This window comes from Dysidea avara, chromosome 11 (assembly GCF_963678975.1).
Source record: "Dysidea avara chromosome 11, odDysAvar1.4, whole genome shotgun sequence".
Taxonomy (NCBI): Eukaryota; Metazoa; Porifera; class Demospongiae; order Dictyoceratida; family Dysideidae; genus Dysidea; species Dysidea avara.
In genome coordinates, this window is record NC_089282.1 from 21,029,904 (window position 1) to 21,145,621 (window position 115,718).

General features: G+C 37.5%; 5 protein-coding genes and 2 long non-coding RNA genes across 12 annotated transcripts; 4 read left to right on the forward strand and 3 right to left on the reverse strand.

Moving 5' to 3' along the window:
- The first annotated feature begins 6,921 nt into the window (after positions 1-6,921).
- On the forward strand, positions 6,922-12,395 carry LOC136238720 (uncharacterized). Of its 2 annotated transcripts, XM_066029282.1 has the most exons (14): positions 6,922-7,108; positions 7,855-8,234; positions 8,286-8,755; positions 8,805-8,966; positions 9,022-9,108; positions 9,174-9,456; positions 9,503-9,937; positions 9,987-10,130; positions 10,178-10,348; positions 10,404-10,585; positions 10,634-10,742; positions 10,807-11,068; positions 11,119-11,320; positions 11,367-12,395. In XM_066029282.1, the coding sequence occupies exons 3-14, from the start codon at positions 8,588-8,590 to the stop codon at positions 11,694-11,696; spliced, it is 2,535 nt and encodes an 844-aa protein (XP_065885354.1). In that variant the 5' UTR covers positions 6,922-7,108; positions 7,855-8,234; positions 8,286-8,587; the 3' UTR covers positions 11,697-12,395. The 2 variants fall into 2 exon arrangements, with proteins under 2 accessions (XP_065885354.1, XP_065885353.1); XM_066029281.1 differs by lacking the exon at positions 6,922-7,108 and having other exon boundaries at positions 7,143-8,234.
- Positions 12,396-12,775: 380 nt separating this feature from the next.
- On the forward strand, positions 12,776-19,335 carry LOC136238721 (uncharacterized). Its single transcript, XM_066029283.1, has 4 exons — positions 12,776-12,961; positions 17,252-17,321; positions 18,826-18,871; positions 18,923-19,335. Exons 1-4 carry the CDS (start codon positions 12,832-12,834, stop codon positions 19,184-19,186), a joined length of 510 nt encoding a protein of 169 aa, XP_065885355.1. The 5' UTR covers positions 12,776-12,831; the 3' UTR covers positions 19,187-19,335.
- Positions 19,336-22,614: 3,279 nt separating this feature from the next.
- LOC136239511 (uncharacterized) lies at positions 22,615-25,921 on the forward strand. Its single transcript, XR_010693498.1, has 3 exons — positions 22,615-22,767; positions 24,088-24,129; positions 25,551-25,921. It is a non-coding gene; the product is annotated as an uncharacterized lncRNA (long non-coding RNA).
- On the reverse strand, positions 25,633-27,946 carry LOC136239512 (uncharacterized). Its single transcript, XR_010693499.1, has 3 exons — positions 27,157-27,946; positions 27,077-27,108; positions 25,633-25,967 (listed from the first exon to the last, which is right to left on the reverse strand). It is a non-coding gene; the product is annotated as an uncharacterized lncRNA (long non-coding RNA).
- A 7,736-nt stretch (positions 27,947-35,682) lies between these two features.
- On the reverse strand, positions 35,683-76,814 carry LOC136238722 (uncharacterized). The gene is made up of 10 exons (XM_066029284.1): positions 76,707-76,814; positions 70,420-70,660; positions 68,200-68,906; positions 65,564-66,512; positions 49,947-50,563; positions 43,496-43,636; positions 41,915-42,173; positions 40,935-41,249; positions 39,674-39,775; positions 35,683-35,903 (listed from the first exon to the last, which is right to left on the reverse strand). Exons 1-10 carry the CDS (start codon positions 76,761-76,763, stop codon positions 35,866-35,868), a joined length of 3,426 nt encoding a protein of 1,141 aa, XP_065885356.1. The 5' UTR covers positions 76,764-76,814; the 3' UTR covers positions 35,683-35,865.
- Positions 76,815-96,214: 19,400 nt separating this feature from the next.
- LOC136238723 (uncharacterized) lies at positions 96,215-104,572 on the reverse strand. Of its 4 annotated transcripts, none has more exons than XM_066029285.1 (10): positions 104,468-104,572; positions 102,578-102,940; positions 99,018-99,383; positions 98,610-98,966; positions 98,378-98,557; positions 98,251-98,322; positions 97,838-97,945; positions 97,690-97,791; positions 97,290-97,637; positions 96,215-96,911 (listed from the first exon to the last, which is right to left on the reverse strand). In XM_066029285.1, the coding sequence occupies exons 1-10, from the start codon at positions 104,493-104,495 to the stop codon at positions 96,301-96,303; spliced, it is 2,535 nt and encodes an 844-aa protein (XP_065885357.1). In that variant the 5' UTR covers positions 104,496-104,572; the 3' UTR covers positions 96,215-96,300. The 4 variants fall into 4 exon arrangements, with proteins under 4 accessions (XP_065885357.1, XP_065885358.1, XP_065885360.1 ...); XM_066029286.1 differs by having other exon boundaries at positions 102,578-102,793; positions 104,468-104,551; XM_066029288.1 differs by lacking the exons at positions 102,578-102,940; positions 104,468-104,572 and adding an exon at positions 101,388-101,493.
- LOC136238724 (grainyhead-like protein 2 homolog) lies at positions 104,531-114,905 on the forward strand. 2 transcript variants are annotated; one of them, XM_066029290.1, is made up of 16 exons: positions 104,531-104,685; positions 104,733-104,971; positions 105,406-105,502; positions 107,905-107,948; positions 108,006-108,082; positions 109,520-109,569; positions 109,623-109,728; positions 109,905-109,996; positions 110,057-110,215; positions 110,829-110,898; positions 111,046-111,220; positions 113,284-113,332; positions 113,397-113,463; positions 114,187-114,278; positions 114,323-114,387; positions 114,656-114,905. In XM_066029290.1, exons 1-16 carry the CDS (start codon positions 104,614-104,616, stop codon positions 114,771-114,773), a joined length of 1,572 nt encoding a protein of 523 aa, XP_065885362.1. In that variant the 5' UTR covers positions 104,531-104,613; the 3' UTR covers positions 114,774-114,905. The 2 variants fall into 2 exon arrangements, with proteins under 2 accessions (XP_065885362.1, XP_065885363.1); XM_066029291.1 differs by lacking the exons at positions 114,323-114,387; positions 114,656-114,905 and having other exon boundaries at positions 114,077-114,261.
- The last annotated feature ends 813 nt before the right edge of the window (positions 114,906-115,718 follow it).

Here is a 115,718-nt window from a genome sequence, read left to right on the forward strand (position 1 = left end):
CCTATATTTTATGTGAATGAAACTCTTGTTATAATTTCAGTACCATTTTTCCAGCTTAGTAATACAAAATCTTTGTATTACAAGACCTGTCAATTTTTTTATAATATAGATTAATACAACACTTAATACAGTGCATTTGACGCAATCTCTGTCACAGGTATTCCTTATTCTTTCTTAGTAGAACTTACCTTTCCAAGTTACTATCAGTAAGTCTGTTGCGTTTGCCAGATGTCGATTCCCCACTTGTAGAAAATACTCTTTCAATAGGGGCTGTTGAAGCAGGTATGCATAATACGTCACAAGCAACAGCTGCAATAAGAGGGAAGTAAGTGGTACAATTCCAAAAGTAAAACTGATCATCTTCAAGCTCAACTGTAAAATTTTCTTGCTTATAACGCTCAATTTCTTTCTCTTCTGGAGACAAATCAATAATATAGATTTGATTTTAGTTATAGTTTTAGTTAACTTAAATATATTCATCTTACTAAAAGTACTTTTAGTTTTAGTTTTACAGTTAACTGAAACAACACTAAAAGCAAATCCATATTATAACTAAAACTAAATCTATAACTAAACAACAAAAACAGAATAATTTACTAAATCTAAAACTAAAAAGAATTAAGAAAGATAACTAAAACTACTAGTACATTAAAAATTATAAATTTAGAAATGAAGTAGGGATCCGAGTGATAAAAGTAATGAAGCAAGAGATGAACAATGGTAGCTATTACAGCATAACTCGGTGGGAATCCCTACTTTGGCATGGTATAGCAATTATTTTGTGTTCAGTGCCAAAGTAGGGATTTCCCACCGAGCTATGCCGTAGTAGCTACCATCGTTCATCTCTTGTTTCACTACTTGGATCCCTGCTTCAATTTTAAATTTATAATTTTTAATGTACTAGTTTGTTTAGTTTTTTTAAGTTACTTTTTTTGTTTAGTTTCTTTTGGAAAATTAACGCCTTGATATGGTTTTGTTGGATGAAGAAGACTAGCAGCCTGATTGAAGATAAAAGAAAAGACATGGCGCAGAGGGCACACACTCGTCGGAACCCCAAAAGGCGCATCCCACTGGTGAGTTTGTTATTGTAGTGTAAAATGGTGGCCATGCACTGCTTCGTTTGGCCTCTAGACTTGCGATGTGGTCAGTCAGTCTAAAATTCAAGTTTTGGCGATTTTAAAAAAAATTCTATATCCAGCCACCTGTAAGTGTTTTGTTGTATTTAATGCTGTTTTATGCATTATATGGACTAATACTATTCCGTTAAGGTTACCTTCACGGAATAGTATTAGGCTATATCCACTCAAAATAAGAAGGTGCTTCATTTTGTTGTTTCTGGAGATTTTCACACAGATTTACCTTTAAGATAAAACAAACAAGTGTTAATTTGTTATTGGAATATTTGCAGCAGTCGCTATCAGCACAATTTTAACATATGTAAATATCCAAAAAGTAGTCACGTGACCAAAAATCCTTTCATATAATTTCCACTGCAAAATAAGGTGATGCCTCAGCATTTTTCATTGTTCCTGATAATTTTCACGCAGACTGACCTTAAGATAAAACGAACAAGTGCTAAAATATTGTTAAACTGTTCAATATCAGTACAGTTGTAACTGTAAATACCCAAAAAGTGGTCACATGGCCAACAATCCCACTACAGCTATAAAGGATGTGCTATAGCACTACAAGATGTAGAAGTCTTCGTTATAAGGCAAGAAAATACACTAATTGTGACTTCGGGAACCCTAAAATACAGTGATTTTCTAATAAGCTGCCCAGTTTAACTATTGTGATATTTTTGGTCACGTGATCACTTTTTGTATGTTTTTGTGTTAAATTTATGCTGATACCTAATGCTACAAGCAATCCAATAATAAATTAGCATTTGTATCTTAAAGGTCAGTCTGTGTGAAAATCACCAGAAACAACAAGCACCTTCCTATTATGAGTTGGAAACCCTAGTTAAGGTGATTTTCATCTCATAAAATATCTCTAGGATGCTTTTTAAAGGTGGAATTTTGGGCGGCATGCAAAAATTTCACCAGCTGGTTTTCAAGTTAGTTAGTATAATCTTGTCCATATACAAGAAATTGGACTCTTTGAAGGTCAAATCCTAGAAGTCCTATGACGAGTGTTTTTACTTCCTTGGCTGTCATACAACATTTTAAATTCTAATTTCTTAATTCTTCCTGATAACTTCAACAGATTTCTCCTTTTTCCTTTTAGGACCTTTTGTTCTTTGGTGTCCATAGTGAGGCGGTTAAGTCATATGATCGTTCACTTTGTGATAAAAGCACCAAATGTGATGTAGTGATGCTTTACTTCATGCATTTTCATTTTAGGATGGGTACCATTAAAAATTACAATGGTAAAACCACCATTATTAACATTTTTGTAAAGCTTTGAACCAAGGAAACCTTACAAACGTACACTTCTTAGCTCTACATGCATACAACATATAAATGAACATGAAAACATGTTTGTGTGTAGCAAGAACATGTTTATAGTAAATTGCTTGTATTTTTCAGTATAACCATGATCGCACACTATGGACCATTATAAAAAGAGCTGCACTTTACCTGAAATCAAATTTTTAACAATTACATTGATACTCTGAATCAATTAACACCATGTTTTGTGTTGTTGTGGATCACTGTATAGTAGGGTCCACAAAGGCTTGGGTATGGCCCTTGAAAAAACCACTCAAAAACCACCCTCACTTTTCCCTGACAAGGAGGAGGCAGTATTGGCTAGGTAAAATTATATAAACCTAAAATAGCCTTCAGATCAACCCAAAACGCTTTTAACAAGTTACTATGGAATTTTAAAATAAATATATTAAACAGAATTTTCTAGTGACTGACTGACTGACTGACTGACTGACTGATGCCTTCAGACAAGCATAACTCGATAACGGCTAAGGCTACTTAATGGCTTGACTTTTTCACTATTCAAGGTTGTACATACAATGCATTCTTCATGGACTTACCAGTGTCCTCCTTTGTGTCCCATTCATCTTGCTGACAGTGCAAGGTGTTGATTCGGAGGTAGTGCAAGCAGCAGTGGAAACCCCGTCATTGTGGAGGGACTTTATCTGGCCACATTTGAAGAATTCAATATTCAATTAAGAGTTTGTTCTAGTCGTGCGGTAGGCATGTGAAGCGATTGTTATTTCCGGATCTCGTGACTATACGGCATGTGAAATTGCTACAAAATTGTAGTAACGTCCTACGACTTAGTTTGCCTGCAGTTAAACTGAGTGTCAACCAACTAAGGACAATCATACAGTCTATGAAGAAACTACAATATTTAGATGTTTTGTGGGTATCAAAATATGATGTTAAATCACTACTTTTGATTGTAGGGTATCCTGTCTATGGTTTTACCATCAAAGAACTTACAATCAGAGAACAAGTGAAGGATACCTCACCTCACGAAGTATTAGTTTTTTTGCTTAATGAGTGGACAGCATCAATGCTAACACCACATAATTAAGTTAAATGTTGTTGCTAGTGCTAGCCTAAGGAAAATTGAAGTTTTAAACAGTGGTGGGTGTCTAAAAATTCTGTGTCACAGCCACTGTATCATGTTGGCCATTTAAATCTGTGTACTAGTTTTAATATCATCACTGGTTTGGCTCCTGTATTTCCCACGTACCATGTTGGGATTAGTTTTATGCCATCCTTTAACATTTCATTTGTTACTGCCAAGAATTATGGATTGTCAGGATCAGAACAGGATCATATTTGGTTATTGAGCGTAGTACTCATGATGGTTGTGTATTTCACAAGGGCAGTCTGATGAAGGGCTGCATTGTTGATGATACATTTATCACTCCTATAAACATTAAGAATATTGAATTTTTGACATATTTCAGTGCTGCTGGATATGATTTCTTTAATTCTGAACACCTAGAGCAACTAGCTGTAGTTTGTCCCAACTTACAAAACCTAGACTTAATGCATAATGTTAACTGTTTGAAATGCTTGCAAGGTTTACGTGCAATTGCTACTCATCAAAGGCTAAAAGGTTTAAGCATTTTAAGGATTCCAGTTGAAGAATTGGAGAGCAAGATACAGAGTTTTGTTTTGATTACACTAATAGAGCATACACTTTGACAAAACACCCGGTTGCTTTGGTGTTCAGATAATTGAGATTTTCTCTACTGTATGTCATCAAAATCTCCACAACAGCACCTGTGTAAATGTATAATTTCACCAATACGGAGTGTACTGACAATGTTGGCAGTCTCCAATAGGTTGTCATGTAATCTTTTCAGCTCTATCAATAAACATTACCTTGTCATGCACTTGCTGGCCAAGTCCTCTTCAAGGATGTCTATAATGTTTGATGACACAAACTAGTTACACCACCAGCTAAATTGTTCTTGTACAGTAGTTGACTGCTTGCTGAATGTTCTATTAGGGTAAGTTGAAAATAGCTTCAGTGTCATGAAATTCTATAAAGTTTACTGTTCATTGGTAATTTACATCCCAAGGGCACATACATTCAATGAATTTTATGACTAATAAAAAGTATCGGAGTGGAATGAGCTATTCACTTCAAAATAAGTCATTAGATCAACACCTTTAATTTGAAACCAGCGTACAATAATGCCTCAGGGAGACAAAGACAAAAATGTGACTGGATTTTAGAAAAACATTCCTTTTTAAAGAAAAAGTGGACCATTTTGGTGGTGTAGGTATGTGAGCATGCTAAGCATGTGAAAGCTAGGGCATGCCTACCAAGAAGTTTTAATTTTGTGCCAGATAAACTATTTTAAAGATTTAAGCCATTATAACTTGCCAAGAAAAGTAAGCACTGCTGCACGCTATGAAATTTATACAAAAGATGCATCAATTTATTACCTTTAAGACCACTTCTAGTACTTGTGGCTACTAGTAGAGTTTCCCGCCAAATAAGATTAAAATCTGAGAAGTTGTATGAGCGAAATAGTATCATGAGTACTAAAATGGCGGGAAACTCAACTGTTTACTACTTCTTCACTGGATGATCTGGAAGGTAGTAAATAGTGTGAAAATTTGGTATGCGTAGCTGTCACCATTGGCAAGCTACAACACTGAATATTTAAAACTGGTGTTTCTTGATACTTGTAAATGGGCGATAGAACCGGTTTTCCCAGAGACAGTTACACTTTAACACAAGTGCACAAAATGGCCCAACCTTTTGCACTATGCCACTCTACAATGTTAGATTGTTCTATTGGTTATCACCAAAATAGTTGACAAAAAAGGCTTCAGTAATTTAAAGCTCTAGTTTGCATATTATGACTCCTCTATTGGAGTATATATAGCAATCTCGATGAAGTGCACCCTAGCTGTTGAACAAGAACTAGTGTACAGACTCCAACCCTTTAGTTACCTTTCTGCTATGTTTACATGCACAGCTAAGTCATTCTGTGCCTTCCTCTGCTATGAATTGAGACATTCACATTAGGGATGGGCGGTATTGCATTCTTGAAGAACGGTATGGTATGGTATTAGGAAAAATACCTCGGTATCACCAAATACCTTGTACATTTAAAAACATGGGTAAGCTATGTTTTGCACTTATACCCATATTGCGCTATTAGTCTTTTAAAAGGATCAAATGAAACAGCAATAACATTGTGCCACAAAGTAAGTTTTGAAGTATCCCAAAAAATAAAAAAACCATTGTGAATACTTCAACACACATAGCTCTGTGCTTGTCCACAGCGTAAACATGGTTGTATGGGGCTTGACTTCATGTATGTACGGTCACCACTAAACCACCAAAAATTAATTACCACATCAAATTCGGTATTCGGTATTTTTAGAAAACCACTTTGGTGTTTGAAAAGTATCTTTATTAACTACTAAACCTAAATACCTCCCAACCTTAATTCACATGATCTATTAAAAACTGAGGTGCGGCTACATAAAAAATGACACGGGTGGTGACAGTAAGCAAGGAATAAAGCAGAGATCTCAACCTGGAAAGTGTACTTGGAGTGAGACCTGATCATGAGGTTAAAATGTGTGAGATTTGCTTATTTAGGAGTGAGGTTTTGTCTTAGTAGGAAAAATTCCTGTTAAAATTGCAAAATTTGCAACTTCCTTTGGCTATTTTCAGTTATAACTCTCCATTTTTAGCACTGTTTAGTGCTTTGCCAAGAGGTTTGAAGTGATATTAAATACATTAGAGCTTAATTTTCCAGGAATTACAATGCGTGAGATGGAAAACCATGCGTGAGACAACAATCCAATGAGTGTGTCTCATGCATAATGCGTGAGAGTTGAGGTGTCTGAATAAAGTAATGAAGGCCTCCAACCATACCACTGGGGTTTTCTGCACTGCTAAATTAAGCATAAGAAAGTCTTGTCTTTTGATACTTTTACAAGTTCTATACAGCTGATGTTGAGTGTACCTGCAGCTGTTCTCAAAGGAATAAAATGATCTAATGCAACACACAGTTTGGCACCCGGCTTACAAGATGGCCACCAAAGTTTGATCATCATGTTGTACCATAGTGAACTTAGTGAACACTCACTTGTCAATTAGCTACTAGCTAGAGGACTCCGTAGAACCACTGAGTAATTACCAACTCGCACTTGACTTGGGAGCTCATCCGAGAAGTAGAAGGGAAATAGTCAAGAAGGAGGCGGGAAATCGTCAAGGAACAGTCGAGAAGTGAGAAATATCCGGGAAATAAGAGAGAAATGATGAAGAAACGAGAAATATCCGGGAAGAGAGAAATCAATGAGAAATAACCGAGAAGTGGGAAATTTTTCGAGAATTTCTTCAGAATTTCCCGGGACCGGCCACCGTAATAATCCATAGTTGGGGTCATCTTTGACTGATCAACGATATCGATGACGTATTTTACTGGCTATATATGGTAATATGGTGGGCTGATCATGACCAAGGGCCAGAGGAGGGCGGTCACGTTCACGTGATGCGTATTAAAATCTATTGGATACTGTTTTCGCTGTTGTAGACGCAAAACAAATACACCAAACTGCAGGAAATTCGATGAAAACTTCGATGGATCGATAAACCCCAGTCAACCCCATCAGTTTTAAGCAACAATTCTAATACATTCCTTTACGGAGCACGTGCTCAGGCGAGGGGTCCGCCACGACCTTAAAATCCTGTACGAGATTCCGAATCCCACGAAATTTCAGGCAAGATTCCGGATTCCAAGAAATATTTAAATTACTGAAATCCAATTAACAAAATTAAAATCCTGTACTCAAACAAAATTAATGACACGCTAGCCCTACAGCAATGCGTGGAAAGGTAACAGCTACCTCGAGCTACTCTCTTGGATAGACGATCAGTGCCTCGGACGCTCTCCTCGAATGCCGGCGAGCTCAGACAATGCTGCTCAACTTCGTGTTCAACTTGCACCTAAACGAGCACCTAAACTTCATTAGCTACTCATTGTAGACTTCGCTGTACCTGGGATAGGCTCTGGATTCGCCTTGTGGTTCGCTGTTAATCGGAGACACAACTACAGACTCGGCAAAACTCGAGACTCGACTATTCAGCAGTTCGACTCTACACTCGTGCTCTGTTGAATCCATATAAGCTCTTAAACACCTATATAGACACAGTAAGTTTAAAGCGAAGTGAAATTAACAGCTCAACGCAAGTTATAACAGGCCAACAAGCTTATAGCTGCATCTCGAGCTGCATACCACGAGTTGCACGCTATTAGAATATCCGGAATTATTCGGAAATTCACGGACTTTAATCAACCAAAAGATTCCAGATTCCAAGGCAAGATTCCAGATTTTGTGCGAGATTCCGAGGGATTCCAAATGACTTGTACGGGATTCCAGCCCGTGACGGACCCCTCGTGCTCAGGGGAATGGGTGACCGCGGTGAAGAGGAGAATTGCGCGAGAAGCGATAACGAGGTGACTACGCCCAAGAATGTGACTTTAAAGCGTCCAAGAGGCTCACCAACCTTGTGCACCCCACACAGAGAGCAGAAGAGAGTTCCTTTGCGGGAAATTTTGGCGGCAAGTAATAATCTCGAGCCAGGTGTCCCTGAGCCTAGACGTTTGACGTATACAAATGTTAATGTGAAGGAGAAGTGGTGCAACGATGAACTGAAAACTCTCGTAGAATTCAATCTCTTTCATTCATCTGGTGAGCAATGGCCAACCCATAAGCAGGAAGTATTTTGGAATGGCGCTGGAGATTTTGTGAAGGAAAGATCAGGAAGCTCACAGTGCAGAAGCGGTATGATACTGTATAGTATATGCCTGTATATTTATATTGGTTTTGTTTTAGCAAGTGCTTGTCGCTCTAAAGTAGTTGGATCTCTAATGAAGCTATACAAGACACCAAAATAAGCTGAAACTGCTTATTTTGGCTGCCAGTCATCATCTCAGCCTATATCTACTAAGCGTGTTCGAACACAGTCCTGCAGTACTCAAACTGAATTGCCTGATGCATCAAATGTAGAACATCTCTTTAAAGAGTTACCGCTGGACTCACAATTGCAGCTGCTTTCAAGTTTATTTTCAAGTTTTGTCTCCTCAAAATTTGGTATTTCTGTACCTAATGACTATTTGGAGTACAGTGCAAGTGCAATGGCTAACCTGAGGCATAATGCCCGTTCTAATGTTCTTTATAACCTTGCCAAGGGTTGGGGGACTATGAGAACAGATGCCAGTGATTCTAGGTTTCCTGTCAAGAGGATGCCCATGGGATTGATCGAATATGCAGCCAACTTCTTTTCTCATGACTATTTACAATCAGTAAGTCGGTATTTTGTTGCTCTGTGTATTTAAGTGAAAAACTTTGCAGGTTACATGTCCGTCAGATTATCGTTTGTGGCAACAAACCATGTATTGCAATTTTGGTCAGAAATGGGTCAGACTGCACTCTGGTCCTGTATGTGGAGTAGTACACTCTGTCCAGGAACATGTGAATGAGGATTTTGATGCACACAAGAAGGGAACTATGGAGGTACAGATACGTTTGTAAGATAACACATGGTTTTAAACATGATCCATTTTATTAGGCTCTTGTTAATATTGCTGGAAATTCTGTCAGAACTTTAAGACGGGATTTTGTTGCAAGTGGAATTACTGTCACATCTGATATCCAAGTATGTATGTATTGAAGCAAGTAACAATGTGTATTGCTGTTTTAATGTAATGCATAAATTCATAGATAAATGTAATCGAGGAAGTAGCAAGGTCTCATCCAAATTCATGGTGGTGGCTGAAGGCGGATGGATGTGATCTTAATAAGGGTATAAAAGAATCGGCTAGAATGCAGTGGAGTGGAGATGTAGATCTTAATGATGGTAGCCTCCAAAAGCAGTACGAGAGATACTTAACTAGACTAGGAAATGCTAAAGGTATTGGTCTGAAAGGAGGAAAGCAAGGTGCTTTAAGGGATCTTGAAATAGTTAAGAGTGATATATTGAAAGATCTGCAATATGTTACATCAGGTTAGAAGTTAATAAAAAAAGAAATACCTATTACTTTTACTTTCAGAATTATCTCAAGCCAACGCAGCTTACTCAGAGAAGGTGGAACGAGACGCAAACAGACAGAAGGAAATGGTTCATTTAGCATGGAAAATTAAAGAGCTCAGCGAGTTGAATGATCAAGGAAGATCATTGATTTCAACAATCAATGTTCTCACTGCAAAGCTTGCTGGAGAATGCAATTGGATTGAAGACAACATTCCTAGTCAGCTAAAGAGCATTCGTCAAGAGGTGGCTACATTTATCAAAGGTGTTACCCGGCATCAACGTACTCCTGCGACCCATGTCTTAGTATTCATGATCAGCAATGAAGAGAGGAACAAGAAACCATATGCACTCCCTGTGCAATGTATACCTTATAAAGGTTTATCCGACTTGAAGGTTCGCCAGCTTGCCAACAAAGTAATCCATGAGATGAGTGCTAGAAACATGAAAGTTGCTGGTAAGTGCCCTTGTCTAAGCGTATAGTTGTTTAATTATTGTTGTTGTAGGCTTTACAACGGATGGAGAGTGGAATTCCCTTCGAACAAAAGGGAATACCAGGCCGCTGTCTGTTTTCCAGATTCGGAGTAATGCCCGTGCAAAATATGCCACCACAAAGTCTCCTAAATTGATTGGAATGTTGTCCCCCTTGTGTAAGTCTTTAGTTCGATATTTTGAAACAATAATTAAGTCTTGATAGGTGACAAGAATGGAAATGTTAAAGCTGAGATCCCAAACCCTGCTGTAGATGTAGACCTATTACGTGAAGTGTTATCTTGGAAAAGAGGAGGTGCATCATTTGATGATATTGTAGAACGGCTAAGAATTCGCACTGTACCATCAGGATACGTCCCTCACAGCTGGATAGAAGGTTAGAAAGCATGTGCTACTGTGCTGAACATCAATTATAAGTCATGAATTGTTAGGAAAAGATGAAACCCAACTAGAAAAACTTCGTTCTATAATGGCCCAACTTGAATACAAGTACCAAGTGAACACTTGGCAAGCTAAGGGAGTTCCTTTTAAGGAACGTTTGTATGTCCCAGAAGTGCATCCAGAAACAGGAATGCCATTTTGTGAACGTGAAGATGAAGCTCACATATTTAAGGTACAAGACTAAATACATGCCATGTAAATTATTTGGTAAACTAACCAGCGTATTGGTCAGAGTCTCAGGAAAGGCGGTCCAAGGGAAGCGATGCTGGAGAGGTTTGAAGAAGCACTCCATGACCCTACTGCAAGATTAACATATTTGGCTCTTTCTGGTGTGTATACCATCAAACAATACTACTTTGAATGAGTATTATGAACTCTTGGTATTATTTGCAGGTGTTCGAAAACAATCAGTAGAGGATGTGGAGCGGTTGTTTAGTAAAACTCTGGTAGCGTGGATGGAGAGAAAGGGATATGAATTTGAAGCTAGACACCTTTCAGTCGTTCGCAACTGGAGACGGGCATGTGATGAGAGAGGCCTGCCCAGCACACTGCGTAGCCAGTTTAATTGTAATTTGATGGAGTATATTTTGGATGAACTGATGCCTTGGCATGCCGATGAAGGACTGAGTGATTACAGCCTTCTTGAAGTGAATCGGTAAGTTTAGGCTGTGGTATGGCTAGAATTTAAATTTAATACATTTACAGAAGCATTGATCAAGTCAGAGGATTTAGCCGGGAGACGTTGGTGGCACTTGTAGCGAACATTGAGACAAGGGAGTGGAGGCATCGCTACAATATTGATAATGGTATACCACTAGAGCATCCTCGAGCCAGCACCACGGATGATGTGGAATGCTTTTTTAGTGTACTCAGGGATACCGTTGGTAAAGACTTTACTTTACAGGAGGTAAATACATACCAACCAGTAAAACTGTTTGACAATATATCTTCAGGTTTTCTATGGTTGGAGGAAGGTGACTCAGGAGTTTTTAAAGAGAATGGATCCCAGTCTACCCTTTTATTACCATACATCAACCAACACACGGTTTTATGAGGGAGTCATGCCTGAATTTGACAACAAGCCAGCTAAAAAACCTCAGCCTAAGCGTATCCCCAAGTATGAATTACTGGGCACTAGTGATCGGATCACTATGGCTGTTCGTGGTGCCACATCAGTACGCACCCAGTTTCACAATGTGCCACTAGAACTTCCCCCTCCACCAGGAGTACGTAACTTATTCACCTATGAGCATTCATATTGTAATTCTACATCTACAAAATGACAATACATATCAAGTTAAAGTGCTGCGACAACGAATGACTGTCCGCGACCAATCTCCATTCCTTGTTATTTTGATCCCTGCATACCACCCTGGAGTTTGAAGTAAAGTGTGTATTTGACACAGTCAAACTGAACATTTAGAATCAAGTTGTCATCCATGGCTTTGTGCATCTCATCCAGTATTTCTTGCACCACATATCCAATCCGTTCCCAAGTGCCATTGACATTTGTTACAAATGCTATTGCTTTTGTATCTACTGGATTAAGAGGTTCTTTTTCCAGTTTAACAGGTACGACTGTTCCACTAAGCATTTTCCTTTTTACTAAAGCCAGTGTCTCTTGATATTCATGTTGCTTTAAAGTACCAATACACTTAAACACCACTGAATGAGTGATAGCTGGAATAGCATCAATATCTCCGTCATGAGCATCAGTATCTTTGTCGTGGTCATTGGATTCTTCAGCATCATCATTGAACGAATCAGAACTTTCTTCGTTAGAACTTCATACTTTCATCAAGCCATGACCAGTTCCACATTACGAACGCTTGATCCCCATCATAAAAATCACAGTTTTCAGTGTTCACTGATCTTTCAAACTCTTCTTTCTAATGTTGTGTAAAATGCATGAACATTAATAAATTTGTAACATATTTTGATATTGAGGTTACCTTAATTAAAAATGCATTGTCATAGCTGAATGGTATCTTTGCAACTGCGGGCAAAGGCTTATCCAATAGATCGTATTGCTTTGCAAATCCATCAAAAACCTTCACTTCGCCACTAGATTCCTCTAATTGCAGTTTCACTTGCTGCAAAGTTGGCTTGTAAACCGGAAAACTTGGTACTGTGTACACAAATGTATCGCCTTTGGCCAAGACGGTAATTACAACTTCGATTTTTGGCTCGACTTCAACATCTCTGCTCTCATCTTTGTCAACATCCATCTCCGCTACCGTCGGGGTCCATTTTAATTCCACGTAAGATCACGCGAGACTGTGGAATGCCAGAGAAAATGCAATTAAGGCTTTTTTTCTTGCGGCGCCTAAATCGTGACCACCCTCCTCTGACCAAGGGCCGTCACGAGCTTTTTTTTTTTTTTTTTTTTTTTTGGCCTGAGTGTGGCAGAGTCTGGAGATGTGGTCTTCTCGTTGGCCTGTTGTCTGGTTCTTGCTGTCAGGATTACTAGTGATATGGGACTGTTGTTTTGTTCTACTGAGACCACATTCATTACCTAAAGGAAGATTCCATCACTTTTTCGTTCCATGTAAGTTAATATTTGTAACGGGCTGATGAGCCTGATGTACGTACATGCAAGATTTTGTTACGGGCTGAGAGACTACACAAACGATTAACAGGCCAGTTTGGTTCATGTATTGAGCGAGAAAACCATCGTTACTGATGTATAGAGTCTATACATCAGTAGCGATGCTATAGACGGGTTGCCTTTTTAGGGCGTGTCCTTGTGTAACGCGAGAAAACGCGTGTTTCCGTGTTACGAATGTTGGTCAAGAAGTCAACAAAAAACGCATTGTTAAAAATAGCGTATGGATTCTTTAAAGATACAAAATGTTTTAAAACCGCGCAGTCTATCATTCTGACTAGTAGTGAGGTCTTCCGAAGAATGTTTTCAGTGAGTTTTATCACTTTCCCAAAACCTGAGATTGAGAGGAAATCACCTTCTCTTTCATCCTTAACCTTACACGCTGGATATGTTTGGCTCGAACCTAATACTATAACATACTTTCTGTTCTAAAATCTGCCTAGTACTAGCATGCTAAAATTAACCGAAATGTTTGTTTTCCCCCATTGGCCGTAATACATTTTTGACTTAGTAAACTCAGAAAGTATGCGGTAAGGTTACGGTAAAACAACCACGCCTTAAAAAGGCAACCAATCTATAGGAAAGGTCAAATTATATAAACATTGATTGATCAGGTTTGTCCTCGACCACAACAGTGTTCGCCCTTCAGTACCTAACTGGTAAAGAAGGTAAAAACAACAACAACATGGAAGAGGTGGGTGTGGCAAGGGGATGAAAAGTATGTTTCTCCCTACCACTCCGTAGCCTTGCATGCCCAGACTGCCTTTTCTCTTGTATTTGTGGTCTGGGCATGACACTAACTACTTGGCATGTGCCTTGCTAGAAACATTCTTCTAGAGGCAGTGATGCACCTATCAGTGTTAAGCCCTGCTCCCTTAGGACGGGCAATGTTGGGCTTTAGGAAGGGATCTGAAGTTGAAAATGTGCCTAAGGGTGGGGAGTTTGAGCAAAGTGCTAAGAAGCTCCAACTTGTGGTACGTGATAGAACCAAAGCTCCGTGTCAAATCCTTTCTTTATCGCCGCGTCTTAGTGTTGGGTATAGGTAGGGATTGACTTTCTTCCAGTTCAAATCCCCACCTCCCCGTAGTACTGAGGGGAGTGGGGCTTAATGTTGATAGGTGCATAATAGATAAGCCAATAGCTCCATCAAGTAGCTGAGATTGTGAAATTACTGTGGCTATATTATGTGGGGACAAATCAGAGATGATTGCAGATAGTGGCCAATTAAGAGCACTAAGCTTGATGATATCGTAGTAATGGAGTTCTTATCTGTCTACTTTGTTGGGAGCTAAGTCGTTAGCAAGTTTCTCGGTTTAGCTATGATTAAGATAATAAATTATGAACAAAGGCAATTCTTAGTGGAAAATAAGTTTTGAAAGTCTTAGTAAATTATGCTGTTAATGTTGCTTTGTATAAAACTATGGTTGCTGACAGATGTTAACTAGCTGTCTTCTATTATTGTTCCAATTTGTTAATGCTGTTCAGTAACTTCAAGAAATGCATTTGACACAATTTTCCAGTATTCATCTGTATGTTTGGTGTTCACATGAGTGGCCTCCCAATAGAAGACAGCTACATCTGCTGTATTGCTTTGAATTGTGCCTTGAATTGTGTACCAGGCATTCATTTCTTTTATGTGCTTTTCTCCCATCCACAATGACTTCTGTTGTCACACTGCAGGTTTCAGTATCTATCTATATATCATACAGCAGGTAGTACTGTCATACATTATGGTAGTAGCCAGTAGGGATCATGGTGGTTTGGGCTTAACCTCACCTTTCCTTTAAAACAGCTTGGTAGTATTGGTTAGGCATAGCCAAGCCCATAAATGTCTTCAGAGTGACCTTCAATCCTTCCAACAAGTTTCTATGAAATTTAAACAAAAAGTTTTATGGTGACTGACTAACAAACTGATACTTCGAGCCAAGCAAAACTTGATGTCTTCACTGTTTGATGTTGCCAAGAGTTCATAATATAAAGTAGTAAGAGAGAGTGTCCAACAGGAGTACATTCCAGCAAATACACTGAGTAAGATAGAATACCAACACCTTGGTTTGTACAAACATTACCTTGGTTTGTACAAACGTTTCATCATCTCAACACATATCAACACTTGCCTTCAACCAGTAAATGTGTCGATTGGATCAAAACTTTCAAAAGTCTACTTTTACTCAGTGTGTTTGTACAGGCTATATTGGCAGTTTGACACTCTTCCTTAATATTGTTTATAACACTTTGTGTGGGCGAAATCAAAGGAAAAACTGAGTGTACTTTAAATTTCATAAAGTACACTCTCAGCTGGCCAACAGCTTCATCAACCACAAAGAGTACTTTACTGCACCGCAAAGAGTGCTTTAGTCATTCAATAAAGCACTCTTTGCGGTGCAATAAAGCACTCTTTGTGGGCAATAAAACACAGTTGCCCACGTGTTTTAGTGCAGGCTAATAGCCTGCGGGGCTCACGCCAGTACGACTAATCACCTAAGCCGGTGAAGGCTGATAGCCTCGCCGCGCTGAGTGATCAATCACCTCAGCCAACACAAGTTCTACCACTGGATTGCTTTTATAGACATACCTAAATGCTTCGATGATGGGTGGGAGAATGTAATGTTGCTGTTACGGTTGTTAATGTAAACGGACAAGTCCTGGAGATATCACGGAAATATTTCACCATGTGACTCACAATAAAATCGATTGTGGGTTGTGAGTAAAACCTGCCAAAATACGCGATGAACATCTACCATGCCAAACTATGGTGAAATACGTGTGAGTTACTTTGTTAAACTAGTTTGTGTGCGTTCAGGCTGCTAATAGTTCGTACAACGTGTGCTAATTACAAGTCCTAGTGTATGGTGAAGCTAGTTCCATAAATCATTTAAAGCATAGCCTTGCTCGTGCTATATGAAAAATAAAGTACTCGGCCACATGCCTCGTACTTTATTTTCATATAGCACTCGTGGCTATGCTTTAACCAAGAGTTCATACCCATACAAATATTATGAATTCTTGCTTTAACATATACATATTATAAACTCTTGATGTTGCTTCATCCAGAAATGTTCCCTTTGCCAACCGCAGTACATAAAGCACACACATATAATGGACTTCATTTTGTCCTCTTGTGTCCCAGTTCTTTTCTCTGACAATGCAAGGTGTTGATTCACAATAGTGTGATATGGTTTCCCAGTGGCTGTGTTGACTAGTTGTCACACTTATCGCCATAGCAACCAGATTGATTGCAGAGCTGCTTCTTGTATTGTTCTTTGTTTGTAATACTGTGTTATGGGGAGAACATAGCAGCATAATGGCCATTTAATATTGATTGTTGGGGTAGGCGTTCAGATGCAAATTAATTTTATGGCATGCCTAGTGCCATTCTTTCTTTTGATGCGGTATGTGTGGGTCATATAAAAGTTCCCTTGGTGACTAAATAAAACAAAGTGTTTATATGAGACCAGCCATAATTTGAGGTCTAGTTTTTATGAAAATTGTGACAATGTGAATTCAGTCGTTTATGTATGACAACAATTGTGACTGGATATGCGAAAACCTGACACAATAGCGCATTTTTCGAATTCCTGTTTATTAAATATTTATAAACTGCTTAGCCTAGTACACCTTCTGGCAAAGTTTCAGCCTCATAAGCCGATAACTTTCGGAGTTACAACCTCACGAAGTAGCAACAACAGAAAAATCTAATTGTACAGCAAGTATAGGGAAAGTAAATTGCAGGCGCTTACTAAAACGGTTGTAACTTACAAATAGATTGATGTACTGGGCTGAAATTTTCACCATCGTGTTTGCCATGGATAGGGGAAGCAGTTACTGGGTACGTTTGTCCTTCTATCACCTTTCTTCACTGCATACCAAGGCGAAATTCATGAAGAGAAATCGATCACATATGATTGCTTCAACGTGACATAAACAAATGTTCATAACTGCGTATCCTTGGGTCTACTGCAATGAAGCAAAGATTTTCTAACTCCTCTTGAGTAGGCAAAAAAGATGATATCCAGGCTTTTATTGTTAGTCCCTTCCTTCACTAAGAAAGAGGCATTCAAAAAATTTAAGAGTTTTTTCAATAATATGCAAATATTTCACCCATTGTTTTCAATGCTTCATTATACTGGAAATTTAGGCTTGCGCTATTGTGTCGGGTTTTCGCAGATCCAGTCACAATTATGCACAGTGTTGTTAACTGCCACCAATAGTAATGTTTTTTCTTTTCTCAAGATGTATTGTACTATGAAGTTGACAAGGCTTATGCTGACATTGAAAATGAGTTTGTCTGGGGACAGTCATGGTACGTAAGTATTCACAACATGAGCTATATATATATATATATATATATGGGACATCAATTATTTTAAAGTACACAGTTAATGCGGAACTCACATCACTACAGCCATTTCTTGGTAGCACATCAATGGCTTCTTGTGCTGACTGTCAGGGTTTCCACCCATTACAAAGTGTTAAATACAATGATGCTAAGAAAGTATGAGAAATGCCTCTACAATCATACCAGTAGACAATCACCATGTAGTGGGAGAATTTTTTTTGCAATTTTTATGGTTTAGCTGTTATCCATGAAAATCTCCCCCTTGAAAAACACCCCACTATACGGTAACTGAAAATAAACCAAAATGACCACCTTGCTTCAGTAATTGATAGTCGGTGCACATGCTCAGCAGGTGAAGGCTACCTAACCTCACTTGTTTCTTTACTTTAGATCGCTACTTAAATTCCTTGTATTTTGAGTATAGTGGGCTGTTTTTGAGGAAAAATCCCCACTGAAATTTGCAGAGTACAAATATAAAAATTCCCAAGAAGCAAAAATTTCCCCTCTCAAAAATATTGGATGGTGGCTATCATAGATAGCAGCCAATCCACAAAAATGTCTCCCTTGGATAAATCCACTATACACTATTTCCACGATCTATAAAATTATATACTTGAACTTAAATTTCTGTTTGTATGTACAAAAGCTTCCACACTGGCTAGTAGAGGGGCTACGTTATTTGTGACCGGATCTGCAAAAACCTGACACAATGGGTGAAATACTTGCATATTATTGAAAAAAATTCTGTAAATTTTTAAAAGCCTTTTTCTGTGAAGGAAGGGACTAACAATAAAAACCTTGATATCATCTTATTCGCCTACTCAAAAGGAGTTGACAAACCTTTGTTTCATTGCAGTAGACCCAAGGACATAGTTTTGTTTACGTACGTCATGTCAAAGTGATCATATGTGATCAATCTTTCTTCACAACTTTCACCTTTGTATGCACTGCAAAATAGTGTTGGAGGGAAAACCATACCCAGTAATTGATTCTCCTATTCATGGCAACCATGATGGTGCAAATAGTAACTCTGTACATCATTCGGTTTGTAAGTTACAACTGTTTTAGTAAGTGCCAGTAATTTGTTTTCCCTATAATTATACCAGCTGTACAAATTAATCTTTCTGTTGTTGCTACTTTGTAGGGCTGCAACTCCGAAAGTTATTGACATATGAGCCTGAAACGTTGCCAGAGGGTACTCTTGGCTAAGCAGATTATATAAATATTTGATAAATAGGAATTTGAAAAATGTGCAGTTTTTTGCAGATCTGGTCACATTAATTTTTGTGATGGCAAGACACAGCATGGTGTATACTGTTCACAATAATTGAGTTCTTACAGAATTAAACAGTTGTCGACTATATCTGAACAACTGTTCTATTAGAGTAGTTTAATTCAACTTGGCTGTGGTGCTCTGATAGCTGGTGTATAAAAAGACGAATGCCATGTGTGCTCTTTGCTGATATAGGTTGAACGTGGTTGAAGTATGCTTGCAATTTTTAACCATATACTTGGTGAGATCTGTTGCATACCTTGCAAGTATATTATCATTATCTCTTTATCAGATATTTGCAAGAAGCTCAAAGGCTGTCTTAGTCGGGTTTTTAGTGAGCGTGCTGACATTCTGGAAGACAGTGCTATATATGATTCAGTACACTGAGATATGTAATGGAGGAGATAGGCTGAGTCACGTTGACATAGGTAATGCCATCCTATTTTTCGTAATCCCCAATGGCTTCTGGCTGGTGTTTCCGTTCATCTTGATAATCTACTATGGAAGAAAACTGTCTACTGCCCTTGACTACAGTTGTCAAATGAAGAAAGATTAGATAATTATACAGGTGTTAGCTAGCTATAGACTTTAATTTGTTGTTTTATATTGAAGCATGCATTTGAAACAATAATACATTACATACATTCATACTTCTACCATCTAGCTTGTTTTTTCTTTCAAATTAATGAAACATGTCATGACCAATTCATTGTTCTAGACCCATAAATTTGGGATTGTTTTCTGCATTCTTCAACGTTTAAGTTACATGTTTCAGACTCCCTGTATTTCACAGGCTTTAGCCTTCTCACAGGTCCGTAGTGGGATAGCATTTAATAAAACCCCCTTGATGGCGAGAAGTCAATGATTAAGTAGAGGTTGGATGCAGAGAAGATCACACAGATCCCGGCTGCTATGGCTCTTCTGGCGCATGCCTAGACTGCATGTTGCGGGGGATCAAGTCACCACTGGGTCTGGGATTTTTTCTGCATTCTTCAACATTTTAGTTACATGTTTCAGACTCCCTGTATTTACAGGCTTTTATAGCCTTCTCATAGGTCCCTAGTGGGATAGCATTTAATAAAGACAAGTTTTTGAATTATTGAAATTTTCATGAATTGTGCAAAAACAGCCAAAATTTCTTATATATATGTGTAACCTCACACTTATTCTTGATCATACTTCATGAAGCATGAAAATGTGTCCCCTAACACAAAAATTTAGTTCTAGAGTAGCATTGACTAATCAGAGTGAATCTGAAAGACAAATGACAACTTATATTATGTTACTTTCTTAAAAACAATTATTAGCAATGCTAGCATGCTGTATCTAGACCATGCTAAATCCATACTAGTATAATATACAACTATATAGGGTAAACTATTTTTGGGTTACAATATCTTACATTTTAACTGCCCATTGTCAGCTATACACATTATGTCTTATATTCATAACAGGAAACTAGTGTTGCTACTGCACTACATAGCCAAGATTAGCATGATGCAGTTTACCTATAAGTTCCTCCTTAGTAGCTTGTGGGTGTAGCTATATCCATCTTTGTAGTACCATGGTAACACACTCAGTAGTGGCAGACAAAGTTCTGATATGTTCAATATCACTTTCACTAAGTTCTAATGCATTAGCTAGCCCCTCCCACTCTTCTATTGGAAACTTTACCTGGATGAGGGCAAACATCGCATCTAACATGTCTGGTTTCTGGCTAGTGACTAGTTCTTTAGGTGGTTCACATACAGGACAAGTTAGTTCATTAGCAAACTTGTATAATTCCATTGCCTCTACCAGTTTGGCTGTGACATCCTTGTGTCCTGAATGTTCTGTCTCCTTGTTTAGACAGCACAACAGCTTCTGCAGAACTCCAGTTCCTTTGTGTCTTAAATTCTTTAGAAGTTCTTGAGCCCTTTCAGATGATGGGGTCAACTGATATAGGAAATTATAAGCTTCAGCATCAGTTAACATTTGGTGGACTTGTAAATAAGGGTACAATGTCTCCAAACTAATTGATTGTATGAATTCAACAGCTATGTGATTGAGAACTTTACTTATGATATCTAAAACACAACAATATTCATTCACTTGATGATCCAAAATAATATACATACCAAACTCTTCAGGGGTTCCACAATCCGTTAGTACAGTTGTTTTCTGAAAAGTCTGAATGGTCAATGCAGGTTTTCCTGTAGCTGGTGTTTCTTTAACACTGTCTAAAAGTAATGACAAAACTATGACAAAACTTCAATTATGCAATCTCCATATCGATAGGTTCAGAAGTGGATAAACGCTTTAGTGATTTTGCAGTAATCACACCAACATTGCTGATGTGATCATCAGTTTCAGTAACAGATGGTTGACTAACTGAAGTCTCTTCTTGTACAAACATTCTCCCATCTCTACCAGCAGGAGCAGAGACTACACTGTGTGGATTAGCTGACTCAAGGGATGAAGTGGTTGAAACAACAACTTGTTGAGGAGCTGAGAAGCCATTGCTACCCTGACATTGCTGATCTTTTTTACGTTCTTCCTCTTCAAAGTTACCAGCACCAGTGACCATGCTACTACCAGGCAGTTGAAATGACTTCTGGTGACTGGGGGTTAAGCCTTCCTCCTTAGTAATAGGTGTTTGACCACTGATCAGTTTGTCTATAAAATAAATACATCACAATGAATTACCATATTGGGGTTAATGCAGAGTAACTAAATCGTGCAAGAGCACACAGAGCTCAGATTAGGGTAATGAATGGATGCAGCATAAAAAGTTTTGTCAGGTAAACTCCAATTGAAAGAGTTAATTTAACTTATAGGTACAGGTCTTTTACTGCTTTTGTAAATGTGTCCAATAATTTTCAGTGGCATATATCTGCTACAGCTACCCTGTTTTCTTAGTTTCTACCTTATAAATGTGAGCTACAAAGCAACATGAATAGACTATACACCCAGGTGAAGAAGTCAAAACTGAACTCAACCCTATCGTTAAATGATATTTGCCACAATGATATCTTTCACTATCTGAATGAAGGTGAGTTCAAGGCTGGCCCAGCACACCCTGCAACCTATCTTGCCTCAGTGACTTACCTTCATACAGACAGTATGCTTGATAATTGAGTTATTAAGGATGACTGCCATACGAGTAGAAAAGAATATAATTTTGTATTGCTGCTATATAATAGCTAGCATTTTTGGTACTGCTAAGATGTTTAGAAAATATAAAATCAGTGGCAGATCTATAGGATTTTGAAAAGGGGTTTCTGTAGCTATAGCTAGTTACAAAATAGGTCATGGCCTGAGAACGTAGAGGCTCTGAGGTTAGTTGAAAATCACAATAGAAAAATCCAGTGCTTTTAAAACTATCTAACTGTAGTGAAAAGTTATGACTATGCCACAGTTGTGATTGCTCTATTAGAGTAGTTACTTGATTGTTCTATTAGAGTATCTTGATTGTTATATGCAGTGGCAGGTAAAAAGTATAGAGTGTTGCTGAAGGTTTAATAGCTACTAGTTTAATGCACTTTCATGCATGCTACACTGAAACGCAGTGGTAGAATAGTATTTTATGTGATAAGAGTACTTGCTTGGGCAAACTGAGATCAAACGAATAAGAGCGCGATTATTTCCATACAACACTAAAGGAAAATACAGTACTGGTGATCACGTGTGTAACATTTTAATTGTCAGAAGTAGCCAAAGCGATGCTATCTGTTTGTTTTATGACCAAACTTGTACTACACAGACACTTCAAGTACCGATTGTCTGATGGCTGAAAGCTGACATGGTTCAAGTCTACAAAATGAACACTCCGAACAAAGACAACTAGAAAGCACTTAAAGCCAGTGTTGTAAGTGGGCCAGGTCAAGTGGGTCTTATCCACTTTACTGAACATCTGGGTCTGACCTGGGCGAATTTTTTTTAGAAAATTTTTCGACTTATGGAATACAAAAATAACTGGAGTTAGTATGCAACATTGAATGTGTTTGTGGTTCATGCCACGTGATGTATGCAGAATAGTGACAAGACTGGACAACAAGAACCGACATGACCACGTTCTTTGCGAGGTTCTTATTGGCTGATGGATGATTGCAGCCGGAATATAAAGTGACGCCACTTAATCGCCCGGCGCTTACCAAGGTGCGTACTATACGACATAGCTACACTGAATTGTACTGTACACCTTTAAACTCTCGGTTTCTGTGGACCCTATTTCTTCCTTCTAAATAAGGAGAACAACCTCATATCAGCTGGGCCCAAAATGTCATTATAGAGAGTTTCAATTGTGTTGCTGTGTTATTTCAAATCATTGCTGATAATATTGTGGTAGTAATCAGAATGCATGTTGTATTTAAGACTCTTGCACATTTCATTGTTCATTTAATTTGTAACAAGGGGATGGCACTCCAATATATTCTATACTCTGATCTTAGTAAGCAGAAATGTCAAGGTAGGAATTTGCCATTGGTCAAACAACAAGCACAGGTAATAAAGCATATTTATATATATATATATACATACCACCATCAGTGCTTTTAGAATTGCAACTACCTAGCTAGCAAAGCTAATAGTAAACATGAGTATAATTTCACAAAAATAGACCATAAGATTATTGTAATGTTTAGTGAAAGTCAATCTCATTTTTTTTCATTTTGACTGAGCATGAAGACTGGAGCGCTACCCCCTTCTAAAGGGAAGTACATTAATGGAATACTATAACAAGTTGCATAATGGAAGTTGCTAGCAATAAAAAACATTGGACCCCGACAGGCAATTTTCAACCAAGGGGTATTGAAATTGTGTACATATGAATGATTTATAGATTTCCACTTAGTGATTAATAGATTGCCCCTGTGTTTTACAGAGTGTGTGATTTTTGATGATCATCGCTACAGTGCTTGAAACAAACATTGTAAATGCATGAATAGTTGTTGGCAGAAATTACACCCAAGTACAGTGAGACCAGTCGAATCAGGTCACCTGTTTACACTGACCAGTACAAACAACATCAAATAATATGTAATTTGTCTACAGAATGATGAGCCACCTGATTACTGTGGCCAGAAAATGTAAATGTGACCAGATTAGGCAGGGTTTGCTGTGCTTGTTAAAATAATGTGATGCAATGTTGTCTTAAGAATGAGGCTGTGACATGCTCACGTAATACGTAAGTTATGACTACAAGCAGACCAGTTGTTAGGTTGTTAGAAAAGCTCAGAGTGCTTGATTATGAGTCAAACCTACTTTGTAGAGTTATGCAAAAAAAGAACACATTTATTACTATGGTTTTGAGTCATACATTGTTCAATATTTACGTACCGTATGTTTACATGTAATAGTTGTATAACACGGGCATGAGGGCTTTTCCTGATATGTATGCCAGATTTCCCAAGGGTTGCACATGAGTAGTTGTAATATGTTGCATGGGTGGAAATCACTTACATGATTTCTGATTTGTAGAAAACGTGTTGACCAACTACTTGCAAAGTGAATACAATTGAGGTAAGTAATTGTGAAAAGATATGATAACTAAACTGGGTCAGGTCATTCAGACCACATTTTGTCCAGGTCATTCCCACTTATCGGTAGGTATGCACGATCCATGTCTAATGCAATAGATTTACATGGAGCCATGCAATTCTTTGATATACAAATCAATGTAATTATATAAATGCAGATATTGCTAGTCTTCCAGCTTTTTTGTATCAGCCATGCCCACTTACTGATAACATGTGATATTGTGTGTAGACATAGAACAATGCTAGGGGGTGATAAAGTTTGTCTATGTACAAAGTCATACCTATTGCTTTGTAGACTTACTTGAATTATGCCCACTGACTGATCACTACTATAAAATTACTGTACCTGTGTAGTTGTTGTATAGCTACTTGTTAAGTAAGTGGAGCATCCAAATGTAGTTCTTGGGTCATGCGTCATTTTAATTTATTTCAGGTTAGTGGTTTATCGGGGTCAGCAAAAGTGACACAGTTTCAATGCTGACTGTGACACACTATTATGCATGCATACATGTGATAAACAGTAGAACCTCTCTTAACAGACTCCCTGAATTCAGAACGCAATAGAAAATACCTCCATAATAAGGACAAAAATTGTGGTCCCAACAGGTTCTGGTTAATACATTTTTTATCTCCGAAAGAGGAAAACCTTTATATTACAGCAAAAAGCTACCAAAAATCTTGGTCCTGAATTGTCCATTATAGAGAGGTTCCACTGTACCATACGACAGAAAAATTTGACGAATCCAATTCTCCAGCTTAGCTAAGCACCTCTAAAATTTTAGAAGTTACAGGTCTCACCTGCTATTACACATGTAAACTCATGCCTGCTTCTTACTACACTTGTGATGATGTTCGAATTTATTATCTGTTCTGCTATTCAAAGACACCATGTGTATGAGCATGGACACCTTGATACGTACCTATAAGTACTGCAAAATAGACATTCTTGATGTAGGTTAAAAGTGCAGTGTCTCACTTCACACCTTGATCTTGAATTGCTGCTACATGCAAAAGCACACAAAAAGTTTATACAAACAGAGGTGCGTGTTCAGTAGAACTTCTTATTAAATATTGATAACATAAACAATTTGTCAAATTTTCTGCATCAAATTTCCTGTTGTATGGTATATACTTTAGTGAAGTTTCATTAATTGCTGCACATAGTTATCTTGATGAGTGTTTATTAGCTACTGCTTAATTTTACACTGGTAACTCATCATACAAACCCTAGAGTTACTGGTATGTGCAAGTACGTCACACTTATACCATCCCCATGAAGTTATGTAGCCTCGGAAATGTGCTGCATGGTTTGTAGTCAACAAGACTATTTTAAAAATGATGTCATTCATGTGCTAAATATTGTTCACTACTTTGATGTTATCTTTTTCATGCTATATACTGTAGGAGCAGCTCTCTCTCAACAAAGCCAATTTGACTGCAGTACAGAGCACTAACTTGAAAAAGTTTTGCAACAATATTTCTTCTCAATGCTGTGTAATTAGAAATAGAACCATAAACACCTGTAATATAATTGGTTATTATTCAGTGGCAGTGTAGCCACGAGCTTAGCATTTATGTACAAAATTCACACTTTACTATACGTTTGCATATATGCTGATTAGTTATGAGAGGGTACTGAAGGCATTAACATCACCATAAGCAGTTCCTGTGTACCGTGCCAGAGTATGTCTTGTATTTTACTAGTTACACACAGTGATGTCCCATTGTACTGCCAAAGATCTCTATAGTGGCTACTGTTGAATAAATACTCTTTGAGTCAGAACCTAACTCTTTCACTTGTGAGGGATGAAGAGATGACACCTATGCAGGCACAACAGTGGATGTTGTAAATGAAATAAAATACATACAGTATATGTTTGTTCAACTTGATTAGCTGTTTCACTCTGAAGAGTGGGGTCATAATGAGTGCAAATATATGTGACCTGGTCTGCGAAAAGGGGTCTTATAGCCTTTTCAATTGTATGTACTTGGCAACCTGTAACTTGACATGTGAATGTGGTATCACCCTGAACTTTAGTCCCCTTATACCCCTAACATAGTACTATTGCTCGGTGTAATATGAAGGTAATAGGTTGAAAACATGAGGAGTTATGATTAGTCAAACCTGACATTTTGGAAAGGCTATGAGACCCCTTTTCACAGACTGGGTCACATATATAGAAGAAAGGCATGGTCTCACATTTTGCTTGCAGCTGTATTGTGCTTTTGAGTTGGTTTTTAGAAGATGGAGGTAAACAGTATTGGAAGAATGACATTTGTGCTTAAACAGGTATTCAAGCTTTATTTTTACTTGAGAGAATTTATTTTCATGCTTCAATCTGTTGTTGGTTGGACCCACGAAGCAACTATATTAAAGTACATAAAAATTAAGTATTTAAATTGATTCTCAGTTAAGGCACATCACTCCCGTGTCATGAAATTCCTGTGACAAGGTGGTGTTGCACATATACTCACTGTATGTCGATCTGTGACCATGGTCAAAGTTTTGACCTGCCAAAATTTTGCTTTGACCTGTGACTAAGAGCCTTTTTCAATTTTTGACCAGTGACTTAGCAACAGTATTTCAGTACTTTTGATTGTGGGTTGGAAATTTTCACTGTTGACTTGGCATGAATTTGGTGGCCTTGACCTTTAACTTAGACCACGGTTGCAGATCTGCCTACAGTGAGTGCCTGTGTGTCACCCCCTTGCTGAGATAGAGATATACATTATTGCGAGGCATTGTCCAGAATGTCTAGGACTGAGGTAGATGCTATATTATTTATCTATGATATTAACAAGTCAGTCCAACACAGAAAATTGTCATCAGTGCAGAGACCCAGTGTCTTTTACAGGAATTAAGGGTCATTTGACTGAATAAAATTAGTGTCTGTGTGTCATCCTGCCACAGATAGTAAACGAAAACTTACGTGCCCTCCAGTAGCTAAATATGGTCCTGCCACTAGGTCAAGATATTCCACTTCAAAATCCTAAATGTTGTAGCGCCCACCTTGGTGGTCCATGGATGTTGTCACCTTATGCGATCATCCATCAGCCGTGATCATTCGACAATTCGAATGTTGACACGATGATTCAGAGGCATTATGAGGTGGTAGTCTCGAGGGTAGTCTTATCATTACATCACGTGGTACAATCCACTCAATGTTGCATACTAACTCTGGTTATTTCATTAGTCGAAAATTTTTCTAAGTCCAAAGTGGTTCCAAAAAAAAAAACTCGCCTGACCCGGATGAGATCATGTCTGACTATAAGTTAACAAGCTTGATTGTATTGCTTGAAATGCAGTTGTAAACACTCAAGAAATGTATGTGGAGCCACTACCAATATCATTAATGTTGGAATGGATGGATGATGAGGTCCTACTATGATCTGTATGTAATCATACCAACTTCATTAAAATGTCACATACCTGTATCAACTTTAAGGTAAACACTCACAATACTATAGATCTGAACACTTTATTTCCGTATATGTGACCGGATTTCATATAACAAGGCTTCCACACACACAAAATCAAACTTACGTTTTTACCAGAAATGGATTGCTGGTCTAATTTCCACACTGTACTTCCTTCAGGACTGGCAAGTCTGGTTTCTGTAGCAGCTTTCTTCCGACCCTGTCAAAGCCACGAGTGGGAGATTGGTGCCATTAAATGGCCATGGCTTTGTGATAATGGTGTGTAGTGAGCTGGGACTTCAGAGAGCTCGCCAATAGTGTTCTCAGTCAATTTGGAGTGATTTGAGGGCCATGGAGAGCCCAAACTTGGCCTCTGGATTCCAATCATCTTCTTACTTCATTTTATACCCCTATATTAAGCCCACCCACCCACCACCCACCACCCTCCCACCACCCTATTACTGCCACCTGTAATATTATTACCCGTTCGAAAAAAGCTGCCCAAAACAGGGCAAATTTTGGGTATCAGAAATGTATACCCCACTCAGTGATAGCTAGTAAATAGATGAATAATTGGTGCAAATTTTGTTTGCACAGCTGTAGGCACTGGGAAGTTATTACACAATGATTCCTTAAAATCGCCATATCTCCTAACGAAGCTTTGTGCGTCGAAGCCTTGTTTTGTCAAATTCAGTCACATATCATTGACTTATTACATTCATACCAACAAGTATATGTTCCACTGATATCACTAGTTACATTTGATATGATCAACGTTGATCTCACTTGATCAAGCTCATTGATTCCATACTCAGTAATCATTGTGTAATGACTGGTGTTGTGTGTTATTGGTACATCATTCAAGCTCCACCTTGTAATGGTTATGGTTGGATCAAATATGACATTGTATACGCAACTGAATCTGGTAGACTGGCCTATATTGAGGCTTACATTTTGTTTGTCAGGTAAACCAATGATTGTAGGAGTCTTGTACACTTCTATATTGATAACAATATTAATTAAGAACAATATATATATATATATATATATTTAACTACCTATAGCCTTACTCATAATGCTGTCTCCTGCAGTAAATCCTATCACATTTTCTTGTCTTGCTTCTGCACTGATTAACTTAGTATCTGACTGTGATCAAGCGTTACTGACTTTATCATAATAGAAATGTAAAATTGACAGCAATCCAAATTGTTATTAACAACAATTGCAACACATTTGTTCAATGTAACATCATATCCTTCCTGCCTGTTCTGCATCTGGGAAAATGTATAGTGGATCTTTATTTGAAACTTTAACAATCCAGAATGCCTTTACGCCATCAATCTCATAATCTCCTTTATAGGTAGAATTAACAGTTATGGTTTGTCCTTCCACTGCAAATACTTTTGGGAGAGGAGGGATCAACAATGGAGGAAGTACAGTAGCTTTCAAACAAGAAATTAAAGTGTATCTAAAAGTATGTATATATTACAGGGACGATCCAGGGGCTGGCAGGGGGAGGGGCATAAACAGGCTGAGTTGTAGGTGGGTGGGGAAAGCCAGATTCTCTTGTTAGTTGCTGGATTTTTGAAGCAGCAAATAATCACCACTTAGTAGTGTCTCACTGTTGATTTTTGACATTTTGGCTTTTGCAGATGGTTGTGGAGTCTTAAAAGTTGTATAAAAGGCTATGAATCTCTTAAACAACACGATAATTATTTTAGCAGCGCGTAGTACGCACGAAGGTGTTGGGGGCAATTTCACAGCTAGTTTGATTTTTGTTTGCTTTGATTCAAGTGAATTTGTAATAAATTATTATTATTTATTACAGGTAATTTATAAGGCTAAACAGCCTGTTACACCTGATCAACAGGTAAAAAAGTACAAGTAGACTATAATTACATACATTTATTATTTATTTATTTTATTTTTATTTTATTTAATCAGGGAAAATAGCATCAGCCAAAAAAGCTGTTTTTCAACTATGCCCTGAGAACACAAATGCAATATGAGTAACTTACAGTACATACATACATACACAAAATGAAGTTACAACATGCAATACAATTTCTTAAATTCTGACACAGTTTTAGCACCATAAAGTGCTGGTGGTAATCTGTTCCAGATGGCTGTGCCCCTGTAGGCCAATGACCGTTTGCCAAAATTAGTTTGAACACTGGGAACATATAACCTGTGTATGTTTCTACTAGAGCGACCAGTGACATCTACAGCAAACGAAAAAACTCCATGTAAATAAGGAGGAGAAATCCTGTTAACAATCTTAAAAACTTGAAGAGCGGTATGAAAAGTACGCCTTTCAGTTAGAGACAATCGCAAATTAAAGTTATCAGAAGATGGTGGTGATGATGTAAATTTAGAATGAAGTCTCTCTAAACGATGAGTACCAGCAGAATTTGATGGTGACCACACAGTATCACAGTAATCTAAAATGGGTAGAATATAAGCTTGATACAATAACTGCAGAACATTAGAGGAAGCCGGCTTGACTCGATTTACAGCAAAAAGCTTCCTTCTAACTCTACTAAGAATATAATCCACATGAGCTTGCCAAGTAAGATGTTGATTCAAATATACGCCCAGATATTTGGTAGAAGAAACTTGCCTTAAAATATCACCATCCAATGTTAATGTAAGATTCAAACCTCTAGTTCTCTGATGAGAACCAATAAGCATACACAATGATTTAGATACACTCAACCTCAATCTGTTAACAACCAGCCAAGTAAAAATATTTTCTACTTCAGCCTGAAGAGTTTTTTCAACAACAGAAAGGGAGCTTATACATAGTGTTAGATGAATACATAGTGTTAGATGAATACTGGTCAATCAATTTCTTAAAATCATCAACTGATGCTGCTGCACATACTACTTCTTGGGGTAAATTATTCCATGGTTCAACAACTCTTCTTGTAAAAAAATATTTCCTGGCATCTCCCCAATGCTACTAAAATTTGCATATCATTTTCATAAGTTAATTGATCTAGCCCTGACATAAAGTTTAGTATTTTAATCAGAAGTATGATTCCTCCAAAAGGTGATGTGGGGGAGGCATTTGCCCCATCCTGGATCCGCCATTGTTATTACATCATGGTACTTCAAAGATATCATTTCCTCCTGTAATGACTCATCCTGAATTTGTTGAATATGTTAAATCTATGTATTTAAGTAATGATGTGTGTTAGTAATTATTAGTGTGTGTGTATAGTTTTTTTTTGCATCTGTTTGTACTGTACCTATGTGTTTTAGCTGTGGTAAGGAAGAACAGCTCATGCTAATTATCAAGAGGATATATAATAATAAATCAAATCAAATAATATAATGTGCGTAATGCTGAGCAGTATTGAGGAAATACAATGCAACTACATTAATGATCAAGACACACAGTAGTGTGTCGTGCGGCCCAAGAAGTCGGCGCGCCACACCGTGAGTATATTAACAGGAAGAAAGAAAACGCAATTTTCACACGTATGTAGCTCTGTGATCTCTTATCCGATTGGAACCAAACTTGCTAGAGATGTGCCGCCCAGTTAGGGGAGTCTACATACCAAATTTGAAGAAAATCGCTCCAGCAATTTCCGAGATACGAGCGAACAAAATTTCACTTAATTTCTTTGTTTTTTTCTTCTTCATTTTGCACACTTCGCAAAATTCGCCATAAAACACGAATGCGCGCTCGGATTGGGCTGAAATTTGGCACACTTAAAGGGCTCATTAAGGCGAATCTCCGTACCAACTTTGGTAGAAATCCGATGAACATTCACGGAGTTATGACCGATTATTTGCGTAAAATAAGGTCGAAGGTCTGTCACGCCTACAGGGTAAACCCCTTGGAGGAATCAGTTGAAAATTGATATGCAGATGGAGCAACCATCGTAGGAGTGCCTTTTGTGGTTTGAAAGGAATTGGGATAAAGACCATGGAGATATGACACAAAACCCAACCTGTGTCAAAATTACGCGATCGATTTTTATGAATAAAAAACTATTAGTTTTTGTGTCTACCAGGCAAACCGCTTAGAGCAACAAGCTGAAAATCAGTATGTAGCTGGAATAATCATCATAGAAAGTCCTTGCAGTAGTACAGAAGAATCGGATCAGGGGCGGATCCAGGGGGGGGCTTTGGGGGCTGAAGCCCCCCCCCCCCCCCTTCATATTTAGGCTTTACTTGATCAATATGCTGAGTATTATAATGAAATTTTGGCTTAGCATAATTATATGATCACTAATAATACAAGTACTCATAAAACCACCTTATAAACATCTTTCCATGGTATTATTAGTGGATTTATGCTAAAGTTTATGCAACAAGGACCCGGATCAGCATTGGAGGTGTACAAGATCGAGATACTCTAATAGAGCAGTCAGCTAACTACTCTAATAGAACATTCACTGGAAACATGTAGTTGGTTCTGTTATGGAAGTTCTGTTATGGAACTTTCCAAATCTGCCTGCACCTATGCATGCAATGAAGTGCATTGGTCTGTTTAAAGGACTTCATTCATCTACTTGTGTAGTTAATATGTATGGCAATACTTAATTCAGGTACACAATTTCCATTGAAAATGCTGCCAGATTCAATCTTGTATTGTTCAAATTTCAAAATTTTCCACTTTCAACATTATTATTCTAACATACGCCTATTCAGTGTTGTGCAATTGTGAGAGGGGTGCATCATGTACTTGGTTGTCTGTACCTACCCAAACTTTCCCATTAGCAAAATGCTTCAGAGAGCCATACCTATAATCTAAAGGCAGGAAATATTATGAATTTTATGTGGAAATGTCTCCAAATTGCAGTATTTTAGCATCTACTTTTCAAAATTTTCCTGGGGGGGGCATGCCCCCAGACCCCCCCTAGTTCCAGCATGCTTTGCATGCTGGGAAGTGTGCTTCACACACCTCTACTCAAGAGATTAGTACCTTGAGTTAGCCCCCCCCCCCTTTTATAAATCCTAGATCCGCCCCTGCGGATTACAAATCACTGAGTTATGATTCGAAAGGCAACTACGTGCAGCAAATGAGAGATCGAGATACTCTAATAGAACAGTCACCCTAATAAAGCATTCAGCTGCATTTATGATTTACTCAGTTATATGACATTGCAAGTTATTCTGTAGGGAATTCAGCTACAAACAAGCCACCCTGTAGTCAGATCAGCTAGAAGAAGGTACCTAATAGAGAGTTCAGTCACAAAGAAGCCATCATGTAGAGAGTTCAGCTCAAATAAATCACCCTGTAGAGAATTCAGCTGCAAACAAATTGCCCTGTAGAGAGATTAGCTAGAAGAAGTTACCTTGTAGAGAGTTCAGTTACAAAGAAACAATCATGCAAAGAATTTAGCTGCAAACAAATCACCCAGTAGAAAGTTCCGCTATGAACAGATCACACTGTAGAGAGTTCAGTTAGAAACAAGTCATCCTGTAGAGAGATCAGCTAGAAGAAGCTACCTTGTAGAGAGTTCAGTTACAAAGAAACAATCATGCAAAGAGTTTAGCTGCAAACAAATCACCCAGTAGAAAGTTCCGCTATGAACAGATCACACTGTAGAGAGTTCAGTTAGAAACAAGTCATCCTGTAGAGAGATCAGCTAGAAGAAGTTACCTTGTAGAGAGTTCAGTTACAAAGAAACAATCATGCAAAGAGTTTAGCTGCAAACAAATCACCCAGTAGAAAGTTCCGCTATGAACAGATCACACTGTAGAGAGTTCAGTTAGAAACAAGTCATCCTGTAGATAGATCAGCTAGAAGAAGTCACTTTGTAGAGAGTTCAGCTACAAAGAAACTACTATGTAGAGAGTTCAGCTGCAAACAAATTGCCCTGTAGAGAATTCAGCTACAAACAAATCACCCTGTAGAAAGATCAGCTAGAAGAAGTTACCTTGTAGAGAGTTCAGCTACAAACAAATCACCCTGTAGAGAGTTCAGCTACAAACAAGTCACCCTGTAGAGAGTTCAGCTAGAAGAAGTTACATTGTAGAGAGTTCAGCTACAAACAAATCACCCTGTAGAGAGTTCAGCTACAAACAAGTCACCCTGTAGAGAGTTCAGCTAGAAGAAGTTACATTGTAGAGAGTTCAGCTACAAAGAAACTACCATGTAGAGAGTTCAGCTGCAAACAAATTGCCCGGTAGAGAATTCAGCTGCAAACAAATCACCCTGTAGAAAGATCAGCTAGAAGAAGTTACCTTGTAGAGAGTTCAGCTACAAACAAATCACCCTGTAGAGAGTTCAGCTACAAACAAGTCACCCTGTAGAGAGTTCAGCTAGAAGAAACTACCATGTAGAGAGTTCAGCTGCAAATAAATTGCCCTGTAGAGAGTTCAGCTACAAACAAATCACCCTGTAGAGAGATCAGCTAGAAACAAGCCACCCGTAGAGAGTTCAGCTAGAAGAAGTTACATTGTAGAGAGTTCAGCAGTTTAGCTGCAAACAAATCGCCCTGTAGAGAATTCAGCTACAAACAAATCACCCTGTAGAAAGATTAGCTAGAAGAAGTTACCTTGTAGAGAGTTCAGCTACAATCAAATCACCCTGTAGAGAGTTCAGCTACAAACAAGTCATCCAGTAGAGAGATCAGCTAGAAGGATCACCTTGCAGAGAGGTCAGCTACAAAGAAATCACCCTGCTTCATCTTTTCTTCTTCCTGTAGTAAAGATAGGTTAAAAAGCCCCTAAAGCCGGCCATAGGCCGGCTTTGGGGTATACAAATACAAAAAGAAGTGAAATCTAATCCAAAACGGCCAAGCTGTAAAAAAAGAGCGCGGCCCTGAGAAAGGCTATGGTGAAAAAAGATGTGAAATCCAAGGTGGTGGCCAAGAAATGGCTATGATGGTAGGTTAATGGTAAAAATTTTAATAACAACAATTCAGGTGAATTTTTTTTCACCATAGCCTTTTGAGGGTTGCACTCTTTTTTTACAGCTTGGCTGTTTTGGATTAGATTTCACTTATTTTTGTATTTGTATACCCCAAAGCCAGCCTATGGCCAGCTTTGAGACTTTTTTAACCTATCTTTTTTTTCTTTACCACAGGAAGAAGAAAAGATGAAGCAGATGTTAAATACTTTAAATATTTCTGATTTTATCAGTAAATGTACAAAATATATATAATAAATATTACAGAACTCTTCATGGTGGTTTCTTGGTAACTGAACACTCTACAAGGTGACTTCTTCTAGCTGATTTCTCTACAAGGTGAATTGTTTGTAGCTGAACAATCTACAAGGTAACTTCTTCTAGTTGATCTCTCTACAGGGTGATTTGTTTGTAGCTGCATGAACTCTCTACAAGGATACCTCTTCTAACTGAGCTCTGTACAGGGTGAATTGTTTGTAGCTGAACTATCTACATGGTAACTTCTTCTACCTGATCTCTCTACAGGGTGATTTGTTTGTAGCTGACTTCTGTATAGCTAGGTGGTTTGTTTGCAGCTGAGCTCTTTACAGAATGATTTCTTTGTAGCTGAACTCTCTACAAGGTAACTTCTTCTAGCTGATGTCTCTACAGGGTCACTAGTTTGTAGCTGAATTCTCTACATGGTGATTTCTTTGTAACTAAACTATCTACAAGGTGACTTCTTCTAGCTGATCTTTCTATACAGGGTGATTTATTTGTAGCTGAACTCTCTATAAGAAAGCTTCTTCTAACTGATCTCTGAACAGGGTGAATTATTTGCAGCTGAACTCTCTACAAGGTGACTTCATCTAGCTGATCTTTCTACAGGGTGATTTGTTTGTAGCTGAACTCTCTACAAGGGAACTTCTTCTAGTTGATCTCTCTACAGGAAGATTTGTTTGTACCTGAACTCTCTACAGGTGATTTGTTTGCAGCTGAACTCTCTACATGATGGCTTCTTTCTAGCTGAACTCTCTACAAGGTAACTTTTTCTAGCTGATCTCTCTACAGCGCAATTTGTTTGTAGCTGAACTCTCTACATGATGGTTTCTTTGTAGCCGAACTCTTTACAAGGTAGTTTCTTCTAGCTGATCTTTCCACAGGGTGATTTGTTTGTAGCTGAACTCTCTACAAGGAAACTTCTTCTAGCTGATCTCTCTGCATTATGAATTACTGTGTTAATTTATGTACATTGTTCACAGGCCAAAAATTATGATGTTTAATGCTCTTGGTTTCTCTATTAATTTTACTCTCAAAATAATTATAAGCAATGGTACAAGTATACTAGAACAACCCTAATGGCAACATGATGCATAAATGTAATGTAACTAAGCAATCAGCTGCAAAATAATGTAAGATTTCATCTAAAGCAACCACTATCTTGATCATTGGCTTTCAGTCCAAAACACTTTGACTCTGATCATAATGCTCCACTGTAAGAATAAATAACACAGTGTAGTCATACACAACATTACACAGCTATAGTGTAGATGTACAAGTTATAGTGTCAGAAAACCTAGGAACGTTAAATGCTAGTAGGGATCACAGCTGGAGCTACAAAAGTAGCAGCCTATTGTCTGGAACTATAATTCTTACTTAGTCATGCAGTTGAAGTAAACATCTAAGCACTAATAAGTTCAGAACTACTTAGTAGAGTTTTTTTTGCCAAATATTGTAACTCCAGCTTGGAGGGAGGTCTTGTATGCCCTAAACATATAGAAGCAATTTGTTGACTGGTTCCCAACTCAAAAGTATAGAGGAGCAGGCTGACAAGCTACTTTATCTATGTAATGTCATAGCCATGGTCCACCTTGACAGGGGCGGATACAGGGGGTGTACCACAGTTAGACATGAGGCTATTATGCTCTAAAAATTGAGCATTATGCTTTTTAGCAATGCTCAAAAAATTGCCTATTATGCTTTTGAGAATTGCCCATTATTCCTAAAATTATGCCACAATAATTGGCTAATAATGCCAGTTTATTGTTGTATCAGGCAATTTTCCTTGATGTAAAGCTTCAAATAGTCTTGAATTCTTTAGCTGGTTGCTGTATTAGTGTATTTCATTTCAATGTGACTGCTTTATAATAATTATTCAGCGACTGTTCTATTACTATTAGAGTTTCTGACTGCTCTATTAGAGTATTTCGAACTTCTTTAATGGAACTGTGCAATCTGCAGATTTCCTACTGTCAAAGCTTTTTAATCACCTCAAAATGCTAGCATAATTCCTGACTCCCACACATACCAATTATGCCCCAAATTATGTCAGCATAATTGCCACATCCCTAACCAGAGTATGTGTATATGGTACAAACCATGCAGTCACACAGAAAATATGGGTACATGATTAGCACGCTATAGCCAGCCACAGGAAAGTTGTATCATACTACTGCAAATTGATTATGACACCTTTGCATTGCCAGCAAAAAGAACTAGGACATAAAGGAGGACAAAGGTAAATCCTGATGCATGCATTGTACATACTGCAGTATGCCAAGACACGTCTCGGAACGAAGCGACATCTAGCAGTGAAAAATAAGAAGCTATGTAGTTAATTATAAAATTCTGTTAAATATAAAAAAAATTATATAATCCTGTAGCAACTTATCAGAAGTGCCTGAAGACACTTTTGGCCAATACTGCCAAGACTCCTGAAGGTATTGTGAGGCTGGTTTTGGGGTGATAGTTTTTTTGCCAGAAGAGCCAACACCATCATGGTCCCTATTATACAGTACTATTGTACTGTATGATTATGGTGTGCTCCATGGCTTAATTTGACAGTTAGAGTGATGCAGGCAGGCAGGAGAGCGATGTACATGTTGCTTAAGCCTGAGACATGTCCATTTGCATAATATACCACGGGTATACAAGTTATATACAAGGACATTATGAATACCTGCTACCTTTTACTACCTTTTAGTTTGCAAAAACACATTGCAAATTATGCAGTGATATTTCCATTGAAAAATACACTATTGATTTTGTACTAAATGCTTAACGTTAACAAGTCTACAAGGAAAAGGTTGTCACTATATGCAAGTCTAAACTGTTTATTTATTAGGTGTTCTCTGCATGCATTTTCAAGCAATTGTTTGTATAGATAGAGTATAGGTTTACTTCTTAGGTTTACTTCTAATCAGTAATTTTCAAATTAGCAAACTAACAAATTATTCTTTAAGAAACTAGGTGCTCGAAAGGGAAAAAAATCACTGATTACTATACTACTTAAATTTGAATGTTAAGTTTTTACATGATTACAAATGACAACTTTTAGTTTTCAGAAGCTTTTCATGATTAAATGCATAATTGTCTGATTAATCAACATTTAAATATTTCTTAACAAATACGAATATTTCTTAGTGAATGAATAATGAAATATTTATGCAAATAATCAAGAACTGTTTGAAAAGCACCTCTGCAATCAAAATAGCCATGATGAAAAATATGGACGATTTCCGTTTCGAAGGGAAGCCATCACGTGCTCGCGCCAAATCGACACCTTTCTCTGTCAGCAAAGATGAATGGGACACAAAGGAGGACACTGGTAAGTCCATGAAGAATGCATTGTACGTACTGCGGTATGCCAAAAGGCACTTGTCGGGCGTCGAACAGTGAAAAAATCAAGCCCATGCATAGCCTTAGCCATTGTCAAGTTGCGCTTGTCTGAAGGCATCAGTCAGTTACTTACTCATTCAGAAGCAATTCTGTCAAATAAAATTTTTTAAAAATTCCGTAGCAACTTGTTGAAAACGTTTCAGATTGATCTGAAAGCTTTTTTGTGCTTAGTTTTAAGCAACCAATACTGCCTCATCATCATAGGGAAAATTGAGGCTGGTTTTTGGGTGATATTATTTCGTGGTCCATGCCTACTTCTTTGTGGTCCCTACTATACAGTTAATATAGTACTGTATGACAGTTACTATCGTACTGTATGATACTATTCATTTCAGCCTTAATAAATAGTGGAAAATATCAATGTGGTTGGTAACAAATACTAGTGGTTAATAAACGGCATTATATGGAGTTGATGCATTATACATATGAAGTAACAAAGTTAGTAATTTATAACTATATATATATATAGCTAACTGCAACTACAATAATGAGTTACAACTGTTACTGAGTGGCTAGTATTGTCTGTAACTACATTGTGGTAAAACTGTAATCTTCCATAACTTAGCCCAGTGCATGCATGATATATACAGCCAAATCAACTGGATTGATTACAGACATGCTTCATCAACTGTTCTCTGGAATTAAAATAGTTGAATAATTGGCTGCATTGTTAGTGAGTAATTAATATTTTGGGGCATATGTATACATTTAGATTTAACTAGCAATGTAATGACTAGTTACATGACCAGAAAAGTAATTTTAACTGTAACTAGATATGGATTGAAAGTAACAAGTTGCTTATGCTATTGATTATAGGAAATCCTTTAGTTATTAATTGGGTAATAGCATTATCACATGTGACCCGGTCTGGCAAAATCAGTCTTACATATAGCCCATCCATGATTTTAAAGTTTGAAATTTTATAACTTTTTCTGTGAACATGATAACTATTTAAAACTTTCAGTAGAAATATATGGAGATGTTTCTGAAACTTACAGAATTGTTATAACTTACACAGAATTGGAGATACACAATATTAAGTAAACACATACTATAAGACTGATTTTGTCAGACTCGGTCACATATAGTGTATCATAATTAAAATCCATCACCAGCATGTTAGTGGTATATGGAAATCATTTTACTACTATGGTCTGCTAGGGATCATCCATAATTTTATTTTCACAAGCATACAGAGAGTACTCTTTTTGCTTACCCCCTCTCCCCTACCCAAAAGCATTTACTATAAAAATGTTGATGTGATAGCCATTGTATGATCAGTATTACACATCTACCTGTTAATCCTCTGACTTGTCAGAACGTAGCTATTGAAAGAATGTTGACTATTTATATGTACAGCCTTTTACTTGGCTGTGTAGCCAGCTCCTGAAGCAGTCACTTAGACTCCAGTTGCAATTCAGCTTTCACCACCTTAAACATTCTAACCAAACACTAGTGCTAAATTATTGTGAATTATTACTTTGTGTCGTGTTAAGTGAATTTACCCCATCCCCTAGTGTACTCTCTGTACTCTTGCAAAATAATGAATGATCTCTATAAATGTATAATGTATGTAGCTACTCACCTTCAGATACATCATAGGGTACAGCATTACATGATGTACCATTGGAATTTAACACTTTGTCACTTTGCTGATCTTCATGGTCACTCTGAGACTGAAGTTCACCTATAAAAAACAACATGCATAATATTATCATAAAATGCACAACAATACTAAAGTGTATGCTGTGGCTCAAGTTTTCATTACACCGGACCAAGGCCTTCAATGCATTGTAAAAGACATGTGCAAGTGGAACCAATAGCGGATCCAGTATGGAGCATTTGGGGCATTTCCCCCTTACAGAGGTAGACACAGGGGGTCAAAGGGGGCTTTTGACCCCCTCCAAATTTTTTTAGTTTACCAAGATCGAGATACTCTAATAGAGCAGTCACTCTAATAAAGCAGTCACAGTATTAGAACAGTGTGTAGTGAGCTATTTAAGGATTTTTACGTACTTTATCAGCAATAAATGCGTAGTTGATGAGGTGGGCAGCTATGGTGAGCTTATTGTGACCTTTTTTTTGGGTCTCACTTTACCAAACCAGACAAATGTAGTGCCTCAGTAATTTTGACCCATAAGTCTGGATCCGCCCCTGTCTTGTGGCCTATTATTTTTGATTGAAATGCTAAACCTTAATCATCAGGCCAAAATCAATTTATAGCTCATGAAAAATATACTAAGCGACTCTAGAAATTATTATCGTTTCTGGTGTTTAAGACATTCATATCCTTGTATACAGTTTTTAAGACTTCACAACTATCTGTAAAGCCCAAAATCAGCAGTTAGACACTTACTAAGAGGTGATTATTTCCTGCTAGAAAAATAAAGCAACTAACAAGAGAATTTGTTCTTTCCACCAAGCTTTTCACCCATCTACAACTTAAATAATTAGCCTCTTCCCTTGCCTGCACTTGGATCTGCCCCTGAGAAGCTTGCAATAAAAGTCTTTAAGTACCTGGATGATGACAGTTCCTATTATGAGCACTAACTGTACAAATAAACACAGAGACTGCACACATGGCAAATATGCAGTGTGGTTGACAAGACCGATAGTGTTTTATCTTTTTGTGATATAAAAGCATGACTGTAATTATTATGATGATATATTTCCTAATTACCAAAATTCCAATTTGTTAGCGATTTCAAGTTTTGGTAGCAATAGTGTCTTCAGATCACCCCGTACAACCTCTACTTAAACTATGAAATATAACAATTATTTGGGTATATCAGTGCTGCCTGTGTAAGTAAGTGCAATGCATCCATACCAGATGTATACATGTGTACCTCTCATAGTTGCAGCCAGTTTTTTTGTAGATATACTTCCTTGAGAGCTCATCACATCAAGTAACGTATAAAAGTTTTCTGCATCATTCACCTTTAAAGAATTTTCAATGTGTTTCAAAACTTGACGAAGTCGATCTGAGTGTCTTGGTTTGCTTTTAATTTCATCCATGCTTTCATTAGTTATAGTTCCTTTTGATAAAAAATGTGGAAATAAGTTATCTATATCAGTCAGTGTTTGTGCTATTGTAGCAAAGTACTTCATGAACACATTGTATTCTTTCCACTTAGGTGTTTTCTTGACTTGTTGTTGTGGTTCTATATATGTATAAAAGTATTATCAACATTGAAACAATTGCACTTGATACGTATATACCCATACAGTATCAAGCAATTTAGTAAACTGAACACCATAATGCTGTACTGTAGACTCTGGTTATTAGGCGCATGCGCTTATAATTTTTGAAGGAATTATTTGTGAAATTTACTATGCTTGTTAATCGCATGTGCTTATAAATTAAGGCAAGGAATTTCTGCTAGGAGGGCATTAGTTGTGCCCACCACAGTTTTCAAGTGATTTGAACACCAGTAAAATATATATGTAGCTTGCTTCAGCCGTAGAAATGAAAATCCTTAGAAGTCAGGTAGCTACAGCTATCATTATTACAGACGGCAGTATCTGCTAGACACGGGCCTGATGAGGCATCAAGTGTGCTGTGACATGTCTGATTTGTTCTGACAATTTTTGCTGCAATTCTATGTAGTATGAGGTTGCAGAGACAATTTCAACCACATGTGCTTAACAGGCAATATGCGCTTACTAACCATGTGCGCCTAATAACCAGAGTCTACGGTACTTATATACCTACACAATGTACTTCTGATGTCACGGACTATCTGGGTATTATCTACTTGTATGTAATCTTACTACACATGAATGTGCATGCTTTCTTTCATTCACATGAACATGCAACAATAAGTACCTGAATGACTGAGTGGAGCAACATCAATGTCCTGTGTAAATTCTGCATAATCTAGAGTATCAACAAAGAAATTTAGAGTTTCACTTTTGCTTTTTTGTTTGCTTTTTTCCAATTGTACTGTGATACTAATGGACAGATGCTTAATAGAGTCATTATTGCAGAAAGTGAGATGAAAGCGTGGTGGATATGCATTTACTTTTTCCAATGCTTCTAGATCCTGATATTCATAATTTTGAAAATCTATCTCTGTTGATGTAATCTAAAGAATATACGGTATTCAATACAGATGCTGCTGTGCATGCAAGTAAAGCAAAACTTAATATTAGCCACAGTGTTGGTGGTAACGCGTTACTTATGTATGTAACAAGTTACGTAATATTATTACTTCTGTGGTAACTAAGTAATATAACAAAATATGCTATAAAATCTAGTAATATAACTCAAGTTACTTTACTTACAAATGTAACGCGTTGCCTAAGTAATGAAGTTACTGTAAATAGTCTAATATTAAGTAATTTTACTACTACAAGTAAGAAAGTTACTAATCTCGTTACTAATTCACCTAATGAAGACTTAATGAATGAAGCTTATTGACCAGTTTTTTTCTCTTGAATACAATTCTAAATGTCACATGACAGCTTAAAACTGCGGACACAGTATTAATATGTAATATTATTATAGTTACTTTATTTTATGGGTAATAAGTAACTGTAACTAAATGGTTTTAGTTGCAAGTATTAGTAATACGTAATGAGTTACTTTTAAAAAGTAATTGCCCCAACAATGATTAGCTATTATACATAAGTTAACATGTTATAATGTTATAGTGTTGTGCTTGATGAGATGATTCCAGGAAACTGTATAGTGTAAACAAGTTTTCATATAGCAAAAGTCATGATGCTTATGTTTCTTATAAATGAACTGAATTGTATATGGGGTGATTTTAGAAACTTCGTTGAGTGGTTTCCACCTTTGAACCTGACGATTTTTCATCTATGCAAGACTATAATTTATATTTCCAAGCACTATTTGACATTCACATTAACAGCCTTGCTACACCATGCCTGCTGGTTGACTGTGATTTCTTTAGATTGACACAGTTTGGCAGACAACAGCTAACTAAATATTTTGGGAAAGTTTTCAATAGCACATGCAGTATCTCCTATAGCTCAAGATGTGATAGTACCGAAGCTCCATAGGTGTCTGTTATAAAAATCCTGAAATTTCTTTTCCCTTGTAAGGTAGGTCTTAAGCTGATACAGTGTATCTATTATTTAACGCCATAATATTATTATAGATGGGTTTTGGTGGTCTAACACCCAAGCATTGATTTGTTGCAGTTGTTATCAGATCATTTTGAGCTATGAGATATATACAGATTAGTTTACAAATTACATCGTTTAATATTCAAGTGATAAGGAAAACTGCTTGTTAGGTTTCCCCAGGCAGATGATGGAGTCCTGATTCACTGTCGGAAATAAGGAACTGTATACAATGCTAGACTTCAGTGTGCTACTACGCATGTGTACAGATGAGTGAGTTCATTTAACTAACATTGATAAAACCTGATTCATATCATACCATTTGTTTTCCAGTGTGCACAATATTCCAACCTGAACACTGCTTATGGTAGTCCAGACAAAGACAGCTGCTTTTAGAAATCTTAAATAGAATTGGTGCCTTCTTAAGCAGGATGCATTCTTCATGTTGTTCTTGAATAGTCTAAAAATGCCATCATTGATGATATGAATAGCAAAGTACAGGCGTATGCACATTAAATAATATCAATTTATAATAGGTGATATCTACAACAGTAAGTAACATGGTAGTGTACTGTGTTGTGCACCCAAGAAAGCATGTCATACTGTGGGTATATTGACAGAAAGAAAATGATATTTTCATGCATGCATAATATCATGGTCACCCCATGCCATTTTTGAACTGAAGCTACCTACTACGTAGGTAGGAAAGGTCATTCACCAACTTTGAAGTTGTCTCAGCCCAAAGGACAATAATTGGATAGTTTTGTCTGAAATATCACGTGAACTTCAATAGTCCAAGTACAAAACCAGTGAATGGTGGGAATCACTGTAGGGATGTGGGAATTATACCTGAATAATTTTTAAAATAATGATTGGGTAGAAGAATTGAGCATTATTCCATGAGCGTAATTAACATGAAAATACTTCAAGATTGAGATACATTAATAAAGCAATCACTTACCTTAATACAACGATTGGCACGGAGTTATTATAGTTCCATTACTTCTAATACTAGACATCTTGCTAGTAAAAGCAGAATACAGCTAGATTTAGCAGTTTTACTGTAAAAAAGTCATGTTATATAATTCAACAAGTACACAGAAAAAGTTGGAATTTTCAACTAGAGTAGGGACCATAGCACATTGATAAAAAGTACTGAAACAAGTTGGAGTATAATGCACGATATTAAATCACAGTAAAACAATAAGAAGTGTTATATGCACAGTAGGGATATAACACTTTTTATTGTTTTACTGTGATTTAATATCGTGCACTATACTCAAACTTGTTTCAGTACGTTTTATCGATGTGTTATGGCCCCTACTCTAGTTGAAAATTCCAAATTTTTCTGCATACTTGTTTGTTAACTATTTGGTAAATAATTATTATGGCTGGTGAACCCACGCATACCACATCTGAATGGCGTCGCATGCCGCATGCAGCTATATTAATTATCATCTGAAAAGTGAAGTATCCATTACGCTTTGTTGTCAGCTATGTTCAACCTGTTACACAGCATTTCGGATCAAGAATGGCACCTCTGCAATCCACGCAAACTGAAAGAAATGGTTCCATGCGCCCCAGTATTAATTATCGTCTGAAAAGTGAAGTATCCACTGATTACGCTTCGTTGTCTGCTATGTTCAACCCATTACACAGCAGTTTGAATGAAGAACTGTTCAAAAAGTACCTCTGCAATCAAAATAGCCACTACGAAAAATGTGGACGATCTCCGTTACGAAGGGAAGCTATCCCGCAGTCCCTCACGTGCTACCATCAAACCGACACTTTTCGCTATCAGCAAAGATGAATGGGACACAAAGGAGGACACTGGTAAGTCCGTGAAGAATGTATTGTACGTACTGCGGTATGCCAAAAGGCACCAGTCGGGTCGAAGTGACGTTGAACAGTGAAAAATCAAGCCTGTAGCCTTAGCCGTTATTGGGTTACGCTTGTCTGAAGGCATCAGTCAGTTACTTACTCAGTCAATAGAAAATTTCGATAAATAAATTATTTTTAAAATTCCGTAGAAACTTGTTGAAAGCGTTTCAGGTCGATCTGAAAGCTTTTTTGGGCTTAGCTTTACCTAACCAATACTGCCTCATCATCGTCAGGGAAAATTGAGGCTGTTTTTGGGTGATATTTTTCCCTGGGCCACGCCCACTCCTACGGTCCCTACTGTACAGTTACTACCGTACTGTATGATTACAAAAGTGAAGAGAAATTTATAAAAGATGGGAATAATTTTGAGAATAATCAGTATGGGAATAATAAAAGTATAATGATAACTTAAGAGAAATTCAGAACAGAATAATGATGAAAATTTTGAGTATAATTCCCACAAGTCTGAATTGCTGGGTATCATTAGATATTTCAATAGTGCTTAAGGAGATTAAGGTATTGTATTTTGTTTTGCATGAGCACTTAGTTTTCTATGCAAAACTGATGGAACAATATTATACATGTAGTGCTTCTAACACTAGCCAGGAATGTATATTCTAAACAAAATGGTGATGCCACACTTCATTACATTGTTCAAACATTTTGGTTCATTCCAAAACTGAGGGTTTTGCATACATCCCTCTAAGACGGACACCATTGGGGAATTTATTTTTGTCCTTTGAAAGGAGGTGTCCTTAGTTCAGGGATGTATAAACTACTAGTACTGGTGATTAGGGACCTAGACAGATGTCCTTTAAAAATAGGTTGTCCACTATTCAGGGGTGTCCTTGAAAAGGGGTTCCACTCTAATTCATTTTAATGGCACAACAAAGATAATTCTTATGTCAAGTTTGCTGTACGAATCAGATAATTTTTCACACATTCATGGACTATTGTCATGGCTACAGGGTTAACTGCATACAGGAATAATTAAAATTGGTAGGTTACCATTGTTTTAATGGTCTGACAGAAATCAAGGTAACATATGTGGAGTTACAAAGCAAAAAACTAAACAAGTGTAAATTCGAGGACAAAATATTCTAATAAAACAATCACCATGGGGTAATGTCAAAAAATTGGCAGAGTTCAACCTCCACACCTAACACCCAAATTCTTAACCACCGTTATCAAGACTGTTCATTTCTACGTTATAAATAAAAGTTATCAATTAAATCATTTAGCTACTACTAAAATTACAATTTCATAGTAGTTTGTTCTAGAATAGTCTATGAGCATTGTATTCAGAACTCCCCTAAATTGTGTACTTCATTGTTATTAGAGTATTTTAATCCACACAAAACAGTCAAGCTGTGAAAAAGGATGCAACCTTCAAAAGCCTAGATGAAAAATATGGCAGGAATGATGTTAATGCTAATTAAATTAATACACAGATGCTATTAAATTATTTTAATAACATTAACTTCCTTGCAGCCATTTCTTGGCTGCCACCATTGATTTCACAACTTTTTCATCCAGGGTTTTGCCGCACTCCTTTTTCACAGCTTGGTTATTTTGTGCAGAATTCTTTTTTTTGTATCCTATAACCTAGAATTTCCATTGGTAGATTTATGAAATTATAAACTAAGTAGATTTTATGAATTTTCATTTATAAAGTAGAAATTAAGTGAAACAGCTGTGATAGCAATGGCTCAGTAGCTAAGGATTTAGGTTTTCAGTATGGAAGTCCCTGGTTCAAACTCTGATAAGTTTTTTCGACAGTTTTCATGCACTTTATGATTGTTCTGTTAGAGTATTTCAACCCCATGATTTACAGTTGTTTGGTTTTGCTTTGTTTTCTCAAAACATCAAAAAGGCACTGGTATGATGGCTAGCCTATGTACACACTAAATATCAATACTAGTGGTTCACCCCTTAATCTGTGGTAAATATACTTCATAGCACTGAGGAGATTCATTTCAAACTCAGTACATGAATTCACCTATATACACTCCTCCTGTACCAAATTTCAAGGTAACCAATTTATGCATTGCATTTTATAATAACTTTTGCAAAGTGTGTGAAAAGAATAATCTAGGCTCCCGTAGACCTGTTATAAATCAAAAACTTGGCCACCTACATCTCACAAATGGCTGGAGCGATTTTAATCAAATCCGTTGTATGGCCTACCCTACCTGACGGACAGCTATAAGGCTAATATTTATCACTACCTTGTTTCCTGTCTCCTAGATATTTCCAAACTGGTGAGGGTGGGAGGTTATTATTAATTCAATATTTGCAAATAAAGTAGCTACCAATGAAATATTTTTACAAAATGTAAAAATATACGCATATGAACAATTAATGGTTTCAAGACATTGGTCACAGTAAGAGTTAGCTAATTTGTTAGTTACACTGTTCACGGTAAATATAAAAAGCTATCTGTCTTTGGAGAACTGATATAATTATAGGCTTTGTAATGGGTGGTAGCTACACCAAATCCCACACATTGGTAGATTCTAGCCATGATATAGCTGTATGCTGCAAAGCAGTAGTTTATGCATTATTAATTTACACATCAATACTACATAGATTGTTAATGCTCAAGATTGTTTTATTTGAGTAATACGCAGTAGAGTTGGAAAGACTGCTCTATTAGAATATTGGCTGACTGTTCTACTAGAGTATCTCAATTTTTTATTCGTAATAAATATTATGCACTGATTTCAGATTTGATTCCTTGCTAGGCTTGAGCCTATTATGCATTGTACTATGCTCATGCATATGAGTCTTAAAATACAATATAATAAATGCTCCAAAATTTGCCTATTATGCTTTTTGCACAATTTTTTTTGCCTATTGTGCTTGTTTTTATGCTTTTCAGAATGCATTATGCTTTTATTTTGTGTGTTTTTCTTTGTGTAGAGAAGTTCTTCATATGATAGAATGTAAATGGAGCAGTGTCAATTCAACTGCAACATACAAATAACAGCAATAGCTTGAAATTGGAATGTGCTCAGTAGGCATATTAGAGCAGGGGTGCATATCTATAGTCCCTTAGAGACTATAAAGATTGTCTAGTATCTTTGTAGCTTTGTATGCAAATAATTATGTATAAAATATTATGCATGGTTTCTGATTGATCTTCTGAGTCGTAGCAATTGGTATTCAAAGAACAGCAACTGCTCAGTGTAATATGTGACTTGCATTTGTAGCACCATGCCAAGAACATATTAGCCTCCTGGGGACAAACACTTAAATGGTTCTCATTATCTCTGTTGCATGCAATGACTGCTCTATTAGAGTGTTTGACTGTTCTATTAGAGAATCTCGGATCATTTTGAATATTTCCTGGTTTGATATTAACCCCAGTCTCACTGTAGACCTGCAGAGACTTCACTATTTTCAATGTCCAGACATTCACTAGCTATACTGACTCACCACTAACTTTACTATCATCAGAGTTTCTATCGTATTGTCTTACAATCAAGCCTCCAATAATCATAATCATCATATCATGATGAGACGCTTTATATAATACCAAATTCAATAATTGAAGCTCAGCTAAACTGCCTAGGTACTATAGTTGGCACATGACAAAATGTATCCTATAAAACTCAAACCCACAATGAAAAGCATTCATTCTGTTGAGTGTAAACTTGTAGTAGCTAAGACTGTAGTGCATTTTTCTACTCGTCAAGAATCATTTCACCATCCAAGACAGGATAGCCATTGACTTTGTGACTGTTATAGCAGAAATTACACTTAGTGTGGCAGAAATTTGCCCATTATGCTCCATTATGCCAGCATTATGCTTTTCATCCCCTATTATGCCAAAAAATATGCCATAATCAATGCAAGCCTATCCTTGCTCAAGCTGCTGGAATAATTTAACATTACCCTCAAATTTATTCTACCACAGCCCTACCAATAAAACTATAAAGAGTATTTCAAAATATTTAGAAACGTGAAATCCATATAATTATAGTGGTCAATACACTTGAAAACAGATATGTATTATTTGGGTTAACAGATGTTGTTAGCGTCCAAACAAGAGCATTTTGCTTGTAATTTATTGCAAATAATACAATAAAATTCTGCAAAATTATACAATTAAGGCCCAAATTGTTTCTGAGAATGACTAACACACCATAAATGTCATTAAGTGTGGTTGATATTTTATTGCAGACTCATTGAGTGCTGTTTAGCAAAACCTGATTTTTAAAAACTTACCTGTATTTTGTAGAGCACTTTGCCCATTATCCCACAAAAGCAGATAACATTGTAGACACTCCTGCTCATTGTATGCAAATGAACCAAACCTTGTTGAAATTTATGACATCCCTATATCCCAAACGGAAGGTATTTGCTCTTTACCAAACCCACTATTTAAAACTAGACCATTGGTAGGCCAGAGTTACAAGTTAATCTAAAGGGGATTGATTTTTCATTGCCAACCTTAGACAAGGATCTTAGCAATAATCCACGTCTAAGGAAAAGCCAAGAACAAGGATGACAACTATGTGACCGTAGTGAAATATAATTACTTATACCTATATACAAGTACCATTGTATGCAGCTCGTAAACCATCAATAGGTTGACTTCTAGCAATGCATCATGTATGGTAAAGAATTCATGTGAAAAGAAGCACCAGACAAATCATAGTATGACACTTACTACTGCTGAATATTTAAGCAGCTCATTAACTGTATATCTTACACCATAGTTTACCTAAAACAGCTTTGACTTCATTCATATTGAGTGAAAATGGGGTTTGTGGGTTTATACTTATTAGTGTGATGTCTTACATTCCTTACATGATTAGTAATTAATAGTAAAGTATTTGTAATTAAACAGTACCGTAAGTGTGCATTATATACTCTCACATTACCTGAATGCAGTCTGAAAGTGAGTAACAAAAGCATATCTCAAATGAAATACGCACGTTTTTCTCTACACTAATTGGTCTGGATAAATACCCAAACCCCAAACAACGACAGTCACTTGATTTAATCTTTTTTCTTTTAGCAACACATTTGGTGCACCAGCTCTTTGTTAAAATGTAGCACTCATCACAATCAGCCTCAAAATAACACTCAATATCATCTTCATGCATCATGTATGAATACTTATCATCCTCCACAACTTTGTCATCTTCATTGGCAGTTAACAAACACAAATCCTTGATATCGTCTTCATCATCAGCAGCATAAAAGTGTTGAAGATACATCTGCACATATTTCTGAAACTTGTAGGCAGCTGAAACCCAAACAAATGCACTAACACGTTCATACCCTTCTGGCAGTTTATAAGGGCCAACTAAATTTCCACACGCTTTAATTTCAACTAGATCATTTAAACCAATAGCATTTTCGGGAATGTGAATCAACACATCATGTTGCTTAATATTTATGTTTCCACCCTTGCTGTCAAAAACTTCAATAACTATTTCTTTGTTTGGAAGTGGGCAATCTTCAAGTACCTTGTGCACTGTAAATTGGCTATCATCTACAGTGACACACATAATTTTGATAATGTAGCACTATAATATGGTGAACATTCACACACATATACAATGTACTTTTACTGAAGCAGCTGCCCTAGTGGTACTGTAGCTTTATCACTGATATTTTACATTTACATATGTAAATAACAGAGTACATGAATAAATTTGAATCAAGACACACAGCCTAGAAAGCCAGCACGCCACACACCGTGAGTATATTGACAGGAAGAAAAAAAACAGCTTTTTTCACGTGTGCATAGCTCCATAGCCCCTTCTCCAAAGCATACCATTTTTGCATTATAGCTGCATGCCCACAAGGTAGCGTAAGCCACACAGCAAATTTGATCAAATTTGCAACAGCCATTTGCAAAATATACATGTAGGTGTTCAAAGTTTCATTTTAATTTCTTCATTTTATTTTTTCTTATGCTGTACAGGGCTACTGGGGCTTAGATTTTTCTTTTTGTACACTTTGCAAAAATGGCTATAAAACGCAAATGTGTAACTTGATTGCCTCGATCTTTGGCACAAATGAAGAGCATATAAAGGTCAATTCGTGTACCAAGTTTGCTGTGAATCTGATGAGTATCCAAGGAGTTATGAGCACTAATTCACGTAAAAAAAAATCAAACTTCTGTCAAGGCTACAGGGTAAACTGAGTACAGGAATAACTTGAAATTGGTGTGTAGATAGGCTGATCATTGTAGTAGTGCCTTTTGATAGTTTGAATAGCAATAGAGTTATAGTTACAAAACCAAAATCCAACCAAGTGTAAAATCGTGGAATCAAGATACTCCAATAGAGCAGTCATTGCGGGGTAAAAGGAACACAAAAAATGTTGAAAAAAAACTTGCTAGAGTCTGAACCAGGAACCTCCATACCCAACACCTGCATCCTTAACCACTGAAACACTGCTATCTTGGCTAATCACCTCACTTAAATTCTGCTTTATAGATGAAAAAATTCTAGCTTAAATCTGTTTATAAAGAAACATTTGTAATTTCATAGACCCACCAATAGAAGTACTAGAACATTCTATGTATGTTCTATCAGAAGTCCTTAAAAAATGTGCAGAGTATTAAGACACACGGTAGTGTGTTGTGCGGCCCAAGAAGCCAACGCTCAACACCGTGAGTATATTGACAGGAAGAAAACACAATTTTCACGCATTCGTAACTCTGTGCTGCCTTTACAAAATACTACAGCTTTTGTTGTGGATACACCCACCAACGTCGGTACCTCACAAACCAAATTTCAACAAAATCGCTTTGAGCATTCCCGAGATATGACACTTCAAAAATTAGCTTAGTTTCTTTATTTTTCTTCTTTGTCTTTTTGCACACTTACCAAAACTGCCATAAAACGTGAATGCAATATCCAACTCTTTTGAAATTTGGCACACAGAAAGATGATATAAAGGCACATCTTGGTACCACGTTTGGCTGGAACATGATAAGGCCACTCCAAGAAAATTCCTTGTTTTCCATTTTATTGACCTCAAAAATACATGTGGGCGGGCGGTTCATTATCCATTATTCATTATAGGTATTTCCACTTATTTTCAAAATTCATAACTAACTTACAGGTAAGAATACAGTAGAAATATTGAAATTAAGAACCTGAACAGTGAAAAGCTGGCTTTCTGAATGCTGAATTAGTTACTGCACTATGAGATCGCAGGATAAATAATGAATAAAAATGTTCAGTTGACAGCAATAATGAATGACCATGCAGGAAGAGAATCTGCATGTGGGCGGGAAATGGGAAACAATGAATTTTCTTGGAGTGGCCTAAGTAGTCAAGGAGTTATTAATGATTATTCACGAAAATAACACCAATATGTTGTCACGCTTACAGGGTAAACCGCTTACCCCGCCAGAAGAAGCTGAAAATCAGTGCGTGAATTGGTTAACTTTTGAACCTCAAACCCGGCTTTTGTGGTTTGAAAGAAATCGAGTTAAAGACCATGAAGATACAATGAAAAATCCAACAGTGTGTAACAATTACGGGATCGAGATTAGCTAATAAAAAGCGATTACTTGCCACGCCTACCATACAAACTACTCAGTGGAATAATTTGAAAATCAGTGTACAGATGGGAGGATTAATCACCTTAGAAAGGCCCTTCAATAGTTGAGAAGAATCAGAGTTAAAGCCACAGAGTTATAATACGAAATCCAACTCTGCATAGCAAGTGCGGGATCGAGATGCTCTAATAAGCAGTCACTCTAATAGAGCAGCCACCCTGAAGAAAGTTCAGCTAGAAACATGTCACCCTGTAGAGAGATCAGCTAGAAGAAGTCACTTTGTAGAGAGTTCAGCTACAAAGAAACCACTCTGTAGAGTTCAGCTGCAAACACGTTACGCTATACAGAGATCAGCCAGAAACCAGTAACCTGTGGAGAATTCAGTTGCAAAAACAAATCACCCTGTAGAGAGATCAGCCAGACAAGGTAATCTTGTAGAGAGATAAGCTAGAAACAAGTCACCTTGTAGAGAGTTCAGCTACAAACAAGTTACCCTGTAGAGAGATCAGCTAGAAAGAAATTCTTCTGTAGGGAAGAATTGGAATGTAATAAAATTAATATAACTATACTGATAAAATCAAAAATAGTTAATATTAAAAATCTGCTTTAAATCCTTTTCTTTTTCCTGTGGTAAATACAAAAAAAGATAGGTTAAAAAAGCCCCAAGGCCAACTTTGGGTATATAAATACAAAAAGAAGTGATATCTAATCCAAAACAGCCAAACTGTAAAAAAATAAGAGTGCGTTCCCCAAAATCCAGGGAGAAAAAAGATGTGAAATCCAATGTGGCAGTCAAGAAATAGCTGTGATGGTAGGTTAATGGTATAAGGACAATTCAGGTGAAATTGGCGCTAATTAGTCTTGGCACCAATTCACCTGAATTGTTGTTATTAAAATGTTTAGTTAACCTATACCATCGCAGCCATTTCTTGGCCCCCACCTTGGATTTCACATCCTTTTTTCACCCTGGCATTTTAGGGGGGCCACACTCTTTTTTTATAGCTTGACTGTTTTGGATTAGATTACAATAATATTATCAAATATTTAAGTAAATCATGCAATGCAATACATTTATAAGTCTGTCTTCAATAATTATTGTCTGTATAGAAAAGAAGAAACGTGCCCAATGTCAGCCATAGGCTGGTTTTGGGGCCTTATAAAGTACAAAAAGAAGTGAAATCCACACAAAAACAGCCAAGCTGTGAAAAATGATGCAGCCTCAAAACCCTGGGAAAGAAAGTTGTGAAATTAAAGGTGGCGGCCAAGAAATGGCTGCAATGATGTTAATGATAATAATGCACACAGCCATTATTAATTTTTTTTAGCATTAACATCATTGCAGCACCTTTGATTTCACAACTTTTTTCCCAAGGTTTTTAGGCAGCACCAATTTTTCACAGCTTGGCTGTTTGTGTGGATATATAATTTGCCATATCATCATCTGTTCCTGGCAAATTATTTTCACTTCCACGCGTACATGACAGTGTGTCTGGTAGTGAAACACGAAAGTATTTTATTACAAATGTAAGGAAAACTAGGAATTTCAATTTTGGTACAATGAAACAAGTTGCTTACACTTGAAGATATACTAGTGGACATTTAATCTCTACTTTAGTCATGGGTAGACTAAATTAGGGATTAAATGTCCACTAGTACGTCTTCAGACCTCCCTTGTTGTTGATAAATAATGATCAAGCATTGAGACCATACCTCTTAACAATCACGATGACACACCCCATTATTATATAATTGGCCTATCTGTACACTAGCACAATGAAATAGTGACACACTTTGCTAGTAAAAGGCTGCCTTGAGATACTCTAATACAGCAGTCACACGACGTATAGCTGTATGCTATAACAAAAAAATCAAACAACTAGTATATTAATAATTATTAATTTTAAAATGAAGTAGGGATCCAAGCAATAAAAAGTAGTGAAACAAGAGATGAAAGATGGTATATTAGCTTGGTGGGAAAATCGACCAAAAATATTGGATAATGATGTAGGAAATCGTATTGGTATAGCCATAGTAAGCTTTGTGGTCTATTAGTTATTCCTATGGGTGAAGCAAGGTTTCTGTATTGAATGCCTTTCTTAGTGAGATGTATGGGCATTACATGGCTGAAAAACAGTATAACTGAGAATAATTATATGCAATAGGCTGTCCAAGAATAGCAAATCTTTTGCATTGATTGAAAGAGCAAATTACTTTATGTCTAATATGCACATATCTAATTTATGAGTAAGTGTATCCATGTATCGGAAAGATACTCTGCTTATATTTTGTGGTTTAAGTAGTGTTCAAATTATGCTTTTTTAAAGTAAATCTTAGCAATCTAATTAATGAATAGCAAAATGCATGGAAACTAAATTTGTATACACTATTGACAAATTATAATCCACGCAAAAACAGCCAAGTTGTATAAAAAGGGTGCAGCCTTCAGACAGCCTGGGTAAAAAAATTGTAAAATAAAAGGTGGCGGCCATGAAATGGCTACCATGATGTGGATGATAATATATTTTAATAATAGCCTTTGTGCATTAATAAAATTTATTATCATCAACATCATTGAAGCCATTTCAAGCAGGTTGCCACCTTTGATTTCATAACTTTTTTCACCCAGGGTTTTTGAAGGCCGCACCCTTGTTATACAGCTTGGCTGTTTTGTATGGATTTCACTTCTTATTGAAGTTTAAATATATACCTAAAGTCAACCATAAACTGGCTTTGAGGTTTGTTTTTACACAAATCATTGTTCTTCTTATCTATACAGATACAATGAAGATGATATGATCACTGAAACTAGTGCTCTACCAATACAGAAAAATACCTACTGATCCAATACTAAAGATAATTTATGCTGATATTTATTTACTATTTATACTGAGCAGTCAGCCCTGCAAGTATGTTCAGGAAAAAACGTTACAGTGTAAATCAATTATCTAATTACAAGTGTAATAATATGATTGCAAAAGTGATACAGAATTTTCGATATAATTTTGTGCTTGGCTATAATATATATTTAGCGCCTGTATTTATATGCAATGATGTTTTATAACAAAGTAAATTCCTTCCAAGTTAGGTATACTATTTATCAATTAAGATTTTTTAGTGACTGTTCTATCAGAGCAGCTATCTCAATTTTTCATGCAAAGCGTGATAAGTTGCAGTTGCTCAATTTTTACAAAGCAAATCCTGCACCTTTCATGCTAAAATACAATTTGCAGTTTGTCACAATTAGCGTAGCAATTATTATGATGATTATGATGATGATGATTGGCATGAGTATAGGTCTTAATAGTAGTATACTAGCAACCCCACCACTATCTGTACCAAAATGATCAACAGCTTTGATTGGATGGAATACTAGAGAGGTTGTAATAGTACAGTAATACAGAGTTTATTTGATTACTTTTGTAATGCTCTAACAGAGTGCACAATTTTTGAGGATTTCTAATAGAACACACATAGAATGTTCTATAATAATCTAGATTTTCTATTGGTAGACCTACATAATTATGAACATTTTACTATTGAGTAGATTTTAGCTAGAATTTTCATTTACAAAGTAGAAATTAAATGATCAGCTGAGATAGCAACTGTTCGGTGGTTAAGGATTTGGGTGTTCAGTGTGGACGTCTCTGCCATTTACAGTTATTTGGTTTTTGTCTTGTAACTCTATAGCTGTCAATGCACTGTAAAAAATGGGGTGTTCCATTACACTCCACTGGAGGCATTATATATACACCCATGCCTCAAAAGGTGCTTGTGTACACCCACACAGTGTTTAGATACACCCAAGGTTGTTTTGTAAAAAATTGTCCTACAGGAGTTGTTTAATAAGCACTGTTAGAGTGTAATCTGAAGTAGGCCCTCATACATTTTGGTGTTAATTATTGTCAGATAAGAGTAAACATAACGTGGGAATTATGTTCCTGATGACATTGTTTGTGTTACTTCACTCCTTCAGTAAATTTTCCTTCTTATATTAGAACCCACAATCGAAAGTGGTATTTGTTGGTTACGTTATATATACAAATCCAGAATCTTTAAAGACAAGGAAGTCATCGCTGGAGAGAATTTTAGTATGTAAGTTATATGGTATTACACACTTAATGCATTGTACTGAGTCAGCTGCAGATCTATGTTTGCTGTGTTGTACAATTCTCACATAGTATTATCCAAGAACTGTGTGGCACAGAGCATTCAGTGAAGTTTTTTTTTTAATGGTAAACACCTTATAGGTATACAGAAACCACCCCCCCCCCCCCCCCCCCCCCCCATGAGTGTAATGGAACACCCCATAAGGGTGTAACTGAAAACCTGTGGGGAGCCCAGTTGCAATGGCAGATACAACACCCCAAAGGGTGCTTATGTAAGAACCCATTTTTCATAGTGAATGCGATTTGTTTTAAGCCACAAAAGTTTGAGCTATGATGGTTAACCTATGCACATACCAATTTTTAAATTATTCCCATTAGTGGTTTACTCTGTAGGCGTGACAACAAGTTGGCCTTTTTAATGCAACTAATCTTCCAAGCTCTATTACTATTACTCAGATTTGCACTAAACTTGGTATGTGATGGTGCTGCAACACGTTCTTAAAGTGAACCAAAGCTCAAGACAATCGAGCTACGCATTTGCATTTTACAATGGTTTTTGTAAAGTGTGTGAAAAGAAGAATCTAAGCCCCCCAAGCTCCCTAAATGAAATGAAGAAATTAAGCCAGATTTTGAAGGCTTATATTTCACAATTGCGTTTGGTGATCTTGGTATGTGAGGTGCTGAAGGTGGAGGGTTACTGCAGTATAAAAATGATTCCAATTCGAGAAGGAACACAGAGCTACGTATGTGTGAAAATCATGTTTAGTTTCTTCCTGTAAATATGCTCACGGTGTGGTGTGCCGGCTTTCTTGGCCACACGACACACTACTGTGTGTCTTGATAACTAGCATAGCATGTGTCACTCAAAAATTACACATGTTTAATTAATTCCCTACTCAGCAGGTAATATAGCGCAGTATACATGTAGTACTGTATAGTAGAGATAACACAGTTTTGTGATTTTCTGCCATAAAGTATATCCACACAAAAGCAGCCAAGCTGTTGCAGCCTTCAAAAGTCTGGGTAAAAAAAAGTTGTGAAATCAAAGGTGGCACCAAGGAATGATGTTAGTATTAATAAATTTCAATAATCATAGTAACTGTATATGGAGGTTTACCTCACAAAAAATATATTGGCCAGAAACCAGCCTCACAATACCTTTATGGCACCTTGGCAGTATTGGTTAAGTGTCTTCAGTACAATTACCACAAACGTTTCTAATAGGTTGCTACAAAAAATTTAAAATATATATTTAAAGAAATCTCCACTAACTGACTGACTGTCTGGTTAGAAGGATCGACTGATTTACTTACTGATACTTTCTGACAAGCATAACTCAATAATGGTTGGAGCTATGGCCTTGACTTTTTCACTGTTTGACATTGCTCCAGTGGTGCCTTTTAGCATACCACAGTATGTACAATGTACACATGATGGATTTACCTCTGCCCTCTTTGTGTCCCATATCTCTTTGCTGATAGCTCAAGGTATCAATTCGTGGTAGCATGTAATACATTTGTAATGAGAATCATCCATATTTTCCATAGTGACTGGATTGATTGCAAAGGTGTTTCACACACAGAGTTGGGATAGTTACTTCAGAAAAGTAACTAGTTACTACAGTGGAACCTCAGTTATCCGGACCCCATTTATCCGGATTCTCAGTTAACCGAACTACGGAAATGACTGCTCTATTAGAGTAGTGACTGTTCTATTAGGGTAGTTAAAATACTGATATTTAAAAAAAATCTTCATGCTATTTTAAGGTCATTTATGCACAGTTTCAGAGATACGGACTTTTCAGACTTATGGACCACCCCTGGTTTCAAGGGGTTCGGATAACTGAGGTTCCACTGTAGTTACTTTTATCCCATGTAACTTAGTTACAGTTACTTTTCTAAAGGTAACTAAGTACTCTAGTTGCTAGTTACTTTTGTAATATAATTATGATCTTTTTTAGCTTTTGTAACATGAATTTTGCATCATAAGGGATGCAATACGTACATATGTGCACCTAAAACTACAATTCTGTGGCTATTTCAGGTCAGTTTTAATTATTGCTACGTCTGTTACTCCAGCTTAATCATAGAGAACAGTACACAGAATCTGTCTACTTAATGTGGCTGTAGCATATATGGCACAAAAATTGAAGTGCTCTTGCTTTTAAAGCATAATTAGTTATAGTTACAATGTAACTATTGTAATTAGTTACTATTGTAACTTAGTTACTTTTCAGACAATTACTCCTAGTTACAAGTTACTAGTTACAAAGCAAGTAACTAGTTATATTACTAGTTACTTTAAGAGTAACCAGTTACATAACTTAGTTACAAAAGTAACTAGTTACCCCCAACTCTGTTCACATACTGCATATTTTTGTGTGTAACAGGCACAAAGCATAATAGTCACTTGTAAATTTTCGTTATTCAGTAATTGATTGTTGGGTTGTGTGTTCAGGTGAAAACAAAAAAAAATAGTTTGGCACAATTCTTTCTTTTGATGTGGTATGTGCGTGTTCACCTGTTATAATTAAACAAAAACAAGTGTAAGGAAATAATAAGTTTAGGGATCATAGAAAAAAAAAGTAGTAAAACAAGGGAGGTCACCTATATCTGAAGATAATTATATTAGTGGACATATTAATCTAATCCAAAACAGCCAAGCTGTAAAAAAAGTGTGCGGCTCTCAAAAAGGCTATGGTGAAAAAAGATGTGGAATCCAAGGTGGCGGCCAAGAAATGGCTGTGATGGTAAGTTAATGGTAAAAATTTTAATAATGACAATTCAGGTGAATTTTGTGCCGAGACCTCACATCTTTTTTCGCCATAGCCTTTTTGAGAGCCGCACACTTTTTTACAGCTTGGCTGTTTTGGATTAGATTTCATTTCTTTTTGTATTTGTATACCCCAAAGCCGGCCTATGGCCGGCTTTGGGACTTTTTTTAACATATCTTTTTTTCTTTACCACAGGAAGAAGAAAAGATGAAGTAGATGTACTTTAAATATTTTATCAGTAAATGTACAAATTATATATATAATACATATATTGATTACAGAAATCTCCATGGTGGTTTCTTTGTAACTGAACACTCTACAAGGTGACTTCTTCTAGATGTTCTCTCTACAGGGTGAATTGTTTGTAGCTGAACGATCTACAAGGTAACTTCTTCTAGCTGATCTCTCTACAGGGTGATTTGTTTGTAGCTGAATTCTGTGCAGGTGATTTATTTGCAGCAGAGCTCTTTACAGAATGGTTTCTTTGTAGCTGAACTCTCTACAAGGTAACTTCTTCTAACTGATCTTTCTACAGGGCAATTTGTTTGTGGCTGAATTTTCTACAGAGTGATTTCTTTGCAGCTGAACTTTCTACATGGTGGTTTCTTTGTAGCTGAACTCTCTACAAGGTAACTTCTTCTAGCTGATCTCTCTACAGGGAGATTTGTTTGTAGCTGAATTCTGTACAGGTGATTTGTTTGCAGCTGAGCTCTTTACAGAATGGTTTCTTTGTAGCTGAACTCTCTACAAGGTAACTTTTCTAGCTGATGTCTCTACAAGGTCACTAGTTTGTAGCTGAACTCTCTACATGGTGGTTTCTTTGTAACTGAACTTTCTACAAGGTGACTTCTTCTAGCTGATCTTTCTACAGGGTGATTTGTTTGTAGCTGAACTCTCTACAGGTGATTTGTTTGAAGCTGAACTCTGATGGTTTCTTTGTAGCTGAACTCTCCACAAGGTAGCTTCTTCTAGCTGATCTCTCTACAGGGTGATTTTTTGTAGCTGAACTATCTACAAGGTAACTTCTTCTAGCTGATCTCTCTACAGGGTGATTTGTTTGTAGCTGAATTCTGTATAGGTGATTTGTTTGCAGCTGAGCTCTTTACAGAATGGTTTCTTTGTAGCTGAACTCTCTACAAGGTAACTTCTTCTAGCTGATCTTTCTACAGGGTGATTTGTTTGTAGCTGAATTCTGTACAGGTGATTTGTTTGCAGCTGAGCTCTTTACAGAATGGTTTCTTTGTATAGCTGAACTCTCTACAAGGTAACTTCTTCTAGCTGATGTCTCTACAAGGTCACTAGTTTGTAGCTGAGCTCTCTACATGGTGGTTTCTTTGTAACTGAACTCTCTACAAGGTGACTTCTTCTAGCATATCTTTCTACAGGGTGATTTGTTTGAAGCTGAACTCTCTACAAGGAAACTTCTTCTAGCTGATCTCTCTCTGCAGGGAGATTTGTTTGTAGCTGAACTCTCTACAGGTGATTTGTTTGCAGCTGAACTCTCTACATGATGGTTTCTTTGTAGCTGAACTCTCTACAAGGTAACTTCTTCTAGCTGACCTCTCTACATGGAGATTTGTTTGTAGCTGAACTCTCTACGTGATGGTTTCTTTGTAGCTGAACTCTCTGCAAGATAACTTCTTCTATTGATCTCTCTACTGGGCGATTTGTTTGTAGCTGAACTCTCTACATGGCGGTTTTTTTGTAGCTGAACTCTACAAGGTGATTTCTTCTAGCTGAACTATCTGTTTCCATAGTTGCATGAACTCTCTACAAGGTAACTTCTTCTAGCTGATCTTTCTACAGGGTGAATTGTTTGTAGCTGATCTCTCTACAGGGTGACTTGTTTGTAGCTGATCTCTATACAGGTTACTTGTTTCTAGCTGATCTCTTGAATTCTCTTCAGGATGATTGCTCTATTAGGATGACTGCTCTATTAGAGTATCTCGATCTCGCACTTGCTGCACCAAGTTGGATTTCGTGTTATAACTCCGTGGCTTTAAGTCTGATTCTTCTACACCATTGATGAGCCTTTCTAAAATGATTACTCCATCTGTACAACGATTTTCAAAGCATTATCCCAAGCGGTTTATCTGGTAGGCATGGCAAGCAGTCGTTTTTTTATTAGCTAATCTCGATTGCGTAATTGTTACACACTGTTGGTTTTTCGTTCTATGTTCCTGGTTTTTAGCTCGATTTCTTTCAAACCACAAAAGGTTTGAGGTTCAATAGTTAACCTATTCACCCACCGATTTTCAGCTTCTTCCCATACGCGGTTTACCCAGTAGGTGTGACAACATATTGGTGTTATTTTTCGTGAATAATCGCTCATAACTCTTTGCCTGTTTATCGTATTCCAGCCAACGTTGGTACCGAGATGCGCCTTTACACCCCCCTTCTGTGTGCCAAAGTTCAAGGCAATCGGATATGGCGTTCGCGTTTTATAGCAGTTTTTGTAAGTGTGCGACAAGAGGAAGAAAAATAAAAAGAAAAAAAATTGAAGAAACTAAGCCAATTTTTGAAGTCGCATATCTCGGGAACGCGTGAAGCGATTTCGCTCACATTTGGAATGTGGAGTGCTGAAGTTGGAGGGCATGTCCACAGCAAAAATCGTCTTGTTTCATCAAGGAAGCACAAAGTTACGGAGGTGCGAAAATTGCGTTTTCTTTCTTCCTGTCAATATACTCACGGGTGTTGCGTACTGGCTTCTTGGGCCGCACAACACACTACCGCGTGTCTTGATCCCTAATTTAGTCATGGGTATAAACTGAATTAGGAATTTAATGTCCACTAGCATATCTTCTGGTGTAGGCAACCTCCCCATTTGAGCTTAAAATTCCAAGAACATTGAATTTGTATTAGCATTAACATCATTGCATGGCTGCCACCTTTGATTCACAACTTTGTCACCTAGGCTTTTGAAGACCATACCATTTTTGGCTGTTTTGTGTGGATTTCACTTCTTTTTGTAAGGCACCAAAACCACAGCTATGTTTTTATCCACATTCTTTTTGTCTATACAGACACAGTGATAATTATAGAAGACAGAATTATAAATGGATTGTATTGCATGTTTGTAATTATTATCAAACAGTATGGTAGTACTGTTTGAGTAGGGGTTATCCCCTAAAATAACGTATGCTGCCTAAAACGCTACCTTAAAAATTATCCTAGAGACATCTACGTGATGATAAAAATTACCTTTACAGAATAATATTAACATAAAACACAGCATTATAAACAAGGAAACACTTACAGGCGGCTGGATATAAAATTTAAGAAAAAATCACTGAAACTTTTGTGTGCCGGCCTACCTGTTTGACCACAGTTGCTAGTTATAATGGCACTACTGTGTTATATCTGTCACTATTGTGCCATATTGGCTTGACTTCCGATCACATGTTGATCATACCTTCACTACCTTGTTGTGCATAACCTCTCCAGGGGGTTGTCGCGTAGGTGTATGTACTTGGCTGTATGTGACCTGATCCTAGTAACAACTAGCATATTAAAAAAATATTAATATAAAAATAGAAGTAGGGATCAAAGAGATAAAAAAAGAGATAAATGATGGTATTACAGCATTGCTCTGTGCTACATTGACATGTTATATATAATTATTTTGTTCAACTTCAAAGTAGGGATTTTCCCACCTAGCTATGCTGTAATACTATCATTCATCTCTTGTTTCCCTACATTTTATTGTTTAACTGGATCCCTACTTCCATTTATACGTGAATAATTTTTCAATATACTAGTTGTTATTATAGCTGCTTTATTAGAGTATCTTGGGTCATTCACCTACCAGGGTGTGTGGTCAGTATTTCACATTTTCATTGTGCTATATAGCATTATAAATACAGCTGGACCAATAAGGATGTGTGGTCATTGTGATTGAGCAAATAAAGGCTGGAGGCCAAATGAAGCAGCATACAGCCACCATTTTACGCCACAATAACAAACTCACCAGTGGATGTGCCTTTTGGGGTTCTGACAAGTGTGTGCCCTCTTCACCTTGTCTTTCCTTTTATCTTCAATCAGGCTGGTCATCATCTTCATGCAATGAAACCAAATTGAGGTGTTAATTTTCTGTATCAACACTTCCCTTGAGCTGCAAATTTAGACACCACAAAATTATTTAAAGTGCTTACACTTGGTAGATACCTGTAACTTCATGATAGATTTGAGACAAGATCTTGGTTGATTACACTGTGAAAAAGGTGGGATATAATATGGTATTTCCAGTGGCTTATTGAATACAAATAAGCCTTAATATAAATCCTGTATTATACTCATCTTATACTTTAGTATAATGCATACTATACTATTGCATGTATGGTTTCAGTTTAATTACCACAATACTTGAAGTAGCTTATATCTAATATAATGCCCACACTATATCATCACATATATGGTTTCAGTATGTTTAACACATTAACTAAAGCCTTGTGTGGGACTGTTAGTATAATACAGGTTATACCAAGCTTTTTTGTATTCAATAAGCCACTGGAAATACCATCTTATATCCCTCTTTTTTCACAGTGTTAATAATGATTGATCATGGAGACCACACCTCTTAACAATCTACTTGCTCAATCACAATGACCACACACCCTTATTGGTTTAGCTGTATTTACAACAATGAATATATGAAATAAACGACCCATAGGCGGTTCCAGGATATTTGGTGACTGGTTTCTGATCAAAAGCACAGCTAGATTTTAAACGAAGACCAAAAAAAAAAAGGTCGACACCTCCTAAGAATGGCTATTCTCCACTAAATAATATTTGTATCACTGCTAAAACACATAAAAATATTTATTCACAACTTCATAGTTTGCTACACTACTCTGAATACTGTGACTGCTATATTAGAGTGACTGGCTGCTCTATTAGAGTATCTCAATCTAAACGTGACTGGTTTCCGGAAACCTCAGAAACCCACCTGGAGCTGCCCCTGTGACCACACACCCTGGTAGGTGAATGACCCAAGATACTCTAATACACAGTCACCCTAATATAACAATCACACATGTATAACTGTATGCTATAACAAAAACTAAAAATAATTATTAATTAATAAATGGAAGTAGGGACCCAATTAAGTGATAAAAAGTACTGAAACAAGAGATGGATGATGGTATTACAGTATAGCTAGGTGGGAAAATCCCTACTTTGAAATTGAACAGAATAATTATTGTGGTTTTTACTATTTGAATATTCTTTATTCACAACTACCAAATATTCGAATATTCTTTTTCAGCATTGGTATGGATGAGATATCAATAATCCTGTTGTACAAGTTATCTCTTTAATACAATTCAGAATCAACATGATTTGGTCACTTATGTCATAGATATGCTTATGTAGGATCAAGCATTTCCATGTACTCTACACACTGATGTTATATATTTCCTTTGAAATGAATATTTGAATACCAGAAATGGTATTCAAATAATAGAATATTCGTTTGAGCCCTAATGTCAATGTAGGGATTATCTTTTTTTCACAGAACTATATTGTAATACCATCATTCATCTTTTTGCTTCACTATTTTTTATCATTTGGATCCCTACTTATACTTTTAAATTAATTTTAATACATGCTAGGACTGGGTCACACACATTCACCTATGGCACAACCCCGTGGTGGGGCTTTGCACAAGGTGGTAAAGGCATGATCAACATATGGTCAGAAATCAAGCCAATATGGCATAATAGTGACAGATATAACACAATAGTGCTGTTATAAGTAGAGGCCACTGAAGTGCCAGTACATCATTGGTGTAGCAATGGCACAGTGATGTGTACACAGTATATATACATACAAAACATACAGGAAAGAGTTATACATTATTGTAGTATTGCATGTAGCAATATATTATTGGTATCACCGAGATGAAAATTATACTACATAGCAAGCCATGTGAAGCATGAAGCATAAAATTGTAAACATGAACAGAAACGTTCCTTTTCCTCTACCTCTAATAAGTTGTGTTGTTTCTGTAGGCAATGAAAAGGGTGTATTAAACCAATGTTCACTGGGTACAGCAGGTGGAGTTTCTCTGTGGGAAGTGGATATCACAATGACACTTACTTGGTTCAGCAGGTGGAGGACGTAGAAATGGCTTATCAAAATGATGCTCACATGCTACAGCAGGTGTAGTTTCTGTAGGTACAGGATAAGGGTTATCAAATCGATCTTTATTCTGTCCCAACCATGGAGGGCCTTGCACAGGCAGGAAAGGTTTTGAGTCTCTCTTTTGCTTCAGCCATGGAGGATCTTTTACAGGCAATTGAGGTTGCTTCTTTCCCCAATCAGGACTAGCAGAAGAACTGTTGTTTCTTGGAGAAAGGGGTGGCTGCGGTTCAGAAGCTGGTTGAGAAAATCGATTGGTTTTAGCCCTCAATTGGTCTGCTGTTGGAAAATCAAAATCGTCTTCTACTTCCCTGATTGGCTTCTTGCATGCTGGCGGAGGCAATGGCTTCCGCGAACCAGCTTTTCTATCAGCTGGTGAAACACTCTTTTCCGCTTCAAACATGTCTCTTTTAGAACTAGTACGTCCAGGTGGTAAGGGTGGGGGAGGGGAATCCCCTTCCTTTTCCCGCCATTTTCCTCTACCCTTAACAGCTTGTCTTGGCTCTGTAGGCAATGGAAAGGGTTTATCAAATCGATGTCCACTGGGTACAGCAGTTTCTGTAGGAAGTGGATATGGTTTATCAAAACGACGCTCATTTGCTACGGCAGGTGCAGTTTCTGTAGGTAGTGGATAAGAGTTATCAAATCGATCTTTGCTTGCTTTTTTCTGTTCCAACCATGGAGGGTCTTGCACAGGCAGGGAAGGTTTTGAGTCTCTCTTTTGCTTCAGCCATGGTGGATGTACAGGCAATTGTGGTTGCTTCTGTCTCCAACTAGGACAAGCAGAAGGATTGTCAGAACTTGAATTATTTTGTGGTTTGGATCCTGAAACTTTGCCACTACGTGAAGGAGGTTTGGGTGACGTTGCTTTAGATGGGATTGTGGGAGGTTTATCAAGGCCAGTGTTCTATAAGTGATACAAAAACAGTTAATATAATTTCATGCCATGTACTGTACAAACTAAACCTTCCACCCACTCCCAGGAAATTTTACATTTCAGATTGCTTCTGGTGCATTCTCAGGTACCTGAGTATGACCAGAAGTAATCTAAGTTTATTACTGTTCTGGTCTGCTTGGTACAGTTCTCAGCATATAGTTTTAAGAAAAAGTTTAAATGAAAGTCTTACAACAACTGCAATGAAATATATGTGATTGAGTCTGACAAAACTAGCCTTATCATACACCACAATAGTAGTGTATAGTAGGGACCACAAAGGAGCAGGCGTAGCCCACGAAACAACATCACCCAAAAAGCAGCCTCAATTTTCCCAGACAATGATGAGGCAGTATTGGTTAGGTAAAACTAAGCCCAAACAAGCTTTCAGATCGACCCGAAACGCTTTCCACAAGTTGCTATGGAATTTTAAATTTTTTTTATTCAACGGAATTTTCTACTGACTGACTGACTGATGCCTTCAGACAAGCATAACTCGATAATGGCTAAGGCTACGTGCTTGATTTTTTCACTGTTCAACGTCGCTTCAGCCCGAGAAGTGCCTTTTGGCATACCGCAGTACGTACAATGCATTCTTCATGGACTTACCAGTGTCCTCCTTTGTGTCCCATTCATCTTTGCTGACAGCGAAAAGTGTCAATTTAGTGGTAGCACCCCTTCGTAATGAAAATCGTCCATATTTTTCAAGTGGCTACTTCAATTGCAGAGGTGTTTTAAAACAGTTTTTGATTCGTACTGCTGTGTAACGGGTTAAACATAGCCAACAACGAAGCGTAATGGATACTTCACTTTCCAGACAATAATTTATATAACTGGGGCGCATGGCACCAACCCTTTCTTTCGGTATGCGTGGGTTGCAGAGATGCTTTTCGAACAGCTCTTGATTCGTACTGCTGTGTAACGGGTTGAACATAGCTGACAACAGCGCGTAATGGATACGTCACTTTTCAGACGATATAGCTGGGGCGCGGCACCATTTCAAATGCAGTATGCATCACCAATCATAATAAAATTATTTACAAAAAAGTTAACAAACAAATATTTCAAGGAATTTATAACTAGAGTAGGGACCATAGCACATCGATAAAAAGTACAGAAACAAGCTGGAGTAGTGCACGATATTAGATCACAGTTAAACAATAAGAAGTGTTATATCCCTACTGTGCATTTCCATTATGGTATCTGGCGCACAGTAGGGATATAACACTTCTTATTGTTTTACTGTGATTTAATATCGTGCACTACTCCAGCTTGTTTCAGTACTTTTTATCGATGTGCTATGGTCCTTGCTCTAGTCATAAATTCCAATTTTTTTTGAAATACTTGTATTATAGCCTTTCAAATTAACAATTTGTGAGCAAGGTGGGAATTTGAAACTTTTTCAGGTTAAAGCTGTTGCATAGCAAACAAAAAGGTGGAAAAGTTTCAAACTTGGATGTCTGAAAAGGCTATAAAAGTGGTTTTGTCACACTGAGTCTCATATGAAGTGTGTATTTTGGTAGTTACAGTAGAGGGGAGGGAGTTTGTCAATGGAAGGGTTAATAAAGCCCTGCTTCATAAACTGACCTGGTCATTAGGTTAGTCTCAGGGTGTCCATATTTACACAGGTTCAAATGTACACGCACACACGCACACCTACCTGATAAACAGGTTTTGAATGGACTGTCGGTGGTGTAGGCCTGGTAGGTTCAAAAACTGAATCGCTATCCTCCTCAACTTTGTTTTTCCGTCTCTTTAGTTTATCCATTAGCTCATTACTGGTGCCCCCTGTATCAAATGGTTGGCCAGACATCTTGCGACTTGATGGTGGAGTCAATGGTTTTCGAGCAGTGACATGATGAGCTGGTGTTCTCTCCTTCATTGACGGAGACCGATGGGGCAGAGTAAATGACTTTGGAGAATACTTTGTCGGTTGTAAGTCTTTTCCATTCAGCGTGTTGGTGTTCATGTAACCAGGACCACTACCTAGAGCTTGTGGTATTTGTCGCATCGATGCAGCCGGGATTGTTGGATCAATATATTCATCATCATCTTCTTCATCATGATCAAACATGCCACCCCCAGATGATGATGTGACTGGTGCTCCACCATAATCATCATGAACTGAGGCGGGACGGATTCTCCTATCAACTGATGGGTAGTGATACTCCAGGACACCACCTTCATCTGGTGGTAGTGGGCCTACACTAGATGGGGCAATGTATTCCTCATCATCTCCTTCATCACTCATGTCTTCATAAATCCCTCTCTCTTCCTCTTTCCTTTTCTCTTCTGATATTAGCTTGGGTGGGAGTAGAGGAGGTAGAGTTTTCTTCTGTTTTGGTACATTTGCTGTTAGTGGGTTAGCTGCATGTATGGCAAAGAAAACAATTGAAATATAACAGTGCTAAACAAACAGTTTTGATTGTCTATACTAATGACTAGTTTACCAAAACTACAAGTTGGTCTAGTTTTGTATTAGTCCTTTTATCAGTTCAGAGGGCTCTTCAAGAAAGGAAACAGGAACACAGTTTGAGTGTATATAGTATTGCATGTTTCGTGCATACATGCCTGTGTGTATAGTTGGTAAAGTGTGGAACACAGAAGCGCATGTACATTTCATATATGATTACCACAGGCACATGTAGAGGCACCAGTTGCAGGTTCTGTGCCTTTAGCTGGAGTGTTATTGACGATGGGGGAGGGGGGGTATTATGATTTTTATTAAAGTTATTTCCTTTGGCCTATCTTTATATTTCTCTAGTTGGTTTTGGGCCTTTTGGGGATTACTTGGGGCGAGTTTATTACTTACCGGCAAGTGGATTTTAAACTATTGGTAGCATATTTGTCTGTTGCACATATGGGAGTTGTTGTAATTTCTTTATTTTTAATTTTAGTACATGAGGAGTAGTAGGAAGTTTTCATTTAACACTGGCTCATGGATTGGTTGGTTAGTCCTGCCTTGTTTATTGCTGTTACATTGTGCATACATGTGTGTATCAAGGCTGCAACGAAGGTCAAATTTTACCCTCTAAAGCTTGAAAGAAAGCCATCGAAGTTTCAATGGTTATGTCATGGTAGTAATTAATGATCATAACTGATGAGTATACACCCATATAAGGTCTCATAATTTGTTGTTGCAGCTGTAGTACCATGAATTTTTTTAATGATATTTGCATGCTTCCTAGACTTTTGACTGATTATATATGGCAGTATCCATAGCTCAGCAGGGGTAAAACCACCTTCGATAGTTACAAAACCTCTAAGCCTACATGCTAGCACTTGTAAATGATATTGTACCTAATACAATTCCTCTGACTAGAAATAGAAAAATAACTATTTACATATTTGTACATGAAAATTGCTAAGTTCTGCAATAACACACTTGTCACACTTCTCATTTCGTGCAGACACATTCTTATTACACTAATGCTAAACCATCATCTTTCTTGATAAAGGACTCTTCAAATTATGGGACCAAAATACAAACACCACATTAACAGCTCGGGAACAAAACTTCATAATCCTTTATAGTTTTACCTTCACTTTTTCACACATGTTTTTAAAGGCCTGTTCTCCAAGTTGGACATATATTGCATATAAACGACACTGTAAACCTCTCTATAAAGAATAGTCCTTTTAACAGTCCCTTTGTCTATAAGCCTCCACCAATACAGTTCTAAAATAAAAGATAATCTCCTTTTAACAGTAAAAATTTGTCAAAATCAGTTGGTCCCAAAACTACCCTAGAGATTCCACTGAATTGGTTTATACTTTGCAATCATTTCATGTGCCAGCAAACATCAACAGGTTCTGATGTAAGTATGGGAAAACCACAGAGTTTTGTAGTGAGATAAGACAATGATCTTTTACGACTTACATATTCCACAGAGATCACAAATACAATCAATCCAGCTGGTACGATCATTTTCACTGCTGGCTTGTAAATCGTGGCTATAACCACCCAGGATTAGGACAGTGAACCTTGTTGACGTGTAGTTGTCTGGTTCTATCTCTCGACAGCGAACCAAGTTGATGCTCTTTTTAGCACCGACATATTTGCCTATGCCGGTCAAATCAATCACCTTGTTGTCCCAAAGCTCACATTCATACACCTGGTCCTGTGATAACAGATAAAAGATCTTGCTGAATCATGTTTGTTATGACTACAAATGGTCATCAAAATAAAAAATAAAAATCCCCAACCATAGAATATGAAAGGAAGCCCAACATGTACACAAACACATGGTTGAACAGTGACTACATACACTAACTAGTGCTGTTTAATCTCAATATCCCATACTGGAGAAAATCCTTTAGAAAAAAGTTTGCTTCCTGGTTTTTTGGTGGAAAATTCCAACTGATGCAACAACCAAGCTAGGTGGGAGTATTACATAAGGCAAGCAGTGATTTAGTGTTATAAAAACAGTTTAGTAATTGAATCATGCACAAGGCTACAAAGGTTTAGAATTACTAAATTAGTGGTTGAGTCATGTAAAGCTTCTACAAATCCCTCTCAATTTCAAAGGTGCTACACCTATCATTACAACTATTTACTGAATAGCAGCTGAGACCAACAAGTTTTATTCAGAGTTTGTAACAACTCATTGTTTGCAAAAACTTCGATACAAGCAGCATCATTGATTGATCAATCAAACTATACAAGTTTAGTAAATATTGTCTGTAGTGAGTTGTACAAACTTCCAGGGTCTATATTACTAATTTGTAGTCATGAAAAAAATAATTAAGCCTTAGCAATTCTTTGAACCATTATTGGCCAAGAACATACACTAAAGCTAAGAGCGAAGCGAAGAACTCCCAAATCAACCTGGAGACCAGGGGCAACATTCATGTCAAAGACCAAAGAATATATGAAACACCAGCTATCTTGAAAGCAATGCCATGCCCCATTTCCTAACAGAGAATTTACACAGCTCACATCTAACACAAGGTCCTAAACCAAAACTCTTGGCATTTAAACGTGTAAATTAAACCCACCTTTTAAAGAATGGAACCCCCAAAAGGTGTCTGGTATATTATGAAGTCCCACAAATAAGAGCTACATGCCACATTTATAAACCAGGGTTTTATAAATCTATGGGGCATAAAAAATGGCCCACACAGTCAAACCAATTATGTACTTTTTTTTTTTTACAAAAAAAAAAAGTAAGATGAGGCAACTCCTCGGCAAGTCTTTGTCAACACCGTTACGTTACGCACAAGATTACACTTAATGCAGTGCTTGATAGTAGGGTAAGAGGTAACGCTTACCTCTAGCACACAATGTAGCATACCATTAATGTTTTAAACTTGGGGCTTCAAGTCAAAGGCACGCAAGGGGTCCGTCACGACCCTAGCATCCTGTACGAGATTCCGAATCCCACGAAATTCCAGGCAAGATTCCAGATTCCAACCCAAGATTCCAGATTCCAAGCAAAATTCTGGAATCCAGATATCCAGTTACAACTAGCTACAGAACTAGTTGTAAAAAGCTCAATAATACTCTAGAGGGCAAGATAGAAGGTTTTCTGAGCGTAAGGATGATTCAGAAAGCTGCTTTTTATCTTGTAGCAAGTAAGTAACTAGCTATATATAGATCTAATGTAGGCTTTACAAACTTTGTATACAATCAATTCAATTCAAAACATACTATTATATTTCAATGATCATAATAGCTATAAGCACATGCAATGACAATTAGCTAGCTACCTCGACAAGTACAAATACATGATGTCTATAAATGTTAGCTACACCGTGGCGTGGAAATCCAAACTAGGACCCAGAACTATAGCTATATAGTAGGTAAGAACTTGCTGTGCATGCTGGGATCATGAAAAAATCATTTCTCTACAAACCTTTCCATTGTTTTGACAGAATCTACATCCATGTAAACAATAGATTCTTCCGTGTCAAATCAGTCCTGATGCAAGAAAATATATTTCTGTACATATCCTGGTAACTTTTCTTTCATCAATAATAACAACTCGAGTGGCTACACCATTTATCGTAAAGACAGAGATTCTAGAGGTGAGGGTGTTTTACTTGCTGTTAAGGATAACATCACTAGTAGTCAATTGTCATCCCCACCTCATGTTAAAATCCTAACTATTCTCATCTCTACATCAAATCCATTTATAATCAGTGTTGTTTACATTCCTCCAAACTCTTCTGATACTTACCATGAATTGCTGCATAGTTACCTTACCAACCTAGTCAACGAATCAAGTCCAATTATTCTCTTGGGAGACTTCAATCTCCCTGATGTCAACTGGGCCACTTATAGTGGTTCCTCACCAACATATAACAAATTTTGTGACTTACTGTTTCAGCTAAACCTCTTTCAACTGGTTGATGAGCCAACCCACAATCAAGGAAATACTCTGGACTTAATAATCACTAACAATGAAGATATTGTGTACAACATATCTATTCATCCCCATTACCAACCGATATCATCTGATCACTTTATTGTCACCTTAAGTGTTAAGTCACATGCAGACCATATACCCTCAGACACTCCACTAGTTATCTTTGATTACTCTAAAGCCAATTATCCTGGCCTCATCAATTATCTATCTCATATTGACTATACTACCTATGAACAGCTATCTGACATAGACTCTATCTGGCTCTTTATCAAGAACAATATCACTAGGGGAATGGACCTAAAATTAGAACCAGCTCTTCTCAGTTTCCTAAATGGTACACTTCAAATATACGCCATCAGATTAAGTGTCTTTGGACTCTACAAAAGAAATACAAATCTCATCCTACTGATCACAATTTGAATTGTATAAAAAACAGCAGAAGATAACCTCCAAAACAGCATCCAACAAGCCAAGGCCAACTTTGAAGCAAATCTAGTCCACAATTTTGCTTTCAGTAATGGCTCAAAAATATAATATCAGCATGTAAGAAGCATCATTAAATCTGCTTCTATCCCTGCTACAGTCTTCTTTGATGATAGTTCTGCCACCCAAGATATTGATAAAACTACTTTGTTCAACAGGTACTTTTACTCTGTGGAGTACCTACTCCTTACCTCTATTTGAGGACATGCCTTCTACAAATTCTACCATTGACTCTATCAATATCACTGAAGACGAAGTCCATACTGCTTTACTATCTCTTGACCCTTCAAAGGCGACTGGTATTGATGGAATTAGTCCTGCTGTCCTAAAAAACTGTGCTATTGTTTTAACCAAACCTTTACACTATTTATTTTCATATGCCATTTACCATTGTTGTCTTCCTTCCGAATGGCAGATACATTGCATCACCCCTATTTTCAAAGCTGGCAACAAAAATTGCATTACTAATTATAGACCTATATCCCTACTCTGCATTGTGTCCAAGATACTTGAACATATTATTCATGAAAAAGTTACAAAATCTATTTCTAGTTGTATCTCTACCTCACAATTTGGATTCATGAAAGGGCGCTCAACTTTGCAACAACTTCTTATCTTTCTCAAAGATATTTATGAGCACAAAACCCAAACAGACGTAATCTATTTAGACTTTTCCAAAGCTTTCGACTGAGCTCCTCACAATGAACTAATCTTCAATTGTGGCAAATTGGCATTACTGGCAACCTGTGGTGGTGGTTCAAATCATATTTCTATAATAGATACCAATGTGTATGATTCAATGGTTCCTACTCAACTCCACTTCCAGTTTTATCAGGTGTGCCCCAGGGTAGCATCCTTGGCCCACTTTTGTTCTTAGTTTTCATTAACAATTTGTATCTACCCATTCATCATTCCAATGCTTTATCTTTTGCAGATAACACTAAATGCTACAAACTCATTTTTGAACTACTTGATTCTATCAAACTCCAGGATGACCTCAACTCCTTATTTGACTGGTCTCAAGACTCAAACTTATCTTTTAACACTAAGAAATTTATTCACCTCTCCTTTAATACAAAGTTCCCAACTTCTTACAACATTGATGATTCCTTGATAATATCTAGCAACACCCATCGTGACCTTGGTATCATTCTATCCACCGACCTGTCCTGGAGAAACCAATATCACCACATTTCATCCAAAGCTTATCGAACCCTAGGATAGCTTAGACGTACATTCAGCCATTCTATTAACACAACAACTAAAAGAACTCTGTACATAGCACTAGTAAGGTCTCAGCTCCTGTATTGTTCCCCATTGTGGCATCCCTACCTTATCCAAGATATCTCTGCTCTTGAAAGATTACAGCGCCGAGCTACCAAATACATCCTCAACGATTATGTTTCTGATTATAAAACTCGCCTTATCAAACTCAACCTACTACCATTAATGTATATTTATGACCAGTGTGACATTCTGTTTTTCATAAAATCAATTCAAAATCCATCTGATCATTTCAACATCCGGACCTTCATCAAATTCTGTCATCATTCTACTAGGTCTTCTTCCAGTAACAAACTTGAACATGTTTTTATGTCATCTAATCAACAAAGAAACTTCTACTTCAACAGACTTCCTCGAACAATCAACAGCTTACCAGTAATTGACCTAACTCAACCCTTTGTTACCATTAAATTTCAACTAACTAAAATCCTATGGCAGCATTTTATGAGAAACTTCGATCCAGACAACCAGCATAGTTTCCATTTTACAAGTCCTTGTAGCATCTGCTCCAAACATCCCAAGCCACCCAACTTTGTTACATTGTAATTATATAAGTAATAATAAGTACTTAATTTAAGTTATGGGATCTGGTACTTACCAGATTACCTTTAGTACAATTGTATACGAACTTACTTTTATTGTTGTGCAACCATGTACACCTGTAACATTGCACTATAAAGCTAATAATTGAACTGAATTGAAGAAACATCCGAGGTAAAATCAGAATCACTACGAACAAAAAGAAAAAAATTAAAAAGCCATCACAAATTAATTTAAAAAATGTTTACTACCACTGCATGGCCACTCAGCTGGCGAGAGGCGAGGCTCTGGGTTAGCTATTGTGCTATCACTCGCCGCTCGCTAGCTACTGGTATCTCGAGCACACAGCTACCTCAACAGCTACGTAATCAACCACGTCGCAGACCACGTTATTGCACGTTCTACACTCTCTTGAATCCGTAAAGAAGTCAGCTCAAATACTTTGAAGCAATTTGATTGATTGAGACCATTATTAATAAATAATGAAAAGACATAGCTACAAATCCACAAAAAAAAACAAAAAACCTCGGTCTCATGCGACCACAAAATACTGGTTTGCAAATGAACCCAATGTGGGCATGGCAAGGGTGGAAAAAAAAAGAAAAGAAAATGACCTACAGATATATAAGGCTATACAGTAACTACATGTATAACATACAAGTAAAAATTAGGACTACAATAATTACGCAAGTACTAGGTTGGACACAGCCACTCCCTGCAATCTCTCGCCATAAAAATTTTCTGGGATGCTGCAACACACACCTTTGAGGCATCATCTAGTAGTTGTCTCACTGAGGATTGTTCAAATTGAGCAAGTCGGGCAGAACAGGCCAGATGCAGAGCATAGGCGTGCGCTATTAAAGTATCCGGAAGTTACCTGAAATAAACGGATTTCTATCGAGCCAGATTCCAAATTCTGTGTGGGAGTTATATATATATATTTGTTAATGTACAGACTCAATCATGAGTATATTCGTACATATGTAGTTAGCTACTTATTTACAAATTTATATAATTGTTAAATAAATCAAGAGATGGAGCTTGGATAATATGATCATCTAGTTGGTTCCATAATTTTATTGTAAAAGGAAAGAAGTTGTACGGGATTCCAGCTCGTGTCGGACCCCTCGAAGGCGCGAGTATATTTTTTGTGAACAGTGTTTTCTGGTGGAACTCCATCCCATTTGACATTCTGTCTACTACACGCCGCACTACTTTTAGGCGAATGCTTTACAATTTTGTTTCTGGTTAAGTCATGTATGTTTTTAATGTAAAATTTTTATTTCACTGTACTGTAATTGTCTTTGTAATGTATCCTTAGTTCTTTGGTTTTGTATTGTATCGTTTTTGTAGGTGGTACTCATATAGGCATATTTGCCTTTTGTATTCACCTTACCTTTTGGTTAAACAAATAAAAATTAAATTAAATTTTACAGTACGCACCCTCATTCCCCATCAGTTAATAATGACATCACGCTACACCAAACAGTACCTTCTTTTTGCCGCCAGGTTCGCTATAAGTCAATCTGCCCTTCTTTACGATAAACATGTTTTAGTCGGGTGTTTCGCTGTGCAAGTCCAGTTGCCTTGTAAATTTACGTTTATTATAAAACAAGACAGATGCTAAAGCATGTGGGGGCGAGCCTGAGCTATGTTTTATTTGATGCTTGATTGCATATAGCTTAAGTTGAGTAAATTTAGCAATATGTTAGTGATCTCATAATTACATTGGTGAAAATAGCTAATGAGTATACAAAAATTAGTGATTTTGTTAATACATCAAATATGCCTAAAATAGCAGTTATCAACCGAAGGTAAACCGTGTGTTTTGCGTGCATGCTTAATATGTAGCTATATGAAATTAAGAATGTGCTAATGAAAAGGTTGCAGGTTCGATGCTCAGGCTGGGTTCTGTACTGTTGTTTCCTTGAGCAAGAAACTTTACTTCCATTGCTCACAGCCACGCAGCATTCGGACCTGTGTGGACAGCTTTGATTGTGGCAACAGGTTGACCACATGCATACAGTTTATTGAAGTTATGCTCTACTACAGCTTCAACTGTTGGGGAAAGATATAAAGGGCATTATTAAAGCTAGATGAATCAGAAACAGAGCAGGTGCTCTTGTCAAAAGTGCTTTGAAAATTATCAGTGGAAGGATTGCCATCATGTTGCACAGGGTCCTGCTCTTGATTTGACGGCAGTTACAAAATGATCACTGATGTCACTGTAATCTGGTAACTGCGATAGTATGTGATGATCAATGGTGACATCGGAGTAATACATATTGTGCTCAATCAGTGCTCTAAGGACAACTGATCGACGGACTTTGAAGTCCCTGTGAGAGGTAGTTGATCCCTCTCTCCTGACAATAACAAGATCTAGAGTAGCTGGACATCTTGGCAAGCTGTTGATAAAGGATGTGATATCCTGCGGAAGATTTAGGATGTGGCCACTATAACCATATTGACCATAGGGAAGACGATACACTGACATGATTGGCAGAACCCGTAAAATCAGCATTTCTTCAACCTGAGATAGCCCCTACGTATGGAGTAAAACAAAATGTGCATATTAAATATGACATACATGGACACCATTAAACTGCTGCTTATTGTGATTCTATAGTACAGTGATGTGTGCCATGTAAGGTATAATATGACTCCATACAATATATATGACCAAACAATTTAAACTTACAGTGAGCTCAGGTGGGACTGGTCCAGGGTCCATATTGTTGGCAGCAGAGTACAGCTTGGGTAGTATAGAATCATTATGGCAACGATTGCATGCACCTGCATGATCATTGGTGCTAAAATCATGACGCTCTAAACACATGGAACATAGTTGGCTCTGCAATGTGCAGGGGTGTAGGTAGTGGGGGTTCAGGAACCCCCCCTGTAAAATTTAGACTTCTGCAAGCAGGATCCTAACACACCATTTAGTGTGGCAGGACAAAATGAGTGAGTTGATAAAACTTACATTCATCTCTCAGGGAAGGATTTACAGAGGTAACATGAGCCCTCTTCAAAACTTGTTAAAAAGATCGATATACTCTAATAGAGCAGTCAGGTATACACTCTAATAGAGCAGTCAGGTATATTCTAATAGAACATGCATGTAAATATCCATGTCCATATGAAGTTTTTCAGACATTCCAACATTAAATGCAAAACTTAGCATGACCTTATACTGCTATAGCTTTGGTGTGCAGTGTTTAAAGATATAGAGCTCCAGTAATTTATCACTTTTGTTATGCAAAATTAATTCATGCTATGCATATTTGTATAGTTAGCTATATTGTTTTGATTGTCATTTGTATCAGTGGATTCATGGCTCCTATACCACAGTGAGATATAACCATCACTTACAGATTACTATATGTGTCTCTATGTGTTATGCTGTCTGTTTCCACTAGGTGACTTTATCTAGTACCATCCTCATCCCTGGGGCACTTAATGCATCATAATTAATGTACTTTTTGCATAAAATATAGCAATTTTGCTGAGTTTTGATTTATTAAAATATTGAAAGTCTCTCAGCGGCTGGGGGCTGCGCCCCCAGACCCCTGCTTCTAGTAACTCAATGCTGGTGCTGGAACCCCCCTTCAAAAAATCCTGGCTACGCCCCTGATGTGGCTAGCTTTCCATGAAATTCTTGCTGCATTCTCCTTACAACATCGTGGTCATCAATAGAAGGATTAATATTAGAGCTGTTACCATTTCGTGAAAGTAGAAACAGTGTAGCTTGTTCAGTGTCTTTCTCTACGAGTTTGATTCACAACATCCGTCTGTCTTCGGTGGTTAAGCCTGCACGCCTATTTCTGTCATATGCCCTCCGTCTAGCCCCCTGTCAGTGTGATAAGGTTCTATTAGTACTACAAGTACAGCTAGTTAGCTCAGTACCTGGTCTCTCTTTCTTCAGGCGTTTCAGTCTTGTGCTCTTCGTAGTCTGTCGCGCTCTCTCCTTATCTAGCCAACCTTTCTTCTCGTTCAGCCATCAAACCACGTGCTAAGCCATGTAGAATAAAGGTACACCGCTCATTCGTGAACGTGACGTACGTACCATTCCTCGACTATACTGGGGCTCGCTCAGGCTCGCCCCCAATAAGATCTCGTGATCCTCGTAGTGCTCTGACCACACCCACTGTTTTCAAAGGAAGGCTGCTCATTATAAAATTGCCACGAAGTCGATAAACTAAGCTTTTTTTTTTTTTTTCCCCGGGCTAGATGGACTGCCCTTGCCACCATCCCCAGCACTAGGTGTTAAAGTGCTGGACAGCTGGAAATACCAGCAATCAAACAAGGCCGCCAGACTCCAAGCGACCCACCAGATCAATGTTAGTAGTTGATGGACGGCCAACTGAAGAGCAATAACCCCTCAAACACATCACTGCAGATCTTAACAATGAAAAGCAAAGTCTACATCGCAGCCAGAATAAACATTTGCTGTAATTAATGCTGCGTTTCTCAGCCAACATTGAAGCAAGCTTCCTAAAAACTGTTGTAGCAGTGGGCCCCATGCCACCAGTAGCTGCAAACACCAATGGTGAAAAGCAAGCTCTCTCAACCTCTCTAACACGCTCATCATATGCCCGTCTTTTTTTCACGTTCATGAAGCTGGTAACATCTGGACAATTGGGAACGAAAATAAGAGCGCGCAAAAGGGTTGAAAACCCTGACATCGAAAAACACACGCTGCCTATTTTGACCCCAAAAATCCCTGGCAACAACATCAAAACGGGCACCATCTTCACTATTGGCAGTAGCGAATTGCAATGGCTCACCATCAAGAGGCTGGAGAGCAGGCTCAACACCAACATCACTTCACACTTCACTCAACAGACTTGCAGTTAAATCTCTGACTTCATTGTGGCAGATAGATGGAAACCCGCCACAGGGACAAGTAAATTAAGGCATGCTCCACACAAAAGGGTTTACCACAAACACATGTCTGAGGCAAGTTAACAGGTTGCCATCCAAATCTTAAACACAGGGCATCATGAAACTCCCCCTTGCTTAAGGCAAACCCATGTTCAGCAATAGGTAGCGTTGTTAACCAGCACAATGCGCCTCGCTCTGATGCAGCTTCAAAGGCACATCAAATAAACTAAGCTGAGATGCTCCAGATCGAAGGGTATGTAACATGCAACTCCCTCAAGATCTCATGAAACCCTAGTTAAAATCTGAAACGCAGCATCCAGTGTGCTTCTTCCTGGAAGGGTTGAAATGAGGAAATGTACTACGAGAACGGAGAAACGAGTGGAAAGATAAATTTTGGAAAGCTCTAAGCTTATCTTATAGGTCAAATTATTATGGGCGTAATTACTTATTAAAGTTACAGTGACTGCTTAATCTTTAAAATGCTTTACGATGTAGCAAACGCAAGCATGCACAAGACAGCTAGTATTATCAACATTCCTTAAATTTTCTTGTCACATGACTTCAAAATCGCAAGATCAAATCTTGGCTCATTTAAAATGACCTTTGAGACTTGCAAGCATAAAAAAGTTGCATACAGTTTTAGTCATGCAGAATCAGATCTATGGCTTTCTGAGGTTTCCAGACTCTGGTCTAGCATTTGCTTGACTTGCATGAATAACGGCCATTCTGTCTAATAGAGCATTCTTGACCAGTCTGTCCAGTTAACAATTATGCTACTTTCACATTTCACATGCACTGTTATGGATACATGGTTTGCACAGCTATAAAATATTATATACAAACTTTTTCTATAACTCTGACAACCATGGAACATAGAAATTTTTTAATAGAAAGCTATTTACCAGCTTCGGTACAGAAAGGGGGAAGGGTTGTAGCAAAGATTATGGAGGGGCTTAGGCACTCTAAAATTATCTATAGCTATCATTTGAGACTTGAGAGCCCTAGCTCAATGGCATCAATACTCTAATAGAGCAGTCACAGTATTTTTAAGAGGAGCAGTGTTGCAAGCTACGTGTGTAGTTTTATAGTTGGCAAAGGGCAGTTATTGTCAGCAGGTATATAGTTACCTTTTTTAAATTTATCTTTTTGGTCTTTGACTTACAGCTAGGCCATGGTGTCACCAAGCTAGACCCCCAGTAAATAAAAGGTGTCTCCTCCCTCCTCTCCCCCCTGAATTTACATTATTTTAGTGTCTTTAATAGCTGTCAAGTTCAAGCTTTGCTGTTATCAGATACACTAGACTGCATTATTAGCGTATTTTGACTGCTCTTGGCTGTGCAAAACACAATAATATAATATTGCACATTCCTACAGCTGTTACTATACATGTGTCTGCTTGTCATTGCTGTCACAATAGCATCCTAATGCAGTGCTCATGAAAACACAGGAGATGGCATCTCTACCTGTCACCAGACATGAAACTCTGATAAGTTAGACAGTAAGTAGTCATGTTTTAATACTCTTAAGCACCATTCCAAAGATCCCAATGCAGTGGCTGGCCTGCATTGTATTTTACTGTTTTATGGACAAAAGGGTTCCCCCCCTTAATTTAGCAATCTGACATCAAAGTTATATGGCGAATTGGAAATGACATTATGTGCCCAGTATGCAATTTGACATCACCTGTTGATGGGTGCCACTTTGAAGAGCATGAAAGACTAGTAATAATAGTTCTTAAATGTCTGTAGGTTTGTATATTAATGAAAAATGTCACAATATACACACCATGTACAATAGTGTGTCTATTGCAACATTTTTGTTGTTGTGTCAGATACACTTTGAGTGTGCATGGCATACTTCATTTTTTACAGTGTATGAATTTTCTCTAAGGTTAACCAATATAATTGCTTTGGTGGAAGCCACTGAATTTTCCACAGAAGAAACTCTGATGTACCTCAAAGAAGATACCCTAGTTATTCTTGCATGCACATTATTATTAACACAACATGTACACCATGCGTAATACTCTTTTTCATGTAGTATGGCTTCAGAGGGTGTCATAGTATACTTAGTCAGTTTATATATACCTTATCTATAGTCCATACTTTCAATGCAATCTGTGTAGCCTGGGTGACTGTCCTATTTAATGACTGGCAGTTAGTGAATTAGCAGTAGTGAAGTTATAATCATAATCTTCTGTGCTTTTAATGAATCTGTAAATATGGATAAAAATTTGTATGACTGAATGCGGCTGACCCCCCCAGGAGGACCAATCGCTTAAAGTTTATATATATGGCTACTTTCACATGTATAATAGGTGTACCAAGAGGTATACAAAGGTAGCTATAGGGGGAGTTTGAAGCACAAGATGAAATGATTTAGCTGAGTCCCCAAATATGCAGCTATACACCCAGTGCATGGAGTGACCATATTAAGTAGGTCCCAACAATAGCTAAAGTTTACTTTAATTAATGTCATCTTTGTATTTTTCAGGGCATGTATATACTAGGGATGTGTGATGCAGTAAATTCTGCGTATCATGCATATGTATCAAATGCATTCAACTCTTTAAATCGTCAAGCAGCATTGCACAATATTCAGCATTTATGTGCATCATTCTCCACTATCCTTATCAATACTTACAGGACTGATGTCAATCTATACATTGGAGGTGAAACATTGCTATCAGAAGAGGGTAGTATCCAGGGGGATCCCCTGGCAATGCCCATGTATGCTTTGGGAGCTGTTCCTTAAATTAAAACCTTATCTGATGACTTTAATTTGTTAAACAAGTTTGGTATGCCGATGATGCTACAGCTTGTGGATCCTTGCCTGATATTTGCCGCTGGTGGAATGAACTTTTATTTGCCAGTCTCCCTTCTTTCCTTTAGGTCAGAAAGCACAATATCTCCTATTGTATCTACAACACAAAGGAAGTAAAGCTCTTCACAGGCTATTGTGTTGTTACACATTTGGGACACAAGGATTTGGCAGCTAAATTAAAAGATGCGATGGAATTGCACAATTTTGAGGATGAGCTAGTTTGTTCAGCATGTGGTGAGGAACCATTACCTTATCTTCATCCTGATGTGTTGGAAGAAGTTTTTGATGCTATTAGCACAAATTATCCAGTGGAACAATGGGAAGTGCTAGCTAGTAAGCTAGCATTTAGTGAGCATGATGTCAAACAAATAAGAAGTTTGGCTGATAACACACAACCTGTTACCATGGTACTGCAGCAATGGAGATGACTAAACTCACAGGCTACTAAAGAGGATTTTGTAGCTATACTACGTAATGCTAATCTTGACAGTGTGTTGCAATTACTTGGAATGTGAAATAGTTTTTTATTCATATTTTTAATGTGTATATTATGTTTATTTTATACAATGCGTATTTTAATAGTGTTTTCAAACAGATCTATACACGCATAAACCAGCCTGTTGGTCATATGTCAAAGTGTGTCATATGGAAATATGCATTTAAATGTAGCAATAGATTGAATATTATGTTACTATTTTAGTACAGATGATGCAATCATAACTGGAATCCTCAAATCCACTGAGGTCATACAGTCTTCATGGTCAGGTCACTTAAAGTTGAATAGCTTAAATTTATGTGATAGGATGTCATGTATAGTCATATTATCAACTTCTGACACCATTAACTCTCATATAGAGAGCACATAACATAACTGTAACTCATGCATGTAGGCCTATACTATGTAAGACTCAAGAAGTGGAGATCATCAATACAGTAGACATGGACTGTGGTGTACACTATCATCATGAGACTAATGGTGACGTTATGTTACATTCAACAACTTAATACTTGATAAATATTTTGTGGAAGTGACACATGATGAGGATACTGCTTTTGGTACAGATGCTTCTACAAGGAAAACAGTTGGTAAGTTACTACAAGACATGGAGCAATTATGTACACACAGTATATAATTATTATGCAATACACAATATTATCAACTTACATTGTGCACGTTTTTATGTTTGTCTCAATACAGCTGTATTAGGTAGAAAGAAAACAATAAAAGAGACGCTGGAGGAGTTAGTGTAGAGAGCACAAATGATATAATACTCTAGATCGGATACTGGCACTGCTAATCAAAGCAGATGCTAGTGTTACCACCTATGACAGAATTGATAGCAGCTCTCACCAAAAGTTTGAGAAGAAAGATAAATTTGCACCAAGGCAGAAAAATGAGACACAGCTCCGCTTCTCAAAGACATCTAGCAATCCTAAGTGTAATGCTCAGTGCCCTTTAATCCTCAGTGTAACCCAGTTTATCCTCACGTAACCCTCATGTAACTCAGTGTAACCCAGTGTGTCCTCAAGTAATCTTGTGTATCCTCATGTAACCCAGTGTATCCTCATGTAACCCAGTGTATCCTCAAGTAACCCTGTGTATCCTCAGGTAATCCAGTGCACGTGTATTCTCATGTAATCCTGTATATCCACAGGTAACCCTATTTCACCATCTATCCCCATACTAGATTATTTCCCAATATTTCGTTACCATTTTGGGCACTGTGCACACTTATTACTGTGTATACAATCTGTCACAATCTATATGAACCTATTCAGCATGTCATAATACCAACTTTCCCCCATCTACAGTGTAATCCTGTAACTTTGTAACCATTGTATATAGCTGGTTACTTTAGTAATTTTTGCGACTTTCTCTTACAAGCCATATCTATCAAAATATTAAGGTATTTATTCTTTGAAACATGAGTCTTATTCCCATGTACTGAGGAGAATTATGTAACGTTGTATGGTGGAGGATACACGTACCAAATTGCACACATTTTGCAACAAATTCAGTATGCACAGTAAAATGAGCACTAATGTGAATCATGTATCTGTACTTGTCATACTGGTAGCATTTGTTTCTAATATTCAATTTTTACAGTGTAGAGCAGATTTGCTCCTCTTGTAGCTAATGCATGTTTCAATAGTCCTGGAATGATTGTGGCATATGGCATAGCCAATTTGTTGTGACATTATTATACATTTGAAATTTGATAGTACAGGTCCCATAGAGCTTTCTGGCCAGAGGCATGTGGGCATAAGAATTTGGTGTTGGTCACAAGCACATATAAGACTGAATTGTGCTTGAAAGTGTGTGACTTGACCCTTGCATAAATATGTGTTATTTACTTTTGTGATGCTTCATGCATTATACAGGAGTAAAGCACATGAACCAATAGACAGATGCAAAGAATACGTAATGGAGGAGCCACAAGTATATATACTCTCAATACAAGACAATGTTACTTGATTGCTTGCTCCTGTATTATAAGGCCAAAAAGGAAGAGGACAGATGGCAAAATTCATGTTGATCTCATACGTTGATACAATCACTGTTGCAGCCATCTCAGATCTTGCAGAGTAAAGAGTAAGAGAGTTTACATCTTATCCAAAATAGAGTTTGACTATATAGATGACCCTGTTTCTCAGAAATAAGAGTTGCAAGTCTTTTGTAGGCAACAGTTGCAGCTGGCCCATCCCTCCAGTGCATGAAAACACCAAAGGAGAGAAAGTGCCCCTTTCTACCTCACGTATTCACTCATCGTACATTCTCTTCTTGTCCAGTTCAGCCCAATGATAGCATTGAGCCAGAGGGGAGGAGGAATAGGAAGCAGCCAAAGGGTTAAAAAGTTTTACATCAAAAAAGGCCATTTTCCTATCCTGCCCACCAAAACTTTCTGCACTTACATCAAGCCTAGCACCATCTTCAATGTTAGCAGATCTATAATGGAATTGTTCTCCTGACAAAGGCTGTAATGATGGTTCAATGCGAACATTGTGGCAGACTTCTGATAACAAGGATGCCGTGATATCCCACAATTCATTATGCCTTATTGAGGGAAAGCCACCAAAGGAGCAGCTGAAAGCATGCTCAACAGTCATTGATTTCCCACAAACACAATTTGAAGGTAGGGAAGTGGGCTGCCAACCATAACAAAGACAAAGGGCATCATGAAAGGCTCCTTTATGTAAAGTATAGCCATGATCAGATAGAGGAAGGGTAGTAAGCCAGCTAGACGAGCCTTTCTCACTAGACAGTAATAGAGAACGTTGTAACTTGGGTGAAAGGATAGGTAAGAGTTGATTATACAAGCCTGTCGACAGTTGGTAAAGGCTTGTTGTTTAGCACCAAGTTGAAGCTCCAAAACATCATTAATTCATTAGAGTAGATAGAAGATTGTTGTAAAATAAGATCCACCAAGGGAGCAGTAATACTAAATGAAGAAGTAAATTGGCGAGATGTTTTTGGCACAGGTTATAATTACTGTCTAAAGAGTTTACAAACACAGATAATCATACAGGGGTGCAAGGGATATAAGTAGAGTTCAAGTTCTTGTATAAAATCATCAACATCATTAGTGATTGAGGTAGATCATTCCATAATTTTACTGCAAGAAAGAATGTAAATATGTTTCAGTTCTAATTGGTGGACTGATTTAGTGTAACGATGAGAGTGACCACAAGTACATGAGGCTAAGGGAGTTAAGAGTAATTGATGAGACTTCAACAAGACCATGAATCAATTTAAAGAGCATAGGTAGTGTAAGACATTTTCTTCTTTTGTTCTAAAGTTGGCCAGGATAGCTAGGTGGTCCAGCATGCTGCTGAATCGAGAAAAGTCATTCATAATGAAATAGGCTGCATGCACTCCTCTGGACTTTACTGATCTAATTGATAGATTTGATACTGTACCAATACATTATACAATTGCCATTCTGTTAGTACAGTTGTATGCTTATCCTATGATTTTTTAGCAATTGAGTTGCAACACTCTAATACAGCAGTCACTGCTACTTTGGCCACCAAAGTCGTGAGAAAATCTGTGCTCTGCAACCCCTTCAGTTACAAATGAAGAGTGTTCTGCAAAAGGAATTTTATTTCCACCCATTTCTCCATTTCTCGTTTCCCGTTTCCCATTTCTCCGTTCCTGGTTTTACCACTACACTTCAAAATGGCGGAAAGGTGTTGCCAAAGTGATGACGTAGTTTTGGACATCACGAGGGACGTCTGGTTATGGAAAGGACGTTTTCGTTACGTTAGGCATAGACAATTATAAGATGGAGCGAAGTGGAAAGGTTGAAAAAACTTTAGACACTTTAGAGGCTCTTCCTATAGAGTTGTTGGTGTACATATTCTCTTTCGTTAGTAACTGCCGTGACAGAATGAAACTGCGTTATGTTTCACAACGACTACGAGCAGCAGTGGAAACTCCGTCATTGTGGAGGGACTTTATCTGGCCACATTTTGATTATCGTGAAAAATATTCAATTAGGAGTTTGTTCAAGTCGTGCGGTAGGCATGTGAAGCGATTGTCATTTCCCAGTGTCGTGAGTATACATGTGAGAGTGCTACAAAATTGTAGTAACGTCCAACGACTTAGTTTGCCTGCAGTTAAACTGAGTGTCAACCAATTAAGGACAGTCATGCAGTCTATGAAGAAATTACAATATTTAGATGTTTTGTGGGTATCAAAATATGATGTTAAATCACTACTTTTGATTGTAGGGTATCCTGTCTATGGTTTTACCATCAAAGAACTTACAATCAGAGAACAAGTGAAGGATACCTCACCTCACGAAGCATTAGTTTTTTTGCTTAATGAGTGGACAGCATCAATGCTAACACCACATAAGTTAAATGTTGTTGCTAGTGCTAGCCTAAGGAAAGTCATGACTGAAGTTTTAGGTTTACTTAAACAGTGGTGGGTGTCTAAAAACTCTGTGTCACAGCCACTGTATCATGTTGGCCATTTAAATCTGTGTACTAGTTTTAATGTCATCATTGGTTTGGTTCCTGTATTTCCCACGTACCATGTTGAGATTAGCTTTATGCCATCCTTTAACATTTCATCTGTTACTGCCAAGAATTATGGATTGTCAGGATCAGAACAGGATCATATTTGGTTAAGTGAGCGTAGTACTCATGATGGTTGTGTATTTCACAAGGGCAGTCTGATGAAGGGCTACTTTGTTGATGATACTTTTATCACTCCTATAAACATTAAGAATATTGAATTTTTGACACATTTCAGTGCTGCTGGATATGATTTCTTCAATTCTGAACACCTAGAGCAATTAGCTGTAGTTTGTCCCAACTTACAAAACCTAGACTTAATGCATAATGTTAACTGTTTGAAATGTTTGCAAGGTTTACGTGCAATTGCTACTCATCAAAAGCTAAAAGGTTTAAGCATTTTAAGGATTCCAGTTGAAGGATTAGAGAGCCGTGTAAAACTATGGGAAGTTTTAGTGGATTTACCTCTAACTTATTTAGCTATTGATTTGTGTTGTTTGCTAGGAGACAACCTAACTAAGGAGATTATCATCAGTCAACATCAGAAATGTGTAAATCTAAAAGCATTAGAGACGGGCAATAACTGCATTAACTGTCATAAGTGTCAGACTGAGAAAAGGTTGTTGCTATCCAACTTTCCATCACTTATCCATTGCATTACAGGATATCTTGAGAATGTTGCTGTTTGTGATACACTTAAGTATTTGTATTATACTGGTTGGGGATGCTCTTTGGAAATGGCTAATTGCAACTTGGAACAGGTGTGCATTTTATCAAATGAATTACCTCTGCCTGACAATTTCATGATCGCGCTGTCGGCTCATGGTGGACTGGTACATGTATTATTGAATGTGAACTGTCGTGTCACGCAAAATGGGATTGCAGCTCTTATAAGAAATTCTCCAAACCTCATAACTTGTCATGTCTATAGTGCTGGTTTGTGTATGTCACGAAATTTCAGATTAAGACTAAAGAAGAAATATGCTCATAGGAAATTATTTTTGTGTGGCAGTTACTGTTTCGTAAAACGTGAAGAAGATTATTATAAGCTTGTTGAATTGATGTTTCAGCATAACATGGACTTCATGACAGTTTGGCATTAGTGACTGAGTAGTTTGTAGTTTTTGTGTTAACAAGCATCCTTATTAAATATTTTAAATGTGGGATAGGGATTGCTGAAAAAAGCCATAAAATAGAAGGGGTGGTAATGTAATATTTAGTTTCATATCATGCTTCATTTTGAGATGAGTCAAAATAGGAATTGTGGTTTACACCCCAGCAATCCCTTCTTGTTTCGTGGCTTTTTCAGCAATCCCTATTCCCCATTTAAAACTTTCAATTTTTAGCCATCTAGTTTACATACTTTTTAAAACCCAGTAATGGGCTTGTTTTATTGATATGGTGAGTGTTGTAGATAGAGCAATTTACACAGGGGGGAGGGGTTGTAGCAAAGTTATGGAGGGGCTTAGCCACTCTAAAATTATCTATAGCTGTCATTTGAGACTTGAGAGCCCTAGCTCAATGGCATCAATACTCTAATAGAGCAGTCACAGTATTCTTCAGAGGAGCAGTGTTGCAAGCTACGTGTGTAGTTATATAGTTGGCAAAGGGCAGCTATTGTCAGCAGGTATATAGTTACCTTTTTTAAATTTATCTTTTTGGTCTTTGACTTACAGCTAGGCCATGGTATCACCAAGCTAGACCCCCAGTAAATAAAAAGTGTCTCCTCCCTCCTCCCCCCCCCCCCCCACCCTGAATTTACATTATTTTAGCGTCTTTAATAGCTGTCAAGTTGAAGCTTTGCTGTTATCAGATACACTAGACTGCATTATTAGAGTACTTTGACTGCTCTTGGCTGTACACAACACAATAATATAATATTGCACATTCCTACAGCTGTTGCTATACATGTATCTGCTTATCATTGCTGTCACAATAGCATCCTAATGCAGTGCTCATGAAAACACAGGAGATGGTATCTCTACCTGCATGTCACCAGACATGAAACTCTGATAAGTTAGACAGTAAGTAGTCGTGCTTTTAATACTCTTAAGCACCATTCCAAGATCCCAATGCAGTGGCTAGCCTGCATTGTATTATGAACAAAAGGGTTTTCCCCTTAATTTAGCAATCTGAAATCATAGTTATATGTCTCTTAATAGGAATTGGAAATGACATCATGTGCCCAGTATGCAATTTGACATCACCTGTTGATGGGTACCACTTTGAAGAGCATGAAAGACTAGTCATAATAGTCCTTAAATATCTGTAGGTTTGTATATTAATGAAAAATGTCACAATATACACACCATGTACTATAGTGTGTCTATTGTGACATTTTTTGTTGTGTCAGATACACTTTGAGTGTGCATGGCATACTTCATTTTTTACAGTGTATGAATTTTCTCTAAGATTAACCAATATAATTGCTTTGGTGTAAGCCACTGACTTTTCTACAGAAGAAACTCTGATGTACCTCAAAGAAGATACCCTAGTTATTCTTGGGTGCACATTATTATTAACACAACATAATACTCTTTTTCATGTAGTATGGCTTCAAAGGGTGTCATAGTATACTTAGCTAGTTTATATATACCTTATCTATAGTCCATACTTTCAATGCAGTCTGTGTAGCCCGGGTGACTGTCCTATTTAATGACTGGCAGTTAGTGAATTAGTAGTAGTGAAGCTATAATCATAATCTTCTGTGCTTTTAATGAATCTGTAAATATGAATAAAAATTTGTATAACTGAATGCAGCTGACCCCCCCAGGAGGACCAATTGCTTAAAGTTTATATAATTATATGGCTACTTTCACATGTATAATAGGTGTACCAAGAGGTATACAAAGGTAGCTATAGGGGGAGTTTGAAGCACAAGATGAAATGATTTAGCTGAGTCCCCAAATGTGTAGCTATACACCCAGTGCATGGTGTGACCATATTAAGTAGGTCCCAACAATAGCTATAAAGTTTACTTTAATTTATGAAGAATCACAGTCATCCTTGTATTTTTCAGGGCACGTATATACTAGGGATGTGTGATGCAGTAAATTCTGCGTATCATGCATATGTATCAAATGCATTCAACTCTTTAAATCGTCAAGCAGCATTGCACAATATTCAGCATTTATGTCCATCATTCTCCACTATCCTTATCAATACTTACAGGACTGATGTCAATCTATACATTGGAGGTGAAACATTGCTATCAGAAGAGGGTAGCATCCAGGGGGATCTCCTAGCTATGCCCATGTATGCTTTGGGAGTTGTTCCTTAAATTAAAACCTTATCTGATGACTTTGTTAAGCAAGTTTGGTATGCCAATGATGCTACAGCTTGTGGATCCTTGCCTGATATTCGCTGCTGGTGGAATGAACTTGCGTCTATTGGTCCTACCTATGGTTATTTCCCTAATCCATCTAAAACTCGTTTGATTGTCAAGCCTTCTCATTCTGATGCTGCCATCTCAATCTTTCATGGTACAGGTATATTAATCACTGCTGCAGAGGGAAAGCATCATTTAGGGGCTGCTTTAGGCACAGCCTCTTTTGTTTCTTCTTTTGTTAACCACAAAGTTTCTGTGTGGAAGCATGAATTAGAAGTTCTGGCTGATATATCTGTGACACAACCGTATGTGGCTTATGCTGCTTTCACACATGGTGTTATCAGTAGATGGAACTATCTGGTCAGATGTATTCCTGATATAGGTGATCTACATAGTCCTTTGGAGGAGGTGATTTGTACCAAACCTGACTGGACAGTGTGCATTTAACGGTGTAGAACGTGAATTGCTTTCTCTTCCTCCTAGACTTAGTGGTTTAGGTATAATCAGTCCATCCAAATATGCATCTCACCAATTCACTTCTTCATTTAGTATTATTGCTCCCTTGGTGGATCTTATTTACAACAATCTTCTATCTACTCTAATGATGTTTTGGAGCTTCAACTTGGTGCTAAACAGCAAGCCTTTACCAACTGTTGACAGTTTTTATCAAGCTTGTATAATCAACTCTTACCTATCCTTTCACCCAAGTTACAACGTTCTCTATTACTCTCTAGTGAAAAGGCTCATCTATAGCTGGCTTAATACTCTTCCTCTATCTGATCATGGCTATACTTTACATAAAGGAGCCTTTCATGATTCCCTTCATCTTCGTTATGGCTGGCAGCCCACTTCCCTACCTTCAAGTTGTGTTTGTGGGAAATCAATGACTGTTGAGCATGCTTTCAGCTGCTCCTTTGGTGGCTTTCCCTCAATAAGGCATAATGAATTGCAGGATATCACGGCATCTTTAAAGCTTGTTATCAGAAGTCTGCCACAATGTTCGCATTGAACCATCATTACAGCCTTTGTCAGGAGAAAAATTTCATTATAGATCAGCTGCTAACATTGAAGATGGTGCTAGGCTTGACGTAAGTGCAGAAAGTTTTTGGGGCAAGGATAGGAAGATGGCCTTTTTTGATGTAAAAGTTTTTAACCCTTTGGCTGCTTCCTATTCCTCCTCTCCTCTGGCTCAATGCTATTGTCGGGCTGAACTGGACAAGAAGAGAATGTACGATGAGCGAATACATGAGGTAGAAAGGGGAACTTTCTCTCCTTTGGTGTTTTCATGCACTGGAGGGATGGGCCCTGCTGCAACTGTTGTCTACAAAAGACTTGCAACTCTTATTTTTGAGAAACGGGGTCATCTATATAGTCAAACTCTATTTTGGATAAGATGTAAACTCTCTTCCTCTTTACTCCGCTCAGCAGTGATGTGTTTAAGGGGTTCGAGATCGACACACCACAGATGTAATATACAATTGCAAGATCTGGCTATTGACTTGGCCTGTTCCAACAGTATGGAACTTCAATAATCTATAGTGTATGTATACAAATGTTTTGATATGTGCTTTATTAAAGGCTTCATTTTTTCTAATGTAATATTTTATCACTGCTACAAAACTGCTTAATATCATGATGCTGAAGGATCATATATATCACAAATGTATGTTGTAATCCATCAGTTTGATTTTGTGCAATGCTTGTATAACTGAACATGTAAAATTTTTAAAGATTTTCACATTCTTACTATAAGTCATATAAAAAGGTCCACTTTGTTTCTAAAAGAACCTACCCAGACAAAAGTCTTGCTACGGCCCTGTAATGTGTTTACACACAAAAGAAACCGACTGCTACCACATTGTGTTCTTAAAGTGTACTTGTACATGAAAATCTTTTTATCAAAACATTTCATAAAGCTTTGTATTGTACAGCAATCTTCCCCCAGGATTTTTTTTGAAAATAGATGCTAAAAGGTTGGCATTTCAGGCAATAAAAATAACGTTTTTTAGGCAAGCTGAAGACCAGCTGTATGGATGATATACTGCCACTGTAATTATACCATCTGCACATGCATGTGTCTAAATATAATATATTGGAATGTCACAGATTCATGGTGAATAAGAATGGGAAAGATTGAGCACTCTCCCATGATCAATAGGGGCAGTGGAGCAGAACAAAGAGTGTCTTAAACAATGAAATTTACACATTGCACAGAGTTGAAGTATGGATGCTATTTGTGGGCTCTGCATGGAGGAGCTTGTCCACCATAATCTTATATTTTAATGAAAGCTCGGTTTAGACAATCTACATGTAAATTAAGTAGCTTTTAAAAGAAAATGTAATTGTGACTGTTCTATTAGAGTGATTGTTCTATTAGAGTGGTTGACTGTTCTATTAGAGTATCTCGATCTTGCATTGCATTTAATACAAGCACTGAATTAGTTACTCGGAGCACTTAATTTAGCTTCTTATTAGTAGTATCTAGTAAACTGTAGCTAATGCCGGACTTTTTCTCCTGAAAATTTGGACTTGTATACTAAAATTGTGGACCTTTTTGGTCCTTTTTGCTAAAATTGTGGAACTTTTTACTGAAATTGTGGACCTATTTTCCAAGAGGGCGGTTCTTCAGAACCCCCCGAACCCCCCTGGCTACGGGCCTGCATTATCTAGAAACCTCTTGTGATCATTCTTGTTACAGGTATACACAATTATTTCTTTGACTATTTTTAGATTCATGCACATATTCTTGCGTGCTCCACTTATTTAGAAAATCATCTCATGACATTATTATTCTGACCTAGTTATTTACAAGTATGTAGACTTGTTACTAATTTTGCAATTGGTGGTAATCACATCACTTCCTTTTCTTCACTTCAGGGCTGGACCTGTCTAGATCTCCTTATCAATAAGACTCATGGTTTCATCATCTTTAGATGGTAAGTGCATCTTCAAACTTATCTTCATGGTCAATTTTGCTACCAATGGATAAACCTTTAATCAGAGATGGCTGCAACAGTGATTATATCAATGTATGAGATCAACATGAATTTTGCCGTCTGTCCTCTTCCTTTTTGGCCTTACAATACAGGAGTAAGCAGTCAAGTAACATTGTCTTGTATTGAGAGTATACTTGTGGCTCCTCCATTATGTGTTCTTTGCATCTGTCCATTGGATAATGTGCTTTACTCCTGTATAATGCATGAAGCATCACAAAAGTAAATATATAACACATATTTATGCAAGGGTCAAGACAAACACTTTCAAGCACAATTCAGTCTTATATGTGCTTGTGACCAACACCAAATTCTTATGCCCACATGCCTCTGGCCACAAAGCTCTGTGGGACCTGTATACTATCAAATTTCAAATGTATAATAATGTTGCAACAAAATGGCTCTGCTATATACCACAATCATTCCAGGACTATTGCAGCATCCCTTAGCTACAAGAGGAACAAATCTGCTCTGTATTGTAAAAATTAAATATTAGAAACAAATGCTACCAGTATGCAAAATGTGTGCAATTTGGTACGTGTATTCTCCGCCATACAATGCTACATAATTCTCCTCAGTACATGGGAATAAGACTCATGTTTCATAGAATAAATACCTTAATATTTTGATAGATATGACTTGTAAGAGAAAGTCGCGAAAATTACTTAAGTAACCAGCTACAATGGTTACAAAGTTACATTTATAACATGTTGAATAGATTGTGACAGATTGTATACACAGTGCACAGTGCCCAAAACGGTAACAAAATATTGGGAAATAATCTAGTAATGGGGATAAATGGTGAAATAGGGTTACCTGTGGATATACAGGATTGCATGAGAATACACGTGCACTGGGTTACCTGAGGATACACAGGCTAGGGTTACTTGAGGATACACTGGGTTACATGAGGATACACTGCATTACATGAGGATACACAGGGTTACTTGAGGATACACTGGGTTACCTGAGGACACACAGGGTTACGTGAGGATACAGTGGGTTACGTGAGGATACACTGAGTTAAGTGAGGATACACAGAATTACTTGAGGACACAATGGGTTACGTGAGGATACACAGGATTACATGAGGATACACTGGGTTATGTGAGGATACACTGTGTTACACTGAGGATTAAAGGGCACTGAGCATTACACTTAGGATTGTTAGATGTCTTTGAGAAGCAGAGCTGTGTCTAATTTTTCTGCCTTGGTGCAAATTTATCTTTCTTCTCAAACTTTTGGTGAGAGCTGCTGTCAATTCTGTCATAGGTGGTAACACTAGCATCTGCTTTGATTAGCAGTGCCAGTATCGGATCTAGAGTATTATATCATTTGTGCTCTCTACACTAACTCCTCCAGGGTCTCACAAACGTAAACGAGACAGACGTAAAAACATGCACAATGAAAGGTTGATAATATTGTGTATTGCATAATAATTATTATACTGTGTGTACATAATTGCTCCATGTTTTGTAGTAACTTACCAACTGTTTTCCTTGCAGAAGCATCTGTACCAAACGTAGTATCCTCATCATGTGTCACTTCCACGAAATATTTATCAAGTATAAAGTTGTTGAATGTAACATAGTATCACCATTAGTCTCATGATCATAGTGTACACCACAGTCAATGTCTACTGTATTGATGATCTCCACTACATAGTATAGGCCTACATGCATGAGTCAGTTATGTTACGTACTCTCTATATGAGAGTTCATGGTGTCAGAAGTTGATAACATGACTATACATGACATAAATTTAAGCTATTCAACTTTACGCGACCTGATCATGAAGACTGTATGACCTAAGTGGATTTGTAGATTCCAGTTATGATTGCATCATTTGTACTAAAATCAATAACATAATATTCAAGCATATACACATTGCTACATTTAAATGCATATTTCTATATGACACACTTTGACATATGACCAACAGGCTGGTTTATACATGTATAGATCTGTTTAAAAATACTATTAAATACACATTGTATAAAATATATATAATATACACATTAAAAATATGAATAAAAAACTAGTTCACACTCCAGGTAATTGCAACACACTGTCAAGATTAGCATTACGTAGTATAGCTACAAAATCCTCTCTAGTAGCCTGTGAGTTTAGTCGTCTCCATTGCTGCAGTACCATGGCAACAGGTTGTGTGTTATCAGCCAAACTTCTCATTTGCTTGACATCATGCTCACTAAATGCTAGCTTACTAGCTAGCACTTCCCATTGTTCCACTGGATAATTTGTGCTAATAAAATCAAAAACATCTTCTAACACATCTGGCTGATGATAAGCTGATGATTCCTCAGATGGCTTACACGCTGAACAAACCATTTCATCCTCAAAATTGTGCAATTCCATCGCATCTTTTAATTTAGCTGCCAAATCTTTGTGTCCTAAATGTGTTGTCTCCATATTGAGACAACACAATAATTTGTGAAGAGCTTTATCTCCTTTGCGTTGTAGATACAAAAGGAGACATTGCGCTTTCTGACCTTGAGGAAAGAAGGGAGCCTGGCAAATAAAAGTTTCATCATCAGTTAGGAGATGGTGCTTCAGTAAAATAGGACTTAATATATCCAAATTAATTAGTACAGTAAATTCTGGATTAATGTGATTGAGAATTTTACTTGTAGTACCTACAGAAAACAACAAATACACATAAGGAGGGTGAAAATACATGCATACAGCTAAAAAAGTCTCTAACAAATTTATAGCTACTATGCTTCATGTTGCTAATGTAAAAGGAAGGCTTCTCCTGTTTATGTTACTACAGTGATTATCTGACCCCTTGGGACCAAGACATGTTCAGATAATCAAAGCCCATTCATAGTCCTGTTCAAATACTCTAATAGAACATACATCTTTAATAACAAAATACTCTAATAGAGCAGTCATTTCTACTGTTTAGATAACCAAGTGTACAGATAATTGAGGGAGCACTGTATGTACATAGTAATGTCTCAGTACACTATGAACTACATAATATTATAATAACACTAGCATATACTGTTTACCTTTGGCTGATATAGCATCCATCATACACAAAGAACAAGTCAGTTTAATGTCAAGCTTGTACAATTTCATTGTATCTTTAAGTATAGCTGCAACATCTGTGTGGCCCAAATGTGTTGTCTCCAGGGTCAAACAACACAATAACTTTCGAAGAACTTCATCTCCTTTGTGTCGTAGATAGTTTAAAAGTTTTTGAGACTTCTGAATTGGTGGAGTAAACTGAGCTTGGCAAAGATATGCTTGATCATATGTTAATAGTTGATGCTTCATTAATTGAGGCAGTAATGCCTCCACGTTAATTGATTTAGTGAATTCAGCTGCAATTTGATTAAGAACTTTATTGATGGTATCTGAAATACATTACTTAGTAATTACCACTGTTTCGGTCTCATCAATGCATACCAAATTCTTCACCAGGTAAACTTTCAATCACCACAGTTGTCTGTTGATTTGTATGGGTGGTTAGAGCTGGCTTTGCTGGACATGGTGCCTCTTTTTCACTATCTATAAAAAACATTTATGAAAAATTTAAACATATAATATGCTATACCAATTGGTCCGGTAGTTGATAAGTACTTTAAATTTGGCTGAGATAGTTGTACAGTTGTAGCAGCTGTATCACTATTGACAACTTCATTTCTTGTAGGCTCAGTGCCACCTAACAATACAATATCCACAGTCATAATAACCAGCTAATGCAACCACACCATTGGGGGTTCCCTACATGGTATACATTAAATATACACAAACACTATTATGTTGTGTTTGGAACAAGCAACATATAAAATTAACATCTTGCTATGTATGCATGTATCAATTAACTTTGATAGAGGAAGATTCTTTTCTCGGTGAGAGAATAGAATATGTACGTATTAATGATTTATAATTTATTGAAAAAGTTAAGAATCTATAAACATTTCTCTCAACCAAATAATTTTGCTATATCAACTGCACACTGTTTACCATTGTCTTTGAATTCCACTGTTGTAATATCCTGTAGATGTTTGCTATCTTCTTTTGCAGACGAGTCATCACCTAAATGTATAATAATATTTGCAGTGCTAACTATATGCAGTGCTCTTGATATTACCTAATAAAGGTACTTTTTTATCATCAAATGCTACATCTGAACTCTTGTTCTTTCTTTTATGCTTACAATAATAGTAGCAGCAATAGCAAGTGATCACCAGTAGTAACATTATGACAATTCCTCCTCCTCCTCCTCCTCCTACAACTATCTCCCATATTTTAATCGGCTGAGATGTAGACCCTGTGTGCGACTAATGATTACACTAACTTATCATGTTGGAATACATGCATACCTGCATGAACCTTGAGACACATACTCTCTGTATTCGACCTAAACACTTTCTTAGCATATATCAGTGACTCATTATATTCACACCAACAAGCATATTTTCCACTGTTGCCAGTAGCCACATTTGATATGTTCAATGTTGATCTAACTTGATCAAGCTCATTTATTCCATACTCAGTGGTCATTGTATAATGACTGGTGTTGTGCATTATTACTACACCATCTATGCTCCACTTTGTAATAGTTATGGTTGGATCAGAACTAGCATTGTATGTACAAGTGAATGTGGTAGCATGACCTGTGGTGAGGTTTTGACATTCTCTTCCAGAAAAAGCAACAATTATAGGAGTATTGAGCACACCTACGACGATCAAGATACGACACACTATACTACACATGCCTTTAACCTTACTAATTCTGCTAAATCCTTGAGTATACTTGGTCAAATCACCTGATCTGGCACCTGCACTTTCCAACTGAACACCTGATTGATCAAGTGCTACTGATTCTACTATAATAGAAGTGTTAAAGTGACAACAATTGTTACAATTTTTGACTGCAACATCATATCCTGACACATTGTCACCTGGAAGAATGTACATTGAATCCTCACTGTTTGGATTCTTAACTATCCAAAACGCCTGAAGAAAATGTTTACTATAATCTCCCTTGTAGGTAGCAGTAACTTTTACAGTTTGTCCTTTCACTGCTAAGACTTTTGGAGGAGGAGGGACTAACAGTGGAGGAAGTTCAGTTGCATTTAAACAAAATTGGGGATCTAAAGATGAAAACAAGACAGAGTCAAAGAATGCAAATGATGGTACGTACAGTACAAAGTCACTAAACACACGAAATACTTGTATGAGCAAAACTGACACTAATTTTATAACTTGAAAACACTTAATATTACCATTATAGTATATTATTCGTAGCCGAAGAGCATACTATCTGTAATATTATCATGTAACTCACACTTGAATAAATTTTTTTCAATGTGAACAATAAAATAAATGAAGCATCTACAATTCTTTCCATGAAAACAGTATGTGTCCACTGTCCACCAAACTTTATCGTTAGAAGCATCTACAGTATGACTCTATGGTGTTGTTAGTATCTGAATCTGGACAGTATACAAATAGCTTTAACTTGGTGATTTAAAAAAAAACTTTGGTATTATCTGTGAATGCTATCCCACTAGGGACCTGTGAGAAGGCTAAAGCCTGTCAATACAGGGAGTCAGAAACATGTAACTGAAACGTTGAAGAATGCAGAAAACAATCCCTGACCCAGTGGTGACTTGATCCCCAGTAACATGCAATCTAGGCATGTGCCAAAGGAGCCACAACAACCATTATGTATATCACTGTATCAGTATGAAGTAAAATTTTATGCTTTGCCATGCAGATCAAGTGTCTGTAGATAAAGTCAGTAGGTGTCTTAATATTGCATGTTTAAAATTCCATGTAATTACAAGTAATTACAACAATTTCTTTTGTTTGAAGTACAGTCGAACCTCTCTAATCCAACACCTGTGTAATCCAGAATCCTCTCTAATCTGACCAAAATGTCATTTAACACACACTTTTGTATAGAAACAACCCCTACAATCTGACACCTTTGTACTCCGTAATCCGACACAAAATTTGATTCCCTACACTATGAAAAACACTATTTTCAACCTTTGCAATCCAACAGAGAATAATAGCAGTATTAAAAACAATCACAGAAAATCAACCAAAGCATTTAATCGGTTGACAATCATAGAAAAAAAAGTAGTAATACTTACAAATTCTAAAATTAATCATGTAAAAACATTGTTACTGTACCTGCATAATCTGACATAATTCCAGATATTGTACAATGTTGGATTACAAAGGTGACTTGATAATCCAACATCCTCCTTAATCCAGCAAAATTTATGGTTTCCATTGAGTGTCAGATTAGAGAGGTTTGACTGTATGGACATTAACGTCAAGGAATGGTTCAATGCTGGTGCAAAAAAAATCACATGAAGTCCAACTCGATGTATAGACAGTGGTCCCTTCATTACCCGTCCATCAATTATCTGAAGGTTCTGTTATCCAACTGTGAAGTGACTGTTCTATTAGAGTATTTTAACTGAGCTCTGTGTATAAATGTATGGGCTTCAGTTATCCAAACTTTTCCATTATCTAGGACCCAATGAGTTTGGATATAAAATAGAGAGACCACTGTAGCTACTACTACATGTACAAGCTAATAAATTGTTAAACTACATCTCTCCTAACTATACTATCCAAATTCTGTGCCATCTTCTGATGTGCCTATAAGATCATTTTGACATTACACTTCTGACAAGCATCGTAAAAACTACCCACCCAGTTTATTTAAGCAGTGGCAGTAGAGTCAGCAATTGACCAAGACAAGTCATGTAAACTATACAGGAATTAAATCACGCACCTCTGTTGTGTCTATTAAACTTTCTCAGCAGTAGTGGCTACCCCAGCTTAAGAAGCACGATACTTACTACCACCATGTGACTTCCTAGTGCAGGCATCTGAGTTAATCACTATAATTTGTATGTCTATTTAATTACTATGACTTCAAGGTAATTTGGCAGCAAATCAGTGTCATGTTAGCTAGTCCCTTGATTGTTGCGTTAAAATGTTTTGTATGACTGTTCATACAATTAGAGTGTCTCAAAGGTTTATGTGATTTGGTATAAAATCCATGTACATTGATATTATCGCTTGGTTAATTGTATACAACCTTTGCATTCCTGCTTCGCTAGAATTCCACTTACCCTTAAAAGATATGAGTGCAGTGATGTTCTTTTTCACAATTCAGATCATGCATCAGGGTGTAAACATTATCACTTTCACCAGTAAACTGCATTATACATTATACAGACTAGCTTACTGTGAGATTGTGATAATTTTCAGAAACAAATCATGCCAGATATGCTAGGAATATAATATTGTAGTAACATAGGTTGACTGTATCATTTTCAACAAGTTTTTTGTGAGTTGTATCACAATGCATTTTTACACGGCAGACATAAAATAATCCTAGCAATGACATGAAAGTTGAGATACATTTGTTTCGTTAATTGACTTTACAATATATTGTTTTCCTTGTGAAGTTTGTGGAGGTACTCTGTGTAGATGCATTGTAAATTTAGTCAACTACAGAAAACAATCTAAGAGGGGCTAGACTTTCTGCATCACAGAGCACTGTTTTTGAAGAAGATGGTAGTATTCCACCCAGATGCTGAAGTTTCAAAACTTGCTTGCTAGTAGAGGTCAGGACTCAGGGAACACTCACAAAATAATTCTTTCACCTCTCACCAACAGTACGGATAATCAGTAAGTACATTACAGTGGTCTCAGTGGTCTCTCCATTGTCTGGCCATTGATTATCCGAACATTGTGTTATACGAACGGAAGTGACTGTTCTATTAGAGTATTTTGCCTAAAGTGTATGTTTTATTTGAATATTTTAACTGAGCTCTGTATATAAATGTATGGGCTTCGTTTATCTGAACTTTTCCATTATCTAGGGCCCAATGAGGAGGGAGCACTGTATAACTAGGACATTTCTCAACCCTTTATTTAGACCTGCAAACAGACACACAATACACAACACCACTATATACACAAAAACTACACACACACACGCACGCACACACACACACACGCGCGCGCGCACACACACACACACGCATGCGCACACACACACACACATACACGCACCCACACACACACACTAACACACACATGCATGCACGCACGCACGCACCCACACACAATTGCCAAGTAATGGCCACATTTATACCTGGCCATCTGCACACTTTTATGAGGAAAATGCCAGGAATAGCATCCCACAAAAATTAATACCATGTCTCACAGATAAAGATGTGGACACCAGATATCTATGCAACCTGAGCCTGTCCCATTACCACAAGTATGTGCATGGAGACACACAATAACTCACTCACTACTTCCACATTGACAGTGAAGTTATCACTTCCACACTCATTCTCAGCAATTATGGTATAGTATCCTGATCCATCTGATTGTGACACATTTATTAGTGTTAGATTACTACATGTTGTATTGGATAGTGTGGGACACTCTCCTGTAGTTATCACGTGGTGTGGAAGTGATTCACGTTTTGTCCACGTAGGATATCCCTTCTTGAGTGGAGCATCTGAATGAATTACACATGAAAAAGTACGGTCAGATCCAACTGCTATTTGCACAGATAGGTGAAAGTTTACTGGTAAAATAATGGGAGGGTTACATGTAGTGTTTTCCTGAGAATTAATTGCCACAATGTGAACCACAGCAATGACAACTGCAATAAAAATACATATATTACACACTGTAGCCACTAACAATATTTATAACACCTGACATTGTCTTGTATACTTTAATTCAATACAGCCAAACCAAAAATTTTAAGTATATGCAGACTTAAGCCTACCAACTATCTGCCCAAATAAAAAAAAAACAGTCACTTGTTTGTTAACTCTTTTTTGTAAATAAATTTATTATGACTGATGAACTCACGCATACCACATCAAACGAAATGGTGCCGCACGCCCCAGTTACCAATTATCATCTGAAAAGTGAAGTATCCATTATGCTTCACTGTTAGCTATGTTCAACATGTTACACAGCTGTTTGAAAAGCACCAATGCAATCAAAGTAGCCACTATGAAAAAATATAGATGATTTCTGTTACGAAGGGAAACCATGCATCACGCACTACCGCTAAATCGATACCTTTTGCTGTCAGCAAAGATGAATAGGACATACACATGTACTGTATTCATGATAAGATGAATGGTAGTCATAATGGAGATTATGCCAAGAGAGAGTTGCTATGAAAATTGCATAAGATGAACAGGCAGTACCAAGTAGACAGGTTCACCAGAATATTTTACATTCAATGTAACAATAGCTACAACCAGTGCGGCAGTGCCCAAATATGTGCTAAAAAAGATGAAAAAAAAACTGAGTCCAGTCGTCCAGTCCAGTGATTGTATATTACCACTAATTTACTTGATACTCAAGTTCTTCTGGTCAGTGTCAATAGCTTTTAGAAGTGTTCATTGACACTGACAGCCAGTGTGTTTTTTTTTAAAAAAATACAGTCTGATACTTAAAGCCTGGCCTCACTAACTGCCAGGAGCAACCAGCTGTGGTTCACCAGACGAAGAACGTGCACCCCTCAAGTACATGATTAAGGATCGTAGAACAATGAAGCCAACAAATTGTTTGACTATAGGACTGATACAACTTATCTGATAGCAAAGAAGCCAATTGTTTATAAAAAAGTTGTGGCAATTGGTCCCATGCCACCAGCAACAGAAAAAACAAGAGGTGTGACAGTACCAAGCTCGACATTCCAGATGCATCCTTTTTTCTTCTCATTCTCTCTACAGCAACTAGATAAAGATTGATTAAAGCGGCTCTGGGGTTGATTACCCTCGCGTTGACAAATGCTTGCCTACTTGCTCATGAGAAGTGTTCCAAAAACCTCTCGTAGATATATCCAATCTGGTATGATCCTCAGAGTTGGAGGTGGTGGGACAACGTTTCGCCAGAGAGTGGTTGAAGCTGTGGCCCAACCCGTACATTAGAGCACACCTGAGAAAGGGAAATCACCAAAAGAGGATGGTACATATGGGTAGGTCAACATCGCAGATACAGTATCAAAAGGTTATTCATGATGTAACAAACGATATGGTTTCATTCTTTTATCCCAAACTACTTTTTCAGAGCATCCTCCCCCGCTAATTTTAATGACGACGGCATTTCTGAGGTTATGTCAGTGATAAAGTCACACCACAACATTACAACGTAAACAAAAACTTACTGCAAACAATCAGTGTCGGTATCTCCATAAACAAGACTAAATCTTAAACAATTTGCGAGGGGGTGTCGGGTATTTCCCTTGTAAAATGCACACGTGAACTCCAAAACAAAGGAGGTGTCACTAAGGTGTGTACACGTGCTCTTTAAATGGAGCGCGATACACGACGTGATAAATCCTCGAGTCTTGCCGGAACGTTCAGCCCTGGGAAAAGAAGTCGAGTAAGGCAATACACCTTAAGTACATGTCGTTATACGGACTACTTCAGGAGGCTGTGTCACAAATTAAGCCACTTTCAGACGAGTACCTCCTACACCCTGGCGCCGCTTCAGACCCGCTGCCGGACATTGAGAATGAAGACAAGAACCCTCCGCCGCCTTTAATAATGCCATCGCCACCTGACACCAACTCGAATTCAACATCAAGCTTCTTAAACTTGTTATACGAGTTGTATGGTGTACAGTTACAGAACGCTGAAGTTGCTGGCAATGCAGCTAAAGAACTGAGGTAAGGGGTGTCCTCTGTGTGTGTGTGTGTGTGGGTGGGGGGGGGACCAGCAGCTAGTGACATAGGGAAGGAAACATCATGTTGAATGTTTCAAGTACTACCATTTGTGTAAATTTACCACATTTAAGTGTCAAGATTGTATTAACAGACTTTAGTCATAGCAACAGATGATTGAAGTTTTGCAGTAAAGCTGAATTTTGGTGGAAATGCACATCTTTTGTCTATGGTAATTTACCAGACCCTTTCTTGCCAACCACTGATGTCGCAAAAAAATAGAAGGCAAGATAGTGGTCTGGCCACACGAGACAATGCCCACACTGGTTTTATCTTTGAGCCAGTCTTTGTGGTCACGTGTGACTTTGTTTTCCTTCTCATTAATGATGGTTTCAGTAATAATACCATGTAATGTATTTGTGTTGTGTGTTTTTATGTAGTGAGTCAGAAGTTAAGGCTCTTCAGCTTAGCTTAGACCCAGGACAAAAAGGTGGCAAGCTTCCAGGAAACAAAGAATCTGATAGCAAGTTTCAATTGGTATGTACTAGCTGTGCAACCATGTTCATGTGTTCTACGTACATAGCAACCAAGTTTAAAAATTATATTTTGAGCAACCTTTCTAATGATAATGTAGCAAGGCTGGAAATTCCTTTACATCAAATCCTGAAGTATCTAATTGTAAGTACACTAATACAAATGGGACCATAGTGCCTGGATTATCAAGGGGTCTACTTCTAGGGTGTCCTGATTTGGTCTCAAACTGTCTTGGGTCCCGCTGTTATGAGATGGAAAATCATGTATGTGTTAACTCTGCAAACAAAAAAAAAAATCTATGAATTTTATGTACGTGGCACAACGAATTGTGCATTATGCAGATGGCATAAATGCTAGATTTATTGATAAGAGTAGTGTTCTTTTGGTGGATTGTTCATTTTGTGCTATGGAGATGCAAGCGTTGCATCATACTAACTGTGGTATTGCATCATACTGTTAAATGTAAATGATTGGTGACTACTGGTGTTTATTGCTTTTCAATTATTGCCTTAACACTAGAGTGGAACTTGGTACCATATGAGAACATGGAGAAGTACCTGATTTTTCAAGGTTTCCATACACTGTATTTCAGTGTATCGTTTTTAAGAGGCCTATTGTATCATAGCATCTAATATTCCTTAGAAAATAATATACATGAAATCCTTTGATCTTTGAGAGATGAGTTGTTTAAAACCACAAAGAGAGCCTTGGAGAGGTTCTCTAAAATGGTTTAAATAGGTGTCTGCATGCATACCTCCAGTTGAGGGAGTCACCACAGAGTGCATCTCACTAATGATCACTGATGTGCTAACATAACAAACTTAATGTGAAACCTGTAAGTGACCAGGTGTATATAGCTTCCCTGTCAGATGATGAAGTCATAGTGATGTGATGATACTTTCCTTGTAATGAGCTTTCTAAGTAAAGCACTCAAGTAGCTACATATTGGTACAACATATTTTACATAATATTTCCTTTGATGTCTGAGGTTACTAAATCTGTGGTGGGGTTACAAAATAGTAAACTGATCTCGCTAGTGGTTGTTTACTACATTCATCAAATGAAAACAAAGCCAAAAACAAATTGTCCACTTATTTTCTGCACAAGACAAGCATCATTAGTGTTAAGATCTTTACACCAATGTCACGGTGTGGCGCTGACTCAATAAACTCAAAGGATAACTCTCAATGCTAGCACCCACAGCTTGCTTCTTAAATTGTTTACTTTCTAGACAAGACAAGCACCCATGTTACAGCTAATATGTAACACTTCCGTTTCAGGCTGATAGCCTTGATGCCAATATGAGTGTAACAATTGGATTCATTTTATATGCATGCCTGAAAGATTCAATTATGGTTAGGCAGCAAGTAATGTTGTAGCTACAATTGTCATAATAAATGGACAAGTCCCACGGATATCACGGAAAAGTCAAGTACGGCTAATTTTGGAGAATTTACAGTGTTTTAATGCTTTCGTATTGTTTAAAGACTAATCACAACGTATACTAAGGGTAAGGTTCATTATAGAGTGGTTAACTCATGTTGTCCGTAATGTGGGCGTGTCTGCATTCAAAAACGTGCCGAAAAACACTTGTGAATGCACTGTAATACTAGTTCTCACCTTTAAGTAGCATTTCCCAACTTGTAGAACAGCAAGGATATACTGAAACGCCTTTATTTGTGTGCTTCTTGTGACAGCACTTCAGTTTGAGGTGATCATCACGTGAGCATTGATTCATTCCCGCAATTGATTTCGGTCTGAGCTTGTATAAAACAAACAGAGGGTGGTACCACTATCTTATCCACACCAATGCCATGCTTGCTTTGATGAAAGTGGCTTGCTCTTTTAGAAGTTCAACCACTTTCCATACCACTGGTGTACATTTAGATGTCTCCCTGTAAAGTGGTATACATGACAAATGTATCCTCTGGAATTCCTTTGATCTGAGGTGTCAAAGTGTTACATTGCTATTTAGAGCCCCTCAGACAATGTAAGCTTAACTACACACAATTAATAACAGTAAGTTTGTGGGTAGCTTCTCCCGCATTGTCCTTGGGAAACCTTATCGCCCATTCTAGCTATTACTTAACTGCCAGGGCTCTGATTTGTCAAGGGTATTTCCTTATGAAACTGTTTATCCAATGCCGCCTTAGCAGCATCTTGTTCACATTTGTCACTGACTCTTTCTTTAAAAAAAGTTTTCAACCTTTTGAATTGAAGCTAGTGCAAGTAGTATACTCTGTTTGATGTATTTCCCACAGATTATGAATATCACGAATTTCCGTGTAACTTTTGCATAGTGTCAGTTTGAATCACTAATACTAATCCTAACTTGAAAGAAATGTTTCACTAAATCCCATGACTTGTTAATTATAATTATTTATTGTTTGTTTTTCTTCTACCAGGGAGAGACTGGCCGGCCAACTCCACTATTCGAAGTACAAGAAAAGTAAGCACACTCTCCCCCTCTTGGGTGTGCTCATGACGTGCCATACCCTCTCTACAGATATGTGTACAAGTTGGGTGCCCCTACTTCAGTCATTCAGTTACAGAGTGAAGACACTCTAACATACTTGAACAAAGGTGAGAAACATTACACATTGTGTCGTGTTGTAAGAAATCTGATACTATGAAACCTGGCGTCAGAACCAGCTGACAGTGTCCTGAATTTCCAGTTTATGTACTATGGGATATTTTGGGACCTTATTAACTCAGCGTTTGGATTATGTAGGTATCCTCAAATGTCCACGTTAACTGGGCACTTTAGGATCAACCAATAGTGTCTTGTTTATCAAGGTCAGCTTATGTACTAAAAGATACTTTGGGACCTTAACTGTCTAGATTGTGTAAGTGTCCTTAAGTGTGTCCACATTAATAGGTTCCAGTGTAATATTAATATGGACACATTGGGGCCAGGATACTTCAAGATTTTAACTAAGTGTCTGAGATTTTAACTAAGTGTCTGGATTATGTTGGTGTTACCAAATATCCACTCCAGTGTGGATCCACTGTGATACTGTAGAACCCGTCAGTTCTGGACACATCAAGGTGTCATGATTTCAGTAGTCTAAATTAATGATGTGTCAGTGAAAATAGAATTATCAGCCAAAAAGTTTGGAATTGTTCGCATCACTTAAATTGAGAAAATTTATTACATTGCTCCAAAGAACATGTTAACACGTCTGATCAGTTAGTTACCATTGTTATTATTTGCCGTAACGGTGCTGACCTATCCCTAGTGGCAAATGAGGTACCCTGATAATCAATGGGTCCTTTGAGGTGTCCTGATTTCAGGGGTGTACTCTGTTACAAATGGAGCATGGACAAGTATCCTGATTATCAAGGTGCATTTCATGGTATCATTATCCCTTCGAAATCCCCCAAAAAATGTTTCCATTAAATAAATTACAAGTTACAAACTCACTTGGTGTCTTATTAACACATGCTGCATGTGTAAAAAGTTGTTACTAAGAACGAAAATCTAGGTCTTATTCTTGTATTCGCTGTGATCATGAACTTAAAAAGCATTTTGTTCATGTCTTTACACTAGTTTTTTTTTTTGTTGTTTTTTTTTTTTTTGACAACATCCATCCACCATATTAGATTACACAATAGTATCATGTGATAGAATAGATCACCAGATGCAGAATTTAATGCTGAATCTGATGGTTTTTACCATTTCTCAATCAGACTGCCAGAGAGAGACTTATACAACATTTTCAAACGGTCCACATCCTTCCCCATTATAGTTTTGTAACTCACAATTCTTTTGGTGTAGTTTCACGAGTGGAGATTATCACTTGACTTATATGTTTTGTATAAACATTTAAGCCGCCATTCATTGACAAACAAACTGCTGGTGCTGTAGTTGTATGTTAATACTGTTCACAGCTTTCTCTCTAGGCTTGCGGAAACCGATAAAAACACACTGGTACATCAGTGGGCAAACGCGCATGAATAATTTTGACACACTGGCGTATTCAGGAGCTCCAATATATTTAGTGTATTAATCCCTTCCAGGTCAATTGTATACTTTGATCATGGAGGGCAGTGGAGATGGCAGTGTGAAGGTATGAACAGTACTTGGTGGAGTTCAGATATTTAGTTTATTCACTTCCTATAGTCCATGATTTACCTGGTGTTCAGATCTGAGCAGGAAACTGAGCGACTGCTCTGGCAGTATTGGTACAACATGCAAGCCAATCCTAACCAGAGGGCATTTGATATCGGTGAGTGTGTTGTGGTGTGTGTGTGTGTGTGTGTGTGTGTGTGTGTGTGTGTGTGTGTGTGTGCATGCGTGCGTGCGTGTGGTGATTTGGTGTGTAATGTGCGTGTGGCTTTTTTTGGTGTGTAGTGTGTGTGTGTGTGTGCATATATGTGTAGTACACAGATTTGTTTCTTATAGATCGTAAGAATTGTGAAAATGCCGAGAATATAGAGGATTTAGGGCACAATGCTTTCTCAGTCCAGTGGTCACCAACAAAAGGCCCTACAAAGGTCAATACAAGAAACCATACTATTTAGTATTGATGTAAGACATATTTCTCTCTTTCACAGCTTGTCTTCTGTGTAAACTGTTTGAGCACAGACTTCTCTGCACAGAAAGGTGTGGCTGGGATACCCCTGCACTTCTTAGTGGACACTTATGAAGACTTGGACCCTAGTGCTGAGCCTATACATCGTTCTGTCTGTAAAATTAAAGTGTTTCGTGACAAGGTGCGTGTGTGGGGGGGGAGCTGGAACCCAGAGATTTTGCATGATCAGCTGCAGACCATCCATTGAAGCCATAGTCATGCACACTTTTTTATTGATCTGATGTTGTTATATTTGAATCTGAGTTCATCTTTTTTCATGTGATACACCACATTTGTAAGCATGCAAAGCTAGGAGTTTCTGGGGGCATGTTACCCGCAGGGAAATTTTTGAAAATAGATACTCTGAAATTGCATCTGGAGACTATTTACATACAAATTCTCCATCTTCTTTTTGTTAATATCAAGAATATTATTCTGGTAAGTTACTTATGTTATTCACAGGTACCGCTATTAGCTAATTTTACTTTCATAATACTTCATAAAAAATTCTGAAGTGAAAGTTTAGTTTTTTGAGATGCAGAAGCAATATTGCAAGCCATACATTCACAATGCAGTGCCATGCAGATGATTCACTGGAACTTTTCTTGAAAAGTTCCAGACAATTAACATAGCTATAATGGCTTAGACTAAGCAGTGTAATTTCAACATTGGATGTACAACTGAAACCTCTATAATCTGACGTTCATTGGGACAAGAAAATTGTATTAGATAAGCATGTGTTACAATTCTTGTAGGGTGCAGAGAGAAAAATTAAGGATGAATTGAGGTCTGTAGAAAGGCGTTTACAGAAATTAAATTCCAAAGGTTTGTGTAAAGTTTGTTGTGTGTACGTAATGTGATAGTGCATTGCTGATATGCAGAGAGCGCATGCATGCACACACACATACACTACAAACACATACACTATACATGGACACATGCGTTTGCATTTACAGACCGTCTCATTCACAGGTGGGAGTCCCTCCGGTTCTAATGATTTCCAGCCTCCAAGCAAAGTGACCACACTCACACCCACTAGTACCCTGGGTACCTTCCCGTTTATCTTCATACCTGCTCCTAATGATGGCTCATCATCTAGTGTCGGCTCCAGCAAGCTTGCCACAGCATCTTTACTGCAGAATATCAGGTATGCAAAGCTTCAGAAAAGTTCCAACAATGAGTGGCTGTATGTCAAACATTTTCAGTGTGTCCTAAATTGACTTTGGGTGGTTACTTTTAATGTGTACAAGTAGAAACAAAAATTAGGAATTTTGAGTTGAATTTTAAGCCTGCCGAGGTGCCAAACTGAGCACGAGGGTTTTTAACCTACTAAAAACCTACAGTAGGTATCTAACGTACACAAAGAAGACCGGGCATTTCCTCCAGGTGGAGAGTCACCAATATCAAACTGGCACCTGAAATGATTCAATTAAAATTTTACTCTGTTATACTGTACACAAGGCTCCCCACTAGTGAATGAAGCCTTACTTGTTCTTTTTCTTTGTGCTACGCTTTGTCATAGTCCCCGCCTTCATTAATTTCTTTGTTCAGTATGCTGAATTACTGTGCCAAAGTAAGGGCCCAAATACAGTGCTTTCCATATTTGTCTATTCTACTTCTGACCACCACCTTCCTTATCTACCATATAGTGTCGTTATATGGCTTGCTGTTTCTCTTCAAATTTTTCCTTGTCCAGCCACCTCACTAGCACAAATTTGCTGGTAGTGTCTACCACGTGAGCTTGCGTGTGAGGATGAGAGAGTAATGTCGTGATGTAACGAGTGAAATTTTAACGTTAACAAGTGTGATGTTATCGAGTGAGAGGCTAATGAGAGTGATATGTTAACAAGTGAGAGATGTAGTTGCACTGTATATGCTCATACAAAGTTTATAGTTTTGTTATTATTAAACACCATTTGCTACCATTGCTTAGATCCCTTAACCCTGTTGATGTGATGTGATATGTTCAGTGGTTGCTTTCGTTGGTGTTATATCAGATGCAGGCAATGGCCTTGACTTTGTCTGTGTATACAGTATATTTTGTTTCGTGTCTCTGAATGCTATCAACTTTCTAATTTATTTATCCACTTTTAGGGAGCAAATCTGTATGCTAGTTGACATGCTAAGGACCTTTATGGTCATGTTGCTAAATTGTTTTCTCAGTGCTTAGAAACCAGCATGAATAATTCTCTTTGATGTTGGTGCAGTTAATGAGGTTGGTTACCTTAGAGGTACAGCTTGTAAATTTCATTTAGAGAGCTGACCTGCTGAATGTCAGTGACTCAATTAATGGTTGTATTATTGAGTTTTTTGTGAGTATGGGAGTGACTGCATCAGCTAAGCCAATATTGTAGCAAAAAACCATAGGTATATACAGCTGTACTTGAAACCGTAGCTGCATTGATATCACAAGCTGTCATGAGCCAGTTCCTCGATGTGTTTAGTGTAGATGTCTTAGAGTATAGCTACGAGAGTATAGCTACGTGTTGCATATAGTTGCATTTGCAACTAGTCGATCAGTGTAACTTGCTACTGTTTTCATGTTTTGCTACATGTTGCGTTTGTCTAGCTAGTTGTCACTGTTGCCATTAATAATGTGTCAGTGTCCCTTTGAGGCTATAAAAAGCTTTGTCACTTCAAGTCATCATGGCTGTAATAAACCTTTGTTGTTTCGTGGCCAGTTGTACATGTAATAAAGCTTGCTGTTTTGTGACTAACTGTTGTTTGTTGCTGGTTACAATAAAGCTTTCTTGCATCAAAGCTGGCTGTAATAAAGCTTTGCCAGCTTCATGGCCAGCTGAAATAAAGCTTGTCACTTCATGGCTAGTTGTTTTGCTGTAACGAAGCTTTGCCAGAATAAAGCTTGCCATTCACTTATTGTTTTGAAGACAATACATAATACACAAGCTATGGACACTAAATAACGGCTACTAAAATACAAAACCATGTTTCTGCAAACACTCTCTGCTCTAATAACAAGCTACTTTCTAAATAAATTGGATTACTAGGTTGACAACCTTCGTGCTCAGTTTGGTACCTTGGCGGGCATTAGCTAATAACCTTGGCTGCACCTTGGTCACTAATTAATACCCCCCACCTTAATGACCACACCTTGCTCTTGGGTTTTCCTACTAAAAACCTACAGTGGGTATACCTACATATACTGGTGGTTTTCATTAGATCATTACTACTGCATGCTTATTATAATAGGGAACGAGAAACCAAACGTGGTCTCAGTACTTCGCTGCTTCAAGCAAAGGTAAGGACATCACTATATTTAATTGTTTCAGCACCATGTTATTCAATTATAACTCTTGTTACAGGATGAGTTTGACAATCTTGATGTGAACCCTCCTAAGAAGAAAGCCGCCATGAGCCATAAACGAGAAGGTTTGTCAGTTTTCAAAGCATATACTGTACGATTTCTGTAAGCTTAATGTTTATGGTATATCCATAAATTAACAGGAACTTATGAGCCACAGGAGGAGCATGAAACTTGCCTGCCAGGTGCCATCACTATCCAAATCAATCACCGATTAGTTTCCATATAAGAAAAGTAAAATCTCGTTATTTGAAAGCCGTTTACGAAATTGTGTGTGACCAGTGACACTTGGCAATGGTAAAGTTGGCTGAGTCTTCCTGGAGGTCTTTCTCTTCTTCGATGGTGGTGAATTTGGTTCTACTTTGTGTGGCTGGAGCGCCATTTGCGCCTGACGTAAAACAAACACAGTGACGTAATTTGGATTGTCATGGAACTCAGTTTCATGCTCCTTCGCCACCTTTGGCAGCTCATAAGCTCCTGCTGTAAAAAACCAGTCTGTTGTAAATGTGTACAGCATTTAGGTCCATTGGTTGCCAGCAGGTATAGTGTAAAACCTAGCTGTGCATTAGTTAGAATATGCTATTGGGAGAGCATTAATTAGAATGGCCACAGCTCTGGACATATGCTATGTATGGGGTGAAACTTATTCGATATGTTACACCAACATGTTTACGTTTGTAGCAGTAGGGCGGACAGCTCTCGTCACACATGAAGCAATGCTGTGAGAAAAGGGCTAGGCTATTAACAGACTCGTAAAGTTATGGTTTGTGTTATTTTCTCTCCCTTTGCAGTTGTGCTCACAGTTTATGTAAAGAAAGAAGAGGAGAAAGCTTACCATGCTGTAATGTTGGACACTTTAACTGCCCATGATTTTAAGATGGAGGTTTGTTAATATGTATAAAGTTGTTGTAATTTTTTTTCTTCTAGTTGGCTAAAAAATATGACATCCCTGTTGACATGGTTTCTGGACTGTACAAAAAGACTAAAAAAGGGTATGTGTGTATGTACTACAAAACTTTGGAGAGTTGTTGGAAAAGACCAGGCCAAATTTTGGTCCTGTCTGGTCTAGCTGCATCTCTGATAGAGGAAGACCTCTTTAGGTAGACCACTGTGTTTTCTGTGTAGAGGTTCTGCTATTCCGTAAATACCTCTTCTGTCAAGTACATAACTGTTTGTTTATGTTGACAAGTCACAGCTTAGTTTCTGAACTCATCTTGTTAACAAATACACATCATAGCATTGTGTTGCTTTGTTATTTAGCTTGATGGTCAATTTTGTGGATGAAATGGTTGAACAATTCAAAGATGAAGATGATTTTATCATCAACCTCAATTTTGACAATCAAAAAGGATACGTGGACTTGTGCCTCCACTTCTAATGATGATACATGTACCACACACACTCAGTATACAAAATGAATGTAATATATTGTTTGTAAGAGCTAATTTATTTTATGTGTTTATTGTACATGTCAGATATACCTCTAATCATCAATGAATATCAGATCAAATATGAGTGTACAATGGCAGATTTGGGGGGGTTCCCCTCCAAAATGTGCTAGCTACTGCAGTACAGGTGCAGTTACATCTAAAGCATGCATAGAATGAGTGAGAAGAGCTAATTTCTTCTATGAATCAAGGGATCAAAGAGATAAAATGCTTATAAGCTGCTAAACATCAAAATACTCTAATAGAACATTCATATAAAGGACAAAGTCCAACTCCTCAAGCTTGAACTTCATCTTTGAACTATACTGCAGCATTTATGCTGTTGCCTTTATATGAAAGGTAGTAGTTACCACTAGGGTGTTAGAAAATAATGATTTCATTTAAAGTGGCTTGCAGTCAGTTGGTTCAGTCAATACAAATTCAATCTCAGAAAGCTAAATTTGCAAGATTTTCCTGTAATGGCATGGCCCCAGATACCCTAGATAAAGCATACTCCTCATGTTGAGTGTATGTGCTTCTCACACTAGGTAATGAATAGTATCAACCAGTTGCCACATTTTTAGCCCCTAGCTTTGCATCCCCCCCTGGATCCACCTTTGGTGTGTTGAATTGCTGTACATTAACAATGCATTAATATTATAAACACTTGAATCTGCATAAGAAATATAATAAGCTGAAAGTGCACAATATATCACTAGTTTTTTTCAGGTGCTATGCTACCATGGTCTGGACAATTTACCACTTGGAGCTATTTGCCATTGTTTTAGAATTTTTTTCCTTTGAATATGACAACATTTATTTTATTTATCTAATTTGTCAAAATGACAGGGTGGCACCAAAAGGCATAGCCTATACAAGGATGTTGAAATTGATAC

Excerpts from the sequence above, each read along its gene's own strand:
- LOC136238720 (XM_066029282.1), top strand. The coding sequence starts at position 8,588 with ATGGCTAACCTGAGGCATAATGCCCGTTCTAATGTTCTTTATAACCTT. Across the intron at positions 8,967-9,021 it reads ACAAGAAGGGAACTATGGAG|GCTCTTGTTAATATTGCTGG; the intron begins GTACAGATACGT and ends CCATTTTATTAG. Across the intron at positions 10,131-10,177 it reads TGGAATGTTGTCCCCCTTGT|GTGACAAGAATGGAAATGTT; the intron begins GTAAGTCTTTAG and ends AAGTCTTGATAG.
- LOC136238721 (XM_066029283.1), top strand. The coding sequence starts at position 12,832 with ATGTGGTCTTCTCGTTGGCCTGTTGTCTGGTTCTTGCTGTCAGGATTA. Across the intron at positions 12,962-17,251 it reads CCATCACTTTTTCGTTCCAT|ATGTATTGTACTATGAAGTT; the intron begins GTAAGTTAATAT and ends TCTTTTCTCAAG. Across the intron at positions 18,872-18,922 it reads AATTTTTAACCATATACTTG|ATATTTGCAAGAAGCTCAAA; the intron begins GTGAGATCTGTT and ends TCTCTTTATCAG.
- LOC136238722 (XM_066029284.1), bottom strand. The coding sequence starts at position 76,763 with ATGTTTATCGTAAAGAAGGGCAGATTGACTTATAGCGAACCTGGCGGC. Across the intron at positions 42,174-43,495 it reads TGCACACTGGAAAACAAATG|ATTACATCAACAGAGATAGA; the intron begins GTATGATATGAA and ends TATATTCTTTAG. Across the intron at positions 41,250-41,914 it reads TGCTCCACTCAGTCATTCAG|AACCACAACAACAAGTCAAG; the intron begins GTACTTATTGTT and ends ATACATATATAG.
- LOC136238723 (XM_066029285.1), bottom strand. The coding sequence starts at position 104,495 with ATGGAGATACCGACACTGATTGTTTGCA. Across the intron at positions 98,323-98,377 it reads TAAAAAAGTACCTTTATTAG|GTGATGACTCGTCTGCAAAA; the intron begins GTAATATCAAGA and ends TTATACATTTAG. Across the intron at positions 97,792-97,837 it reads ATCAACTACCGGACCAATTG|ATAGTGAAAAAGAGGCACCA; the intron begins GTATAGCATATT and ends TGTTTTTTATAG.
- LOC136238724 (XM_066029290.1), top strand. The coding sequence starts at position 104,614 with ATGGAGCGCGATACACGACGTGATAAATCCTCGAGTCTTGCCGGAACG. Across the intron at positions 104,972-105,405 it reads AATGCAGCTAAAGAACTGAG|TGAGTCAGAAGTTAAGGCTC; the intron begins GTAAGGGGTGTC and ends GTTTTTATGTAG. Across the intron at positions 108,083-109,519 it reads TCTAACATACTTGAACAAAG|GTCAATTGTATACTTTGATC; the intron begins GTGAGAAACATT and ends AATCCCTTCCAG.